Below are 141,615 nucleotides of genomic sequence, written 5' to 3' on the forward strand. Positions count from 1 at the left end.
AACTTTGTTTGATTTTAACAAAAATTGAATATATGGGGTTCTTTGATATGCTGAATCTAACCATGTATTTTGATTTTGGACATTGGAACATAATAGGTAAATTAAAAAAATTCAAGTTCTTAGACCACATTCTTTCTGTGTCAGAAACCTATGCTGTGTCAAATATTTAATAACAATCCAAATTCAGAGCTGTATCAAGCTTGAATGTTGTGTCCATACTTGCCCCAACTGTTCAGGGTTCGACCTCTGCGGTCGTATCAAGCTGCGCCCCAGCGAAGCATTTTATTCATCCTTGAAACATGAGAAAAAAAGTTTCTTCTTATGCTTTACAGGCAGGGACTTTCTGGAAAAATCCCAACTTGAAACTCAGTAAAATGTGTCTCTAGAAAATGATTCTTTTTGGAGACAAATTGAACAATATCCTGGTTGATAACAGGATAATGAAACTATTGTTGCAGAATAAATAATTTAGCAAACGATGTTTGACTCTTTATTGTTTCCACGGATGTGTTTGATTTAGAACAACAGGAAGTGTTAAATCCAGAAGTTGTTTAAATGCAAATCGTTATCGGTGAATCTTGTACAGAATACGGAATCATTACAAATATTCTTAAATACACAATAAATAAATAAATTGTAATATTTATGTTGATAAATTAGTGCTGAAATAAATATTAATCTCTGCTAATTTTATTTATTGTTTGTTGGTACTCATTGAATCGTATAATCCGGATTATCACACTCTTATTGAATGTCAATTAGGAAGTCTAATCGCTGTCAGAACAAAATCAATTGACAGATTAATTTGGTTCCTTAATGTAATCCATACAGTTTACAAGATGGCATTGACATGTCTGCAATTATGAATTGTATGAAGGTTTTAATAAAAAATGACACTTGATCACCTGATACTACGAAAGTAAAAAAAGCAATGGTGGTCGCTATCATCAAACGGGCGTGTTTCGTTCAATTTTCATACATTTACCCTCTGTATTCCTTGTTAGAACACATATACAAAGTAAGTGATAAACTGCCATTGACAGAGTCCTTCATCTCTAATTTGGACATGATCAAATGCAACTTCCGGACGGCAACTGAGAACACGAGAAAACGCAAAAAACAACTACTAAAGCATTTAAATGATTTTTCTTTGCATACAACATTACAAATCCGATACAAGAAGGTACAAATATACATGTAAAACATAACAACAATCAAGTTTATGCTACGAAAATATTTTCCTCCAGACCACCTGGTTTCTTGATCGGAATTCGGCCTGAAAAAAAGTATTAAGAAAAATATACCCATGCATAATACGCACATCCCTTTTCAGAAATCATTCCTAGGGTAAAAACCTGCTTACTTTACACACCTAAAAATGGTAATTATTTTGCTCGTTTTGGGCACCATGATTGGCAAATAAAGTATTTTTTTGTTTTGTTTGTTTGTTTGTTTGTTTATTAATATTTTTTGATAACCATATATTTGTATTATGTTTTAGCTTGCTACAATGCCACAGATTTACCAAAACTTTGTAAAGAATACACAGATTCATGTAAGTTTGATTTTAACTTCATTTTTAAGTTTAAAGGTAACAGACCTCAAATGAAAGCACTTCAAACAGTTGACTTTATTAGTCATAAAGATTTAGAAATGCTAAAGGGTGGTAACTCCAAGAAGAGATATCAAGGTTCTTTTGATGGAAGTTCTGTATGTGTTGTTTTCGATTGGTGTGATAAAGACCATGGGCACAATTACTTGCAAGAAAGCCCCCAAAACATAAAGAAGACTTGGAATACTTCAAGGCAGATACCTTTGTTTTAAGAAAAACTTTGCCCTAAATATTAGTAGTTGTATGTGCATTTTCAAAACAAATTTCACAATGAGCAAAGATATATATATATATACTGACATTTACTCTTGAATTTCAACTTAAGACTTATGCTACTCTTTTTGCAAAAACGTAAGAGTAAAAATACTCATAACCCATGATTATTTCAGTATGACTTAAGATGATCTAAATAATTTTTTTTTTTAAATAGCTGCTCATAAAAATTAGGAGAATAATGGGAAAAGCTGTACATGTATAGCAGCAGTCTTGGGAATTTTATTTTCTAAAGGTATCATCTCTAATATGTTTTTTAACTCTTCATGATAGTCCTCAAGGCTGTATATATCCTTTACTTTTGCAAGATGTAAAGTGTTAGTCTTTGCAGAAATTATTAAATTGTATTTGCACTTTTATTTTATATTCAGGTCAAACTGAAGGTAAGTGCATTTGTATTAAGTCATTCAAGTTAATACATGAGCAACACAATGGGTGTCACTTGTGGAGCAGTAGTTGCTTACCCTGAGCACCTGAGATCACCCTTGGTTTTTGGTTTGGTTTCTGTTGCTTAGTCTTTAAGTTTTCTTTTATAGTGTTGCATTGTTTTTTATTTTTTGTCTTGATGTTTTTTGGTTGTCTTACAAGTTTTTAATGTCCCCTTGTTATCTTTCACCTGGCGTTTCTCATCACTTAGCGTTCGTCGTCCCTTGTCGCCAATAAATTTGACAAAAATCATCTCTGAAACCACTTGGCCAAATTTAACCAAACCTGGCCACAGTCATCAGGGTATCTAGTTTAAAAAATTGTCTGATGACCCCACTTGCCAACCAAGATGACTGCAATGGCTGAAAATAGAAAGCAGGGGTAAAATGCAAGTTGTATCTATTATCTTGAAAACTGCTATAGATAGAAAAAAATCTGACAGGGGCAAAAATGTTCAGAATGTTGAGATCTACCTATTGTCAATTTATATCAAAATTGTCAGAAGACTTCTTTATAGGAGTTCTTGCCCTAGGCCTTAAATGAAGATTTTTATCTGATTTTTGCTTTTTTGCCTAATATCTTAAAAACTATAATAGATAGACAGAAAGTTAAATAAGCAAAAACGATCAGCAAGGTTGTAAAGGAGGAAATCGTTTGATGACTCTTTAATAGAGTGTTTGCCCTTTAATAATGATTTTTACCAATTTTTCATGTTTTGCATTATATCTTAAAAATTATAATATATGTAGACGGATAGAAACCTGAATAAGCAAAAATGATCAGCAAGACAAGATGTGCTCTCAAGTCATATGTAGAAAATTAGCCCACTACTCCTTATTGAAGTTATTGTCCTTAAATCACAATTTTTGTCTCTCTTGCAACGAAGTCACCGAAAGCAAAACATAGGGATTGCTTTTTAGGCAACAGCTGGGATGACGGCGTCAAATTTGTTAGGTTTTCTGCTTAAGTTAGTTTGACAAGAACTACTTGTGATAGATCATTGATATTTTGTATGAAGATGCATTACTATCAGTACATATCAGTTAGACAAAAATTTTGTCGCCCTTCCCCCTAGGCCATTATCTAGTGACTTTGATTTAATTAGCCATTTTCATTGTTAAGTTTTCTGCTTGAGTTATTTTGATAGGAAGTACTTGTGATAGATCAATGATATTTTGTACGAAGTTGCATTGCTTTCAGTACATATCAGTTTGAAGACTATTTTGAGGCACTGTACCCTAGGTCATGGTCCAGTGATCATAAATTCAATTAATTAGCAATTTTCAATGATAAGTTTTCTGCTGAAGTTATTTCGATATGAACTACTTGTGATAGATCAATGATATTTTCTATAAAGTTGCATTACTATCAGTACATATTAGTTTTACTTCTATTTTAAGGCCCTGTTTCCTAGGTCATGGTCCAGTGACTTTCCATCAATTAACAATTTTCAATGTTAAGTTTTATGACTAAGTTAGTTTGATAGGAACTACTTACAATAGACAATATTTTCTATAAAGTTACACTGCTGTTTGTACATCTCAGTTTATCAACCATTTCGAGGCCCTGCCTACTAGTTTGTTCAGCGACTTTGAATGAATAAGCAATGTTGCTGTCCATTCGATTGTCTTTTTCTGAATTTTATACCAACAGGCAAGACATATCTCTGTGTCAACAGTATTTTGTCTTTTATCTTTAAAATTTTTATAGATATATAGAAACAAAACTAAGCAAAATTGATCAGCATGACAAGATATGCATATATGTTAAATGGCATAAATTGTAATTTTACACCTTATTGGGGTTATTTCTCTTAAATGATGATTTTTATCCATTTTTAGTGTTTTTGTCTATTATCTTGAAAATTATAATAGATAGATAAACACTTTAGAAAGAAAAGATATCAACAAGACAAGATCTTCAAGTAAATCATTTTGCTGAAAACATCAGTAGACATTTTATTAGAGTGTTTGCTCTTAAATGATGATGTTTTTTTACCCTATTTTTAATTTTTTTTGTTTTGGGCAAAATAAAGAAGATATAGAGAAAAAGAAAAAAATCAATGCAAGATTAACAAAAAAAGATTTTTGTCATTAATTCTAATCTAGTCCACAATGTTAAGGAATGTCTTGTTCATTGTTGAAGATGCACATAGAGTTTTAAAAACAGTCCAGTTTCTATTTTTATACGACCGCAAAAATTGAAAATTTTTTGGTCGTATATTGGTATGACGTTGGCGTCGTCGTCGTCGTCGTCGTCCGGCGTCGTCTGGCGTCGTCCGAAGACACATTGGTTTTCACACTCTAACTTTAGTTTAAGTGAATGGATCTCCATGAAATTTTACCATAAGGTTTAATACCATGAAAGGAAGGTTGGGATTGATTTTGGGGGTTATGGTACCAACAGTTAAGGAATTAGGGGCCAAAAAGGGGCCAACAATAAGCATTTTTGTAACTTCCAGACAATAACTTGTGTGTAAGTGTATGGATCTCTCTGACATTGTACCACAAGGTTCCATATCACAAAGGGAAGGCTGTAATTGATTTTGGGGGTAATTGCCTCAAAATGTTAGGAATTAGGGGCCAAAAAAGGGGCAAAAAACAAGCATTTTTCTAGTTTCATGACAATAACTTGTGTGTAAGTGTTTGGATATTTCTGAAATTGTACTACAAGGTTCCATATCACAAAGGGAAAGCTGGAATTGAGTTTGGGGGTAATTGCCCGAAACGTTTAGGAATTGGTGGCCAAAAAGGGGCCAAAAATAAGCATTTTTCTAGTTTCCAGACAATAACTTGTGTTCAAGTGTATGGATCTCTCTGAAATTGTACTGCAAGGTACCATACCACAAAGGGAAGGCTGAGATTGAGTTTGGGGGTGATGAATCATAAGGGGGTTCAAAAAATTTGGGGGGGGGGGGGGGGTTCTTTTTTTTTTCTTTTTTTCCTTTTTTATTTTTTCTTTTAAAATTTTCCATTTTAAGTTGGTTATTTCTGATTTATATTTAAAAGCAAATAATAATGATATGGTAGGAGATACACACCAAACAGGATGTGTAAATTATTATATAATAAGTATTGTGCAATAGCAAGAAATTTTCAATTGCACAGTATTGCACAATAGCAAGAAATCTTCAATTGCACAGTATTGCGCAATAGCAAGAAATCTTCAATTGCACAGTATTGCGCAATAGCAAGAAATATCCAATAGCACAATATTGCGCAATAGCAAGAAATTGTCAATTGTACAGTATTGCGCAATAGCAAGAAATAATCAATTGCACAGTATTGTGCAAAAGAAGATACTTCGTATAAATTGCTTATTTCTTGATCAATTTCAATGGGGTTTTATTCTTGAATTCTTGGGGTTCTTTAATATGCTGAATCTAACCATGTATTAAGTTTTTGGATTTTGGGCCCCGTTTTTAAATTGGTCCACATTGAGGTCCAAAGGGTCCAAAATTTTACTTTGTTTGATTTCATCAAAAATTGAATTATTGGGGTTCTTTGATATGCCGAATCTAACCGTGTATTTAGATTCTTAATTTTTGGTTCTGTTTTCAAATTGGTCTACATAAAGGTCCAAAGGGTCCAAAATTAAACTTAGTTTGATTTCAACAAAAATTGAATATATGGGGTTCTTTGATATGCTGAATCTAACCATGTATTTAGATTTTTGATTATGGGCCCAGTTTTCGAGTTGGTCCAAATCGGGGTCCAAAATTAAACTTTGTTTGATTTCAACAAAAATTGAATATATGGGGTTCTTTGATATGCTGAATCTAACCATGTATTTAGATTTTTGATTATGGGCCCAGTTTTCAAGTTGGTCCAAATCGGGGTCCAAAATTAAACTTTGTTTGATTTCAACAAAAAATGAATATATGGGGTTCTTTGATATGCTGAATCTAACCATGTATTTAGATTTTTGATTGTTGGGCCCCGTTATCAACTTTGTCCACATTGAGATCAAAAGGGTCCAAAATTAAACTTTGTTTGATTTCATCAAAAATTGAATATATGGGGTTCTTTGATATGCTAAATCTAACCATGTATTTAGATTTTTGATGATGGGCCCAGTTTTCAAGTTGGTCCAAATCGGGGTCCAAAATTAAACTTTGTTTGATTTCAACAAAAATTGAATATATGGGGTTCTTTGATATGCTGAATCTAACCATGTATTTAGATTTTTGATTATGGGCCCAGTTTTCAAGTTGGTCCAAATCGGGGTCCAAAATTAAACTTTGTTTGATTTCAACAAAAAATGAATATATGGGGTTCTTTAATATGCTGAATCTAACCGTGTATTAAGTTTTTGGATTTTGGGCCCCGTTTTTAAATTGGTCCACATTGAAGTCCAAAGGGTCCAAAATTTAACTTTGTTTGATTTCATCAAAAATTGAATTATTGGGGTTCTTTGATATGCCGAATCTAACCGTGTATTTAGATTCTTAATTTTTGGTTCCGTTTTCAAATTGGTCTACATAAAGGTCCAAAGGGTCCAAAATTAAACTTAGTTTGATTTTAACAAAAATTGAATTTTTAGGGTTCTTTGATATGCTGAATCTAAACATGTATTTAGATTTTTGATTATGGGCCCAGTTTTCAAGTTGGTCCAAATCGGGGTCCAAAATTAAACTTTGTTTGATTTCAACAAAAATTGAATATATGGGGTTCTTTGATATGCTGAATCTAACCATGTATTTAGATTTTTGATTTTTGGGCCCTGTTATCATTTTAGTCCACATTGAGATCAAAAGGGTCCAAAATTAAACTTTGTTTGATTTCATCAAAAATTGAATTCTTGGGGTTCTTTGATATGCTGAATCTAACCATGTATTTAGATTTTGGATATTGGACCATAATAGGTGAATGTCCAATTTAAAATTTTTAAGTTCTTAGACCACATTCATTCTGTGTCAGAAACCTATGCTGTGTCAAATATTTAATCACAATCCAAATTCAGAGCTGTATCAAGCTTGAATGTTGTGTCCATACTTGCCCCAACTGTTCAGGGTTCGACCTCTGCGGTCGTATCAAGCTGCGCCCTGCGGAGCATTTTATTAGCATATAAAGTATTGCTATGTGTAAATCAGGTGATAAGAAAAATGAGTCATCAATACCAGAGAGGCATCTACATTTTAATCTTTTGTAAACCCAATAACTTTATACCTCAGTCTACAAATTGATATGAAATTTTTTAGACAACATTACTGTCTGAAAGGTTTTTTTTTCTCTTACTGTAACTAGAGCTTTTACAAGAAACACTGATATATTAATATTTAATAAAAGAGCAGGTTGTCTTAAACAATAAAACTAACTTTAGGATTGTTAGATATAGTTACATAGTTTGATACATACATAAATAAATGCAAATCATCTTTTATGGTACATACATATTTTTGTGCCTGAATTTTTTTATTTAAAAAAAAAAAAAGTTATGTGTGTATTTTTTTTGGATTTTTTTTTTTTCTTTTCCATCTTTATACAGTCTACATAATATATACTTGTTTAGAAAATCCTGCATGTGTCTAGTGGGATCAAATAATCGTTATCGGGTATGATTGAAGGATATATTGTTATATTGATCTTATTTATTTTGTATTAGAATTAAAAGGTAAGGTATTGTATATGAGCTGAGTCAGATAGAAACCAACCTTATGCAAGTGCCATGTAAATATACATGTATAAAACTTTGATTGATTTTGGAACATTCAAATACGAAATGAAAGATGAGGTTTTGGTCTGTTTTGTAGGGTTCTTATAACAACTGAATTTTTAAACAGTTGCAGACTGTCCGTACAAATTTTTTCAACCAAAAAAAAGTTAACAGATGTATTGATATTCATTTGCATAAGGTTGATTTCAACCCAGCGCAGCTCATATGATATTTTTTATGACAAAGAATTGACATTTTCTTTCATCCTTTTTCACAAGTTTTGTGTTGTGATTTAAAGTTGTATAATAACTTGATTTAAGGTCTTTTTAACAAATCAATGGAGAGGTGTCAATTCTAAATTGACATGTGTTGTTTCTCTTTTTAGATTCTTGTTTCAAATTCCATTAGGGAACAGATATTACATAATTGTAGTAATTGAACCATCTTTTATGACGTTACTGCACTGGCCTTCTTCAGTTTCTTTTTTATTCTCTTAGACATTTTACTTCGAGAATCATTTAGTGTTAAGATGTCTCTTTTAAGAGATATATCAATTATCATACAATTGTGTTATATGAGTGTTACACAATTATATCTATTCTATTTACTAAATGATATCCAAAATAAATTTAGTATTACCAGTGGCAGATCCAGAAATTTTCATAAGGGGGGCACTGACTGCCTAAGAGGGGGCCCGCTCCAGTCATGCTTCAGTGATTCCCTATATAATCAACCAAATTTCCTAAAAAAAGGGGGCCCAGGCACCCTGGGCCCCCCTTCATCTGCCTCTCATTATTTAAGGAATGACTAATGTTTTTGTCTGTCTATGAAAAAAAAAACCGTTTACATTAAAAATGTGTTTATTTTAGCAATCAAGGACTTCATTAATTACCACAATAACAAAATGATATATTTACAATACTACATGTTAAAATGCCAGATTTTGATTGGTTTATAGGAGTGAGACATTCTTCTCTATCCATGATATATATTCTATTACTCTTCAAAGAGACACTTGATCATTTGTGTTCTTTTTGTCTCGCCTTGACGGAGTCAAAAAGCGAGGCATAGGTATGCTGTTTCCGGCGGCAGCGACGGCTTCAACAATGTATTAGTTTGTGATTAGGTCTAGTTCATGATGAACCACTAGTGGTAGGTCAATGATATTTAGTATGCAGTTGTATTAGCATTGGCACATCTCATTACCATGGAGATTATTTGGCCCCGCCCCCTCAGTCAAGGTCTATTAACTTTGAAACTTTTCATAGTTTACATGTATTTGTTTGTGATTAGGTCAATTTATGGGGAACCACTAGTGGTAGGTCAATGATATTTGGTATGCAGTTGTATAAGCATTGGCATATCTCATTTCCATGGAGATTATTTGGCTCCGCCCCCTTAGTCATGGTCTATAGACTTTGAAAATTTTGCTAAGTTAACATGTATTAGTTTGTGATTAGGTCAGTTCAAGGGGAACCATTAGTGGTAGGCCAATGTAAATTGGTGTTTAGCTGTATAAGCATTAGCACATCTCATTTCCATGGAAATTATTTGGCTCCGCCCCCTAAGTCATGGTCTATAGACTTTGAAAATTTTGCTAAGTTAACATGTATTAGTTTGTGATTAGGTCAGTTCAAGGGGAACCATTAGTGGTAGGCCAATGTTAATTGGTGTTCAGCTGTATAAGCATTAGCACATCTCATTTCCATGGAGAATATTTGGCCTTGCCCCTTCAGTCATGGTCTATTTACCTTGAAACTTTTGCTTAGTTTATATGTATTAGTTTGTGATTAGATCAGTTTAAGATGAACTGCTAATGTTAAGTCAATGATATTTGGTATGCAAATTTATTGGTATTTGCAAGTATCGTTTCCATGGAGATTATATAGCCCCAACCCTGATCATGGTTCATTGACTTTGAAACTTTTACATAGTTTACAAGTTAATGTTTGTGTTTAGGTTTGTTTAAAGGGAACGACTTATATAAGTCAATGGTATTTGGTATGCAGTTGTATTAGCATTGGCACATCTCATTCCATGGAGATTGTTTAGCCATGTACCTTCTGTCATGGTTCATCGACTTTGAATATGCACATCTCATTCCATGGAGATTGTTTAGCCATGTACCTTCAGTCATGGTTCATCGACTTTGAATATTTGCATAACTTACATGTTAAAGTATTGCTATTTTAATTTCAACATTTGCATTATCAAAATTACAAAAAGGCGAGACATATCTCTGTGATAATAGTTTATTAAATTAATGGATGTAATATACATGATGTCCTAGTTTATTACTTTCAATTTAAAATTTAAAAGACAAGAATAACAGAACAATCAGTATAATAATTTGAATATCACATAACTTGCTAAGAGGGGAAAAGAGCAGATTGTTACCCCTCAAAAAAGATTGTCAACCTTGACTTTTCCTTAGTTGACAATGTTTTCTCAGGGTAACATTCTGCTCTATCACCCTCTCAGCTATGTGTACATGTATTACTGCTGACGAAGGTTAATTGTTTTCTTATCAGGAGCCTGTAGAGCTTTTACCACGAAGGACAAATGTTGTAACACCACCATCACCAAGTTGTCAGATTGTATGTTCTATGAGTGTGTTGATAAGACAGATCCCGCAAAGGTTCACATGGGTAGGTAAATAATTGATTGTGGTAAAGTTGTCAAAACTGTTTATTTTAGATTTCAATCCATTATATTTTAGTAATCTTGAGATTTTACTATTGATTGGAGGGTTATTTTTTAACCCAGTGATTGGAAACAATTTTTTTGACAATATGTGTGTAGCTGCTATATTGAAAACTTTATATGGAAATCTTGGCAGTTGGAAGTTAGCATTTCAATTATTGGACACTATTTTTATCACCATAAAAAAACCTTGCTAACACTTGTTTGATAATGCAATTTGAAGAGGACCCTTGTTGATTTTGAGGTCACTAGATCAAATTTTAAAGTGACAGCAGCCATTGAAATATTGAAATTTGGGCAATATTAATGCATGTTTTGGTTGAAGATAAAGGTCAAAGTGCCTATAGATAAACATAAATTTTGGGGAGAGACAAAGTTCTTTTGATCATACAGCAGACTTTTACCAATGTCATGTGTGTTAATGCTCCTTGGAATGAAAAAGACCCCAATAGATTTTGAGTAAATTATTCTAAGGTCAAGTTCATGGCTGCAATTAATAACAGAAAATTTTGGCAAATGTTTTAATTTCTGGATAATATCTTTTAAACCATACATCCATTAATCACGGAACATAGTTTGATTATGTCCCTTGGGATGACTTCTATTGATCTGGAGGTCAATAGGTCGAAGGTCAAGGTCATAAAAACAATTGAAAGACTCAGGAACCTGCTTAAATTTTGAATTCTGAAATTTCAACATTTTGTCATACCATCACCAGAGTAAGCTTGAAAATGTCCCTTGAAAGAACAAAAAGATTTGGTTTACGGTCAATATCAGAAATTTTGCATGGTGTAGGACCTTTGCAGTAAGTGATATGGTAGCAAAATACAATGATTATGTTTAGACTCTTGCAAATAGGGTTTTAATTTATAACAATTTTGTCTTTAGAATTTATGATTTATATACCTGCCAGTTTTCAAAATCTCGACTGACAGTTTTAAGCCAAAGCAGACCAAATCCATCTCTTTTACTGGTTGTAAATTATTTTCATATAATACTCTATGGTATTGAATCAGTATATAGTTGCTAAAATGTAATTTTAACTTTTTTAAGTGCTTTTTTTATATTATAGTTTATATAATTGAGAATTCTAATTGTTTGAGGAAACCATTGGAACCCCCTACACATTGAGAAAGTTGACAGTTGTTATAATAAGTGAAAGGCTTATGATTATTGTTTTATTTTATAAATTCAGGTTGTCATAATGCATCAAACCAGGCTGAAATAAATAAAACATGTGATGTGTCGAAAAAAGTTAACCAAACTTGTAAGTATTTAAAATATGCAATTTTGTAAATTGTAAATTTAAAATATGAGCAATTATATTTGTTTCCTTTACCAAAGATAAAAACTCCAGCAGCAGTTACTTTTAAAAAGCAGATGAAATACTGCATTTGATTAAGTAATTTAAATTGATTTTTATGAAATTTGTATCGGAGATGTCTGGGAAAAGTTTGAAAATCTGTGTAAGTCATGGACACATTCTTTTTTGATTTTTAAAAGTAGCTATGCCACTTGGAAATATAAATTATATGAAAAATTGTATTGTAAGCACTCTCAATATAAAAATAAGGAGATGTAATATGATTGGTAATAAGACAACAATCCACCACAAATAAAGTGGATGTAAGCAATCATAGGCAACCGTACGGCCTTCAACAATGAGAAAATACCATATCTTATAGTCGGCTGTAAAAGGCCCTGACAGGAAAAATATGAAACAATTCAATTCAGAAAAAATGACGGCCAAATTTATAACAAAACAATTTATGGAAAAAAAAAAAACATGACAAGTACATATTTTGTAGGAATGTTATGAAATTTATTTCAAATGTTTATATCAGCAATGTCTGAGAGGACTTTGAAACTGCGCTGATCAATTATTACCACTTAAGTAATATCCATTGGAAATATAAATTTATATGGAAAATTGTATTTTTAGTACTCTTACGTCCACTTTCTTTGTAGGATTGGTATGAAATTTAATCAAATGTTAATATCAACAAGGTCATGGAATAGTCTTGTAAGAGTCTTATCGTCAGTGCTGATCAACTACTTTACAGCTCTTATGCCTCTTTGAAATAGAAATTGTATTGAAAATGTCATTTTTATCTATATAGCAATATCTTGCCTACATTTCTTGTAGAACATTAATGAAAATTTGTGGGAAGAAAAATGTTAGCATGACAATGTGTTTATTTCTAACTTGATGGGGTTGTGGAAGAGACTCCCCATTGTGATACTCATTTAATGATAACAAACATTTAAGAAGATTTTATATTTATTGCTAGGTCCTGCATCACCACCTACACCAGCAGGTAAGTAATGTGGCATAAAACATATACAAGGGGGGTAATCATAAACATATACAAGGGAGGTAATCATATACATTTACAAGGGAGGTAATCATAAACATTTACAAAAAAGTAAAATAACAAAAATACTGAACTCTGAGGAAATTTCAAAACGGAAAGTCCATAATCAAATGGCAAAATCAAAAGCTCAAACACATCAAACGAATGGATAACAACTGTCATATTTCTGACTTGGTACAGGCAGCTAATCACAAACATTTACAAGGGAGGTAATCATAAACATATACAAGGGAGGTAATCAGTAGATGAAATAAAACTTGGCGAAATATTTGGTATATTCTGCAGTTTTGTCACATGTAAGGTATTGTTTTGAAAATAAATAGAAAGTAATCATTAAAAAAATTGACCAATCATGACGGTGAATACATCATGGTACCATTTTATAATCAACATATTCAAAGCTGCTTATATGGCATGTAGTTTATCAAATGCTTGTAATTTGTGTAACCCAGGAGCAAACAAACTGAAAAAAAATGAAACAGCAATCAATAGGGTTATCCAAGTCACTAAATTGAAGCAGAAACAAATTTAAATTTCAACATGTTTATGATGTCATAATAACTCCACAATTGACCTTTCTGCACTAAAATGTCCAGATTTTATTAACCTGTTCCATTTATCAGTAAAATTTACATAATTTTGAAAGGCTTGAATAAGTTTACTAATTTTGCAATTTCAGTAGCTAATAATGCCTCTTATCATACCTCCCCCTTTAAATTGATGATGATATTAACTTGATTAAAAAAAATAAACGTTCTAATTACAGTGACCTGCCGTAACTTCACAGATAATCAGACCGAATGCTGCACACATGGAACAGACCTTGGATGTGGGTTTGTTAACTGTAATGGACCAGCCAAGAAAACATTTAAAGGTAGAATCATCTGTTAATTAGTGGGGGCGTCATGGGTAGTCAAGAGGCTGTCAATATTATTATATTCTCATATGGAATAATAGAAAAAAGTGTTATTCAAATGAATTCTAAATAGGCACATTATTATGAAGTTTTTATTATTTGGACCAAAGCTCAAGTTTAATTCCAGTGGAAATAATGTTACAGACTATTTCTTCTTCTTGGAACTTCTATTATGAAGGAACTTCTATTTTGTGACAGTGTAAATGTATATGGTCCAGTTGTTCTAAACATAAAAAACAGTGCAAATAAAGTTTGTTTCTTAGTTTTTCAATTTTTATACGCCCATTTACAGGACGTATTATGGTATACCGTTGTCTGTCGATCTGTCGTCAACATGTCAGACAATAACTCAAAAACGCTTGAACCAAATAGCATGAAACTTTGGTGAATTGTTTATATCTATTGACGTGAGCTCCTTTTCGTTTTTTATAAATTTAAGATTTTTAAGTTTCCGAGTTTTGGGGTTTTTTTTCATTAAAAAAGGGGGATTTTCCAGTTTTCGGACAATAACTCAAAAACACTTTCACCAATTTGCAAGAAACTTTGGTGAATTGTTTATATCTATTGCCATGAGCTCCCTTTCGATTTTTATAAATTTCAGATTTTACGTTTCGGAGCTATGGGGTTTTATTCATTAAAAAAGTTTTTTTTTCTCCAGTTTTCAACAATAACTCAAAAATGCTTTCAGCAGTTTTCATGAAACTTTGGTTAATTGTTTATATCTATTGACGTAAGCTCCCTTTTGATTTTTTATAAATTTTAGATTTTTCGGAGTTATGTGATTGAATTCATAAAAAAGGGGGTATTTTTCAGTTTTCGGTCAATGCTTTGAGCAGTTATCATGAAACTTTGGTGACTGGTTTATATCTATTAAGATAACCTCCCTTTAGTTTTTCTTGAATTTCTGATATGACATTGAGAAGTTATTGAACTTTATTCTTTAAAAGCGAAGGGCGTATCATGCGCTCATGGCACAGCTGTTTATTTTTTATGACACTTAAAAAATCACATTGCAAATCAGGATGTCAAGACAAGCCCTTTTTAGTTCACCAGGCCCATAAGGGCCAAGTGAGCTTTTCTCATCACTTGGCGTCGGTCGTCCTCTGTTGTCGTCGTCAGTTAACTTTTACAAAAATCTTCTCCTCTGAAACTACTGGGCCAAATAAAACCAAACTTGACCTATATCATCCTTAGGGTATCTAGTTTAAAAAATGTATCCGATTACCCCACCCATCAACCAAAATGGCCGCCATGGCTTAAAATAGAACATTGGGGTAAAATGCAGTTTTTTGGCTTATATTTCTGAAACTAAAGCATTTAGAGCAAATCTGACCTTGGGTAAAAATGTTCATCAGGTCAAGATCTATCTGCCCTGAAATTTTCAGACGCATCAGACAACCCATTGTTGGGTTCACTGGTGTTAAACTGATCGTGGTAATTGCAGTTACCATGATCCCAATATGGCGAAGGTAGAAATTGGTAACATCGTTTTCTGCTAATTTCTCCGTGTATACATGTTGTTTTCAATAATTACTCAGCCGCCAGGTTGATCTGTACGGTTTGTGTGTGAATGTGTGTTCTTAATATCATATTTGGTCTCGTTACAGAAATAATAGCCATCAAAAATTTTAGGAAGATAATCGTAACTTCAAAAAAAGATAATCGTAACTTGTGGACAAATAGCTTGAAAGATAATTGTAACTGCAGATTATATCAATGATAATAGTAATTAACTGATTTTGATAAAAAAAAAAGATTGCGTCATAGTAACCACGAATGCGATAGTGTTACATCATTTTTTTGTTGTTCACCACTAATCTCAATGGACGACTAAAATATGTTATGAAATTATTTTGCACACAACTTTTCCAATCTTTCCAACACAGATATTGTTTACAAATATATGCATAGAACTGAATCAGAAACTTATAGTTGTTTAACTTTCAAAATAAGAATAAAAAGATGTGGTATGATTGCCAATGAGACAACTATCCAACAGAGACCAAAAAACGTAGATGTAAGCAACTACAGATCATTGTATGGCCTTCAATAATGTACAAAACTCATATAGAGAAAGCTAACAACCACTAAATTACAGGCTCCTGACTTGGAACAAGTGCATACAGAATGTAGCATTGTTAAACATGCTTGTGAGCACTCTCCTCCGTTTTATGAAGAAGCATCTATTGTATTCCCAAATTGCTTATTCTTTTTATATTTATATGCTCTATTTTATCTTTTGGTAAACCTTCTAATAATGGGTCAACATCTCTGTTAGTGAACTGTAAATCCCAGAGAGTATTGCAGCCAGTTGCCAGTACTATGGTACTGGCACACAAAAAAGGTTATTGGTTGATTGAAATTTTCTGTTATAAAACTTAAAAAATCATAAAAATTAAGGAATACTAGAACACACCCGCGAAATCGCGGGCATTTAGAGCATGTTTGAAAGAATGTAAATTGTTGTAGGGTCGATGAATTTTTGTAAAAGATTTTATGACTGGAGAATTTCAGGAAAGGTATCAAAAGTCATAGGTACTTGGGGTCAGGACAATTTTTTTAGCCCTCCCCCTGTTTTTCAAACTCCGTTATTTTTTTGTTTTCTATTAATTTCAATTATTTTCGCGTTTTTCTCACGTTATACTATGAACAGACATATACTATAATCTCTATATAATCTGAGACTACTATAATAGTCTCAGATATAATATATGACCGCCGCTGATAGTAAACTTGGAATTGATAGTAAATAGCAAATACAATGTACACTTTATTTATAGTATATGTATGTTCAAAATATACAGAAAAAGTGAAAATAATTGTCCTGTCCCCCAAGTACCTATAAAATTATGTTTAATTTTAAACAGACCTTGAATTTTCAATGGCTTATATTTTTGTAACGAGGCCATATATGATACTAAAAACACACACACACATCAAAATTGTACAGATCAACCTGTCGGCTGAGTAATTTTTGAAAACAACACGTATACACGGAGATATTAGCAGAAAATGATTTTACTAATTTCTACCTCCGCCATATTGGGATCGTGGTAACTGCTCCTGATTTGGTAATTTTTAAGAAATTTTGCAGTTTTTGGTTATCTTGAATATTCTTATAGATAGAGATAAACTGTAAACAGCAAAAATGTTCAGAGTATCTAGTTTAAAAAATGTATCCGATGGCCGCCATGGCTAAAAATTTAACATAGAGGTAAAATGCAGTTTTTATACAACCGCAAAAAAATCGTTCGTATAATGCTATCATGTCGTCGACATCAGCATCGTCGTCCAAAGACACATTTGGTTTCCAGACAATCACTTTGATTTTAAGTGAATGGATCTCTATGAAATTTTACCAGAAGGTTCATTACCACAAAAGGAAGGCTGGGATTGAGTTTGGGGGTAATTACTCCAAGGGGGGGATTTTTTGTTCCAATTTTTTGGGGGGGTTTTATATTCTTTTTCTCCAAAATGTCCAGTGACCTTGGGAATAACTGTCATTATGGGAACTTTGTTTGGGAAACTTTGTAACAGCATCCTGTTACAATCATTTCTTGTTTATGTATCAATATCCACCCTTTTATGAGTTTTGAAGCAAATTTCATCCATAATTCTTTCCATGAAAATGTGAAAATCAACCTTGAAATATGAGGTTTGTTCTAGATCTGCAGAATGAATTGGTAAATGCAAAAGTAAAATCTCTATATCATCTCTGTTCTTGTTTTATACTCCAATGCCCAAAACTTTCCCCAAAATTTGCCTGCGAAATTGAGCTAATGAAATATCATGTCAACATATGTTAACATGTTACATTTAGGTGTATTTTTTAATGACATTTTCTGTTTTGCATATCTTGATCCTTCAAAAGATTTATCTAACATAGCTAGTTTATGATATTTAATATATTATGCAGCAAATTGAATAGTCCTCTTTCATTGGGTAGTTATAAATTTTTTACAGGATGTTACAATATGTCAGATGTCACATGTACACCACCACCATTGGACCAATGTAAGTGTTTAATTTACTGTATATACTTTAAAATGAGAATTAGATTAAAAAATAGTAATTCAATGTTGTCAGACTGTTTTTTCTTCTAAAAAAAAGAAGGTAGCAATCATAAGTACATTTACAAAAAATATGATATTGATGGAAATTTTTTCATGTCTGATAGATATGAAATTTAGTGGAAAAAAATGATATTATAAATGATATGTTTGTTGCCAAATCTTATCAAAACTTGGGGCATTTTAAAGGAAAATAACACTGTATAAGTTATATGAACATGATGAATTTTAGAATTCTTAAAACAAAAAATATATGAAGATGATGAGTTAGTTTGTCTACTGTAAAAGAGCTGTTACATCAGAAATATGTCTCAGTATTAGGAATTTAATATTATAAAAAGCATGAGTTGAAATATAAACTTGGCCAGGTGTAACTTCTTTAGATTTAAAGAAACATCATTTGAAGCAAGTTGTTCCACTTTTGTAATAATGTTGACAATACTTATCAATTTTTTGCAAAACTCTTGCCATTTAGTCCACTGCCATGATCTGGTGGTATGGTGCTTGCCTTTAGTGCCATGGTTGTGGGTTTGATCACTGTTTTGGTCAAAACAAAGACCAGAAAATTGGTATTTGCTGCATCTCTGTTAAGCAGGCAGCATTTAGGAGTAAGCCCAAAGACTGGTAAGATCAGTGTTAGAATCAAGGTTAGGTGACATGTTTCTGGGGACTGTTACATTGTGGATGAGCAAGTTAAAATTCTGGCTGAGCAAGGCCGTCTTAGTGCAGAGCAGTGTTTATATGCAAATCGCTTTAACTTATTCTTGTCCTGATATGCATGTAATATTTGCCACTAGACGTTAAGCAGTCATCCATCATCATCATCTTGCTATTCAGTTTTCAGAATTTTGTTGTCTCAGTGATAAGATAGTTTAATTTTTTGCAGGTAAAGATAAACCAACTACTTTGGCACCATCAACAACCATGAAACCAACACCTGAGCCAGTATTTGAAGGTAACTATGTTATTTATGCCATGTTATCTATCTTGTTAGTTTGATGTAGGAAACGTGTCACTGTTAAATTAATTCTTATACTAGTTTTAAGGGGAGTTGAAACAATTTCAAGTAAGCTAACTATTCATGTGAAGATATATGTTTAATATTCTAAAATTGACCAGTGAGCCATGAAAATAAGATCAAGGTTATATGAACCCTGCTAGGCAGATATGTATACCTAACAATCATTCTGTACATCGACTATAGTTGAACAATTACTAACATAGAAATTAGATGTCGTATCACTTATTTTAACTGGAAATTATCAGGGTCAATATATAGGGATAACTAATGTCATCTCTCATGTAGACATCTCTTATCCTGATTTTTCTTTAAACATTTCATTACTTGACTTGAAAATTGGTATTTATTGCTTCTCTGCTAATCACACAATATTTAGGATTAAGAGCAAAGACTCGGAGTCAGCTCGGAGTCAGAATTATTTGTGTTGGTACGGTTAGATGTTTCCTTATGGACTGTTACCTTGTCACCTTGTACATTAAAAAATCATGCTCAAGGTGACGGTCTAGTACAAAGCAGGCTTAATATTCATATCACATTATCATGTTCTCGTCCAGAATATGCATTTAATTTGCCACTGGACATTAAACAGCCTACCATTCATCAATCTTAAACATTTCTCTAATGATAACAATAGAACATTAACATATAAAGCTTCAGGGAGAAGTGTAGTACTCAATCATCTATTTTATTTTGTGATATTTTAAGATTGTCAAGGTTTCACATTGGCAAACAGCAGCTTATGAACTGAATCAAACTTGAAAGTTATATATATAGAATATGGTTTGATAGAAAAACAAATATAGAAATATATTTATTTGAGCTTGTTTTCCGATTATGAATGAAATTAATGGTTCCATTTGTTATGCTTTGCTACCAGAAAATTTTGAGAATAGTTCAGGTTGGTTAGTAAATGGTGAATGTCTCAGGGTAAACTGATAATGGAAAAAAGATTTTGTTTAGTACTCCCAACTTTCCTTTTACTGGGAATTCATTTTTATTTGTTGGATACCAATTTTTGTGGATTTTGTTGGTAACAGGTGAACCACTTATGTAAATATTGAATGAGTTACAAATTTTCTATCAGATTATATGCAGACTTTAGCAAAACAACAAAATCAAATATTCACAAAAATGGAAGTTTTCCTCAATCCACAAAAATCGGTACCCACGAAAATAAATAAATCCACAGTACATAGAATCAAGTATATTTTGGTGTTTTCAACTATTCCTTTTTTGTCACCTTTCAAGAAAGCGACACATAGCGATCCTAGATTCCGTGGTCAACATTTAGGTTCAGACTGTGGTTAAAGTTTTTTAAGACATCAATAACTTTGTCTAACCTACATGGAATTTTATGAAATTTGGACAGAAGCTTGTTTATGACCAAAATACACAGTATCCATAGCAAAATTTTGAAAATATTTATTTTCATTTTTTCGTATTTTACTAATAAATGAACTAAGATTTTTTTTACAGTTAACATTCAGATTTAGTCTGAGGTTAAAGTTTTTTAGTCATCAATAACTTTGTCAAACCTTCATGGAATTTTATGAAATTTGGACAGAAGCTTGTTTATGACCAAAAATACAGTATCCATAGCAAAATTTTGAAATATTTATTTTCATTTTCTTTTCGTATTTTACTAATAAATGAACTAAGTTTTTTTTACAGTTAACATTCAGATTTAGTCTGAGGTTAAAGTTTTTTAGTCATCAATAACTTTGTCAAACCTTCATGGAATTTTATGAAATTTGGACAAAAGATTGTTTATGACCAAAATACAATATTCAGAACAAATATTTGAAAATATTTATTTTCATTTTTCCGCTATTTACTGATAAATGGACTTAGTTTTTTTTACAGTGAACAAGTAGATACAGTCTGGGATTTAAGTTTGTTACACATCAAATACTTTGTCAAACCTTCATAACAATTACTTTGTCAAACCTTTATAGAGTTTTGTGAAACTTTGGCAGAAGCTTTTTTCTGATTAAGAGATAATGTCTGAAGTAAACTTTTGAAAATTTATTTTCATTTTTAGTATTTTTCTGATAGATGGACTTAGTTTTTATACGACCGCAAAAAATTTTGTGGTCGTATATTGTTATCACATCATCTGCGTCGTCCAAAGACATTTGGTTTCCGGACAATAACTTTAGTAAATGTAAATAGAAATCTATGAAATTTAAACACAAGTTTTATAACCACAAAAGGAAGGTTGGGATTGATTTTGGGGGTTATAGTCCTAACAGTTTAGGAATTAGGGGCCAAAAAGGGGCCCAAATAAGCATTTTTCTAGTTTCCAGACAATAACTTGTGGAACAGTGTATGGATCTCTCTGAAATTATACCACAAGTTTCCATACCACAAAGGGATGGTTAGGATTGGCTTTGGGGGGTTATGGCTCAAACCATTTAGGAATTAGGGGCAAAAAAGGGGGAAAAACAAGGGTTTCCTTGTTAATGGACAATTACTTTTAAGTACAATGTTTTGTGTTTGGATTACCTCCCTTACACTGCTTTTAAATTATGTATAAAGAAATGTTGTATTGTCTTGAGGTGATTAGCTGTCAATTTATATTTAGAAGTTACTATTAAAAATGCTGATTAAGTAATATTAATTTTAGACATGATGATGTTTGTCATTTTCTATTTTAAGACTTTTATGATGTATTTTTAAAAATGGGAAATTATTGTTGCAAACTCCTTTGGAAATCTGAATTGAGATAATGATCATATCTTGAGGGAAAGAATTTTTTTTTTTGGAAAAAGGGGGGGGGGACATTTTTTTTTCTCATTTCAGATTTCAGAAATTAAAAAGAAAATTTCTTCAAATATTATTATTTTTATGCATAAAAATAGGGGGGGGGGGGGGGGTCAATTGGCAACAGCATAGTGTATTGCACAAAAGCAAAAAAAAGGGGGGGTAAACAATTTTTAAATTTTTTTTTTGGAGGGGGGGGGGAGGGGTATAATTCGCAATAGCATAGTGTATTGCACAAAAGCAAAAAATTGAATATAAATTCAAATCATATAACCAATTCTAAGTTCTTTGACTACAGTTATTCTGTGTCAGAAACCTATTATGTGTCAAATATTTAATTACAATCCAAATTCAGACCTGTATCAAGCGCGAATATTGTGTCCATTTTTGCCCCAACTGTTCAGGGTTGGACCTCTGTGGTCATATCCAGCTGCGCTCAGCGAAGCAATTTATTTACAGTTAACATTTACAGATAGTCTGGGATTACATTTTTTTGAAATGATAAATTTGTAAACCTTCATGTGTTGTTATGAAACTTGGACAGAAGCTACTCTTCAAGACCAAGAAATAGCATCTAAAGAAAAAGTTTGAATTTTTTTAAAAATGCTGTATTTTACTGATAAATGGACTCATTTTTTAAGTCAACATTACACTTTTACACTGACAGCAGCAATCACAAGGCGGACACAAGGTTCTTTGGAACCCCTTACCAATTATTAGCTCACCTGGCCCAAAGAATGAATGTTTAGACTATGAAACATTAGGTTAAAGTTCAGTTTAAATATTGTTTGTCGACCATAACCATAAATGTAGTAACCATAAATATATTTGACTGTTTCATCCACATAACTCTTATGAAAATATGTATTATAAATCTGTTGTGTATTAGATAATGAGTTAGGGCTGTTCCAGAATTAAATCATGGGAGTATGGGAGGCATTTTTTTTTAGACCCCAAACACCCATAAAATAAAAAGTTTTGCGTTGCTTATAATTCTTACAATTTCTAAGGAAAATTCAACCTCTCATGTTTAATTAATTTTAAGTGTCTCCCATCCCCCACCTGATAAATTTTAGAACAGCCCTTATGGAAGGAAGAAGGGAAGTACAAACAAAATCTATAAATTATATCTTTAACTTGAGACAGGTATAGATGTTAAATGTGCTATTTGACAGGTTTATCCCAAAACTTTAGAAGTAGGTAGAAATTTTTAGTTTTTGTGTTTGTTCTTAATGATAGTGTTCCTAGTTTTTCTTAGTTTATTAGTTTGATTGGTGCAAACAACCTCAAACAAAATAACAAAGTTTCGAATAGCTTTTCTAACTTTCAAACATGGCTGCAACTGTTTTTTGAGTACCAAATTTGGATTATGAAATTCTTTAAATAATGTAAGGGAGTAATTTTTAACTTCAGAAACTTTGCAATCAAGGATATATCTATAATCCTCTTTTAAGAAATATAGGCGATACTTGGGTTTACAGTCATAAAATTTTTGAGTATGAATATCTTATTCAAACTTGGAAATCAATCAATTAAAATATTGGATTTGGTATTTCAAACACAAGTTAATACCCTAAGTATTGAGTTAAAAGTTAATGACTGAAAGGTGTGATGACTAAAGATTTAATCCTGGCAGCCAGCTATTGCCTTTCAGAATTGAATAACTGAAGAAGAGTCAAGTTTATAAATATGCTACCTGTGAAAATGAACTATAAAGTACTACAAATAATGAGATTTTTGAAAAAAAATCACACTTTTGTCCTAATTTAAGTTTGTAAAGGATAAAAGTTTGCAGCATACTAACAATAAACTTTGCAAAGACATTTCAGATTCTTGCTTTTATTTCTAGCTTCCTTCAGAGTTATGCCTTCATTGATACAAGTATAATACAGAATAGAATATTCTCCCTAAGACATTTTGTCAACAGAATACCCAGCCTGATGCTATAATTATACCCTGTATAAACTTTTTTTTTTGTGAGGGATGGTGGGTGGTGGGGCTGGTGAATAAAGGAATTATCCTGTCAATCTGTCTGTCTGCTCATGTACCTTATAAGCTCAACTCCTTACAGACTGGTCAACATATTTAATAAACTTTACACATTTGTAGAACTATCTATACCTTAGAATATAATTGCAGTTGAACATGTTAAAGGGGTAATGATCAAATTGATCCAAGGTAGTCTGACTCATGAAACAACCATTATATCATTCTCATAGTTGACTCCAAAATATTTGTATTGCTTTCAGGATTAGGCAAATTTGGATTCAGTTGGCTAAAGGTTAAGGTCACAATGCCTATTTTCTATCTTTAAACATAAATTATCAGCAGACTTTACAGTCTTAATCACTGAAAAAAAAAATTAATATCCCACTCAAAAATATGTTTGTTTTACTACAAACCAATGAAGATCACTACTTTGCTTCGGCACCAATGGTATTTTTTTTATTTTTCTCAAGAACTCAAAAAACAGAGCTTTTTGAATTTGATCGCAAGCTTTATCTGTTTTTATAGATTCTATGGATGATGGGTTCTTCTTCTAGTTTTTCAATGCAAATTATGTAAGCTTTTATAACTTCATATATAATTTTTCGAATTGTGTTATGTATGTGTTTGTTCATGGTATTCAAATTCTCTAGAAACCTCTTCTTAAAGTTGGTATATTGGCAGAGCTGATGGGGTGAAAAATATATTACCTTCAGTGCCCCATATATTTTTTATCTAGAACAGCCCTCTAGAATATGCATATGCATGACTTTGAATGTTGTCCAGATCTTAATTTTTTGTCTAGCCTGCGACTTTTGTCGCAGAAAGCTCGACATAGGGATAGTGATCCAGCAGCGGTGGCGGCGTTAACTAACTTCTTAAAAGCTTTATATTTTAGAAGGTGAAAGACCTGGATGCTTCATACTTTGTATATAGATGCCTTATGTTACGAAGTTTCCGTCGGTCACATGTCCAATGTCATTCACCTCATTTTCATGGTTCAGTGACTACTTGAAAAAATAGTTAAGATTTTTTGTAATGTTAATTTCTCTCTTATTATGAGTAATAGGATAACTATATTTGGTATGTGCATACCTTACAAGGTCCTTATGCCCGTCAGACAGTTTTCACTTGACCTCTACCTCATTTCATGGATCTGTGAACAAGGTTAAGTTTTGGTGGTCAAGTCCATATCTCAGATACTATAAGCAATAGGTTTATTATATATGGTGTATGGAAGGATTGTAAGGTGTACATGTCCAACTGGCAGGTGTCATCTGACCTTGACCTCATTTTCATGGTTCAGTAGTTATAGTTAATTTTTTGTGTTTTGGTCTGTTTTTCTTATACTGTATGCAATAGGTCTACTATATTTGGTGTATGGAATGATTGTAAGCTGTACATGTCCACCTGGCAGGTGTCATCTGACCTTGACCTCATTTTCATGGTTTAGTGGTCAAAGTAAAGTTTTTGAGTTTTGGTCTTTTTTTCTAAAACTATATGCAAAAGGTCAACTATATTTGGTGTATGGAAATATTTTATGATGTACATGTCAGTCTCACAGGTTTTATTTGACCTTGACCTCATTTTCACGGTTCATTGCTCAGTGTTAAGTTTTTGTGTTTTGGTCTGTTTTTATACGACCGCAAAAAATTTTTGTGGTCGTATATTGGTATGACGTTGGCGTCGTCGTCGTCGTCGTCGTCGTCGTCGTCGTCGTCGTCCGAAGACACATTGGTTTTCGCACTCTAACTTTAGTTTAAGTGAATGGATCTTTATGAAATTTTACCACAAGGTTCAATACCACAAAAGGAAGGTTGGGATTGATGTTGGGGGTTATGGTAATAACAGTAAAGGAATTAGGGGCCAAAAATAAGCATTTTTGTAACTTCCAGACATAACTTGTGTGTTAGTGTATGGATCTCTCTGACATTGTACCACAAGGTTCCATATCACTAAAGGAATGCTGGGATTGATTTTGGGGGTAATTGCCTCCAAATTTTAGGAATTAGGGGCCAAAAAAGGGGCAAAAAACAAGCATTTTTCTAGTTTCATGACAATAACTTGTGTGTAAGTGTATGGATCTTTCTGAAATTGTACTACAAGGTTCCATATCACAAAGGGAAAGCTGGGTTTGAGTTTGGGGGTAATTGCCCTAAACGTTTAGGAATTTGGGGCCAAAAAGGGGCCAAAAAACACATTTTTTTCTAGTTTCCAGACAATAACTTGTGTTCAAGTGTATGGATCTCTCTGAAATTGTACTGCAAGGTACCATACCACAAAGGGAAGGCTGGGATTGAGTTTGGGGGTAATGAATCATAATGGGGGTTCAAAAAATTTTGGGGGGGATTTTTTTTTTTTCCTTTTTTTTCTTTTTTTCCTTTTTTGGTTCTTTTAAAATTTTCCATTTTAAGTTGGTTATTTCTGATTTATATTTAAAATCAAATAATAATGATATGGTAGGAGATACACACCAAACAGTATGTGTAAATTATTATATAATAAGTATTGTGCAATAGCAAGAAATTTTCAATTGCACAGTATTGCACAATAGCAAGAAATCTTCAATAGCACAATATTGCGCAATAGCAAGAAATTGTCAATTGTACAGTATTGCGCAATAGCAAGAAATATTTAATAGCACAGGATTGTGCAAAAGAAGATACTTCCTATAAATTGCTTATTTCTTGACCAATTTCAATGGGGTTTTATTCTTGATTTCATGGGGTTCTTTAATATGCTGAATCTAACCGTGTATCTAGTTTTTGGATTTTGGGCCCTGTTTTTAAATTGGTCCACATTGAGGTCCAAAGGGTCCAAAATTAAACTTTGTTTGATTTCATCAAAAATTGAATTATTGGGGTTCTTTGATATGCCGAATCTAACTGTGTATTTAGATTCTTAAATTTTGGTTCCGTTTTCAAATTGGTCTACATTAAGGTCCAAAGGGTCCAAAATTAAACTTAGTTTGATTTTAACAAAAATTGAATTCTTAGGGTTCTTTGATATGCTGAATCTAAACATGTATTTAGATTTTTGATTATGGGCCCAGGTTTCAAGTTGGTCCAAATCGGGGTCCAAAATTAAACTTTGTTTGATTTCAACAAAAATTGAATATATGGGGTTCTTTGATATGCTGAATCTAACCATGTATTTAGATTTTTGATTTTTGGGCCCCGTTATCAACTTTGTCCACATTGAGGTCAAAAGGGTCCAAAATTAAACTTTGTTTGATTTCATCAAAAATTGAATTATTGGGGTTCTTTGATATGCCGAATCTAACCGTGTATTTAGATTCTTAATTTTTGGTTCCGTTTTCAAATTGGTCTACATTAAGGTCCAAAGGGTCCAAAATTAAACTTAGTTTGATTTTAACAAAAATTGAATTCTTAGGGTTCTTTGATATGCTGAATCTAAACATGTATTTAGATTTTTGATTATGGGCCCAGTTTTCAAGTTGGTCCAAATCGAGGTCCAAAATTAAACTTTGTTTGATTTCAACAAAAATTGAATATATGGGGTTCTTTGATATGCTGAATCTAACCATGTATTTAGATTTTTGATTTTTGGGCCCCGTTATCAACTTTGTCCACATTGAGGTCAAAAGGGTCCAAAATTAAACTTTGTTTGATTTCATCAAAAATTGAATTCTTGGGGTTCTTTGATATGCTGAATCTAACCATGTATTTAGATTTTGGATATTGGACCATAATAGGTGAATGTCCAATTTAAAATTTTTAAGTTCTTAGACCACATTCAATCTGTGTTAGAAACCTATGCTGTGTCAAATATTTAATCACAATCCAAATCCAAAGCTGTATCAAGCTTGAATGTTGTGTCCATAAGCAATAGGTCAACTATATTAAGTGTATTCAATGAATGTAAGGTGTACATGTATTTCTCATTTGGTTTTTCTAACCTTGACCTCATTTTCTTGGATCATGTTAAATTTATGTGATAGTTGTAGTAAAGTTTTATATTTAGGACTATCAACATAATATCAATGGTTAGTAAAGAAGGCAAGACATTTCATCGTGTGCACTCTTGTTTGTTGTTGTTATTCTATAGATAATGGTTCTTAGATTAGTATATTTGTGAAGCTGGTGGTCTCAAAAACAAATAGCCTTCAGTATTTTGAATGTGTATTTTTACTTTAAAAAAACATTCAGAAAATGCACATTCATGAATTTGCATTATTATAGTACAATGTTATAAAATTCATCAGTTTCTTGTTTTCATAATATTCCTATTCTATTGACAATTGAAAATGTTACCTATATTTATGTAGCTACTAAGTGGGAGACAGTTCCTTCAATAGTTTACACTTGATTTGTCTTGAACAGCTTCTGAAGAATTTTTACATATAGGATAGCGCATTACAAAACATATATTTCGAATATTTGTCACAAAATATCATATAGTACAGTACTTGCAACCTTAGGCGTTACTGTTTGACGTGAACTTGACTGATCGGTGAATGATCGGTGACGGATGTTTGACTGATCGATGACTGATCGGTGATTGATGACCCATAGAATCCGTCAGATACGTCAAATAGGCTATGTGAGAGTTACCGTGAAAACGGTCAGCAATTGATCAGTAAATTAATTATATGCACGGATCGGACGGATAGGTATATAATTAAAATTCTTATGTAAAACGAACTCCACAGTATTTACAGTCCATAAACGCGGACCTCTACGAAGACACTTTACATTGTTAATTATGTACCATTAAAAAGCGATAAAATGTTATCATTTAAAATAAGTACTCTATTTGTTGTCGTTTGATGATGAAAATAAAAATAGTAGAACAGTAAAGATACATACAGCTTTGTTTGGATTAATTAATTTAGAGTGTTGTTTTAATTTTTGTTCTAGATTACCAATATTTCTTCTTCTTATAACATATAATGCAATGTTATTTCTGATTAGTCATTTAAAAGGCCTCAAGAAAAGTTTCTTTGATAGAATTTAAAAAAAAAAGTATTAAAATACTTAAACTTTTATTTGTGTTGATTAAAGATGCAATCATTTCATTATTTTGTACTTTTTGTACATCAGGATTGGTCGTTTTTCATAAAATATGCTGAATTTCAGGAAAAAGATACTAAATATTTGTTCGAGTTGCTTAAAAATGCAAATATTTCTTCTTTTATATCGGAAATAATGCACGTCAAAAGCAATGAGTCATAATTAATGCATTCAGATAATTAATTGTGTATAAGATATGAATAATTTAAGGATAAATATACATACACTTTTGTTTTTATTAAATAAGAATTCAATAATTTCTCTTTTTTAATGGAAATTATTGGAACGCCTATGGTTTTTTTGTACTTTTTATGGTTCAGGATTGGTTGTTTTTTATAAAATCAAAATAATATCTGAGAAAATATACTTAAATGTTGTTTGCATTGATTAAAGTTACCAATTTTTCTTTTCTTCTTTTGATAAAAAAATATGCAATCTTATTTTTAACTAGTTATTTTCAAAGTCCTCCAATAAGATTTTGTTTTTTGTGAGAATTTTGATAATGTAAGGAGAGTAATACTTAAACTTTTGTTTTGTGTTGAATACGAATGCAATAATTTCTTTATTTTGACAGAAATTATGAACCGTCATTTGATTTATAAGGTACTTTTTCTACATCATGATTGGTTGTTTTTCATAAAATATGCTGAATTTCAAGGAAAAGATACTAAATTTTTGTTCGCTTTGCTTAAAAATGCAAATATTTCTTCTTTTATATCAGAAAAAATGCAATGTCAATTGCAATCAGTCCTTATAAATGCCTTTAGATAAGTAATTTTGTATAAAATGTGAATCATTGAAGGATAAATATGCATAAACTTTTGTTTTTGTTAGATAAGAATGCAATAATTTCTTTATTTTGATAGAAATTATGAACCATCATTTGATTTTGTTTCATTTTGTACATCAGGATTGGTTGTTTTATCATAAAATATTCTGAATTTCAGGGAAAAGATACTAAAATTTTTTCGTGTTGCTTGAAAATGTAAATATGTCTTCTTTTGTATCAGAAATAATTCAACGTCAATTGCAATCAGTCATAATTAATGCATTCAGATAAGTTCTTTTGTATAAGATATGAATAATTTACTGATAAATATACATAAACTTTTGTTTTTGTCTGATAAAATATCAAAATTCCTCTATTTCAATTGAAATTATTAACTACCTATGGCTTTTTGTACTTTTTATGGTTTAGGATTGGTTGTTTTTTTTAAAATCAAAATAATATCTGAGAAAATATACTAAAATGTTGTTCGCATTGATTAAAATGACCAATTTTTCTTCTTTTGATAAAAAATAATGCAATTTTATTTGTAACTTGTTATTTCAAAGTCCTCCAATAAGATTTTTTTTGTAAAAATTTTGATAATGTAAGGAGAATAATACTTAAGCTTTTGTTTAGTGTTGAATACGAATGCAATAATGTCTTTATATTGATAGAAATTATGAACCGTCATTTGATTACGGTAGATTTAGTACGTCATGATTGGTTGTTTTTCATAAAATATGCTGTATTTCAGGGAAAAGATACTAAATTTTTGTTCGTGTTGCTTGAAAATGTAAATATGTCTTCTTTTGTATCAGAAATAATTCAACGTCAATTGCAATCAGTCATAATTAATGCATTCAGATAAGTTCTTTTGTATAAGATATGAATAATTTACTGATAAATATACATAAGCTTTTGTTTTTGTTAGATAAGAATGCAATAATTTCTTTATTTTGATAGAAATTATAAATCATCATTTGATTTTGGTTCTTTTTGTACATCAGGATTATTTTTTTTTCATAAAATATGCTGAATTTTAGGGGAAAGATACTAAATTTGTGTTCGCGTTGCTTAAAAATGCAAATATTTCTTCTTTTATATCAGAAATAATTCAACGTCAATTGCAATCAGTCATAAGTAATGCATTCAGATAAGTACTTTTATATAAGATATGAATAATTTAAGGATAAATATACATAAACTTTTGTTTTTTTAAATAAGAATTCAATAATTTCTCTTTTTTAATGGAAATTATTGAACGCCTATGGCTTTTTGTACTTTTTATGGTTCAGGATTTCATAAAATATGTTGAATTTAAGGGAAAAGATTCTTAATGTAATGTTCGCATTGCTTAAAAATACAAATATTTCTTCTTTTATATCAGAAATAATGCAACGTCAATTGCTATCAGTCATTATAAATGCCTTTATATAAGTATTTTTTAATAAAATGTGAATAAATGAAGGATAAATATGCATAAACTTTTGTTTTTGCTGAACAAGAATGCAATAATTTCTTTATTTGAATGGAAATTATTGACTGTCATTAGATGTTTGTACTTTTCATAGTTTAGTATTGGTTGTTTTTCATAAAAGTAAAAGAAGATCATAGAAAATATCCTTAAATGTTGTTTGCATTGTTTAAAATTACCAATTCCTCTTGTTTTGTTAAAAAATAATGCAATGTTATTTGTAACTAGTTATTTCAAAGGCTTCAAGATTATTTTTTTTATATGAATTTTAATATTGTAAGTAGAATAAGGCTTAAACTTTTGTTGGTGTTGAAAATGAATGCAATTATATCTTCATTTTGATAGAAATAATGAATCACCATTTGATATCAGTACTTTTTGTACATCAGGATTGGTTGCATTTCATAAAATATGTTGAATTGAAGGGATCAGATACTAAATTTAATATTCGCATTGCATAAAAATACAAATATTTCTTTTTTTTATATCAGAAATAGTGCAATGCAATTGCTATCAGTCATTACAAATGCCTTTAGATAAGTAATTTTTAATAAAATGTGAATAAAGAAGGATAGATATGCATGAACTTTTGTTTTTGTTGAAATAGAATGCAATAATTCCTCTATTTGAATGGAAATTATTGACCGTCATTGGATTTTTGTATTTTTTATAGCTTAGGATTGATTATTTTTTATTAAGAAGTTAAAAGACTATCAGAAAAAATATACTGTAATGTTGTTCTCGTTGTTTAAAATTACCAATATTTTTTTATTTTTAAGAGAATTTGCAGCATTTTTATTTTTATTTGTGATTTGTTATTTTAATGGCCTCGAGATAAGTTTGTTTAAAGAATTTTAAGATTATAAGGATAAAATACTTAGAAATATTTAAAAATAATACATCGAAATTTGCAATAAATGATCATTTCATTTTATTTTCAAGAGCATTTTCGGAAAATAATAAAATCACTGAAAATCGCGATCAACACCGTTTTAGAAATGTCCGGGTTTGGAAAAATATAGCCTAAATTAAAACGAAAATGGCCATTCTTTAATAATAATATTTAAATTTAGTTTTATATGCATATTTCTTTTCTTTTAAATTCTTAAAACTGTGCTAAATAATTAATAAAAAAAGTTGTTGATCATTTGTACTTGAATGTTTCGTATTTTCCATGTCGTCATTTTAACTAAATGAAACGAAACTAAGATTTCGTAATTTGTATTAGTTTATCATGTGACGTAGTAGAGTTTAATCCGTCAGAAAGGTCGATCGGTCCTATCCGTCCGATTCGTCCGATCAGTCAAAAACTTTGACTATAAGTCTGACGGATTGGTGACGTGAGTTTGACGCGAACTTGACTGATCGGTGACTGATCGATAACCGCTGATTGATCACTAAAACAGTAACGCCTAAGGTTGCAAGTACTGTATCAATATTTTTCTCATATTGGTCTTGGAAATGAAAGTCATAGAAGGCATAACAGGATTACATGTTTAGATTATTACAATACTCCTGTGAAAAGATTAATTGTTAAGTTAAGAGCAACATAAAATTATTTCACAATATTCAAAACACATTTGTTCATTCACATTTATGAATTCTGTGGGAGTCAAAGATTGGTGATCAAGAGAAATCTAAATTCTTTGACTTTGTCCATACCGAAACAAAAAAAGGATCAAAATAGGAAAAACAAAATGGGTAATGTTAGTCAGGGTTTCCTGTGGCTTAGGTTTATTGAGAGAAATATTACAAAGTTTAATGATGTTTGCTGATCGTGTTTTTGACCTTTTTGTCAGATATTCGGAATCCTCTGGTTTTTGTTGAGCCTGCGACTTTTGTCGCAGAAAGCTCGACATAGGGATAGCGATCCGGCGGCGGCGGCGGCGTTCGCTAACTTCTTAAAAGCTTAATATTTTAGAAGGTGGAAGGTCTGGAGGCTTCATACTTTGTATATGGATGCCTCATGTTACGAAGTTTCCGTCAGTCACATGTCCAATGTCCTTGATCTCATTTTCATGGTTCAGTGACTACTTGAAAAAAAAGTTAAGATTTTTTGTAATGTTAGATTCTCTCTTATTATAAGTAATAAGATAACTATATTTGGTATGTGCGTACCTTGCAAGGTCCTCATGCCCGTCAGACAGTTTTCACTTGACCTCGACCTCATTTCATGGATCAGTGAACAAGGTTAAGTTTTGGTGGTCAAGTCCATATCTCAGATACTATAAGCAATAGGTCTAGTATATTCGGTGTATGGAAGGACTGTAAGGTGTACATGTCCAACTGGCAGGTGTCATCTGACCTTGACCTCATTTTCATGGTTCAGTGGTTATAGTTAAGTTTTTGTGTTTTGGTCTGTTTTTCTTATACTGTATGCCATAGGTCTACTATATTTGGTGTATGGAATGATTGTAAGGTGTACATGTCTAGCGGGCAGGTGTCATTTGACCTTGACCTCATTTTCATGGTTCAGTGGTCAAAGTTAAGTTTTTGAGTTTTGGTCTTTTTTTCTAATACTATGTGCAATAGTTCAACTATATTTGGTATGTGCGTACCTTGCAAGGTCCTCATGCCCGTCAGACAGTTTTCACTTGACCTCGACCTCATTTCATGGATCAATGAACAAGGTTAAGTTTTGGTGGTCAAGTCCATATCTCAGATACTATAAGCAATAGGTCTAGTATATTCGGTGTATGGAAGGACTGTAAGGTGTACATGTCCACCTGGCAGGTGTCATCTGACCTTGACCTCATTTTCATGGTTCAGTGGTTATAGTTAAGTTTTTGTGTTTTGGTCTGTTTTTCTTATACTGTATGCCATAGGTCTACTATATTTGGTGTATGGAATGATTGTAAGGTGTACATGTCTAGCGGGCAGGTGTCATCTGACCTTGACCTTATTTTCATGGTTCAGTGGTCAAAGTTAAGTTTTTGAGTTTTGGTCTTTTTTTCTAATACTATGTGCAATAGTTCAACTATATTTGGTATGTGCGTACCTTGCAAGGTCCTCATGCCCGTCAGACAGTTTTCACTTGACCTTGACCTCATTTCATGGATCAATGAACAAGGTTAAGTTTTGGTGGTCAAGTCCATATCTCAGATACTAGAAGCAATAGGTCTAGTATATTCGGTGTATGGAAGGACTGTAAGGTGTACATGTCCAACTGGCAGGTGTCATCTGACCTTGACCTCATTTTCATGGTTCAGTGGTTATAGTTAAGTTTTTGTGTTTTGGTCTGTTTTTCTTATACTATATGCAATAGTTCAACTATATTTGGTGTATGGAAATATTTTATGATCTATTTGGCAGTCACGCAGGTTTTATTTGACCTTGACCTCATTTTCAAGGTTCATTGCTCAGTGTTAAGTTTTTGTGTTTTGGTCTTTTTCTTAAACTATAAGCAATAGGTCAACTCTATTTGTTGTATGGAAGAATTGTTAGCTGTACATGCCTGCCTAGCATGGTTCATCTGACCTTGACCTCATTTTCATGGTTCATTGGTCAATGTTTAGTTTACTTGGTTAATGTTAAGTTTATGTGACAGTTGTAATAAAGCTTTATATTTAGGACTATCAACATAATATCAATGATTAGTAAAGAAGGCGAGACATTTCAGCGTGTGCACTCTTGTATCCATTTGGTGCCATTTAAAATTTAAGCCTACTTTTCTTTTTATAATTTTATCAAATATAGTTTAAAAAGCCATTTTTGAAAATCTCATAAAATCCTTGTAATTTTTTTTTATAGTTTTTGAAAGAAAATAGATGCCAATTATTAAATGTATGAAAAATCCAGAGATAAGCATTTCTGGCCAAATTTTCAAAGGCTGATATCTCAAAAACAAGGACACAGATTTTTAAAATCTATAACTGTCTTTTGAAAAGCTTGTCTTTTTTAAAACAGAGCAGTGAACGTCCTTAACAACAGTGAATTGTAATTAGAAATTTATCTGATGAATAATATCATTGCTGAAGCTTTCATACTATTAATAAGTTGATTGCATACATTGTAAGTAAAGAAATCAATTTAGTCTTTAAGTATTAAGCTGGAACTGCCTTGTTATTATCAGATAATCGACCTTTATTGTCTGGGAGAAATAAGATAAAGGGAACACATTTACAGTTAAATAAACTAAATTTTCTGTCAGTTAAGAACATAACTGTTTGTATTGGACTGACAAAATTTATACCAGATTGTTGTAAAAGTGTGATTCAAACCAGGGGCGGATCCAGCCATTTATAAAAGGGGGGTTCCAACTATATGTCCCCATTCAAATGCATTGATCGTCAAAAAAAAAGGGGGGCGGGGTTCCAACCCCCGGATCCGCCACTGTCAAACAGAAGGGTTTAATTTGGGTTTTTGCTTTCACCTTTCCTTGGTTAGTAACAGATGTTAAGTCATATTCATTTGAAAATTTAAATTAATTTTTGAAGAGCGAGGCATAACTTATGAATCCAGTTATTTCAGTGATTAATGTGGCCCATTTGATTACTGTAAATTTAGAAATTATTTGGAAGTTTTTATTAATGTGAATAATGAAACTAGGTGATTATCCCAATAATAAGAACTCGTATTCTTATATCTTATACATATATCTGTATGCATATTTTCCTGAAATCACAATAATTAACTCACATTTTTGTCCTTTTTCAAAAATCACAATATCAAATGCACACACTAATTTCTGAAAGTACAGTATGTGTCAACTGCTCTATTATATAACATCATATTATTCAGAGTGTCAGACCCTCAAGAACAGGACAGATTGTTGTAGAAATCTACTGTATAGGTGTATCTTTGTCAACTGTAGTGGTACCACCACAAAACAGACTTATAAAGGTAAGTACTATATATTTATATCCCTGCTCTGAAAGGAAGGGGGATACTGGTTTATCTCCATCTGTGTCTGTCTGTTCCATAAAATTGTGGTCGCGTTTTTTGCAGGAAGTACAATTCAGAGCTTCTTGAAATTTGGTATCAACCTTTATGTGGACATGCTACGTCATGTGATGCAGTTAGCATGCAACGCCATGTGATGCAGTGAGCATGCTACGCCATGTGATGCATTTTCAGATTCATCATTAATCCAAATAATTATGAATTCTTTCACATAAAGGATAAGACATTTTTCTCAGGAACAACAAATCAAGGATTTCTGAAATTTGATACCAAGCTTCATGTGAGCATGCTTTACCTTGTAATACATTTCTAGATTCATGGCTTATCCCATTCCCTTTTACTGAGAAACTTCTATATTTTTACACATAATGTCTTCTTTGTATGAAATTTATCGCAAGGTAGTAATAGATCACAGTTCAACTTGTTTATTTCAGTTTTCCTGTCACATTTTGTTTTCTTTATATAGATTTGATACAAAAAAAGAGATGTGGTATGATTGCAGACGAGACAACTAACTATCCATCATAGTTCAAATGATGTTGATATAAGAAATTATAGGTCACCATACAGCCTTTAACAAGCCTAGTTCATCTTTCAATCCCTCTGAAATACCACAGTTGTCAAACTTCTTTAATGTCTTATAACATTGACCTGATTTTGTTTATGAACATTTAATTTTTAACTGTTTTGTCCAATGGAAATCCAGAAATTGATTTAGGACTGTGTTACTTACATCAGTTGGTGAGCAATTGGGAGAATGGGTGGCTTCAGCTGTTCCCATCTGTTAATTAATGAATTGTTTAACCAATGTTTATATGATGTTTCTGATGACAAAGTTATGGTCAATATTGAAATAGAGGATTTTCACTTTTGCCATTCTTGAGTTATGGTCCTTGATTGATTGGAAAATGGCATTTTAAGTCATTTCCATGCATTAAACTGAAAACCTTTCTAACAATGCTTTCTTAATTTTAATATGTTGTTACTGATGAAAAAAGTGAGGTCAGAATTGGCACTTTCAAATTTGGCTTTTGCCATTCAAAAGTTATTGCCCTTTAGTATGAGTCGGGTTTCAAACTGTAGTATCTGTCTGTACATATCACATGACCCAGTTAGTTCAAGTAGAATATTCAAGTTTATTTACAATTAATTGCAATCTATTATATTTTATAAATAAAATGCATGACTGTACCTTCAAATTGGATATCTATATCCATAATTAATGAATAACAGAAGTAATCTTGCAAATTTTATCCATAAGCACATGTTAAATCTATTTATATCTACTTCCTGTCATTTAGGCGGGAAAATAGGGAGACTTAGTTGTTGACATTGAATATGGTTACTTATAGATCTATAGACCAAAGATAAATTTATAGATTTAGGAATTCTTTTTAAATGGTTCATGACAAATAAAGATTTAGATTTTAGGGCAGTATTAAGTGTATCTATGTTTGATTATCACCAAAGACAAGAAAGGTTAATATTTACATGAAATCTATGGCAAAATGTTCTAAAATTTATGAAAAATTTCTTTTTATTAAAATCTAAGATAGAAACTGGTTCAGATAATAAAACAATATTTGCAATTGTTCTTGTTAATTTTATATCTTCTTATGACAGGAATCCTTTCACATACAACAACTTTTTTTCTAGAAACTAGAAAGTTTTTTAAATTGAACATTTTTGTTCACTTTTGAATGATATTTTATTTTTATTGATTTTGGATTTTATAAAAGATTTAATTACTTTAAATTCAGATGAATATTTTATTATGAATCATAATTTATTTATTTAAAAAAAATATTAAAGTATACAAACTGTTTTTTTATTTACTTCTTTTTTACCAATAATTTTCTGAATCAATGTCTACTTTACACAGTACCACAGTGTTAAAACAAAACAAGAGACATAAAAACTACAGTATCTAGAGCTAAGCGACGCGACACAACTGATTGCATGAAATATTTCACCAAGAAGTCCACACGTGTTACCCTGGTGCTATCCAAAAATCCTGGGGAGAACACTGTCACATATATATATATATCAGTACTACCCATCAAATTGTTCTATATACATGTATCTATTTTTATGGCTGTTGAGTATTGTTTATTAAGTGTTTAGATTGTTTTATTACCAAGGTACATTTTAACACGTTATTTTGTAGGATGTTACTCAGCTTCAAATCAAACAACTATCCAGACTGATTGTGGAACCACCTCTTATGTAGATTCATGTAAGTACATGCTGGAATATGAAGCTATTTTTAGAATTCTGGATAACAAAATTTATATATACATTTATCAACTGTATTTTAGTTACCGTTTAAATCAAAACAGTATTTATAAAAATAGAAATAAAAATAAATAATTTATATATACAAAACAATAAAAGAAAAACAAATATGATATACAGCAACAAACAACAACTATTGAATTACAGGCTCCTGACTTGGGACAGGCACATACAAAATGTTTAGCCAAACTCTCCCCCTAACCTGGGACAGTGGCGTAACAGTACAACATTAGAACAAACTATTTAAATCAGTTGATAAGGACTTAACTCGTCCAATCAATACAAAGCACATGAAAATCCTAATAAAAACACAAAAGACAACAAAGTACAGATCTGAGAGTACTCACAGCTATTGGAAGCTAGATCAAAGCCAATAACAACTTACAAAAAAATCATATATAGATATAAGAAGATGTGGTATGAGTGCCAATGAGACAACTCTCCATCCAAGTCACAATTTATAAAAGTAAACCCTTATAGGTGAAAGTACCGTCTTCAACACGGAGCCTTGGCTCACACCGCACAGTAAGCTATAAAGGGCCCCAAAATATGTCTATACTAGAAATAACATGTTTAAGTTATAATTGTTTGATACAAAGTATCTCTCTGATTTGTCTTACTGCTGAAGTTTGGCTGATGATCTCATCTTTTAAAAGTTATTTAGCAATACATGTATATACCTTACTTTTTTTACTGGTATAACCTAATGATATGATTTTGTTAACAGGTGCTGCTACAACTCCTTCTTCAATCACAAGTAAGTAATTTAAGTGAAAAAATGAAATAAATCATCTGAGATTCTTCTGTATCCAAGGAGTGTAGCATGTTATGTTTGACAGTAATACATAAAGCATGTCAAATTAAGATTGAAGACAGCACTCATTTTATATTTGATTGCAGGCATATGACTGAATTTCCTGGATATTTATCAGTGATGAGATACATCTAGGTGAATGATAAGTTCTTGAAAAATGTTTTCTTACAATATGTTTACAGATTTCATGGTCTAGTACATTTTAAAAAATTTTTAAATAAGAGTTATACGAGCAAGCTTTAGTAGTTTCAGTGATAGTGAAATGATGATAGTAACATACTGTGGATTCGTTTATTTTTGTTGGTACCAATTTTCATGGAAAAGGAAATATTGTGTTTACGTGGATATTTGATTTCGTGGTTTTACATTTCTGCATACAAGCCTAAAGAAAATTTGTACTTCATTAAATATTTAAATTTGTGGTTCACCCACTAAATCCAATACTTAATAATTGGTATCTAACAAATAATAATGAATCTACAGTATATAGATAGGTTGCTTATTTATAATTATAACAACTTATACCCATACATGTATTAGAACAATGTATTTTTAAATACAGAATGCATGTATTTATATAAACATCAAGCACATAGTGGTGAAAAAAAAATTTGCTTTTTATTCAAAAAGATGTTGAACTAAAAATAGACATTTTTCAGTGGCATTGTTATCTTTATCAAGACTATATTGGTCTAAATCAACAATTTCAATTTTTTTTCATATTGACTTTATATATAGTTGATGTAGTTATTAATTGGAAAGGTTCTATAGATGAGGCATGGCTTTTTTCCCAAGTTTGTTTGAAATTGTATAAAAGGTGGTAGTATCAATCCTTATTTACTTGATCTATTGTCTTCTAACTAGCATTATATGAAAGGTATAAAAAAGAAGTAAATTTGTTTAAAGAATAGAAGAAAATATGTCAAAATGACAAAATTATGATTGGTATTTTAATAACATATATCAGTTTGTGTTTCCCTGTAAAACAAAACAATGGAAACCTTCCACTAATACAAAATTACCTTGGATAGACTATTTTTGTATGACTGACTTTACTCGGGAGTATATATTTTTTTCGACAGGTTACCTATATAGCTAATCTGTGGTAGGACATTCTGGTACTCAGTCAAGTAAGAGCAACTAAAAGAAGTAAAATCAAGCTTACAATGATTGAAATGCTTGATTTTACTTCTTTAACCTGCTTTTACTTGACTGAGTACCAGAATGTCCTACTGCAGAGTAAGCAACCTGTCAAAAAGGTATATACTCTGGAGTCAAAAGTCAGTAATATGATAATAGTCATTTGGAAAAAGATAATTTTAAGCATCTTTCTGAACTTTACAGCTGCTGCACCATCTAAAGGTGGCATTAATCATCATTTTGATGGAGCTTCGTTCATTGGTGGAGTTATTTTATGTGGAGCAATAGTTGCCATCATATTTTTTGGATGCAGGTGGTACCAGTCCAGACAGGGAAGCAACTACCATACGCTTTAGGCAAATGTACTTGTTAATGTAGTTACTCCAATTTATTTTTAAAGCATGACTTTTTTTTTAATTTTTGTAAACTGTTTAAAAACTATTTTTTGTTATGCTGGTTGATAGAATTGACTTCCCAATAAGCTGTGATTTGAGTTTTTCATTTTTATAAATTTCTTAACAGGAAATATTTTTTTATTCAAATAGAAAATTAAATTTATTTGCCAGTGATATCAACACAGTATGGAGTTCAAGATTTTTCTTTTAATTGCGTGGGCTGACATTAGATTTTTAATAATCACAAAGCATGCACTTTTTCATTGTACATATTGATTAATTGTACATGTATGGCAGTATATTCTAATTAAGTAATGGATGAATAAAATTAGTGCGTCTTGAATGATTTTGAAATGTTCACTTAAAATATGATGGCAACTACCCTATCAACAGAAATAACCAAATTTTGAGGTTTTTTTTAGGCAGATTTTTTCTACAGTCATCATAAAGGAACTGATGTGTTGACTAGTTCATCATTGTCATAAATCAAATGCATGAACCTGTAGAAAATCCAAATAGAACCAACACGTCCATCTAGTTTGAACATATCTGTACCCATAATTGGTTTATTAATTGGTGTTGAAGATACATGACATTCGCCACCGACTATCATTTACAGTAACTGTCATTTCTTGGTTTCATTTTCATTAATTTTAGTATTTAACTGTAAGCTTTAACTTAAGGAATACAAAGAATCATAAATGTCTGTCTGTTGTTTTGTGGTAAATGTTAGCAATGTTGTTAGTCAATGTAATGTAATGAGTTAAAAATATAATGGTCAATTGAAGTGATTTTACTGGTAATACTGTGGATTCATTATAACTTGTGGGATACCAATTTTCATGGATTTCATCGGTATAGGCAAACAACGAGTTCTAATGTTCAATGAAATACAAATTCTAATGCAACTATTTTGTATCAATGGTTCTGATTGGATGACAATAAGCGTAAAATTCTCTATCTCCCTGTCTGTAACTAAGGAAGCCGACATTTTGAATTCCAGAATGTATTGACATGTAATTTCTCCAATAATAAGCAAAAAAACTCACATTTTTCTCCTAGAAATCTTCTTTTTATCAAATTTTATTACATTCTGAAGCGGACAAGAAGCCAGAAAACGCCAGGTGTTTACGTTTGATGCTTGATTTCGTGGTTTTGCCAAAGTCTGCATATAAGCATATAGATAATTTAGAGATTACTGTATTGTATTTGAAGCGTTGCGGACATCCATCGGTAGTTTTACTGTCGCAAATATCCGTTTACCTGTCTCCACTACGCCTTGCCAGGTAAACTAAATTTGCGACAGTAAAACTACCGATGGATGTCCGCAATGCTTCAAATACAATACAGTAATCTCTAAATTATCTATAGGTTTATATGCAGACTTTGGCAAAACCACGAAATCATGTATCTACCAATATAATTTTTTTTCTTTTTCCAAGGATATTGGTACCCACAAAAACAAGTGAATCCACAGTATTCAGTGTAATATTTTCTCATTGATCATAGCTGTTGGGTACAGGCTTTGAACTTTTAGAACCACTCTTAAATACATACTCAGATTGCTTGGATAATTAATGAGGTGGTAGAAAACTTAAAAAGTATAACTTTTTTTATGTATCTCTTGATTGTGTTTACATCATATCAGTTTGTATAGTATATTTGAACTCTTTACATTTATAAATAATCATATATGAGTACTTGTATACAAAGTAAATGTGTTTTGATGTAGAAGTATTGTCTAAATTTGAATAATTTAGAGATCTATTGCTGAAATAAAAGTAATGGTTCTGTTACTCTGTTTACCTATGGTCAGGTTAAATGAAAAAGCTTAGAACTATAGGGTCCTACAGAAGAATAAAGTTGTCTACTGCTGTTGTTTTTTTTTCTTATGTCCTGTGCTAGGGTGTTAAAAGGTTGTAGGTTCAGAAAGGGTTAAAATTGACTTTTTAAAACTTTCCTAAATTTTACGTTTATAAGAAGTATTTTATGCATTAGATGTAAAAAAGGTAATAATAACTGGTCATAGTTATAGAAAAACTAAGGATTTTCTACCCCAGGAAAAGATTACTTTAGCTGTATTTGGCAAAACATTTTGGAATTTTGTGTCCTCAATGCTCTTTAACTTTGTACTTTACTTGGCCGTTTTAACTGTTTTGATTCGAGCGTCACTGATGAGTCTTTTGAAGACAAAACATGCGTCTCAGGCGTACAAAATTTTGATCCTGGTATCTTTGATGAGTTTATTTACAAAATCAACAAATCATTGCATACTCTATCAATGATGATGTATATATTATGTCATGGTGATGTCATAATTGTAAACTTTGGTGATGAATAAATTCATAATTTTGACTCAATTTAGCTTAAATCTACAGTTAGCTATTGCTTTACACAAATTTGGCCACTTGCACAAGGCAGCATAGTTTTTTTCTGTAGGATATTTACCTCGCAGATCTTCGTTAAAGAACTACAAGTTCATAATAAATCAATGAAATGTACATACTTAACATAGGTGACAAAATTTGTTTGACAGGAAGAGTAATACACAGTTTCAGAATTGGAATTTTCCAGTTGATTGCACAGGGCTGTAGCTTTCTTGTCTTCCTCTTCTGCTTCTGCCAGATAATGGCCACAATCATCAAACTGATTATACTGCCATTGATTAGGTGCTCATACAGAACCAACCCACTCCCCCCAAACTATTTGAATTTAATTCAGCTTTTTCATTGAGGCTTTAAAAGCCTCGACTGATAGTTCTAATACAACTGCAGGAGGAAGAGCGTTCTAATCCCGGATGGTTTCTGGGAAGAATGAATTTTTGCAGTAAACTGATCACAGGATGCCGATGCTAATTAGAAGCATTTGTCCTGCATATTTCTCAACAGTAGTTTTGGTGGTATTATACGACCTTCCTTTGATATTGCTGCTTTGTTGTTCTCTAAATGTAGAGCATGGCGAGTCTCGCTTAATTTCTTCTTTGCTCTAGAAATGTCATTTATGCTTTCATAAGACAGTCAATTATGATAATTACTATCAATTATATAGAAGTTAGAAATAGAAAAGTTAGAAGTCACTGTATTTGTTCAATATGTTTTGAAACCTTCATCTATGTTCAGTTTCTATGTCATTTAATGTTTTGTTTAGTCTTATTAAAATCCAACCCTAATGTCTACTTTTTATCACATGCAGATTTTCGTCTTTTATTTCAGCTGCATCGCCATCTACAGACAAGAGACATTTTGATGGAGCCTCCTTCATTGGTGGAATAGTGTTGTGTGCTGGGATCATTTTGATCATCTTCTTCGTTCTGAAATGGTACAAATCTAGACAGGCATCCAGCAACTATCATCAGATGTAAAATACTGAGGATTACTGAGAAACTGTAGAGGACGAATTTCTATTTCCTGGATTTTATAGTTATGTTACACTTTATGTATGTAATTTCTTGTCTTTCAAACATGTTTTAAAATCAAAGAAATCTCATTTATTTTGAATTCTTACTTATTTTTACATGTGATTTGAAGTTGGTTAAGTTATAAAGGTCTAAAATTAGTGCTTTTCTAAAAAAATTATTTTACTGTAATTCCCTTAAATTTCCTTTCGGTTGTAATACTGAATTGATATAGCTGAAAACACTTTTTTTGTTTGTGTTAAGTTTAACAAAATTTACCGCTAATTGTAATTATATCAAAGTTTGATGTCAGCATTATTTCTGAAAGGTGTCTGGATAAACAAGCCAAAAATAGATAGACAGAGTTTATTTTTAATACTAAATCTTATTTTTTTTTTGCTATTGTATTTTGAAAATATGTGAAATGTCAGTGTGTCTGTGATGAAGGTATTGTTTTAAGACAACATAAAGTATGTTGATGAATGTTTTTTTTTTTTGTTTCTTTGAGTAAAAAACTATGGTTTTATCAGTTGTGGATCCAGGATTTTGAAAAAAGGGGGGCTCACCAAGGCAAATTTAGGAATTGGACAAAAAAGTCTATGCATTTACCATATATGTAGCTCTTTAAGGGGACAGGGCAACCCCCTTAATCCACCTCTGTTTATTGTTTATTGTTTAAACTGTATTGTTAACATATAATTCGAATAATTTTATTCTGAGTTAAAGAAATTGTAGGGAGATTTCATTATTTTGTGAAGGATTATATTTTTTGTATTTGAGGGAAGTATGATACATTACCATAGTAACAGATTGATGTGATATGCTGTTTTAAGTTAACAAGGGTTTGTTGTTTTATTGTTTTGGACCAATTTTTCATCCTTACAAATATGGCTTTAATTTTGAGTAAAGTTTCCAAAACACTTCATTCAGTGAAATTTTGATACGTAATGGGGTAAATAATTGTTTAAAAAACGCTAGTAAAACAAGAAATAAAATCAACTATAGCTTTAGTTATAACATTGCAAATCCAGAAAAATATTAGAAAAAAAAACTTTCTGTAATAAAAAAAAAGTTGGGTCAGATATAAGAGTGTTTATGTTGTGTGAAAAATATTACCATAATATGTTTTAATAACTGCAAAAAAAAACTATTTTAAGGAAAGTGAATGCTGAATGGATTTTGTGCTTCAAGCATTTTATTTTTCATTTTCATTGCATACAGAGAAACATCATTAAGTAATTTGTGATATGTGGCTATTTTTGAGGCATGATTTGCTAGAATGATCATCTTGCCAACCCATATTTGAGGAAAGAATTTCATACACTGCAAACTATATAAAGGTGCATTTAATTATTTTGTTTACAGATAAATGCATTCCATTCCTTATATATTACAAAGGTAAATTCACCATTACAGATTCAGAGGTTTGTGGGTATATTTCATTGCTTTGACACCATAATGAATATAGCTTCACACCATTGGTTGGATATCAATTGTTCCAGAGATTATCAACCAATCACAACAAAATGGCAACAATTTAAAATATTACCCAGAATGCATTAGATTCTGGATCTGAATTTATTTTGTTTTTTATGCATTTTCATTGGAAGAATCTGATTATATGTAGTATGATCTGTTTGTTTACATTTTGTTTACATTTTGTTTACATTTTGTTTACATTTTGTTTACATTTTGTTTACATTTTGTTATCATTGTTGTTCTTATTATCTGCTGTAAGTTAGCTTAGGAAATTAATGTTTCTTTTTTTATTTAATTGAGGAATTTGCTTGTCAATGTAGATATTTATAAAGGAAATTGAGACAATTAACAATACTATTGTTAATAGCTTTAGGTCAAGAAAGAAAAATGTTGTGGTTTCAGATATAAAAGATGAAGTGGGAAGGGTCAGTGGCTCAAAATTTTGTATAAATTTACTAACTTTTCCTTTATATCAGAAACTGAAAGTATCATTTCCGATTAAATATTGAATATAATGAAATTTAAAAATCTCTTTGGATGCAGTCTTTGTTTAATGGAAGTCTGTTGTTATCTTGGTCCTGTTTATATTCTGTATAGCATTTATGATGCAACAAAAAAAGATAAAAGATTATAAAAGCTAATATTCTTATCAAATTCTAAACCAGAATATTCTGAACTTAATACTGAAAATTGTAAATGACATAAGCTGATCCCACTCTGGCAGGTACATGTATGAAAAAAGATGAGATTTTTTTATCTGTCCGTTAACAGTTTAAAAAAATGAATTTTGGTGTGCAAATAGGGTTTGTTCAGTAACTGCAAACATAACATTTTTCTATCATAACCATTAACATATAGTTGAATTGCTTTGTGTAAGTTTCTGTTTTGTTGTTGTTGCTTACATCATGCAAAGGTTCATAAAATATTTGATTTAAAATTACATCAGCTGGAATTTTATTGAAATTATTACATTTTCCTGTGTTGGAGGACAAAAAATACATTCTTATATAAATATTGTGATAGGTTTTGTGATTTAGGTGTTGTGTTAAGAGATGAATGTGATTTTGTTTGTTTATTTTATTCGTCTTTGCCAAGTAAGTGCTATTTAAATGTTTATATATATTTATGTAAATGTAGTATCATATTTTGTTTCATTATATATGACTGGGAAGAGTTTGTCATATCATAGAACTTTATGTTATAATGTGCTTTCATTTTGTAAATAGTAAGGTAAAAGAAATTAAAGAAAGGTGTGATCTAATAACCAATCAGCAGTTAAGATTTATTCAGTTCTATTATGAATTATTTACTGAGTTTCAGACAGATTAAGTATGAAGCATATTATGCATGGGCCTCAGTGGCAAATTGGTCTAAGTAGATCATCTACAGTGATCATAAGTCTATCAACTCTGAGGTTATGAGTTCAAACCCAGCTCATGGTGCTTTCAACTCTGATCTTAATTGATAAGGACTGCCATCTTTTCTGTAGAAGGTTGGTGCTTCTCAAGGAGTACTCCAGCTTCCTCCACCAACAAAGAAGTGGTATTGCCAAGGTCTGAAAAAGTTTTGGAGAGATCATTACATAGAATATTATATATAAACTTCTTAAGAAGTAAAAAGTAAAACAAAGCTAGTTTCATACTGTGAACAAGGTGAAATCACTTGGTAGGCTTTGATTAGATTGCTAACAATGTCTTCTTTAGAACTGTTGATCATTGTCTAAAATTGTCTATTCAGTACAAAATTTGAAAGCTTTTCTTCGGTCTTTATAATGTCATTTTCAAACAGTTTTCATGTCTATGCATCAAGTTAATTATAAATTGTTTGCAGTAAACTATAGAAGTAAACTATAGATATGTTTAAATAGTTCAGGTGAATGGTCGTGTATAATTTATTTGCTGAAATGTACTGGAGATATTCAGATGATAATGATCATTTCTTCAAGAATCAAGTGTCCTCCCTGTTTAGATGAAAAACAAACAAATGGATATTTTTTTTTTAAAGAGAAATTTTTATTTGGATGATAATATAACAAAATTAACATCAAGAACATGTATATTTATTGTTCTAGAATATTCAGGTTTAAATCTCTTTTTGTCATAATTCTTCAGCAGCAAATTGAAAAACACCTCTCTGTAATGGAGAAAGAGAAGATTTGAATATCTCTTGTACTGTTTAACATGTGGTAGATTTTCCTTTGGTTAATAGCACTTGCATATGGTTTAGAAAACAATTTATTGTTGATAGATTTTGTCATTTTGTCATAATAACTCATAGTCTTCATCTTTTTGTTAATCCATCCAGTATATATTAAAGAAATCTCAATCTATTCTTGCTTTAAGTTATTATTCAGATAAAATAAGCATATCCTGCCAGCATATATTTCCTTCTCTCTAAAAACCAAGATATTTTTGTTTGTAGAATAGTTTTTTTTTGTATTATTAGAAATATATGTTTTCTAAGTGGGTAATTTTTTGTTCCTTGATAAAACTGAATTATCTTACAAGTAAAAATTTATTATTAATCAGAAACCATTTTAGGTATATGAATTGTAATTTGGTGCTTTGTTATCGTATTTAGCAATCTCAGGAACTTTGAATTATTTCTGGAGCTACACATCTGAAGTACTAAAAACATTTGACTGGCTTATAAGAGTGTATACCAGAATGTTTTTTAATGAGCCTTTAAACTTGGATGCCACTGGTCTATTGAATTTCTCCTTTTGTCTGATTTTTTATGATGATTCTAGTCTACTTTGCCCAATGCCCTTCTTTGGCATTGGTAAACACTACTCAGTACTGACTACAATTTATCAGATTTTGTTTTCTTTATGATATTTGATTTTAATCATGAATTTGGCCTTTCAAGAATAAAAAAAAGTGGGCAAAGTTGATAGGTTCCTGGGGAAAAAAATCAATGACCACGAATGCAGGTTTGATTGTTATTTCTATTAGATTATTGGAAATAAGAAAAATTTGGGATTGAAGATAGTAATTTCAGACTGCTTCTCAGGATTTTCTGTTTCTTCATCAAGTAATTGCATGGCACCTGTAGAGAAAATAGTATTAAAACACTAAGAAAAAAACATTTCAACCCAAAACATACCATCTGCTAGTTAACATTATTTTGAAATAAAAGGTAATGTTAGGAATAAGGAAAGGTATAAATTGTATAGTTACTTAAGGGGGGTTCGTTGCTTTTTTTATCAGAGGGAAAGACTAGGTATTTTTTAGTTGGGGAAACTGTGTGCTTACCTGGTGCTTGTATAGCAATATAATTGTAAAATACTGATACATTAGATTTGACTTGACTTTCTCTGTGACTTTTAAACAGAAAAATTATGTTGAGAGTAAACATTAAAATTTTCTAATGGGTTTACTGTTATTTTCAATTGTTTTAATTACAACAAAAATGATTTTTTCTTCACAATTCATTTATGGTTTCATCATTATGTTAATTGTGTTCTTAGTCAATGGTTTGATGCACTTCCAAATATGATTAAGAAGTAGGAAAAATATGTGCCACTTTATATGTTATTTTATTGGCTCAAGTCTCAACACAAAATAAGAAAAAAACAGCCGGAGAAGCTAATATTTTTTCTTACGGCTTAATAGTATATCAATGTAACATTTTTACCAATTTCTGTATTAAGGAGAGAAAAATCAACTGCACGGGTAAGCCTTTATAATATTGTCACTGGTAAAAGGGTATTGTTTAATCGTGTGCTATAGAATATTCTTAATCTCTATATTTAGACACTTTGCTGAGAAAATCGGTAGATTAATAAAACATGTCTGATTTAATTATGTACAGTAAATACTAACATAGAAATACTCAGGTTGCAAAGTTAAAAACAAGTTGTGAGTTTAAATTAATATGTTAAAAAAGATAGTAGTATTGATAACAAGACTTTGGCAAATTTGGTATATGTTGTGTACAAGTTATAATTTTGTACAAATTTCAATTTGAACAGACTTTTTGTGTAAGTCATTATTATTTTGGGGTGCACCTTCTTCCACCAGGTGGGGACCCTGTAGCCAAGTGGTCTTAGTAGTCCAACTACTATATCACTAGCCTATCAACACTGAGGTTGTGAGTTTGAATCTCGTAAATGGCAGGTGTGCTCGACTACAATCTTAATTGATTAGGATTGTGTAATTTCCTGCCGATGGTATGTGGTTCTCTCTGGGCACTCTGGTTTCCTCCACCAATAAAAACAGATCGCCATGAATTAGCACAATGGCGTTAAACACCAAATCAATCTCCACCAGGTGATGTAGAATTGTATTGAGTAATTTTCCAGCTTATTGTTTTACACAAATTGACATGCTTCAACCTAACATTAATCACTATCACCTTTGTATTGAAGCTGAAAATGAGGTCACCAGATGGGGTTAGATTCTATTCACATTTTGTTAATTAAACCAGATTTAAAGTCCCCAAAATATCTTATAATGTCCTTATCAACACTTTTTATCAGTGATATGTTTGATCTCATGTACATGTATAACATTGTAGCATGTAGTCATGCAAATTTGACGTAGATAAGTTAAATCAAAGACCGTGTGCTTGTTTTATCCAATTATGTTAAGAGGTTTATAAAATACTTTCATCTGGTTCAAAAAATATGTACAAAATTGGAATTTATGAACAACATATATAAGGTATTCTCTTTGTGCACATTGTGTACTGTAATGTTAACGTTTACTTCTTTAAAAAATTACATATTGTTGTAGGAAATCAAATGGAAGGATTTATGTTTTTTTATTAATTATGTTTTTGCATTTACATTTCATAGATAGTTTTCAATATGACTTCACTTGAGTTGGAGTAACTTCCCTTGGCTGCCATATTGGAGGGCAGATTAGTTGGAATTTTTATGGACCATATTAAAACATGTGGCACAAGCAAGTTGAATAAGAGATCCTTAATAGATCTTAGTGATGAACTATACAAGGCTTACCCAAATTAATATTGTTCTGGAAACAACTTTTTCTAAAGCTCAGCACAATGTATAACAAATTTATGAAGAAATTTGTGAACGTTGTCCTCCAACATGGCAGCTATTATTCATATTTTGTTGATCGAAAATTATCTAGAAATGTAAAATTCAAGGAAAGAATTAACTGAAGTTGCAAGTATTTCGTTGGAATGGGTCTTAGAAACAAATTAGTTTTATGATTCATTCAGTTAGCTTACTAATCAAAATATGTCATTATGCTCCTTATATTTTAGTGTAAATAAAAGTTAAAAGCTGTTGAACTGTATTTTGTTGTTATTCTAAATATGTTGCTAACATTTAGTAAATCTGAATGATTTATCTCTGCAGGACAATCTTACAATAATATATTTTATGGATGTTCTTATACAAAATAGAACCTTAAGGACAAAAGAAAACTATTTGGACTCAACATAAGTTTTTAAGGATAATATTGGTTGCATTGTCTAATAACTATCAAAAATATAAGTTGCATTTTTGAATGAAAGGAGATATTTGGTTTATGTCCTAGATGCATCAGCTGAACATCATATATTTCATTGAAATGTGTTATGTAATACCGTTTAAATTCTGACACATACTTAAGTCACAATCAATTATAACATTTGTCAAATCTAAAATGAGTTATTGCATTGAGGTAAAAACTTAAGAATCACTAGATTAACAAAACACAGATTCATTCTAAATGCCACATACTTTTGTATATTGACAGGTTTAAAAGTGACACCTATCTGGGAGATATCTTATATTTATATGAAAAAGTTAACTCTGAATATCAGTCTCATAGGAATGTCAAATCACTTCCTAGAATAAGCAACCCGACACATTGCTACTACTTACTAATTTATAAATAATTGGGTTAATTTCAATGTTAATTGTACATTTAATTACATTTTAACGAAAAAGTACCAGAGACATATGTCTGTGAAAGTACTAAGAAAACCAAATTAGAAAAGATTTTTTTTAGAAAATCTCAGTCTAAAAAATTCCCCATAGTAGATCTCCAACAGTCCAATTTCCATCATTTGAAAATTTAAACATAGAAAAAAAAATTAACAAATAAGCAAACCCTACTGGATTATACAGTCCACACATATACACACAGATGGCTTGTAATATTATTGTATGAACTGTCTTTGAATTGAAATAATAAACAAACAAATAAGATGTGTAGAAATTTAGTGATTGTCAGTTGAGAACTAGACTTATCGATAAAAGGAAAGCAGTGCCGCGTTAAATTTTTCATTGTCCCGAATATGCATGAAATATTTGCCATGGGACGTAAAGCAAATGCACAATCTATTCAATTTACCTTTGTGAAGCTTCCATGATAATATTGCAACATTTAACCAGCACCTGCTACCTGTATATTGTGGTATTTCACTATTATTCACCATTCAAATGTTCCTGCAATTCAGTGGTTGTCGTTTGTTGCTGTTTGGCTTATAATAAGCTATGAAAAGAGCCCGGCAAGACAAAATATAAAACTATTAAAATGTGAAAACCAACGACCTAAAAAGGATAAACGATAAACCAATATGGCAGCTATCAACCAACGATAACCACTGAATAACAAGCTCGTGACTTGAGACAGACCATGATAAATAATTTAGCGGGGTTAAACCTGTTTGTGAGAGCTCAAACCTCAACATGACTTCATCTTTTGCCTTATTGAAATTAAGAAGATGGAGGTCAAGCAAACATCATTAGTCAAACATGAGAAGGACGTACAATGCTAGAAAAAGAATAAATACTAAAGGCTCAAACATAATCACTCATCTTGTAAAAACTTGCCATATTGATATTTAAATTAAGTAAAATTCAAGATAAAATTATTTCAAATCGTTCAAAGACCCCCCCCCCCCCCCCCCCCCCAACACACACACACATTGTTTCAACTGGGTTGAATATACGATTTTTTTTGGTTCCAGATCTTAGTCATTTTGGTATTATTGTAGATCTTAACTGTTGAACATTGTAAGTGTTTTAGTTTCTGTCTATTTAATATACGGAACCTAAAACAGCTGTGATTATAGTTAATCAAGATAATAGACAACTGCTACAACTTGTCAGTCATTTTTATTTAAAAAAATAACTACTTTTATGGAATAAATTTATGTTTTCGCCCATACTGGCTTTTTTGTAGATTTTATATTCTAATAACTGTTGCGAGTTACAGTTCTCTTATTCTACAATGTTTTTCTTCAAGTGAATAGACAAGGACGCCAAAATGCCAGATGAGCTAAAACGCAATGAAAGGAATATGACAGTTGTTTTCCAGTCTTTCCGTTGGTTTATATATTCGAGATTTGGTTTTGACAGTTTTAGTGGAATTGTCCTTTTTAAATTTACCTTGGAGTTTTTGTTCTCACGATTCAATTAATTTGTTTTACTTTTATATAAAATAAAGAGATGTGGTATTATTGCCAATGAAACAACTATACAACCAAGTCCAAATGACTTGAATTCAAATAATAAGGTCACCGTACGACCTTCAACAATGAACAAAACCCATATCGTATAGTCAGCTATAAAAGTCCACGACATTACAAAATCTGAATAATTCATACGAAAAAACCAACAGCCCGATTTATGACAAAATCATAAACTAATTCAAACAAATATAACAAAATCAATCAACGACAACCACTGAATTACAGGCTCCTGAATTGGGACAGACAAATACAAAATGTGGCGGTGCTAAACATGATCATTGTGAGCGCCCACCTCCAATAACCTGTGACAATGGTATCTTTTGGGAATGGTTTGACACGAAGCACAAAATACAACTAAAACAAAGACAAACAAAAAGCACAAAAGTACCGATCTAAGAGTACTCACAGTTACTGAAAGCTAGTTCAAAGCTTATAACAACTCATAAATAAATTAACGACCTTGACTGGCATTACATCCCTCGCACGGTCGGAGATATAATAAATAAATTTATTCTCCTAGACTTAAGTATCAATCAATGAATACACATCAAACGGATTTAGCGTAAAGAAATATAAACAGACTGAGAAAACATGACTTTGTACAATGCAAAAATATAAGTACTAGTATATAATAACGACAGGATGTATGATAATTAAGTTTTCATTTGTGTAAAGAAATATGTTTTGTTTTATTTTTTCAATAACTTAATCAATGTTCTAGTACCGATAAAAAACTAAATCAATGTTCTAGTACCGATAAAAACCATATTCAAAGATTTTACTGCAGTGTTAAAATGATAACCCCTTAGAATAAGTTTATTTAAATCATCAATAAGTGTACATGGATCGTATTTTAAATTACCTTTTTCATTACAAAAGAAGGCTTTGAATGAGTTGCAGCAAATACATATGCAATCAGATTTTTCAAAGAACTATTTAATCAAATAAGAACACTTCAGTTTGATACAATTATGTGACAGTCTAGTGTAGAGCGTTGAAAAGTGAAAAAATGTCAACGTTAACCGAAAAGCACATAACTTATCTACACTGCCTTGAATGAATAAGAATTTAAAAACTTCCTTGTAGTTTTAAGGTAGCTGGGGTGTCTTCCTCCATCTTGGATTTTGAAATAGCAGATAACAATCGGTCTATATCTTTAATGAAATGTGCAAATTTAGAGAGTAGTATGTAATTCATGTGTAAGACTTTTCATGTTACTATAGAACATATGTGGTTTATCATATTTACGGCTGTATTTTACAAAAAACAGAATATTTTTGTTTGATATCTTTTTTTTCAACTTTGCCACATAAGGGGAGATAGCTCAGATAGAAAGGGAGATAACTCATATAAAGTAACTTTTATAATAGAATGTGTTGTGAATTTACTTATTTTAATATGTAGCAAGAAATCGAGTCCGATGGCCCCATTTTCTCTTTTTCTTATCTGAAAGAAAATATTATTAGAGCTATCTTCTCATATTTTATCTTACAATTCTAAGGTGTAGTTTTCTTTTTATCACGCAAAATTGTGTTTTCCATGCATAATCTATATAAAATCTGACAATTTTGCACAACCTGTAGCGTGAAAAATAGCCTGGTGACCCATACTTTTTATTATATTTTTGAAAAAAGCATGATATAAACAACATTTTGATAAATTATTAAAAAATTCTATGGATATTAATGAAGACCCCCTATCCACCTTAACGTCATGCCACCACTTTTACACCACTGTCTAAGGTTAGGATAAGGATTGGGCGCTCACAATTAGCCCAACAATCAAAACTGACAAATCCAGAAACAACAAAAAACGTTTAGAAAACAACGCATATTTTTATTTTTATTTTAATTTCTTTATCCAATTTCCCGTTTGTCCTAACCGAAGTAATGTTAAAATTATTTTTTATTTATTTCAACCCTTTCTTTTGATATTTTAGCTATATGTAATTTGCAATTTATACACAAAGTGTCTTTTTTTTCCTTTTCATTATTTTTGATTTTTTTTTCAGATTTTTTTTAAAAAGTTCTTAGTTAACCCATCCATATCCATGTTTTAGTAATATTTCCATACTGCCATCCGTCTCCACAATAAGAGGGGTCCCTTACACACAATAACCTACCAAATCCTGCAATTTGAAAATAAAACAATTATTTCTGAAGTTAACGCTATGGCAAGCCGTTTTACTGTTTATTCTAACTTCAAGATATCTCATATAATATATAACATATAATATATCTTATATAATCTATATAATCTAGTTTTTATAAGATATCTCATTTATTCTATAAGATATCTTATATAGTTTAAAAGATATCTCATATAATTTATCAGATATCTTATTAAGAAAATTGTATGAGATATCTCATGAATTTTATGGGATATCTTATAAACTTTATACGATATCTATATAAGATATCTTATAAACTATACGAGATATCTTATATAATATATAAGATATTATATATAACTATATGAGATATGTTATATAATATGTCAGATATCTCATATAATATATAAGATATTTCATATAACATATAATATATCTTATATAACCTAGTTTTTATAAGATATCTTATAAACTTTATAAGATATTCTATATACCATTATATAAAGTTTATAAGATATCTTATAAATATTTTTATATAAGATATCTTATATACTTTATATGACATCTTATATATTTTGTAAGATATCTTATATAGTTTATAATTTATCTCATATAGTTTATTAGATATCTCATATGATTTATATCATATCTTATAAAGAAAATTTTATGAGATATCTTATAAATTATATGAGATATCTTATAAACTATATGAGATATCCTATAAAGTTTATTAGATATCTTGAAGTTAGAATAAAAAGTAAAACGGCTTGCCATATTACTCTGTAAGTATATTTCATAACATTAAATGCATTGAATAACCTTGTTATATGATTGAAGGTACAAATTATCGCAGAAATAAAATCGGATGAATGAGGGATAACACCATAGGATAATAAAAAATATAAACAAAACACTTCTAAAAAAAAGTAAAAAAATATCTAAAAAAAAAAAGGAAATATAAAAGGGTATCGGGGTACTCATGTTTCCGGAAAGTTAGACAGTTCCGACTCAACTTGAGGATCTATTTGATGGATCCATTCCACTGATGAATGTTTAAGCATTACAAATTCCACAAACGCAAAATACTGAGCAGCTGAGAACTGAACTTGGATATAAACTTTATATAGGCAAACAAGGCATCTGTTTGAGGTACATACTTTCAATCGGCGGATATCATATTAATTTAAACCCATAACAATTACTTATAACACGTTTATATAAGATGTTAAGTAACTTAGACATTGAAACCCATATATATTCTTATATAAAACTTATCTAAGTTAATGGAGAATTGGATGAAGGTCAAAGTGACCTACTTGTATCAGTATTTGTACTTGCTTATCATAAACCCCAAGACGCAGCCTTACGACAAGCTGTACAATTGTAAGAACTTTTAAATATGCGAGAACTAAACCAGGATTACTTAACCATAGTGAAATAAGTTAAGTCATTGATTTATGTAATAATGGTCTTATGTTGTTGATCGTGTGACAAGTTTTCATACGGCGGTAACTGTTGCATGCATGCGAGGGATTTCCAATAAATCAAACTTCATTGAGAGTAACATGTCCGGATAAACAATAGGATCTTGCAAATATTCAAAAACAATGTAAAGTGTTATATTTACAGTACAATTTAGGAGTTGTAAATGATTTATAATACAAATAAGAATATGTGGTATGAGTGCCAATGAGACAACTCTCCATCCAAGTCACAATGTGTAAAAAGTAATGCATTGATAGTATATTAAGTTTCGCCTATAAAAATCCCTGATTTTTTACTATCCAAACTTTTAACTCGGGGGGGTGAATGATGATATTCAATCAAGGAGAGATGAACATTGAGCGCAAAGATGTGATGTACTATGACCAATCCTTATCACAGCTTAATAATTGTTAGTCCCAGAGTAGGTTTCCTGTACTGAACCTTTGTCTAGCATTCAGTAGTTTGGCTTTGTTGTTAAGGTGCAGATAGTGCATAAACCAAGGTTCCTATCCTTTGTGATGTCCCTTGGTGCCCTTTTGCACGGGAATATTTTTAAACCCCTATTAAATCCTCTTTTTCAAATTTCCCGCCATTCAACCCGGTCTACCCACTATGGTAAACATACGATGTTAGTACACAATACTTACTGCTAGCTAATTTACGAATAGCACGTTTACATGTTAACCTCGTTAATGACCTTTGTGTTGAGGAATGTTTCGTTCCATTTTTCATTGATGAAGTACTGCAATCAGAAGAAAAATGTAACACAGTCTACCTTCTACCATATTTTAGTTATGATGATGGTTAATTGTTCCTTTTTTTCTATACGACTGAAGCATATTAACCTGTACGTTTTTAAAATGTTCAAATTCACCTGGATTCATTCAAGACAAAAATAGTTTCATTTTCTAAATAATACTTCACGGTCTAGAAAATATAGATTATACATTTTATTAAAACATATTTTATTTGCTATTGCATATAACACTGAAACAGGATCAGACACAAGTTATCACAACTTAGATAGTCCTATCCTAAAAACCCTAAGTTATAATGTATTTATATAATGACATGTAGCAACAACATTAAACAATGATAAATGAGTACAATATAGTTACAGAAGAAATACACAATTTTGTTTCTTGGGGATGCGATAACTTTTAATTTCTAATCTCAGTTATTTATTATTTCTAACACGGTATAAACATTTGTATTTTCCTTAACACATGTGCTATTAAGGCTAAACAAGTTTAATTCATAGTGTTCATATAATAAAATGATTGCACTTACTTTTTTTAATTTTATTCCGGTAAAAATTCAATCCGTTACCATATGGACAGGTTTCTAATTTCATTCAGAATGTGTATTTTGTAAATAACACATTTATATCCACGTGGCAACATATGTTTACTTATTTACATGATATTTATTGATTTTGGAATAATTTGAAAGTCAAGATTTGCATATATTTATGGTACAGTGAAATTCATTACGATTGTGACAGTTGAATAGACTTTCAAACGACCTTTCGTAAAATACGGTTAATGTTTGTGTTAATTGTTAATCCATTATAATTGTGTGATTTTTAACTTGGGGGACGTATAAGAGATTGGCATAGACAGACTGCTGCATCAATATAAGTAAACTGCAGTTACTGAGTGAAAATAAAATCAAATCTGGGTTTTTATTATTTTACGTTTTACTTTGGGGTTCGTTAAGCATGTTTAAAAGTACGTGTAGAGATTTCGTGTTATGAATTGGCACAATGTATTTCTTTTTTATGCTGTTAAAAATAAAGACCGCTACATATCAGTGTGTATATCACACAATTATCCCAGATTTGAGAATATCCTGATTTTTCTAATGGAGGATTTTTTCCAAAATCGGCTAAGGTTTTATGTACCATTTCATCATTTGATGCGTTATCATTTAAGTTTATCTTAAGCAATATGCGATATGATTGCAACCGTTTTGTTTTCGTCATACATGCTATATTTAGTGAACGCTTGCTTTTCTGGCGTAGATTAAATTCGTTTCATTCTAATTTTTATGCCCCATTTATGGGCATTATTTTTTTTCGGTCTGTGCGTCCGTTCGTTCGTTCGTTCGTTCGTTTATGCATTCCAATAACATAAAATGTTCCAAAAAAAAGTTTCGATTAAAGGGCAACTGCATACAATGATTTAATAAAGAGTGGCCGTACTTTGACCTATGATGGTTTACTTTTACAAATTGTGACTTGGACGGAGAGTTGTCTCATTGGCACTCATATCACATCTTCTTGTATTTATTGTAAGAGTTATTTTCGTTTGTCTTATTTTGATTTTTACTCCACTGTGATAGCAAAAACAGGCTAAGTCATTTAACAGATTCAAAACGAGACGCAAAAAACACTTGACTCATCACTATTCATTAAATATTTTAAAAGTCCCTTATAATCTCAAGGTATACCTTACAATACCTTAAAATACACAAACAAACACTCATAGGTCCATGGAGTGCATGGAACTCCACCCTTTTCGGTTACTTGTCTAAATGTTTTGACGTGAACATTCTTATAATCCAGTTTTTGCCCCGTTCCTACTCAAATTTTGTATCGCCGCCTATATAGATGCGTTTAAATATGTAGTTAAACCTCCTGTTAAAAACACGACATTCAACATCCACGAATTCCCATCAATAGCATTAATATAATGATTATTTATTTATGTAAGAGTAATAATACTGTATGGGCTATTCGCCCTTATTTATATAATAAAATTTGGAACTGCTTACATCAATTCATACATTTTGTTCCTTGCATACATTTTGTTATTATAAAACACCCATGCAACCACGCATCCCATATTGCCTGATAGGACCCGACATTACTTTAGTGTTTCGGCAGTTAAAGCTTGGGATGGTCATCTGAAGATGCAGTATTTTAATATAATCAAATATGAAAATTATTCATGTATATATTGATATATTCATATTTTAATTCTTCGTCAATAGATCTAGATATTATGGCAGGTCTGCCATCATCAGGGGTCCAACTGTCAATTTTATGTCAAAGTCTTTAACTTTGATCTGCAAAGCATATTTCCTACACTTTTATGTTTGCTATACGCAACTATTGGTGCAACATTGAATATTTGTACACAATCTTCGTCAAACTGCAATAAATGCCAGTGTTTCATGATACGTTTTTTTTATTTTACGTATATATGGGTTATATTTAGTTATCAAAACTTACGGAATATTTTCTGTTTCTTTCGATTTATTATGTTGTAATAATTCAGTACGGTCAATTGATAAAGCATAGTAATACTATCATCTATTTCGACGTTATCATAACCCCTATCTAATAATTTCACTTTGAAATTAGTTAGATTGTTTATTAATTTGTTATGGTCACTCGTGTTTCTAATCTGCCGTGTTGCTTCACCTTTAATAAATCCTCGGAATACATGCTGTGAGTGACAGCTTTTTCTGTGCAGATACAGATAAGAATTTGTTTCTTTAAAATGTATTTCAAGGTCAAGAATGCCATGTGTTGTAAATCCTATCAGGTCCTATCAGGCAATATGGGACGCGTGGTTGAATGGGTGTTTTATAATATCAAAGAGTATGTTAAATCGTTATACAACCAAGGCATTATCGACAACATATCATTTAAATATTTAACAAATGGTCAAAAGTTAAGAGATGCACGTCTAGGGAGAATTTATATTCTTCCAAAAATTCACCGCCTTGAAACGGAGACGTTCAAACAAATACAACATGATGGATTAAATGAATTAAATATAATTCCACCTGGCAGACCAATTATATCACAGTGTGGTTCCGTAACTGAACTTATCGGTCATTATGTAGATTATTTTCTTATACCTATAGTTCAAAATCAGTCTACATATAAAAAAGATACCACATCTTTCATTAATATCATTGAGAAATTAAAACCTATGGCAAATAGCCTTTTTGTTTCGTATGATATAACACAGATGTTTACTAATTTTCCTCAAGCTGCTTTATTAAGTGCTGTTGAACGAGCCTATGACAGTTTTGACAAATCAAACTTCAAAGTCAAAGCTCCGCCGGTCAATGTATTAATACATCTGTTGAGACTCATTTTAGAAAACAATGTATTTGAATTTGATGGGAAAATATATAAACAAATAATAGGTACGGCAATTGGTGCAGTCCCTTCACCGGAAATCTGTGACATACTTATGTTCGAAATAATGAATCAAATAATTTCTGCATTTCAACATACAGACAAAATATTCTATCATGGCAGATATAGGGACGACTATGATGGATTCATAATATATGATGGAACATCAGATGAAATTACAGATTTTTTTCGTCTTGCAAATAATTATAACCCTTTATTAAAGTTCACCTATGAAATCTCAAACGATAAAATGCCGTTCTTAGATATTTATGTAATTAAAGGTCAAATATTTACAACACATGGCATTCTTGACCTTAAAATACATTTTAAAGAAAAAAATTCTTATCTGTATCTGCACAGAAATAGCTGTCACTCACAGCATGTATTCCGAGGATTTATTAAAGGTGAAGCAATACGGCAGATTAGAAACACAAGTGACCATAACAAATTAATAAACAATCTAACTAATTTCAAAGTGAAATTATTAGATAGGGGTTATGATAACGTCGAAATAGATGATAGTATTACTGATGCTTTATCAAATGACCGTACTGAATTATTACAACAAAATAAATCGAAAGAAACAGAAAATATTCCGATAGTTTTGATAACTAAATATAACCCATATATACGTAAAATAAAAAAAACGTATCATGAAACACTGGCATTTATTGCAGTTTGACGAAGATTGTGTACAAATATTCAATGTTGCACCAATAGTTGCGTATAGCAAACATAAAAGTGTAGGAAATATGCTTTGCAGATCAAAGTTAAAGACTTTGACATAAAATTGACAGTTGGACCCCTGATGGTGGCAGACCTGTCAGAATATCTAGATCTATTGACGACGATTTAAAATATGAATATATCAATATATACATGACTAATTTTCATATGTGATTACATTAAAATACTGCATCTTCAGATGACCATCCCAAGCTTTAACTGCCGAAACACTAAAGTAGTGTCGGGTCCTATCAGGCAATATGGGATGCGTGGTTGCATGGGTGTTTTATAATAACAAAATGTATGGATTGATGTAAGCAGTTGCAAATTTTATTATATAAATAAGGGCGAATAGCCCATAGAGTATTATTACTCTTACATAAATTAATAATCATTATATTAATGACATTTAATTGATGGGAATTCGTGAATGTTGAATGTCATGTTTTTAACAGAGAGTTAAACTTTTTAAAATATGAATCCAATACTACAAGCTGCATTACAAGATTGTGTCATTTAATACACAATCGTGTACATACACACACTGTGTGTGTAACACATCTGTTATTTGATCTTATATCTATAAGAGTATTTTTTATTACTATATACTGCATGTTCTGATACATGCGATATTTCTATAGATCTCTCAGTACCACATGAATACAAGCACCGAATCTGCATCATTCATATAATTAACATTAACCGGAATTCAGATTTGTAATAATCACCTGAAAGGTAAGTCAATACATTTCACGTGATGGATTCAAAACATTTCAGTCGACCAAACGGAAGACACTTCCGGGTAAAGATTTATCATGGTTAACGAACTATAAATCAAAATACTCATGCACTGGTTTACTCAGATGTACACAAGAAATGATTGCTGACGTATAAATACAAAATTCCATCTGTCTATAGACTGCTAGAAGTAAGTTGCAGTGGTTTTCTTACGTCCAGTGTCAAATATTTCAGACATACTTGGGTACGTTTACATCTTCATATTTGAGAGCTATTCATTTGGTATGTATATGGATCTGAAAGGATATGATTGAACAGGAAAAATGAAAAAGAGAACGGTGCTAAGCACTGTCTAAATGTTTGAAAATTGAATTCAACGAACTTTTGCATTTAGCTTTTACAACAATTCAAACAGACATCCTCCCCCGGATATGTCTTTCTATGAGACTGGAGAAGTCAAAGTGACTGACATGCTTGTATATACAATATGTAGTGGTTGTTCCTGTTCATTATAGATCCACAGCGCAGACCATTCCTAAATTCAACACTGTCTTTTGTGGTTCGATCAGTGTTAAAAGCAAGAACTCGTCTCTTTTCTTAATCTTGCCGTGATTCCATTATCAAATGTTAAGTTCATGTATCTTATACAAAGATTCTAGTAACCATTGTTTAATGATCGTTATGTTTAACGGAAGAGTGAACTCACATAAGCCCATCTTGGTTTGCTAAGCCCAATTAGTATTGGATCCAGAAACTATTAAAACTAGAGACTCTAAAGAACCTGGTCGCTCACCTTGGTCTATGTGCATATTTAACAAAGGACACTCTCCAACATTGTAGACAAGAATATAATTCATGACAAAATCTGTTTTGTTGATCTTGTATAACTGATCATTAGATCTTGCCTTGTTGATCATTTTTGTAATTTAAAGTTTCTATTTATCTTTTATTATTTTTATCAGACAAAACGCATATAAATGGTCATTAAAGGGCAATAACTCCTACAAGGATTCGTCCGATGATTTCCCCCAAATTGTGTCAATTGTAGATTTAAACTTGCTAATCATTTTTGCTAATTTAAGTTTCTATCTATCTATTATAATATTTAAGATATAAGACAAAAACGCAAAAAAATAAATAAAAGGACAATAACTCTAATAAGGAGTCGACTGACAATTTCGACCATGAAACTTATTTGAAGAACTTGTCTTGCTGATCATTTTTGCAATTTAAATTTTCTCTCTATGTATCATAGTTTTCAAGATAATAGGCAAAAATGGAAAACAAATGGTAATATTTGTCATTTAAGGACAATAACTCCTATATAAGAAGTTGTCTGACAGTTTTGACGCATATGGACAATTGGTAGATCTCAACATTCTAAACACTTTTGCTCCTGTCAGATTTTCTCTATTTATATTGGTTTTCAAAATAATAGACAAAACTTGCATTTTACCCCTATGTTCTATTTATAGCCGTGTCGGCCATCTTGGTTGGCAAGCGGCGTCATCGGACACATTTTAAAAACTAGATACCCCAATGATGATTGTGGCCAAGATTGGTTAAATTTGGCCCAGTAGTTTCAGAGAAGATTTTTGTAAAAGTTAACGACGATGACGACGACAACGGACGACGGACGACGGAAGCCAAGTGATGAGGAAAGCTCACTTGGCCCTTGGAGCCAGGTGAGCTAAAAGGGGGAGGTGGTAACATTTGACTTATGGGTTTAACTTACTAGATTTCACAACAATTCAAAGACATTGGGACTGGTGAACCCGAAACCTTTTTTTAGGTACATTTTCCATACTAGTGACAGTCTAGGTTATGTGACACTATTTATACTTCTTTAAAACATCTGTTTATAATAATTCAAAGCATGTGAAACCACGTATTTATAAAATTTCGCAATGTTCATAATTTGTTTTCTGGTTTCAGACAATGCAGAAAACAACAGTTTATTCGCTTAAGGAATGGGATAACATTTCTAAAATACCTCTCATACATATGACTTATGTTATGCAATTACTTCTGCCCCGCCGCCATATTGGACGAGAACGCCTACAGGCGGATAAAGAAAAAGTTCTGGCAGGATGTTCGCCTGAAAAGCTAGGTATACAGCATAGTTTAAAGATAGTTCCAGTTGGAAGTAAATCGGAAGGTTATGGAATACCGGACGCAGTTAGAATGACCGGGGATCATCACGTCGAGTTTTTGTCGGACATTGATGTTATGCTTGTAAAAGAAGAATTTCAAGCAGGAGCGAGTGAATTTAAGGAAGACGGCACAACACATTCTGTATTTATTGAGACTAATCAAACGCACCCTGGTTATGGAAGGGTTCGATTAATTGCACCTAAAGTTAAGGATAGTCCACTAATTTTTCATGACGACGAAGCAAAAAAATATTATATAAGTTCATATATGCTAATGAAAGAACAATACAATCAGGTAAAAGATGACCCTGATGATGTTTTCAATTATTTACGACAAGGTCCAGCTATTTCAACCGAAGATTCTCACCAGCTTACTCTTCATCGAGCAAAAAGTGGTAAAATATATCATCCTTATGATTATGTGATTGCTATACCATGCGAGGCATGGCCGGATGTTGCTGTGGAATGGACACAACGAAAGCGCCGTAATGGCTGGTTAACTCCTGATATTATTAAAGAAATTGTTTCTTGTGGTTGTCACATGGTACCAGTTGCACATCGTCACAGTACTCGCCCCGAAATTGAATGGAGATTATCATTTGCTAAAACTGAGGAGCTCCTTGCTCGAAAAGCTGTTACTTCAGGCCAGAGACAGTGCCTTATTTACGTGAAGATGCTACGGCTACAGCTGAACATGAAAAAACTATCATCTTATTGTCTTAAGAACGTGTTTTTACACTGTTGTGATGAACTACCTACGACTGCTTGGGATAATGACCCAGCTGGTTGCGTGATTTATATGATAGACATTTTAATTGAATGTATAGATCGGAGATATTTACCTGGCTACTTCTTACCTAAAAATAATCTAATAGACCAATTGGAAAACCAGGATTTTGACGAGATTAAGTCTTCTTTGAAAACGATGCGAAACGATCCTTTATCGCCGATTTTAGATTTTAGTGATTTCCGAGTCTTTATACTCTCAACAGAAGACTGTATAAGTTATAAAACGTCGTTCCGCGATATTGTTCGACCTATCATGAACGACATTTTATCTAGATCTCATCTTGAGACGAAACAGTCGATCTTGGGTTGCTTTTTAGATGTTCAATGTATAGTAGCATCAGTCATGCTGAGTGAAAAACGCTCACCATTTTATTTTCATTTAGATTTCTATCAACTCTTTATTCAGAAATATTTTCAAACGCCATTTCTTGATTTAATTATATACATAGGCATTAAACTGAATTCTGCATTTCTAACGCTGATGTTTTATGAGAAATGTTTGAAAGAGGTCACTGATTTTCCAGAACTTGAAAACCTGCGAGGTGATATGGCTTGCATGTGCTTTTCCCTTGCAAGAACTTGTGATGAACAATGGGCAGCGACAATGCGTTTAGGTCAGGCAGAAAGGATTTTCAAAGAAGTTGTACGTAAAAGTGGTGTGTACCATCCAAGCACTATTGACTATTCAAATTTTCTGTGTTATACTGAAAAATGGAATGAAGTCATAAATTTGCTTGAAGAATTCATAGAATCCGATGAAAAAAAGCGAATGGTGATGGCAAACATATATCATAAGGTCGAATCTCCAACGTTAAATGAACAAATTAAAAAGGAAGTTTTATATTCTGGTTATTTCGAGGCAAATTCCCTGGCTTTTGCATATTACTTTTTGGTCAAAGCATATTTGAAGCTTGACTCAACCAAAGTTAAACAAGTTCTCGGCAAATTCTTGACATATTGTCAATCTACAGTAAGCTACGGAAATTTCGAACTTCTAGGCTATAGTGGAGTAAATACCAGAAATTACTTTCTGGCAGAACTAGCATTCTCAAAGGCTATAGTATTAACACAACATAAATCACTAGCGGAAGAAAACGTTGCTTCATGTAAGAGTAAAATCTGGCATCATAGAAAAAAGAACTTGTTCAAATACATTTTGATCATAGGAAATATTTTAGACAATAATTTACATAATGTGTGCGATATTTTATTCCAGACAATTCAATAGATTGAAAGAAAAAAAAAACCCAGCAGCACGCATATTTAAAAAAAGATAATCTAATATGCTTAGTTCTTTGGTGTATATTTAATTGTCTCATTGGCTATCATCCACACATTTTTATATTTAATGCAAGAATACATGCGAAGTAACAAAGGTAAAAAAGTAAAGGTATTAAAGGGGCATTAGCTACGAGATATAAACAAAATATATATGATTTCTTTTTGTTCAATCATTAATGAAAGTGAAATAGTGAAATAATAATTCGCTTTTAACAGTCAGTTTGGTTCAATTTTGTCAAAATAAGCTAAGAAACATCGCTGATGAATTATTCACTTGCAAGTGAATAATTCGACCTCATTGAATGCGTATTCATGTGACCTTCAATTTAATCCCTTAGCTAGAGATTGGTTACGCATGTATTAAGCGTGTTCAGCAATTAACAGGAAAATAATGTCAACATTGAAAGTGAAGCAAAGGTGAACCATTTCGTTGACAGATTCAATCCACAAAAAAACATTCTTATACAGGTAAAAAGGATGATTAACTTATTTTTAAAACCTAAAACACGAACTCAGTCAAACAGACTTAGAAAAAATCCTATTTTTATTTATGTTTATGTTTATATCGAATTATGTGACCGTCGGCAGTCTTCCGATGTCATCTCGATAGTTAAGTAGATGGCGTCTAGACTAAAATACACATGAAATGCTGATATATATTATCGATTCCATGCATTGTTAATTGTTTATTTGACTTATTGTAACTCTGATATACGTTTTAGTATGTTGTAATAAAATATTAGAATTTGAGTCAAATCGGTGAACATGAATTTGACAACTAATGCCCCTTTAACTTAAAAAATAATTAAAAAAGTCAGAATCGACCGCTCGGAACAACATGACGACGACAACAAATGTTTCAACGATTGCTTTTTGGAAAAAAAAGTGTATGCATAGGTATATAACGTCACCAAACCTTCAGTAGTACCAACAAAATGTTACAACAAAAATACCTAACTCCAAGGTGAATTCAAAAAGGGGGCAGTCCATACTGACAAAACTAAACACTCGACTAAATCAAACAACGTAACGACTGGAAATCAACTGTCATATTCCTGACTTGGTACAGACCTTTTCCGAAAAAAAAGGTGAATTAAAATTATAATAATGACTGAATTCAACAGTTCTATGTAGTCAAAATGCCGAGACAAAAACGTATCATTATGATAAATTATATATATTTTCTCATAAAACAGACCATTATGAGGTAAAAACTACTAATTTGCTAGGTATGTCCAATATTTTGACTAAAGCAATTTAATTTCAGTCTTTTTTTTATGAGTTTTGATATAATTTAAGCGAACTGTATTGTTAATATCTTGGAGGTAGGAAAACAGACCATTATATTGGTATGGTGTAAATATTGGTGATTTTTTTTTTGGTACTGTTTATGAACTTCAATGTACGACTTTCTAATATTGTACAACATTAAGGATATTTAAGAGATTACAACCAGTACTTTATTCATAACCATAATATGATTAAAATTAAATGATAACGTGCGCCTTGTGTTTGTTGTACTTATGCAAATCTACCGCTAGTTCCCCGTGTTGGACACGTTGTCATTTTAAATGAAGAAAAAACAACTCATCAGATATACAATGCATCTTCTTCACGCAAACCTCAGAGTCCGTGTTTATCTATTCTGTTTGCTAATTTTCGGTTATATCAGCACTTCAAAGTCCGAAGTAAGTTTTGGATTTTCAAGATATTTTGTTCTCGAGCATCACTGAAGAGACATTGATTGTTGAAAAGCGTATCAGGTGCAGTAAAGTTGATATACTAGTACCTTTTATGATATTACTAGTGTATTAAACTACTTACAAGTCAAGTTTTTTTAAAAATATAATGAAATTTAAGCTGTGTTAGTTGACTGTGATACGATTTTAGAAACTTGTATAAATAAATATATATGTACGTTCCTATAAATGGAGCACTTTTATTTGCCAAGTAGGTAAAGTATTTTATGAGATAATTTGTTAGTGAAATAATCAATGTTCAGGCCTTCTATTAGGTTGTGCTATAATTTTAGCTTGTTGTATGTTGAAACCTTTTTTGTTTTTTTCTCAAATAGCCCATTGTTGGCTACCAAAACTACTCATTTATTATTTTGAATCGAACACGTTTCAGTTCATAATTTCAGCCATTTGCATGGAGTATGGTATACTTTACATTATCGGCGGTCCGTCTAAACATCACCAGGGACTCCTTAGAGCACAACAAAACCCTCAAATGTTATTGGACACTTTGGATAAAAAGATAAGCTTTTATATGTAAAATTTTTCATATAATGGAAAGGAAATGTTATAAATAACATTATTATCCAATTTGTCCGAAAAGGAATCAAAATAACGATGAAATTAAGTTATTTAGGCACATGCCGGTATCTCGTTGATAGTGCCGATCCTTAGTTGACCGAATGCCAAGTGCAAGCCAAAACTCATTACAGTTAATTTAACTAATCGTGATCGATAGAACACGTGATAAACTGTTATAACACCAAGACAAGTAGATCAAATGTATTGTTGTATTAAGTATTAAAATATTGGCATCTATTGAGCTTTTGTCTTATTTTTTCCGACATTCGTATTCATCATAGAAAACCGTAGCAGATTGATGATGATGATGAACGTCATGATTGATCGATGTGTAACATCATGAAGGATTGGTGTTTAACGTCCAGTGGAAAATATTGCTTGCATATCAAGACGAGAACACATGGGATGTACTAGGCCGACAATCAAAGCTGTATTTTTAACGCGCTACTTTTCAAGTTAACGGTCCATAGAAAGACCCTAACCGTCCAGCACTCGAGGCGAACATGCTACCATGAGACTACCGAAGCGGTGTGCCGGCTTTGATAAGCGTCAAATATTGTAAGAGTGTGGGTAGCTGGTAAACATAAGGGAAACATGTTTGATACTCTTGCAAATTTGTAGTACCAAACAGAATATGTACCTTCTCGTATGAATGAGACAGCACTAGAACACAAAAACATTCAAAGGACATCTCTAAGGTCAACACACGATCTTCAACACTCTAGACCATTGTCTATATCATATATCTATCTGTCGAGTCTGTAAAAGTTGTAAATAAGTTTAACAGACTGAAACTATCAAAGGTTTGCCATTAACATGCAATTTCACCAAGGACGAAAAAATAAAGATATAATTCTCTTTTAGCCATAGCGTTGTCAGTTTATCTTCAACTTATGAGTTCGAATGTCGCTTTGGTATCTTTAGCCTCTCTTTAGACAAATAGCTGACGAAGGTACCGGCTCGGGATTTGGATCAAATAAGTTTTGGTTTAGCACCAACTCTCTTTAATTTCTTGAAGCAACAATATATTAAGATAAATATTGCAATTAAAAAAAAGTTTCTTTACAGGTAAAAGAGCTAAGTATGCTGTATGCGCGTTTTGATTGCGTAAGACTCTTCATTTGAGCTTGAATCAGTTGGAAGGCCGTAATGATATTGAGTCGAAGACGCTTAAAACCAAATATTCCAAATGAAAATGAAATATCAATACTTTCATGTGCCCTGTCGTAATTGTTATTCTGAAAGTAGTTAAACTACTTCCTCGTTCATAGAGCTAGGTGATCCTATTTGTTTGGAAGTCCTTGTGGATGATCGATCAAATTACACAATGCAAGAGATGTTTTATGACCTTCTCATGCTTTTTATTTCATATATTCTAAATGTAATATATTTTTGGCAGACATACAACAGTGAACAAACAAAATACTGGTGATCGAAAGGATAAGTACACGAATGTTGCATATTGTTAATTTAAACATTTAATCACATGTCAATATCAAAATTTGCTTATGGTATTATGTCATATTATCTATATTAAGTAAAGGGTATTTTCAATCTTTTTATCAATATCATATCGCCATGTTGGAAAAAAAACCTTCGATATAGCACAGTAGAGTTGTAATAACAGCTGGCAGGTATGTACAGTATAATGTACATTATTTGGATATTACGATCAGTTAGTCAAAATACAAATATTTACGATAACGTTAATTTGCAGTTTTGTACATATATATTTTACAGGTTGAACACAGTCGGGGAGGGGTGAAACATTTTGTAATCTCTGTCCTGCCTTTTTATTTTTCACTCTGTTCGGTCCTGCCTTTTTTTATTAGTTTATCCTGACTTTTTTTACACAAATTATCATCCTGCTTTTTTTTTGCCAAGTTGCTCATCCTGCCTTTTTTTTTAATCAAAACTCCTGTCCTGCTTTTTTTAAAATTTCATCCTAGCCCCTCCATAAAAATCAAATGGTAGCTCCCTAAACAGGTTGGGAACAATCCTCCAAATGGGGAGCTATTGCCTAAATGTGTAACAACAACCTCAATTGAGTAATGATTTGATAGTGTTAAATTAAACCAAAAAAAATCTTAGCGGAGTCTTTTTACTTCAAAGGGCACAAATTTATAGAAAATGGAACAACTTCTTCTAAAGAAACGTTCTTTTATTTTGAGTTTTAAAAACGTTAGTAGCCTTGAAAATTGTCAATTTGTCGAAGTTTTCATAGCCTTATAACTTCTCAGTAAATCAGGTTATTGGTCTTTGAAGTGTAAAATCTGTATAAGAAATAATAGTTTTTTTTAACAGTAGAAAAGAATCCCTCATTTGAGGGATGGTTACTCATTCTGGGAACTATTCCCCAGTTGGCTTCTTGTCCCCAATCTGCTAAGTTGGGAATAATAACATGTTTGGATAATTATCACAAATTGGATGTATATTTGATTAGAATGCAAATTGAAATATTTTGTATTTCAGTAGTGACAACTTTTTTGGTTAATGACTCTTCAAAAAGCTAAATCAGTTGCTAGATGTATCCCTCTGTTTTCCTAAATTTTCCAAGGGTCTAAATTCATGAACAATAAGTATCAAGAATAGTGCTTTCAAAAAGTTGTTGCTTTTATCTAAATATTTGCAATTTTCGCTTTATGATATATTTTTCCCGGAAACTAAACTATATATAGCTAATCAGATAAAATATCTTGAAATCTCTATCTGTTTGTATAATCTTTTATATGACAGATAGAAAAAAAAATTAATCCCGTTTCACTTTCGATTTTTAAATTTCTGTAAGTTTTATCATATTCTATTTTCAAATGTTGTACTAACAAAACACAAAATAAAGATTATAGGTTTCACGATTAAAATAAAATAAAAGTTACAATAGTCAACGCTATTGGCTGTCTTGATCTTGTTATATATAAAGAGTTTTGCATCTATTCTATTAGAAATGCTATTAAAAACCATAAGCTTACACATTTCCTGTTTCAATACAGCTTAATGGCAAAATTGTTGCAGTCAAACCAGTTTCAGTTAGGATTCCGGTTTTTGAATGGTTTATTGTAAGGTTTAAAAATTGTTTTGGTTTTACAGTTTCCAAACAAATTAAAAGTTCTGATAATGGTTTGTTCAACTATTCAAACCAAACGAGAGGGTTGATATGTTTCAGTTTTTCTAGAAACATATGTAAACCCTGTTTCGATTTCAAGCTATTTTGGAACCAGTTTAGCGGAAAAAATATATCAATGTTTATCATATAGCGAAAAAATACAACAAACTATACTTAAAAGGGAAATTTGGCAAGTCAAGTTTCTATTAAGGGGGTGACACGGGGTGCCCTTTTCCCAAATCCCGCTTTTTTGTAATTTTTTCCCACTTCCCACTTTTCGTCAGTCTTTTTTCCCAAATCCCACTTTTTTAAGCCCTAAATTCCATATCCCTTTTTTTTACCCCTATATCCCAAAAACGTGTCATCCCCATTTCTATTTAGTGTGACGGTTATGTTGTGTAATTATATAAGTGTAAAAAGCATGCAAAAGGATTTTTTTTTATTACATAACTTATCGCATTAACACCTTTATCTATCTTAATATTGAAACTTATATAAGTTTTATCAATAGTTCAATAAGATAATTGACTTCAATATTTTATTTCATTGCAAAACTCCTTACTTTCACCTGTCATACAATAGTTACTAGAGTGAGACGTTATGTGGCATGTGTACGAGTTACACTGTATAGAGGAATTAATTTGATTTAGACTCTATATCATACTTACTTCGTGAAAATATTCCTGTTGTAACCAAACCGTTGTATATTATAGTATTTATGTAATTGCATCAATGCTTTTGATGTATATATGATCATGATTTTATGAAATCATTTCTTATGAATTGCTTAGAGCAAAAATAAAATAAAAATTTGATCGACACGTCAATCATGGAAAAAATCCTATCAAGAAGATTAAAAAAAGTGAAGTTATTTTTTTTCCTGGCTTACATGCTCACTTACAAAGAAAACATAAGTAGTTGTTGTCGTTGATGTATTTATTGAGGGTTCAACTAATCTGCAAGTTTCATTTGGTATGCCATAGACATATAGCATGCACTCTGAATCATTACAGTTCTGAAATTTGAAACTCTTTCAATGCAGGTAAACGAGGGACTCGTGCACGATATAATGTACTTTGAAGAATTAAAAGATCTTCGAGAAAGATATCGAGCTTTATCTTTAAGATCCGGAGATAGTAGTCAAATCACTAATCCAATTGTTGTTCCTGGATACCAACAACTTCAGAAGCAGCGATCTGAAATTTTGCCTAGTGGGCAATACCAGACATTTACAGGTCAGGATTCAGACAACGACGGTCAGCAAGAGTTCGTTGATCGATCCGGAGACAATCTTTCAAACACAGAAGCGGATTTATATGAAATTGCAAAAAGAGTACACGAACAACAAAAGAGAAGGTACTTATTTACGGATTTGTCAGATACAAATAATAATGAGTGTTTGGTAATAGAACATAAAAGACAAAATCCTCCAAAATACGGAACTTATAGTAACGAAGATGTGAGATGCAAATCGTATCAAGGATGGGAATCTGAGTGTGAAAGGCCTACTATGCTTTTTGCAAAGTCTGGGTTCTTTTACAGAGGTAAGATGTACATAAACCTTTAGTCAGAGTCATTTTCTAGCCCGAAAGAAACAAAGTCTTCAGTCATTACCCTGTGGTGATATATTTATCTTTAAAGACCCAAATAGTGCTAGAAACTTGTCGTATCTCATTGAATACATGTTAGTTTTTGCATTTCAATAACATTATATAAGCTGGTAGATAAGACACGAATATACCTTCGCTCTACTTGATACCCAAAATACATATGTGTAATAAAGTTTACTGCTCTATATGTACTGAAATGTACATCGTAAAATATTTCCATACACCAAATATAGTTGACCTACTGCATACAGTATTAGAAAAACAGACCAAAACACACAAAAAAACTTAATATTGAGCAATGAACTGTGAAAATGAGGTCAAGGTAAAATAAAACCTGCCATACTGACATGTACATCGTAAAATATTTCCATACACCAAATATAGTTGACCTACTGCATACAGTATTAGAAAAACAGACCAAAACACACAAAAAAACTTAATATTGAGCAATGAACTGTGAAAATGAGGTCAAGTCAAATAAAACCTGCCATACTGACATGTACATCGTAAAATATTTCAATACACCAAATATAGTTGGCCTATTGCATACAGTATTAGAAAAACAGACCAAAACACAAAAACTTAAAATTGAGCAATAAACCGTGAAAATGAGGTCAAGGTAAAATAAAACCTGCCAGACTGACATACACATCGTAAAATATATCCATACACCAAATATAGTTAACCTATTGCATACAGTATTAGAAAAACAGACCAAAACGCAAAAACTAAACTATTGCCACTGAACCATGAAATGAAGTCAAAGTCAGATGACACCTGCCAGTTGGACATGTACACCTTGCAATCATTACATACACCAAATATAGAAGACCTATTGCTTATAGTATCTGAGATATGGACTTGACCACGAAAACTTAACCTTGTTCACTGATCCATGAAATGAGGTCGAGTTCAAGTGAAAACTGTCTGACAGGCATGAGGACCTTGCAAGGTATGCACATACCAAATATAGTTATCCTCTTACTCATAATAAGAGAGAAATTAACATTACAAAAATCTTAACTTTTTTTCAAGTAGTCACTGAACCATGAAAATGAGGTCAAGGAACATGGACATATGACAGACGGAAAATCTTCACATCATAAGGCATCTATATACAAAGTATGAAGCATCCAGGTCATCTACCTTCTGAAATATTAAGCTTTTAAGAAGTTATTTAACGCCGCCGCCGAATCACTATCCCTATGTCGAGCTTTCTGCGACAAAAGTCGCAGGCTCGACAATAAAAACGATGATACGTTCTCGAAGGCTAAGTGAACATTGAAATTCACTTCATATAATACAGCTCCATTGAAGCTGGGAGAATTCTTTGTGTGTTCTTATTATAAGTATTCATTTTGCTAATGGTTAGTTATCATAACAACTAAGCATACCAGTATTACAATCGGTCTTTGTTAAGTTTTCTAACACAAAAAAGGAGATCAGACAAAACATGGGGCAATTAAAAAAACAAAAGTTAAAGAAACACTTCTACCATGTACGACAAAACGACGAAAAGACAAACAACGGATCACAAAATACTTCAAAGAAAACTAAAGATTGAGCAGCACGAATCCCAGCAAACATGGGACTGAACACTGGTGCTCCGGAACGAGAAGCAGTTCCTGCTCCACTCATGGCATACATCGGTGACAAGTCGCATTCAGTAATCAATAAAAGTGGAATATATCCATGGTCATCAGTGACACAAGTATTCTATTTAGGTCATCCAAATAATGATAGCGTTCTTAAAACTTTCGAAGGAATGACTTTTTTTTTACCATTTGGACCCATTAGTTCAAAGCCTTACTTGTACGCAGTAATAATACTATTAACATTACCAATTTTACTGCACCAGATGCGCATTTAGACAATAAATGTCTCTTTCGTAATGCTAGAGGCCAAACTATTTGAAAAACCAAAACTTATACAAAAATAACCCTCTGTCATATAAATCATGATATGACACGCAAGCAATTGATATAGTTTTAACCGGGAGATATTAACTCCACATGCAGGCACTGCTAAAATGTTGCTTCACAGAAAAGGAAAGTTCACAATGTTTAGGATATGACGCAGACTTGACTGTATCTGTGGTATCCTTTTTTCATAATCAGTGGAATAGATGCGATCAACATAGTCACAAAACTTTCAATAATCAAGTTAGACTACATCAGCTATATATAGGAGCATGAAACTACAAGGAAAGTCAACTTTATTTCGTTTTTTCTTTGAAAGCTTCCGGTTCCTACGAATAGCGGAACAAGTCGAAAAAGAAGTTTCACATAGGAATGCCGACGGTATGTTTGAAAACATGTCCACCAAATGTGACAATAATGTTGTCAATGAAAAAATCTTGAGGATGTCAATTTAAGACATCCTTTTGCTTGAATCAGAGCTATTTTTTTTTTATATATAAAGTATGAATTGTAACTTCCGAAAACAATTGCATCTATGTTGGTCATGTTTATAAAAAAAACCTAGTTATTCTAATTTTTCTATAAGCTTAGAATGAAAAACACGTACAGGAATATACCAGTAAATTGGATATCGATGGAAAACCTACTATACATAGACTGAACTGAATAAAAATAATACTTTATAAATTTCGTGCGTCCGGATTGCTTATCTGGATTTACCTTCATCTATAACGCTCAAACCTAATCATTTGAAAGTCAGGCATGTATAAAAACGTAGAAACATTTGGAGCAATATGTGATCAAAGGGGATCTAACAAGAATAGCCCAATTCATCTCAGGTCAACTTAATTGAGGTAGTTGGAACCTTACTTTCTTAATAATTTTTAAATTATCCACGGGGATTTTTATTTTAGAAAAGTATGATATAAATCATGTCAGTACATAAGCACTGGCTACTTCGCTGGTGATAACTGGTGGTAACTAGTGATCCTCAGTAATCACTTGACTTTCTTGTTTCATGGTTTCAATAATTAGGTTTTGGTGACATGACGACTTGCTTCCAGTGTGGATTTGTTTACAAAAACTGGAGCAGGGATGCCGATCCCATCATTACCCATTCCACTCATCGATCTGACTGTGACTTCATATCAGAACTAAAAGAGAAAGGAGTACTATCTAGTGAAAATATCATCACAAAAACGGACACTGTAAGTTAATTTAACTTAAAAAGATGACACATATATACAAACGATGTGCGGTAACACTTACTAAAGACTGGGTCTTTGATAGATTTTACACGTGGAAGAAATTTACTTTCAATTAAAAAAAAACGTTTAAAAGCGTGCACAAAATACACAAAAATAACAATCACTTAAAAATCGCGTTCTTTTGTTTGTAAATCAAGACAAGTAGTATAATTTAAACATTAAACAAACTTCAGGAATCATCACATCATTTCAAAATCTGAAAACAGTTTCCAAATCCATTGATATATCAAACTAAGAAGCATGTTCTCTTATTTGTTTCATTTGTTTTAATTTCTAAGTATGAAGAAACAACCTTAAAAACTATAGCGGAAGGTTGTCCTTCATCAATTATTATATATACTTGGAACAGGGTCTAATTGTTTGAAAAAAAGTGAGGAATACCGGAAATACAATAATGCTTCTGACAAAAAGACTAACAGTATGATTTCTATTACAGAAATAGCAGAACGTCTGACGCCAAAATAAAATCGTTAATCTAAATTAGGATTGGAGATTCTGCAAAGTTTTATGAATTTCAAGCAATTAATCATAAAATTCCTCACATTGTCTATCAGACGAAGTTGACTGGATATTGAAAAGAATCTACTGTGTATTCTAAATTTACTTTTCTTTAAGATTTCTACTAGTATCATTCTGGGACCAATATAACTTGTATCAGTATTAGTATTAGTCCCAGTATCTTTGTATGAATATACTGCTGAATGTTTTCGGTACACGATATTTGACATTGGATATTCAACAGATATCACAAACAGAATATATTGATGATATGTTTAAATTTGAAGTTCATCCCTGCTTTGTGCTAGACTGAGTCCGATTTTCAGTCATCTATAAGACAATGGAACAGTTCGTATGAAGATATGTCACTCTCATGGGCATCTTTTTTTCAACATCAAAGCTGAACAGCATTTGTTGTTACTCCCAAAACATGACGAGTCCTTAGACTAGGGATAGCTAAACCAAATGCAATGCAATTTGTTTGTATAACGCTTTGAAATATAAGCCTTTTAATCAAGGAATCCACGGTTGACATATCCGTAGTGTGGGCATCATTTTGAATAAACTGTCATATTAATTTTTCTCTCTGCCTACGATCCTTCGAATATATAGCATAGAAAATGACGGTATAACAATCACCTGCAATTGTGGTGTAATGAATTTGATAACAATGTGTATCATTAACACCCCGATTTGTTTGAATGCAGATAACGTTTAATGGTTTTATCTTGATAAATGTATATACAAATGTATATAAAACATTCTTATTATTACATTAAAATAAAAACAAGACAGTGTTAACGCCTACTTTATAAGGGAAAACATCCATGTTGTTTAATAACACATTATGATTGCTACAACAATAATGAATCATCACCAAAATTTAAATTTTATAAATCCCTCATATTTACAGTAGGTGTTCAATTCATAAAAATGTTGATCTTCTATTGACTGAAGGATGAATAATTTGATTTCGTCAGATGCTTTCACTTTGTATGAAAACACCCCATACCATATGAAAGCAACCCATGATTATAGAATTATTACCTCCGCGTACCTAATTATTGAATACTATTTTTTTTCGCAAAGTCGTGTACTTCGTGCAAACTATTATGCTTTCAAAATTATCATGATTTCCTCGATAGAGGGTTTCTGCTTACAAGGAAGCTATTAAACTAGGAGCCCAAAGTGGTGAAGTTGAAGTCATCCCTTCAAAATTTTAAGAACGCCATGACGAGTTGGTTGACCTTGACGGAATAACTGTTTCCCAGATGATGACAGATGTGTTCCAATTGTCGGAAACACAATCCCGTCATTTTTTCCTCGAATGTTACCTACCAATAAGACTTACCACCGGGTCTGTAATAACATGAGCAGCGAGACGGGTGCCACATGTGGAGCAGGATCTGCTTACCCTTCTGGAATACATGAGATCACCCAGTTTTTATGCGGGGTTCGTGTTTCTCAGTGTTTAGCTTTCTATGCTGTGTTTTTTAGACTGTTGCTTATCTTTTTGTCGTTTTCCGTTTCTTTTTTGCCATGGCATTATCAGTTCGTTTTTGACTTATGAGTTTGACTATCCCTTTGGAATAATATATATATATATATATCATGTAATGTGTTACAACTCTAGATTCTACTGACGCGGAAAGGTAACACTAGGCCACCGAAAGCTGAATTTTTAGTTCAGTCTAGGTGGCCGAGTGGTTTAGAGCGCTGGACACAGTGCAGGCGTTGTTGTCTCGATATCTCAATAGCATGAGTTCGAATCCCGGCGAGGGAAGAACAAAAATTTGCTTCCGCAAATTTGCAGATTTAACATTGTTGTGCTGATATTTAGAGTAATTTTGAATATAATATGTGTTTTCAGCCGTGTATCACCTTAACTGGTGATCCAATGCATGGATCTGTCGTAGAGTTGTCACTTTTTAGACGTACTTATATATATGTTACAGGCATTTTCTAAATTTAGGCATTTTGTAAAATGCCTTAAAACTTTAGGCATTTTCTAAAATGACTGTAAGATTCAGGCATTTTACATAATGACTGTAAGATTCAGGCATTTTACAAAATGACTATTTTTTCTAGGCATTTTATAAAATGCCTGGAAAAATTGAAAGGCATTTTATGAAAGCTTTGAACAACAGAGCAGTTTTTGAACTTTTGATTTTGCAATTTGATTGGGGACTTTCCTTTTTGAATTTTCCTCGGAGTTCAGTATTTTGTGATTTTACTTTTTATTTATGATAATTACTGAATGTTAAAGCTTGCAATTTAAGAGTTTTAATAATCAAAAATAAAGTTTTACTGAATTATTCCAAATTCACACAAGTACAGAACTCGACAATTATTTGTTATTTCTTAAAAATGTTTTGATGACAGAACTGTTACACAAAATTTGTCCTATTTTGTTTTGCAAATACATTTCGGAGTAAAATCTGGTTTTAGCATTTCGACCACATTTGGAGAAACTTGGATCATGACACATTTAGTTTTTTCGTTACCTTTGCTGATAAAACACTTAACGTTCGACAACATTGGGTTTCGAAATAAGCACACACGTCACATATGAATATCTTCTTTTTCATATGTTCCCAAAAGATTCAAAGTACATTATCATGATGAGTTTGACTTGTATCTTTTGGTTTTTAGCTTTTAAAGGACTGAAGCAGATATGCCCATGACGGGTGATGCAGCAACAACAGGGGATGCTTACCCTGTCAATGCAACGTTATTTGTCTCTTTTGGGTCGATTTTTGAGATTTAACTTCTGTCTCAATAATTCATCAGATGGCAAAGACCCATGAATTTCCTTGAGGCGGTGAAGATGAAGATACTCATATCTTTACATCACACCCAAACAATGCCTTGTATGGCGAAAACCATGCTATACAGGGGAATTTGTTTGGATGTGGATGTATAAATTCTCATTCTGTCTGAATGGGGACATTACATATATTGCAACATGTTAGTAAAGTGCTACACTCTCTGCACGTTAAGAACTCTTTGACCGTTCTGCAGGTGGAATTTTCTGTCCCTATCCAAAATACCTTCATTTCAAGCGGCAGTCGAAATTTCTGTCCTTTATCCAAGTTAATCCACTGCTGAAATAACTCATATGAATTATAACCAAATTGTTTTCGTCTTAAAAATGCATGAAATATTTGCTACTGAAAGCAAGCAAATCAATCAGTCAATTAAAAACAAACTACTTTTTCTCAGCTTCATATGTTTCACTTCACTGTTTTGATTCGATTTTCTAAAAATTCGTTTGTAAATTTTGTTCTATTAAAAGAACAATTTGTCCTTCTGCCATTTTGACAAAATAATCATAAATTTACTATCTAAAAATACAGAGTGAGTACATACCTAACGTAGTTTCACTAAAAAGAACATATCATATGACATACAAACTTTCCCAGCTGGTTTTTGAAAAATAAATTAATTCTACCGAACCATTAGTTATTTTCTTTGCAAGATGTTGTGTTTTTGTCCACTTTTTGTCATATGCATCTCAATGATATCCTTTTTCTACAAATTGCATGAAATTGAACAGGCAATTTGTTGAATTTTGTTTCAAAATTTCAGTCATTTTACATAATGACTAGGTATTTTTAGTCATTTTATATAATGCCTGTCAAGGTTAGGCATTTTATAAATTGCCTGAAAATTCAGTCATTTTACAAAATGCCTAAATTTAGAAAATGCCTGTAACATATATATACCTTTTAAAGATTCGATGCACTGTTTATTGTTCCTGATGTATTTTTTTGTAATTCTGTTATATGTTTTAAGTATATTACAAGTTTTAGAGTTTGAGTTAATTCGGTGGGCATGAATTTAAAAACTAATGCTACTTTTAACTACAAATAAATGATCTGAGTAGATAATTGTAACATAATTATATGATACCGAATCATTATTTTATTAAAAATAAATGTTGTTGTATATGCAAAAGGAATGATTCAAATTGTATTTAAATTTCATTTTTAATTTTGAGACTAATCGAGTAATGACCCCCTTTCACGTACATTTAAATAAAAGTTGTACATTGAATAAAATCTATCAACCATTGGAGTTGTTAACAATCTGATCAAAGTAGTTTTCCTTCAATATGATTCAAAAATACGATTTCAAATATCGATGCTCAGTGTAACAGTGGTTTGATTCCGCCAGTGTACTTTATCCGGAGGAAGAAAATCTCCAGTGATTTTTATCCTCCAACAAAAATTCACTAGGTTTTTCTATCCGGGTCCAGTGTAAAACATCCACCAGTCATTATAAGGTTCTAAAAAGGGTTCTTTGAAGGGGAAATATATATAAAATGTGGCTTAATAGTTTTTAGTGTATTTGAAACTTGCATAGCTGATCTATATAAAAAGTAGAGAGTTTTCATCCAAGGAATGTTCACACTAGTGTTTTTGAACCAGGAATGATTACACTAGTGATTTTGTACCGGAATGATTGCACTAGTTATTTTATACCGGGATTAATTACACTTTAGATCCATACATTGAAGAAGTGATTAGTACTCATTTTGAAAACACGATAACACAATAATGCTTATTAACGAATAAGATTTAAATAATTTTTCTATGCAAATCTATAAAATCATATGCTTTTAAATTGTCACTAATTGTAATATTTATATTTATTGGACTACCGTTTTTCTGTGTATTTGCTCTTCGGTCGACTTGGATATAAAATCATATCTTCTTTGTCAATATCAAAGGATGCTTCTATAATTGAAACTTTATGTAAGAACAAATCTTTAAATTTGGTTCATATCAAGTTCAATGTCCTGATCATTGATAAAGTATTTTGAGTTATAAAAATATCCTCCTCGTCATCATCAATATTATTTACTAGATTGACTCCGATTAATTAAACTGGTTCCTTGAATATTATTTTAATTTTAACCCATTTATTTATGTAAACAATAAACCGGTCTAATATAAACAAAACAACAATATCAAGATCGACGCTTTCACACTATTTACATCCAATATTCTCTAGTGAAAAACAGTTACCCGGAATAAATACACGGCGGAATAAAAGTACGCTTACACTCAGCAGCAACATCAAAGTTTTGACCACTTTTTATATAAACTTTGCTTAACACTTACATGACTAAGCTCTAATGTTTGTTTTGTTTTGTTTCTTTCATTGCTATTTACATTTCCGTTTGTTGCAGCTTTCCTTTTTGATAAACAAGTCTGAATACGCCTTAATTGGTATTGTCCCTTACGTTTAAATGGATTTATAATTTATCTATATGATGATTTATGTAATAGTTATACACCGAGGGATAGGTGTGTCTGGATAAGAAACCCCGTCGGCCGGAGGCCGGAGGGTTTTTTTTATCCAGACACGCCGTATCCCGAGGTGTATAACTAACTTACACCCCATTCTAAACCCTATATTTGTTAACATTGATTATTAAATGAAAAAATAAAAAAAAACCGATAGCATATTTATTGACAATATCAAACTATGATGTTTTCTAAGATTTTTTTTTATTACATGAAACCCCACTAGTAACCTTTCTTAGGGTATCTTTGTTCAAACTTTGACAAGTGAGTATATTTTACAAATGTCAAGTTGTTTTGCATATTCCCGTTAAATCCATGGGCTAAAATGGATCAGCGGGTCAAGGTTGACCGTTTCGTGTATTCTTATTACAAACAAAAAATACATCATGCTCCTTGTATGCAGTTCTCAATATGGACGTGTATAAGACGGACGACATTATGTGGCAAGCGTTGGATTTGGTAGAAGAGACTTAAGATAAAGGCAATATTATAACCCAAAGTACTTACCTGTATCAGTGTAATAAAGGTAATCATAACTGTATTTTATATCTTACGGTTTTATAACCCCCGCCCCCCCCCCCCCCTCTTCTCGAGAAAAAACAAACATTCATATTCGGACAAACTAAGGGATAGGTGTGACCCGACTACCAGACACGCTCAACATACAAAGATACAGATTTAGTATTAAGGCACTCCCTTTTTGGGGGCAAACAGGGGCTGATCCAGCTGGGGTTTCCCAACTCAAGAGAAAAAAAGGGGGGGGGGGGGGTCCAACCATTCAAATGCATTGATCTTTTAAATAAAAGTCGGGTCCAAACCGCGGAACCCCCACCCCCAGATCGGCCAATGGGTAACAAGGGAGGGGGGTCCTGGGAGTTAGAATCCCCATTTTTTAAAAGACCAATGCTTAAGAATAGAGACATATGACTGGGATAACAAAAAAATACCTTCAAGCAAAGGAGTATTTAAAGGATTATTTTTGTATTCAAAATAGATGCTTAATTTTTTTTTTCGCTATTCGAATTTCCTAAAATGTGTTTATTTAATATCTTGAAACAATTTTCTTATGTTCATGCTATTTAAAAAATCATCAATTTCTATTGTTACGAATAACAATGGACTTTGTTTGCGGGATGTAGAAGCAGGGGTTTCCAGAAACCCCGCTCGTCACACCCTGTGGTCAAAATCCTTTGTTATTCGTAACAATAGATATATTCAATTTACACTTGTTTTAGAAATAGAAACTATGAAGTATAACAATAGAACTGGGGTGTAACTCTATTTCCACTGTTCAATTACAGCTTGGCTGGAATAGTTTACATTGCATTAAGTTACTGGAAGTTTTGTCAAAATAAATGATTCATTTAATTAAAGACTAAAAACCTAAGATAATATTTGAGGGTGGTAAAGGGTTATTTTCGTGCAATGTTTTCGGACCTTTTTATTTCACGTGTTTTCGTGTTTTGACGTTTTATTTCTCGTTTTCTCGTGTTTGGTTCGATGTGCGAGCTTCGTGTTTCCCCTTATTTATTTTTCGTGTTTCGTGTCGGTACTATATATTTCTAGTGCTTGTCCCGCATTTGATTGAAAAGTAAACTTGGACTAATTCAAAGTCAGCCCGGATATTGTTTTAAATTATGTATTAATGAACCGGTTCCCAGGATATTAATTGCTCTCTTCTTTGATAGCCTATAAGTACTTGAATAACCGTATCAATTAGTTGAAATGGAGGAAAATTCAAAACACATTGTTGAATGCATTATTATACTTTTATGTCCATTAATAATGACTGCATGATCTCCAAGAACGGCTGAGAAATAACTTCTAGTACTTTTTTCCTTAATATTTACGATTTTATTTCTCGTGCTTCGTTTTTCCCGATTTTTATTTTCCGTGCAACGTTTTTGCGATTTTTATTTCACGTGTTTCCGTGTTAAGATCCCCCCTTTACCACCCTCATATATGAACAGAACGCATAACCCTCTTTTAAATTTTCAATTACTGTGGCATTCATTTGAACGTGGATATTTTTTTGCAATCTGGATTGACCTTCATCATGCCCGCTTATAATTATTTGTCATGAATCAACATAAAACAGTAATGAATAAAAAATGCAACCAAAAGGACAATTTTTTTTCAGAATTACATAATACATTTCAAATTATTCAAATTTCATTAGATTACATTTCACCCGGTTGTTTCGATTTCTAAGCCAGATGATATATGCTCGTATACATAAACACTTTAAAAAATTTAATTTGTCTATAAGTTTAGAATGAAAAATACATACAGGAATTTACCAGTAAATTGGATATCGATGGAAAACCTACTTTACATAGACTGAATGAAAATAATACTTTATAAATTTCGTGCGTCCGGATTGCTTATCTGGATTTACCTTCATCTGTAACGCTCAAACCTAATCATTTGAAAGTCGGGCATGCATAAAAACGTAGAAACATTTGGAGCAATATGTGATCAAAAGGGGACGTAACAAGAATAGCCCAATTCATTTCAGGTCAACTTAATTGAGGAAGTTGGAACCTTACTTTCTTAATAATTTCTAAATTATCCACGGGGATTTTTTTTTATAGAAAAGTATGATATAAATCATGTCAGTATATAAACACTGGCTACTTCGCTGGTGATAACTGGTGATCCTCAGTAATCACTTGACTTTCTTGTTTCATGATTTTAATAATTAGGTTTTGGTGACATGACGACTTGCTTCCAGTGTGGATTTGTTTACAAAAACTGGAGCAGGGATGCCGATCCCATCATTACCCATTCAACTCATCGATCTGACTGTGACTTCATATCAGAACTAAAAGAGAAAGGAGTACTATCTAGTGAAAATATCATCACAAAAACGGACACTGTAAGTTAATTTAACTTAAAAAGATGACACATATTACAAACGATGTGCGGTAACACTTACTAAAGACTCGGTCTTTGATAGATTTTACACGTGGAATAAATTTACTTTCAATGAAAAAAAAACGTTTAAAAGCGTGCACAAAAAGTACACAAAAATAACAATCACTTAAAAATCGCGTTCTTTTGTTTGTAAATCAAGACAAGTAGTATAATTTAAACATTAAACAAACTTCAGGAATCATCACATCATTTCAAAATCTGAAAACAGTTTCCAAATCATCCATTGATATATCAAACTAAGAAGCATGTTCTCTTATTTGTTTCATTTGTTTTAATTTCTAAGTATGAAGAAACAACCTTAAAAACTATAGCGGAAGGTTGTCCTTCATCAATTATTTAATATACTTGGAACAGGGTCTAATTGTTTGAAAAAAAGTGAGAAATACCGGAAATACAATAATGCTTCTGACAAAAAAGACTAACAGTATGATTTCTATTACAGGAATAGCAGAACGTCTGACGCCAAAATAAAATCGTTAATCTGAAATAGAATTGGAGATTCTGCAAAGTTTTATGAATTTCAAGCAATTAATCATAAAATTCCTCACATTGTCTATCAGACGAAGTTGACTGGATATTGAAAAGAATCTACTGTGTATTTTAAATTTACTTTTGTATAAGATTTCTACTAGTATCATTCTGGGACCAATATAACTTGTATCAGTATTAGTATTAGTCCCAGTATCTTTGTATGAATATACTGCTGAATGTTTGCGGTACACGATATTTGACATTGGATATTCAACAGATATCACAAACAGAATATATTGATGATATGTTTAAATTTGAAGTTCATCCCTGCTTTGTGCTAGACTTAGTCCGATTTTCAGTCATCTATAAGACAATGGAACAGTTCGTATGAAGAAATGTCACTCTCATGGGCATCTTTTTTTCAACATCAAAGCTGAACAGCATTTGTTGTTACTCCCAAACATGACGAGTCCTTAGACTAGAGATAGCCAAACCCAATGCAATGCAATTTGTTTGTATAACGCTTTGAAATATAAGCCTTTTAATCAAGGAATCCACGGTTGACATATCCGTAGTGTGGGCATCATTTTGAATAAACTGTCATATTAATTTTTCTCTCTGCCTACGATCCTTCGAATACATAGCATAGAAAATGACGGTATTACAATCACCTGCAATTGTCATGATTGTGGTGTAATGAATTTGATAACAATGTGTATCATTAACACCCCGATTTGTTTGAATGCAGATAACGTTTAATGGTTTTATCTTGATAAATGTATATACAAATGTATATATAACATTCTTATTATTACATTAAAATAAAAACAAGACAGTGTTAACGCCTACTTTATAAGGGAAAACATCCATGTTGTTAAATAACACATTATGATTGCTACAACAATAATGAAACCGAATCATCACCAACATTTAAATTTTATAAATCCCTCATATTTACAGTAGGTGTTCAATTCATGAAAATGTTGATCTTTTATTGACTGAAAGATGAATAATTTGATTTCGTCAGATGCTTTCACTTTATATGAAAACAACCCATACCATATGAAAGTAACCCATGATTATAGAATTATTACCTCCGCGTACTTAATTATTGAATACTATTTTTTTTCGCAAAGTCGTGTACTTCGAGCAAACTATTATGCTTTCAAAATTATCATGATTTCCTCGATAGAGGGTTGCTGCTTACAAGGAAGCTATTAAACTAAGAGCCAAAAGTGGTGAAGTTGACGTCATCCCTTCAAAATTTTAAGAACGGCATGACGAGTTGGTTGACCTTGGCGGAATATAATTATGTTTCCCAGATGACAGATGTGTTCCAATTGTCGGAAACACAATCCACCTCATCTTTTCCTCGAATGTTACCTACCAATACGACTTACCACCGGGTCTGTAATAACATGAGCAACGAGACGGGTGCCACATGTGGAGCAGGATCTGCTTACCCTTCTGGAATACCTGAGATCACCCCGTTTTTATGCGGGGTTCGTGTTTCTCAGTGTTTAGCTTTCTATGCTGTGTTTAATAGACTGTTGTTTATCATTTGGTCGTTTTCCGTTTCTTTTTTGCCATGGCATTATCAGTTCGTTTTTGACTATCCCTTTGGAATAATATATATGTGGTCTAAAGCTCTGGACACAGTGCAGGCGGTGTTGTCTCGATATCTCAATAGCACGAGTTCGAATCCCGGCGAGGGAAGAACAAAAATTTGCTTCCGCAAATTTTCAGATTTAAAATTGAGAATGGAAATGGGGAATGTGTCAAAGAGACAACAACCCGACCATAGAGCAGACAACAGCCGAAGGCTACCAATGGGTCTTCAATGCAGCGAGATACTCCCGCACCCGGAGGCGTCCTTCAGCTGGCCCCTAAACAAATATGTATATTAGTTCAGTGATAATGGACGTCATACTAAACTCCAAATTATACACAGGAAACTAAAATTAAAAATGATACAAGACTAACAAAGGCCAGAGGCTCCTGACTTGGGACAGGCGCAAAAATGCGGCGGGGTTGAACATGTTTTTTAGATCTCAACCCTCCCCCTATACCTCTAGCCAATGTAGAAAAAACAAACGCACAACAGTACGCACAGTAAAACTCAGTATAAGAGAAGTCCGAGTCCGATGTCAGAATAGGAAACAAAAGAAAATAAACAAAATGACAATAATACATAAATAACAACAGACAACTAGCAGTTACTGACATGCCAGCTCCAGACCTCAATTAAACTGATTGAAAGGTTGTGTCTTCATCATATGAATATCAGGCACAATCCCTCCTGTTAGGGGTTTAGTATTATACCGTCATAAAATATATGAGAAGAACATAACCTGTGTCATGCCAACAACTGGTTTTAGAATAAATGTGTTGAATTCCGATGCAAAGAGTTGTGTTGATATTTAGAGTAATTTTGAATATAATATGTGTTTGCAGCCGTGTATCACCTTCACTGGTGATCCAATGCATGGATCTGTCGTAGAGTTCTCACTTGTTTAGACGTACTTATATATATCTATACCTTTTAAAGATTCGATCCACTGTTTAGTGTTCCATTCCATGCACTGTTTATTGTTCCTTATGTATTTTTTTGTAATTCTGATATACGTTTTAAGTATGTTACAAGTTTTAGAGTTTGAGTTAATTCGGTGGGCATGAATTTAAAAACTAATGCTACTTTTAACTACAAATAAATGATCTGAGTAGATAATTGTAACATATAACTATATGATACCGAATTATTATTTTATTAAACATAAATGTTGTTGTATATGCAAAGGGAATGATTCAAATTGTGTTTAAATTTCATTTTAATTTTGAGACTAATCGGGTAATGACGCCCTTTCACGTACATTTAAATAAAAGTTGTTCATTGAATAAAATCTATCAACCATTAGAGTTGTTAACAATCTGATCAAAGTAGTTTTCCTTCAATATGATTCAAAACGATTTCAAATATCGATGCTCAGCAACAACATCAAAGTGTTGACCACTTTTTATATAAACTTTGTTTAACACTAACATGACTAAGCTCTAATGTTTGTTTTGTTTTGTTTCTTTCATTGCTATTTATCTTTCCGTTTGTTGCAGCTTTCCTTTTTGATAAACAATAGATATAAGAAGATGTGGTATGAGTGCCAATGAGACAACTCTCTATCCAAGTCAAAATTTATAAAAGTAAAAGTAACAAGTCTGAATACGCCTTAATTGGTATTGTCCCTTACGTTTAAATGGATTTATAATTTATCTATATGATGATTTATCTCTATTTCCATTGTTCAATTACAGCTTGGCTGGAACAGTTTACATTGCATTAAGTTACTGGAAGTTTGGTAAAAATAAATGATTCATTTAATTAAAGACTAAAAACCTAAGATAATATATGAACAGAACTCATAATCCTCTTTTAAATTTTCAATTACTGTGGCATTCATTTGAACGTGGATATTTTTTGAAATCTGGATTTACCTTCATCATGCCCACTTATAACTATTTGTCATGAATCTACATAAAACAGTAATGAATAAAAATGCAACCAAAAGGACAAATTTCTTCAGAATTACATACTACATTTCAAATTATTCAAATTTCATTAGATTACATTTCACCCGGTTGTTTCGATTTCTAAGCCAGATGATATATGCTCGTACACATAAACACTTGTCCTTGAAAATAAAATTAAATATATACCTTAATATTAAGGTACATGTATATAGGTAATTTTTTCAGAGACAAGTGACTGTAATCCCCCTCCCCCTTTTCAGTCACAGGTTCAGATATGAGATCCAATTACACGGACTTGATCACATATATTTATGGTACAGTGAAATTTATTACGATTACTGTAAAAATAATGATTTCTAATTACATCACCACATAGTGTAGCTGCGTCATGCACAGAATAATGGCTCAAGCGCGAGACATTTTTTCAAGTTCTCGTTTTCAGCATACAAGAAACTATTCAAGTTTTATCGAACTATATTAGTGAAACATTAGCAAAAACTTATTATTATTAATAACATTAAAATTAATGAGACAATGTAAATTGAACTGCGTATCAATTACCAAAATACAACAAGAAAAACTCTATTGTATTCTACTTTCTTATAGTCAAAATTAAATCCAACGTAAGGGATATTTATACTTCCGCCTAAAGTTCCGTTATTGCGTTGTATGTGTGACATTCAAATAGTAGAGTTTATAAGATTGCAGCAGTATATTAAAAAAGGTGCATCAATAAGGAATGAACATACAGGTTAGAAACTTCAACTTAAAAGCGCTGTATAGCGCGATGCATGACATCATAATACAACACCATAGGCGGCATTTCTTTTAAATTCAAATAATTTTCAAAACGAAAGTTGATTTTCAAAACGAAAGTTGATTTTCAAAAAATGAAAAAATTAATTGCAAAAATGTCATGCAAAGAAAATTTCATGACTTTGAAAAAACAAATCTTTTCGAAAATGAGGTCCACGTAAGTCGAAAAATTTCAACTGTAATAGTGAGTAATCTGTTTTTGTTTTGTTTTTGTATTTGCTTGATCTATATGGGAGACAAATACAAATAAAATTGAGAGGATATAAACACTCTGAATCAATTGAAAGCTATGTCTGTCAGGCATATAATTCTGAACGCGGTTTTACTGTCACATGAGCTGCAATTTTTGCGACCATCTTGTTAAGCTGTCTATTTCAAAAAGAAACACATATCATTCTAATGACTAAAACATGTTCTAATTAACTGACTTTTGTATTAAGAAATTTATATAGGAACGATTTAATGTGTGCAACTTTCACAAAACATGGAAAATACTGTCAAATATGCTCACTGAAAATACTTAATTTCTATTAATTTAGAATTTATATAATATTGAAAGCGAAATTAGAATGCACACAGAAGTCAATCATAAGTTTTATTTTTACAAGAAACGAGAGGAAAAAAAGAATTGAAAATATTTATGATCTAAAACAAAAGCGATACATAATTCATTTTTTCGATTTTACGCAACTGCTAATTTTCTAGATCCTATAATAGCATTTCATAGTGGGTCACTGATATATCATATGTCTGCATTAATTTTATTTCTATCTTTAACGAACTCATTTTATTTTAAAGATTTGTCTATACATGAACTTTAGGTCGTTTTGATTTTATTAGCTCTTCAACAATTTATTAGGAATTTGATATTCAAATATTTAGGTATAGATCATCACCGAAGACACATTAATTGTCGAATTGCGCATCTGGTGCAGTAAAACTGGTACCGTTAATGCAAGTGATTACATGTTTATCAATATTTAAAAAAAAAAGATATACAGGCAATTTATGTATTAAGAGTAAGGTACAATTTCCAATGAATTCATTTCACATTAGGACAAATTCAAAACCAATATTCGCTCAAATTAACAGTATTACAACTTGATATATATGTACTTTCACACTGTAATAACATTATGTTAGGTTTCTTAAAATGACACCACACTATACATGATTATGTCTGAAAGCTGCAAATTTGAAGAACTTGGCAAATTTGTATCGTCTATTAATCTAATGCTCCGCTGGGCGCAGCTTGATACGACCGCAGACGTCGAACCCTGACCAGTATGGGCTAGTATAGGCACTTCATTCAAGCTTAATACAGCTCTGAACTTGGATTGTGATTAAATATTTGACATAGCATAGGTTTCTGACACAGAATGAATGTGGTTAAAGAACTAAAGAAAATGAAATTGAACTTTTACCTATTATGGTCCAATATCCAAAATCTAAATACACTGTTAGAGTCAGCAGTCCAAGTACATCAAGAATTTAATTAATTTATTCATTCATGGACAAAATTAGCTTAGTTTTTAAAGGGGTTCGCTTCATATTTTTTTTTATATAAATATATAGCATTCTGCAAATTAATTTATAAAGAATAACAAACAGACCTACCACGAAGTTCTTCAATAAAGGAGTAGGTCCGGTAAGGGCCGATTTTGGCCTCAAACTTCAAGTTTTATCCAAAAAAAAATCTAAGGTTTTAAGTTTTCTTAAAAAAAAAGTTGTTTGTGAAGCATGGAACGAATAATCATTTGTGACGAGGGGACAGTGACGATTGCTTTATAAATAATGTCCAAAATCGATTCAAAAATCTTAATATTATAGCAGATTTTAATCAAATAAGTTATATTCCAAATTTTAGTTCCAGACACTTGAAACAGTGCCCACCAAAATAATATTGTTTTAATATAATACTAAACGTTAGCAAATGCATCTGAGATGTAAAACGAACTCAATACATCATGGCGCATGACAAAGATAATGTATTTTCTCTATAATGTTTTGGATTATATTTTCAACATAAAGCTTGTTTCCAAAATTAAGTGTTCATGCAGTTATTATATGAAAGTTTAATAATAAATCATTACATTAGGATTTAAGTGTTTGGAAGTTAATCAAAAGGAACAAAAAGCACTAAACTGGTGGGGTTAAACCTGTTTAACGTGCACACAAACGTCCACCTTTGTGTATCTGGACGATATGCACCTAAAACATAATACACAGTAAAAACCTTCACAGTGTAGCTCAGTCTAGCTGTCGTTCTAGTACAAGGTAGGCTCCATTTTCATATCATATTTACATGTTCTCGTTCTCATCTGTATGTTATAAATAAAAAGAAGAAGATGTGGTATGATTACCAATGAGACGACTCTCCACGAGAGACCAAATGACACAGAATTTAACAACTATAGGTCACCGTACGGCCTTCAACAATGAGCAAAGCCCATACCGTATAGTCAGCTATAAAAGGCTCCTAAATGACAAATGTAAAACAATTCAAACGAGAAAACTAACGGCCTAATTTATGCACAAAATAATGAACGAAAATCAAATATGTTACACAGCAACAAACGACAACCACTGAATTACAGGCTCCTGACTTGGGACAGGCACATAAAGAATGTGGCGGGGTTGAACTAGTTAGATGGCGCCAACCCCCCCCCCCCCCCCCCCCCTAACCTGGGAAGTTCGCATCTGGACGTTAAACACTAACCCATTGTCATAATCATCATCAAAATATTTTCTTATTGTTGAAGGTCGTACGGTGACATATAATTGCTTACTTCCACATCATTTTGCGTTAGTGTAATGAAATTAAGTTGTCCGCGTCGTCGTCGTCCGAAGACATTTGGTTAAACGAAAATACCTTGAGTATAAGTGTATGGATCTCTATGAAATTGTAGCACAAGGTTCCATACCACAAAAAAGAAGGTTGGGAATGATTTTTTGGGTTATTGTGTTAGCTGTTTAGGAATTAGGGGCCAAAATGGGGACAAAAACAGCCATTTTCTTATTTCAGGACAATAACTAGTGTATAAGTGTATGGATTTCTTTGTAATTTATTGCTTTTGGGAGTCATGGTCCAAATCGTTTAGGAATTAGGGGCCATAAAGGGAAAAAATAGGATTTTCTGGTTTCTGGACAATAAATTTAGTATAAGTCTATGGATCTCTATGAAATTGTACCACAAGGTTCCATACAAAAAAGCAAGGTTGGGATTGATTTTGGGGGTTATGGCCCTTAATGACAAGGAAAAAGGGGCCAAAAACATTACTTTTCTAATACTTTGTATAAATTGCTTATTTCGTTATCAATTTCAATTGGGCTTTAGTTAACTCAAAGTCTGGAATTCTTGAGGTTCTGTAATATTCTGAATCTAACCGTGTATTTTGATATTTGATTTTGGGTCCATTATTAAATTGGTCCACATTCAGGTCCAAAGGGTCCAAAATTAATCTTTGTTTGATTTCATCAAAAATTGAATTCTTGGGGTTGTTTGATATGCTGAATCTAATCATGTATTTAGATTATGGATATAGGACCATAAAAGGTACATGACCAATTTCATTTTTTTTATGTTCATTCAGTGCAAGAAACCTATGCTATGTCAAATATTTAATCACAATCCAAATTCAGAGATGTATTGCACAATAAATAGAAATTGAAAGTAGATTCGTAGTTGAAAATAGATACAGCATCATATTTTAATTTTAGAAATTATGTATAAATATAGTTTGAAATTTACTGTTCATTATTAAGATATTTTGAAAAGTAAAGGTAAGTTTTATAGAATTTTTAAAGACATTGTAATAATGATAAATGATATTTTGGAAATTATTTTTTTTTTCATTTTTTTTGGTAAAGGAGTAGGTCCACTAAGACCCCTTTTTGGCCCCAAAATATAGCAGTTTTATAAAATTGTTAAAATGTTAACTTCTAGCTATTTATTGGAAAGAATAATACTTCTGTTACATAAATATGGGCTGTTTTTGACAATACAATGCACATGTATCGGGTACTAGCATCGTTAAGTCATTGTAAATTACTGAAATCTTCACAATTTGAGCATTTGAGTGAATTTTTAGACGGTTTTCGTCTTAAGGTAGATAGGGTGTCTTCCTCCATCTTGGATTTTGAAATACCAGAAAACAATCGGTCTAGATCTATAATAAAAGGTGCAAATTTTGAGAGTAGTAGGCAATTCATGTGTAAGAATTTTCATTTCAATATAGAAAATGACATATTTTATCATATTTATGGTTGTATTTTACAAAAAAACTGAATACTTTTGTTTGATTCTATATTTCCCAACGTTGCCGCATAAGGGGAGGCAACTCGATTGTAAGGGCAGATAATTCACATAAAGTTACTTTTACAATAGAATGTGTTAGGAATTTACCTATTTTATTATGTAGCAAGAAAACGGGTCCGGTGACCCCATTTTTTCTTTTTCTTATCTGAAAGCATACTATTAGAGCTATCTTTTCATATTTTATCTCAAAATTCTATGGTGTAGTTTTCATTTTATGGCAGAAAATTGGGTTTTCCATGCATAATCTATACAAAATCTGTCAATTTTGCACAACCTGTAGCGTGAAAATAAGGCCCGTCACCCATTCTTTTTGTTATATTTTTTAAAAAAGCATGATATAAACTACATTTTGGCAATTTTTTTAAAAATTCTATGGATTATAATTTAGACACCCCATCTACCTTAAATGGTAGTGGCCGCATTTGTGTTTATTCTTAATATTTAAATGTAAGTTGTATTTGATGATAATACATAACATATATAAAGATTGAGGATGAACACGGATGCGGCCACTTTCATTTTTGACAAAAACCATCTTAAAAGGGACATATTATTGCATATTTGATAGATTTTTAATATTTAAGCTTAAATTTGAGCGTCTTTAATGACTAAATCAGTCCAAATCTTTCACTTAAACTAATTGAATTTAATAAAGTAGACACTTAAGTGTTTAAAAAGTGTCCAAAATCTTTCATCAGATAATTTTTTTATTTTACAATGTACTGGTTGATAGTGAACATTTGTATAATCTTTACTTCAGCAATTTGACCTGATAAAAGCTCAACCAAAAGAAGTGAGTGGAAGTTTTAAATTTGAAGATAATGCCAATATAATTATGGCAAGAGCGTTCTACTATTTTCTGTAGAGATAATGTGATCAAACTTGATCCTTGGAATATCTTTTTCACCGCCGTGTTCCGTGAAACACGTTTCGTATACTAAAATGTACTAAAAAATCAGATATTTTGGTGCATGGGCCTCGTGATGCTCTAAGTATTTCTATGTAGTGTTTTTATGTACTCGTTTTTCTATTCGTTTTTTTATGCCCCCGCCGCGCAAGAGGGGGCATTAAGTTTAACCCTTGACCGTCTGCACATCCGTGCGTGCGTCCGTCCGTACGTCCAAAATTAGTTTCCGTTCTCTAACTTAAGTTTGCCTCAACCAAATGTTATGAAACTTATACACAATGCTTAAGGTAGCAATACACAGTTAGGAGTGTAGTTTTCAAATATGAAAGTTATTGTGCAATAAAATTCATTTTTAGACAGCTGATGACTAATTTAGCCTTCAAAGTGGGTTTATAAGAACATCAAGATTATTTTTTACATGTTTTATGGGCTATTATCTGTTTGACTGTCCGTATTTTCATAGCTAGACTGGCCATAGGTCCAGAAATTATTGTAATGTTTACAAACACTTTTTTTCCACACGAACCTTTGACGCAATTTTACAAAAAATGAGACGAAAGTCATGATTTTTATTTGATCTCTTGATAGATATATGTAAACAGTTTCAGAAAAGGTATCACTCCAAAGTATTGAAATCTACTTTTGGCCAAATTTTGGGGAAATATGTGACATCTTTACCCCCCTTTTTGCAATATTTTATAGCAATTAAATGCAGATTGTTGCCATAGATACACCAAAATGAAATTTTATTTAACCATTTTAACTTCTGGAAATTAAATCTTTAGAAGATACTGATTACATACATATGCACATATATGACACAAACAGTAGGCTTAATTTGTAAGAAAGCAAGGAAAAGGGGATGGCAAAATTTATTAGGGTAAATTTTTATTTTTATGCCCCCACCGTAGCGGAGGGGGCATTAAGTTTTACCCTTGTGCGTCTGTACGTCCGTACGTCCGTACGTCCGTACGTCCATCCCAAAATTGGTTTCCGTTCTCTAACTTTAGTTTGCCTCGACCAAATGTTATGAAACTTATACACAATGCTTATTACCACAAAACACAGATCAAGTTTGAATTTTGGTGGCGTCACTTTTGCCGTTCTTGAGTTATGCCCCTTTACAAATTGAAAAATTGCTGAATTTTATGTTTCCGTTCTCTAATTTTAGTTTGCCTCAACCAAATGTTATTAAACTTATACACAATGCTTATTACCACAAAACACAGATCAAGTTTAAATTTGGTGGCGTCACTTTAACTGTTTTAGAGTTATGCCCCTTTACAAATGGAATAAAATGCTCCGCAGGGCGCAGCTTCATACGACCGCATCGGTCGAACCCTGAACAGTTGGGGCAAGTATGGACACAACATTCAAGCTTGATACAGCTTTGCATTTGGATTGTGATTAAATATTTGACACATCATAGGTTTCTGACACAGAATGAATGTGGTCTAAGAACTTAAAAATTTTAAATTGGACATTCACCTATTATGGTCCAATATCCAAAATCTAAATACATGGTTAGATTCAGCATATCAAAGAACCCCAAGAATTCAATTTTTGATGAAATCAAACAAAGTTTAATTTTGGACCCTTTTGACCTCAATGTGGACAAAGTTGATAAGGGGGCCCAAAAATCAAAAATCTAAATACATGGTTAGATTCAGCATATCAAAGAACCCCAAGAATTCAATTTTTGATGAAATCAAACAAAGTTTAATTTTTGACCCTTTTGACCTCAATGTGGACAAAGTTGATAACGGGGCCCAAAAATCAAAAGTCTAAATACATGTTTAGATTCAGCATATCAAAGAACCCTAAGAATTCAATTTTTGTTAAAATCAAACTAAGTTTAATTTTGGACCCTTTGGACCTTAATGTAGACCAATTTGAAAACGGAACCAAAAATTAAGAATCTAAATACACGGTTAGATTCGGAATATCAAAGAACCCCAATAATTCAATTTTTGATGAAATCAAACAAAGTTTAATTTTGGACCCTATGGACCTCAATGTGGACCAATTTAAAAACGGGGCCCAAAATCCAAAAACTGAATACACGGTACGATTCAGCATATTAAAAAACCCCAAGAATTCAAGAATAAAACCCCATTGAAATTGGTCAAGAAATAATCAATTTATACGAAGTATCTTCTCTTGCACAATACTGTGCAATTAAATATTTCTTGCTATTGCGCAATACTGTACAATTGACAATTTCTTGCTATTGCGCAATATTGTGCTATTGGATATTTCTTGCTATTGCGCAATACTGTGCAATTGAAGATTTCTTGCTATTGCGCAATACTGTGCAATTGAAGATTTCTTGCTATTGTGCAATACTGTGCAATTGAAAATTTCTTGCTATTGCACAATACTTATTATATAATAATTTACACATCCTGTTTGGTGTGTATCTCCTACCATATCATTATTATTTGCTTTTAAATATAAATCAGAAATAACCAACTTAAAAATGAAAATTTTAAAAGAAAAAAAAAAGGAAAAAAAGGAAAAAAAAAAAATCCCCCCCCCCAAATTTTTTGAACCCCCTTATGATTCATCACCCCCAAACTCAATCCCAGCCTTCCCTTTGTGGTATGGTACCTTGCAGTACAATTTCAGAGCGATCCATACACTTGAACACAAGTTATTGTCTGGAAACTAGAAAAATGTGTTTTTTGGCCCCTTTTTGGCCCCAAATTCCTAAACGTTTAGGGCAATTACCCCCAAACTCAAACCCAGCTTTTCCTTTGTGATATGGAACCTTGTAGTACAATTTCAGAAAGATCCATACACTTACACACAAGTTATTGTCCTGAAACTAGAAAAATGCTTGTTTTTTGCCCCTTTTTGGCCCCTAATTCCTAAAATTTTGAGGCAATTACCCCCATCATCAATCCCAGCCTTCCTTTTGTGGTATGGTACCTTGCAGTACAATTTCAGAGAGATCCATACACTTGAACACAAGTTATTGTCTGGAAACTAGAAAAATGTGTTTTTTGGCCCCTTTTTGGCCCCCAATTCCTAAACGTTTCGGCAATTACCCCCAAACTCAATTCCAGCTTTCCCTTTGTGATATGGAACCTTGTAGTAAAATTTCAGAAAGATCCATACACTTACACACAAGTTATTGTCATGAAACTAGAAAAATGCTTGTTTTTTGCCCCTTTTTTGGCCCCTAATTCCTAAAATTTTGAGGCAATTACCCCAAAATCAATCCCAGCATTCCTTTTGTGATATGGAACCTTGTGGTACAATGTCAGAGAGATCCATACACTAACACACAAGTTATGTCTGGAAGTTACAAAAATGCTTATTTTTGGCCCCTTTTTGGCCCCTAATTCCTTTACTGTTGGTACCATAACCCCCAAAATCAATCCCAACCTTCCTTTTGTGGTATTGAACCTTGTGGTAAAATTTCATAGAGATCCATTCACTTAAACTAAAGTTAGAGTGCGAAAACCAATGTGTCTTCGGACGACGCCGGACGACGCCAGACTGCATATTGCTACCTAATACCACCAAACACAGATCAGGTTTGAATTTGTGTGGCGTCAATTTCACCGTTCTCGAGTTATGTCCATTTATAAATGGAAACATTGCTCAATTTGCGATTTCCACTACACTAAATTAAGTTGCCTCGACATGTTATGAAACTTATTCACAATGATCAATACAACCAAACATAGATCGAGTTTGAATTTGGGTGGCGTCACTTTCACCGTTCTCGAGCTATGTCCCTTTATAAATGGAAAAAATGATAAATTTGCCGTTTCCGCACCTTAATTTTAGTTTGTCTCAACCAAATGTTATGAAACCTATACATAATGCTTGTTACCACTAAACACAGATCAAGTCGAATTTGGGCGGCGTCACTTTCACCGTTCTTAAGTTATGTCCCTTTATAAATTGAAAAAATTGCCGAATCTGCCATATATTTACAAGCGGGGCATTTGTGTCCCATATACGCATTCTTCTTTTAACCAAATGTTATGAAGAATAATTTTGCCATGGTATTGTCCGATTTTCTTTTTTTTTTTATTATTAAAACCTTGGTGTCTCCTCTCTCGTTGGACTTGTTTGTCTGTTCGTCTTTTTTCATTCTTTCATGATGTTGTTCGTCTTTCTTGTCCATAATGTTTGATACAGCTACAATGAGGCAACACACAAGGGATTTCCACGAGATCATTAAGGAATCTATTAAGAGAATAGCACAATGGTCTTCACACATCGGGATCACTACTACTTCGTTCCAGAGATAGCTACATACCGTTTGCAAACGTCGATTCTTATAAAAAAACGAAACCTGCAAACATGACCGAATCAGACAAACAACTGATGATCAGATAGGCCGAAAAGAACGGTAAATGTGTTTGCCAAAGAACAGTTAGGGGAGACAACACAAAGGACAGGACTTGAACGTTGCCCGAAGTGGCATATGAAACAACAGAATGACAAAACCAGCTTGACTTCAATTTTCCTTAACTGGCTCCATCTGTTGATGAAATGGAAGCATATGATGACGGCAATACTGATGACAATGATACGGAAAGTGAACATGATAACAGTACAAACAATCAGAACACGCACATAAGGAGTGGCCGAAATATAATTCCGAGAATCCGTATGAATATAGGACATTTGTCAAAAATCGAAATTAAACAATTCCATTAAACTAGCGATATTTTATTACACAAAAGAGTTCATCACACTGAGATGAAGTGATGGAATACTATTGCCGTCACTATTAAACATCGGAGAGGCCATTTTTGTTTGTATATCACATCAAATCAACGCTGTTTTCTCCAAATCCGTATAATTTCATGACAGTCAGTTTTAAAGGTACAGGAATCCAGAATGCCCAGAGTAAGTCACCGACCTTCGGTGAGTCACTGATAACTCTATCAAATGCATATTTTTTGTATCATTCCTTTAAATCTTTGACATCAGCAAGCTATTTATCGACCAATTTCCTTATATCTCGCCAACTGTAAGACAAGTGTAGCATACCGATGAGAGGGATAACAATTTTGTAATTCTGTAATTGCATGAATTATTTGATCTAATTAATATGTTAAACAGCGTAACAGTTGGCTTACCAATTAATGTAAACTTCATATCTGCATGTGATCGACTTTTAGAATGCTAAAAGTAATAAGCGGAGAATGGGAAACACAAAAAATGATAAGCGGGGTACGGGAATCTGACAAAATTATAAGCCGGATCCGAGATCAGACCCCCCAATGAGTCCCCCTTTCTTCGAATTCCGGTTTTTGCATTGCCCTACTGATGAACTGTTTTCATCCTTTTTTCATTGTAACTGACTTCAATACTGATGTAGATGGTTAATGTTATGATCATCTTTTTTGTTTAAGTTCTTTATTAATATTCATGAAGTCACCATCGGCAACTTTCCTGGTTGATCAATATGTTATCATGTACAGTATTTATCACGCAATGAGCTGTAAAATAAATATGACTTTGATATTGATTTTATCGATTAGTTTGACAAATAAACATGAGAAACATAATTACACATGATGAACTAAGAAAATGTATATGTATATACATATACAATAGATATGGTTGAAAAACTACCTGTGACTAATTTAAGGTTTCTTTCCTTTTAAACGAACATATTAAGTATACTGTTATAGAATTATCTTCTAAAGTTTAGCACAAACTGTTTATTGATTGGGATAATGATATAACAGGGCACACAGAGGGTATTTCAATATGAATCATAAAAATACAACAATAACGGATATAACGATAATATTAAATGCAAATACAAACCTTAAACAATTGAAGCAATACAAGTTCCAAGTATAATTTATATCTGTATTTTCTTAATATTCTAATTTCTAACTCTGTTGAATAAATAACTCACGTTTGCCTGCCCACTGATCTGTAACGTTTAAAATTTTTATGCTAAATTTAGGTAAGGGAATTTCCATTGATATTCTTCAAATTGACAACCATTTTGGATTTTTAGGCATTTATTATAATCACTAAGTTAAAATCGAAAGTAAGTGTAAATTAAACGCTTCAGTTGATAACGAGGTTATTTTAATAAGATTCAATATTTATAACTACTTAGTATGAAGAACATAACGATCCAAATTAACATCTGCCCTTTGAGCATTTGTTGTCACAAATCACTAAGTAAACAAAGAGAAGAAAATTTAAAATTTTCACAAAATACTTCCTTGATAAACTGTTTATTTTCTCTTCTATTAGAGGTTTACTTCCTTTATGAATATTTTTATTTTCTGAAATTTATTTATCAGCTACACAGTACTGCATGCTTCACCTATTTGGGCTTGATTGTGACACCACCCACACTTTGAATTTACGGGACATCCAAAAAATCTTCGTCGTCTATAAATAGTAATGACAGTTGGTATATTTTTTTCATTCATGATAATATGGTTATATTTTAAATAGTATGCATTCTCTTCAAATATCTTTTACACTATAATTTGACTTATCTCCAATAACCCAATAAATTAATCTAGAGTAATAATGATTTTGAATCACTCAATTAACTATTACAGAACAGCAATTGTTAAGAACATTTTGCCACTTGATTTATTTATCTCCATTTTCACGGAATTTCTCTTTTTAATGACTTTAAACTTTCCATTTTTTTCCTGCAGAATATTTTCTAGGACTAGATAATTTTAAGCAAAGCCAGAAGGTGTCACAAAGGCACAGTTATTAACCAAAACACTTGAACTTCATGGATATATTGTATATGTATTGCAGTTGCCCATCTGCTTTTACAGAATTGATTGAGGACTATTTAATTTTTCTCTTTTGTCCAGACAGAGACTTGCATATGGGAACTTAGTCTTTTTGTAAAGATTTTCAAAGGACGTCACCAATTTTGTGTAATCAACTTCACCTGCAGTTTTCTACCAATTAAAATTTCACAAGGTTTGCAAAGTTATTGAAGATGTGCACCTCCCATAGTGGAGTTTACTTGACGTGTAGATTTATTTCGTACTTTTTATATTTTATATCTCCATGTATTTAAATGTTCTTTCCGAAATTTGAACAGAAGCTTCTTCGTGATCAAAAGACCGTATCCAAAGCAAAACTATTATTTTTTTTCATTTTTCTGTATTTTAGTGATCAATTGACAAATCTGTTGCAACCATTAATAAACATATGTTGATATCAAGGACTCGTTCAATTTGTCCTCAATATAACATTAAGAAGATGTGGTATGATTGCCAATGAGACAGTTCTTCACCAAAGAACAAATGACGTAGAAGTTATCAACTATAGGTCACTGTACGTACGGCCTTCAACATGTCAAGTACAGCTGACCATTGATCATTTGTCCTATTTAGGCGCATTTGAGTTTTATATTCACAAAGGTTTTCTATATTTTTGCCTCTCCGAACTTTTGATCAAAAGCGTACATGATGAAGTTGTTCCAAATTTAAGAAAAACGCGCTGTGCACATGTAAATTATTCAATTGGCTACGGTTTTTGAATTTTTTGTTTCTGTTTCTTCATTTTTATTTTGTCTATCGAAATTTTGGTTTTGGTGTTATTTTCTTTTGTTATCAGTCGATCGTGTCCCACTTTGCTATGCCATATCCTATAGTTTATTTATTATTGCATATTCATGGATGTACACAATTTATTAACTGGCCAGTTCACATTTTGATTAGTAACCTAAGTTCCTTTGCATACTTTGATATTAAATACATGTTAAAATGCAGCTTTTGTAGTGTAGTTTTGTAGGATTGATAAACTATTTGTACATATTTACCAGAAAGATCAAGGCTATAAAACATGATGCTTCAATCAATCATTTTAATTTTGTTGCTCATAAATTGTAATGTTTTAACTTATAATCGACCAGTATGCGTGATAAGAAATTTTAAATATGCAAAACCGTTCTACTTTCAAATGACGCTGAATTTCATAGCATTGACAATGTACATATCTCCCTTATGTCCAATGTAGTGTAATGAAACTACTATATGAAAAGAGTTTTAGAAATATCATGATGTTTCCCTTTTTATGCAGTTGATTTTGTTCAACACTCATATGAGACAGGCTGTTCAGATCGGGAGATGACCAAAGACAACATTATTTAACAGCAATTTTTAAAGCAAGGTTAAAATGACGTACTGTACTGATCGTAGCAGTGGTTATAGTTCATTACACCCAATAAATAGCTATCAAGCTCAAGTTTCCGATCATTTTTGTGAAGAAAACGATACACTCTTGCGAGTTGTACCCGTTCAAAGTTTAGATCATATAGAACAAAGGTCCGAAATGGTCTGTACTGGTAAACAAAGAGGCTTCACTGGTTATCCATCTGCTTCAAACGGTCAGCTAGATGTAAATGGAAGTGACAGTTTTGGTTCTCAAAATGGACATTGTGATTCAATAGATCGTGATCTTGAAGAACGATATAATGCAGAACAGGAATTTCAACGAAAAGCAGCAGAACAGCATGAGAGAAAAAGAAAATACTTATTCACACAAGAAAAGAACGTTTTGTACGAGCGAGACACAGACACAGAGTCGAATAAAAGAGTTATCCCTCCAAAGTTTAGAGCGTACAGTAAGGAAGACATCAGAGAGAGGTCTTTTGTAGGATTTAATTCGGCGTCTAAATGGACAACATTAGTTTTTGCGATTTGCGGTTTCTTTTATAAAGGTAAATTGTGTTCAACTTTATGTAAGTTTGTTAAGAAATATATTACTATCTTTCATTTTTGTACAGTAAATAAAAATGGAGATGTTGTATGATTGCCAATGAGCCAGCTATTCACCAGAGATTGATTAAAGGACAAGGATATTAACAGCTATAGGTCACCGTACGGCATTCAACAAAGAGCTAAACCATGTAGGGTATGAAAGGTTCCGGTATGACAAAATTTTAAGCAATTCAAAAGAGAAAACTATAACTGTCTTGATTCATGCGAAAACAGTAAACGAAAAACAAATATGACAGACTGCAACAATAAAAACCATTGAATTACACGCTCTTTTCAGGTTCATAACGTAGCTATATAGATGGCAGGGTTATGGTTATAAGCCCTCAACACTCCCCCTAGGCTAACCTGGGATATATCTAATTGGGATAATAACAAGATAAAATAATACAATATGAACTGAACATTAAATGTACTATAACTGAGTGAAAATGTAAACGTGTATGTATAATTGCAGGATTTTCTGACATCACGGCTTGCTACCAATGCGGATTTGTATACAAAAATTGGCAAAAAGACGAAGATCCTATTCTTACCCATATAAAAAATCAGCCGAACTGTCAGCATATCGAAGACCTCAAAAGAAAGAACATTGATTCGTGTAAAGAACTTGTCAATGATTCAGAAAATGTAAGTTGAGCGTTGCACAAAGTGGAATTCCAATTTTTTTGCTGGTATACATTGGATTCTTATTTATACATATTAAAGTGCATGTTAATCAGAACTCCAATATCTAATAGCAGATATTAGATTGTACTGGGAGGTCCTATGATCGTGTAATGAACTAGATGAATAGTCATAAACGCATAATTCATGATAAAAACGATATAATTTACTATAATGAAATAACCTTTTTCAGTTCTAATCCCGATCATCTGCATTCCTTCAAGCAAATGTCATAATAGTGCTTATTTCGCTCTCAACACATAACAGTGAAAAATCATTGGAATTTCTAAATCTAGCCACAATTCGATCATGGACTCAGCATCAGTCAAATATTTGAGAGAAGCCACAAAAAAATAATTAGAAAAAACGTAGAATTTGACATGAGTTGAATTTTAATTGTAAATTACAGCAGATGACACTGTTAGAATAAAAAAATCACAAGGTTGACAGAACAAATACAGATTAAAAGCCACTATGCAAAAGTCTTAAGATCAATAGGATTATTAATAGTTCTAAATCAATTTAGAAGATTTTTTTTAGAAGATGGCAGGAAACAGAAGATGGTCTTGTTGATTCTTGTAAAGTCTATTTCTTTGAGCTTTGAGATCAATTTTTCGTCGATTTATATTGTCTTGAAAATACAGTAAAACAACTCACCCTTTTGTCAAATATCTGAAGTATCTATGCCAGTTTACTTGCTTTTTGTGGGAAAATTTGATAAAACAGTTTACACTTGAAGATATGCTTTATATCTTTACGCTGTTAATAGCAGCACTGTTGATAAAGCAAATTAAATATTACATTTGACGTTATTTTCATGTAAATGTGAGTGATAAAACAGTTGAATAAATTTCATATATATATATGGAAAGTTTTTCATAAGTGAAACACATAGAGAACATACAGTGTTACATATGTATGTTTTTGTTATAATTTTTTTTATCAAAGGCTTATAATTGTATCAGTGGCGCTCGAATTTATACACTATAAAGGCCAAATCCAATACGAAGTTGTAGAAAATTCCGAAAAGTTGTGCCAAATACGGCTAAGGCAATCTATTTAAAGGGGTCAGAAAAATCTTAGTTTTTCGAAAACTTCAACATTTAACAGTGAATTTACAGAAAATGAACACATCAATGATATTTCATGTCAGCACAGAAGTGACTACTGGGCTGGTGATATTCTCTGGGACGAAACGTCACTATCAGTGACGTCTAGTCTGAGTCTACCCAGTGGTTGTGTGGTTACAAATTTTAATGGTTGAAAACACTTAAGTATACCATTTTGAAGTCATAATACGGAAAAGGGTAAACAATATCTTTATTTGATGGAGATTAAAACTGAGTATTCTCAGTTTTTTAAGATATTTACAAAACCCTAACAGCTTTGTTACTGTTTGTTTCAATTATGGATTGCCCCGTAGAGACCCAAGGCAATTCTATTGTTTACTAGTACCTGAAATAATACTAATGAATTGAAATATTGTTGAACTTTAGTTTGATGAAAAACTCCGTGCAAAGGAGATTCATTTTTACATTATAACAATTTCACGATTGTCTTTGCTCAAAACTTATATTTTCTCTGATTGGATATATTTTTTATGTATTTTAGGACGTTGAAATGGCAGGTAAGATTTTATTCTCGAAACAAAGTAATTTAGATATTTGATAGAGAAAATGATTGTTGATGCAGTGGCGAAGCAAAGCAGTTATGAGCAACATTTCCCGTTCCTTGTTAAAATGAAGGGGAAAAAACCCAAACAATTGAAGTATATATTTCAAAGATATTTAGACGATTCGATCGGGCGCTAGATAAAAGACTACAACTTGGATCTTATTTTTTAATACATACAAATCAGCAATGAAAGACACAATTTGAAAGAAAAAAAAAATATTGTTTTCACAGTTTCGTACTTTTGACTTATGCCGAGGGTTTCCGAAGTATTATAAAAGAAAGTGATAGGATTTGTGTTCTTCTGACAAGGGGGACATTGCAAAACTAGTTATTTTCAATGTAGTTGTTGTGGACAAATATTTATGCCATTTGTTTACAGTGTACATGCGACTGCAGTCCGAGACTGCTCTGACGTCTGACAGTCTTCTACGGATTTATTGGGCCGTCCCAGGCCCTAGTAAATCCTACTAGACGGTCCTAGCTAATTACAAAAAGGCCGTCAGACGTCAGAGCGATCTCGGTAAAATGCTAATGACGGTGTTTTTTGAAAATGTAAAAACTACTTAAAAAATATGAATTTTTGGAAAGCTTGGGTAGATTTCATGGCGTCAAGTTAATATCAAGATCATCAAATATTTGTTTTTTTTTTAAATAGTCAACGAGACATGCGTTTTAGGCATTTTATGCAGTAATTTTTATTTATCTTTAGGTTTTTTTTTTGAGTATTTATTTATTGATAGTTATATTTTTCTGTGAAAACCAGTTTAAGCACATACGAAAATTATGTTTAAAAAAAACATGACCAGACATTGAGTTTTGTTATAGCATACAGATTGCAGTATAAACAACGCCTATACTGTTGTAACAGTTACTTTTTCGTCTTAGAGGGGACTGGGCCTATATCAAACGCGGATAGCTACATGTAATATCAATATAAACAAAAGGAAATACAGACAAAAATAGCCAAAAGACTGATAGAGGTCAACATACGGTCTACAATAACGAACATATATAAATTTATCTAATAGTTTGATGGTGTACTGAAAAAAAAGCTCATCAATATACAATACGGCGATGTGGTATGATTGTTAATGAGGCAACGTTTTAACAGAGTCCAAGTGACGTGGATTTAAGCAGCTATCAACCTTTGTTGCATCTGAAACCGTATAAGTTGTTAATACAAACAAAACAATATGTTTGTCCCCCGTGCGACGCGTTGCGGGGGACATAGAAATATCCATCAGTCCATCCGGTCTTGTTAGCGCTCTCACATGTACAATTCTTACCAGATTTTTATAAAATTCATATCATAGATTTATATCAGCATTGTCTTGGAAATGTTCGAAAATCAGTGCTGATCAACAATTTTTAAAAAGAGTTATGCCCATTGGAAATATTAATTATATGGACAATTGCATTGTAAGCGCTCTCACGTGTACAATTTTTGCCAGATTTTTATCAAATACTGTTAATGCTATCTTAATTTGCCTCTACTGTTAACCTTTAAATGATTTATTGGCTTTACAGAAGTGACAACAGCGACAGAGAACCTATCAATCAACCAAAACGAAGCGATTGATCCTAGACTTATTTGTAAAGTATGTTTGGTCAATAAACTCGAGTTTACAATACAGCCATGTGGACACTTGGTGATCTGTCATTCTTGTTGTCAGCTACTGTTTAGTCAGAAAAAGCCGTGTCCAGTTTGTAGAGGACCAATTGAAAAAGCCATCAGAACATTGATTCCAGAGTGAATCAAGTTTTCTTCTTTTTTTTTCGTTTGAATATTTGATTCTTTAAAAAAGAAGAATTTCGCCTATGAAACATAGTGTTATATCCTTTTTAGATATTGTTTTTTAATGTCAACACTTTGTATTAATATATGTTTTATATATACGTTTTTAAAGCAAGTTAAATTGCATAATCAATATCAATCGATTATTTAATTGTTGGAAACTAATAGGCTTTCTTTAATAAAAGATAGATATGTATATACACATAAAAAATTTAAAAACTAAATAGAAAAGAAAAATTCCGAACAGAAGATTTTGCTTAATGCTTTTATTTCCATCGACACAGATCGCATTAATTGAAAGCGTTTTATGGTTGAATAGTATTTTTATTCGTCACATGCATAAGAAACCACTTTTCTCTGTTTCATTTTTTCGTATGCTTGTTTTTATTTATACGAAGAAGTATATATTAACAGTCAGAGAAAAACATGACTTTACAGCAATGTCAAAAATATAGGTATCGACAGATTGTAGTACCGTGAAGGTACATACGTGTTATATTTAGTATGGTTTTAATCTACTGATAACAAAATCAATATTTTTACCAATAAACACAATATTCAAAGATTTAGTTAGAGTGTTGAATGGGTTATCTTTTAGAATAAGTTTATCTAAAGGATTGATAAGTTTACCCGGATCGTACATAAATTTCCGGGCTCGGTTTACAACATCACCGTAAAATTTATGATGTGCTATTCCGTTTCAAATAAGTTTTCTACAGGTACAGTCAAACTTGCAAACCAAATCTTTGTTTGCATGGTTTGAACCCAATCTATGATTGATTCTTAGCAATCCAAAACTTGGGGGGATCTCAGGTGCTCCGGAAGGGTAAGCATATCCTGTCATGTTGCTCATGTAAATACAAACCGGGTGATACGCCTAATTCGGTAGGTCGCATTCGGGGGAAATTTCTTTTTAATGAATTGTCTTCATATACCAATACAATGCAGACCATTTTTTTGCCAGGATTTTGTGTGTGTATTTAATGTACTTTTATTTTATGTTGTAAACCTTATGTATATGAGATTAACCTCTGGAAATAAAGGTACTTTGGTTAATTTTTTTTTCAGTATGTGAATTCTGAATATCATACGATCGTCTTATAGTTTTTTTGACTACTATATATTTGCAGACTAAAATTCTTAAACATCCCAGTTTTTCAAATTTACATTTTTTTCAGGATGTACAAAATTTTTGTTAATATATGATATAAACGAACTCTGACTATTAATTTCATAATTTTTGCTCTGTAATTCAATAGTTCTCCAATAAGTTCTCTTTGTTAATTTTATATTTTGAAGTGTTAAATATTTGATCATCTTCGCTAGCGAAGTGTTACGATCCAGTCCCCTCCTCTCCACCATTGGCGGGTTAAGGTAGAATTTCGGATCCATGAGGTAATGATTTCCATTGGTCACAGTTGTAACTGCCTGCGTTCAATCCAAAAACATCTTTAAGATGATCACATGCAAATGTAGAAAAGTAAATAAACAATTGATTGTGCAACAAGTCTTTACCCCCAAAACATAGGTCGATATGTAGAGACATTTTAAAGTTAAAATTCACTAATTGAAGATCCTGGGTATGTTGTTCGAGCAAATGTTGGAATGTCAACGTATATTTTCGGTTCCTGCTTCTCGAAATTTGTATACACTAGACAGAAACATTTTACACCTCTACACTGAAGCTAGTTCAAGTGCTGCAATTGATGTAGTCGGAATGGACGTGACTTTTATCGACCGGCAGATGGCGGAGCATTATAATCACAAATGTTAGCTTAGTCTGCAAAGGATGGAGAGGAAGGGACTGGATTGTAACACTTGGCTAGCGAAGATGATATTTGATAGATAGAGTAAGTATAAGCAGAACAAAAACAACAAACATGTGCCTCGAATGTAAGTTTCATTGTACTCCATCAAGTGTTTAATACTTCAAAAAATAAAATTAAACATTTTTATCTCTCACAATATCTTTCAACAGATTGCAAATTCAACAGTTAGCTAACGTTGTGTCTTAGTTGGGTTTTTTATTACTATATGCTTAGGCATGGAATATAAATATTAAATATATGGGTACACATGTTATGTCTGAATTCATATATCTGAAATTTGCATCCATATTAACCATAAACACCATATGTTAAAGGAAATTAATTTAAAAATGAACGGGGAATCATTTTAGATTTGTATTGCATTTTGCAACTTTAACCAGGAACTGATGAACATTTAGTCAAGTACATTAACAACGTCACCATCACCACTCACATCATTGTGTAAACTTATTTCTTTTCACGGGTAGTAACCTCGTCATATCGAGAAGCGTTTAGTACAGTGATTTTGTCATAGTTTGGTTAAGACTAACATGGTTGTGTTAAGTGTTTTTGATGACAAACAGTGTCAAAATATAAACATTCGAATAGTTTATTAAAGGAACTAATGACAACAAATTCAAGCTGGTTAAGTATCTTTGTTTATAGTTAATATGTTAGTACATCAAAATTTGTATCATATAGTTATTAATTTGACACAGAATAATGCTTGCGTATGTCAAAATTTAAAAGTTGTGATTCGTTTCTATTGAATAAAAAAAAGTGGTTTGCTTACTGTCTGCTACATCACATATTTTGTTATGATATAAAATTGCCGTCAATTTTCCTGAAAAACAGCCCCTACTGCACACAATTTGAGATTACAGAATATTCGGTGTCATGGTTTGGTTCATTCGTGTCATGGTTTATTTCATGTTGAACATGGTTCAGTTATGTGATTCTATTCGTGAATGAAGGAAGAGTAACGATCAAAATAAACAGACATTATATATATTGAAATACTCTTTTTTAAATCGTTTTATTTGGAATACAAAAGGACATATATACGCACATTCAATGTAGTATTATATATATTAAGTACATGCGGTCTGATTGCCAATAACTATTCATCCAAGACCAAAATGACATAGATGTAAGCTACTATATGTCGTCGTACGGCCTTCAACAATGAACAAAATCCATACCTTTTAGCAAGCTATAAAAGGCTCCGACAAAATTATATGTAAAAAAAAATATAATTGAAAAAACCAATGTATACAATATTACAAAAACATAATCATTTCTATTCGTTCGTAATAATAATTGATAAAAGTGGACATTAAATCGGCTTCATTCTAATTCGGAATTGTGATTTTTCATATATTTAAATTCGGAACTTGTGTGTATTTTTTTAATTTTTATTTTAATTTTACTAATAGTTTATAAAACATATAAGTTTTAACTGTTGTCCATGTCACGCGTTACCATTTTGTTTCGTGGATGGTTGAAGACTTATGGTGTCCTCTTGATATCGTTTGGTTAGTTTTGTAGTTGGGATACTATAGCATGGGCGTATAACCCGAAATCTCCTTTTATTCATCTGGTTCAAAATAAAACAACAGATATATAGTTTAGTAGAAAAAAAATACTTTTTGACTAGCTGATACGTTTTGCAACTTTAAGTAGACGTCTTTACAAATTTTACAAGTGATGCCGCTCACGATATCGTCGACAGAGTCAATCATGGACAAATGGAGAAAATAATCTATGTGAAACAGAAGCAGCGCTTTCTGTTTTTGTAATTATTATCTCAAAAGATAGTTTAAAAGAGCAGTGAATATTTGAATCATAAAAGCAAAATAACAAAAATACGGGACTTCGAGGAAAATTCTAAACGGAAAGTCCCTAATCAAATGACAAAATCAAAAACTGAAACACATCAAACGAATGGATAACAACTGTCATATTCCTGACTTGGTACAGACATTTTTTTTTCTGTAGAAAATGGTGGATTAAACCTGGTTTATAGCCAGCTTAAACTCTCACATGTATGACAGTCGCATAAAATTCCATTATATTGACATCGATGTGTGAACAAAACAAACAGACATAATAGGTAAAAATGTCAAAAATAAGGGTACAGCAGGCAACATTGTGTTATAATCTTAATCACTATAAAAACAAAACAAATATTTCAACAAAGAAAAACAAAAAGGCATATAGACAAAGCACATAAGCAAAAACGAAAGACAAGAATACAAAAATTTACCATAGCACTATAACACAATGACGGGATGTATAAGTACCGAGCCACGTCAAATGCATTGGGGCAAAAATAGACTCAACAGTTAAAGTGATGATTTACAAAGACAATAAAAAAAGAGTGCCACAACACGTCATTAAGGTGACAAACAACGTCAGTACTTAGAATCTATACTTAAAGACCATCGTTTATTATTTGTGAAGTTGAAAAGGAATATTTACCCACAAGGTCTTCCGATGAACTTTTTTGGAAAAAGGACGAGACGTTCTTTGACATACCACTGGTTCATCAACTTTCTGTTCCGACACTGGTGACGGTTTACAAAGTCTGAGTAGCATCTGCAAGCTCTTGCATATCGAATGAGTTGGGAAATGTATATCCCATATGCAGGAGAAGTTGGTATATTGATACTGAGGTTGGAGAAACTGATAATTTTAAAATTAAAATCGTCTCGTTTGTCATAGATTCTAGTACTAAGATGACCGCTCGTGTCAAATTCGAGGTATAATTGTCTAAATATAAGACAGAGGAAGCCGTGTCTGTTGTTCCTTTAATTTCTAGTTCTGGGGGATATATTAATGGAATTCAATCAGAAAAGTCTGGATTGTTAATGGAAAGAACAATATTTATGAATGTGAAATTAAATGATCTGGCTTCTTTCATCTTCTTGTTTTTTTTTACAAATGTCTGAAGAAACTCCGACTCATATGAAGATAAGAAGAGGTCGCTGCCGCACAGTTCGCTCCCATAGAAATACCGACAATTTGGTGACAAAGTCGACCTCCAAATTCAACAAATATGTTGTCAATAAGAAACTCCAGCATACTGGTCACTTGTTCCTCTGTGTAGCATGTTTTATTTTTTGTTCACTATTAACAAAATATGCCGTATGGTATCCAAAAGTAATAAATAATTTTTATGTTGAAAAGCATTGTAGATTTAAATTATTTCTTTTAGACGATGTTTCAATTACACATAGGGAATGGTGGTATACAAGTTTGAAAAATTAAAAGTTTTTATAGAACTAATTTCAGAGAAAAATCGAGATTTACATTTATTCAGAAGGTCTTTAAGAGATTTTTAAAATCCACATATGGTTAATACCACTACACGAGTAAACAGTTTCACAGTATTTCTGAAAACCCTCTTTCATTGCGGAAAGAATCTTTGTCAATCTAATGGACAATTCTTTCGTCGAATATGCAGATGAGCTGGCAATGTACGGCTGTTTGTATGGAATTTTGTGAAGCTTAGGTATCCAATACAAACAAGGTAAGTCATCCGATTTGCTGCTCAAGGTAATGTTTATTGAAGCTATTAAGGACTTATGAATCATCAAAATCTCATTCTTGTCAAATGATGTTTTTGTATGTGGGATTACATGAGTGATCATTTATTCATAATTCTTTTACAAGACACTCGTAGAAGTACGATTTGCATTCAAAGACAAGTCACGAACAGTTAAATTGTTTAATGTACGCTTTGCCAATTACAGCATCTAATTTTGGTTTAAAAGGCTTTTTTTCTTCTTAGTCAGTTCGTAAATTATGTAACTTCGTTTAATTACAAGCATTTTTAAACAAACTATCAATATTGAGCTGAAACACATATATATTAATTTGGATCTAAACCATGACAAACTTGATCAAAACCATGACGAATTTTTAGACACTTAACCGAACCATGTCATAACTTAACCAAACCATAGCAATTTCGATAGTTTGCTTATTCTGCGTTAGTTTCTTGAAAACAACAATTCCAATGTAGATCGTTTGACTAACAATGCAAATTAAAACATCTTATTTGCTTTTTATTTTCTCGTTTGAAAAGAACTGAGGCAATCGTTCGGGGAAGTAACTTAACACAACCATGTTCATCTTAACAAAACTATGACAAAATCACTGTACTAAACGCTTCTCGATATGACGAGGTTACTACCCGTGCTTTTGGTGACTCAGAAAAACAGCTACAAGGGAAAATAATTAAAACTTATATATGTTGATTGGATTCGTGGCAAGTTTCAATATACTAAATATACCTTAAACATGTGTTTAAAATCTTTAATATTAGATCAAAGTTATAGCATGATAATGTATGATTTATTAAACTATCTTTCCAACTGTGTTATTTGAAATATATATGTCTTTACAAGTCTCGAAATTTTCCAATTAACAACAAGTTAGTTATCAAGCACTTCGTTCTTTTACTATTAACGATTTAAATTTACTTCTGTCAATGTTGAAAAATGAATAAAACAATATTTACCAATAGTTATTTTAATCATTAATTTAAGATTTAGGTTGTCGAGACAATTATCATTCCAGATGTATGCATGATATGATATTTTCGCATGCATAGGATATTCTTTCTGAAATAAATAAATATGTTTTAAGTATATAATGCAATTCCTTTGTCAGGGACTTACTTATTTCAGTAAGCACAATTGATCCCTACTAATCACTATGAACACTCATCAAAGATATCAGCTTTTCTATTTGGTACAACAGATGCGCGTTTCGTCTACATTAGTCTCATCGGTGGTGATCCAATTAAAATAGTCTGAAAGCGATATCACATACAAAGTTGAAAAGTATTTTTAACCGAAAATTCCGAAAATGTGTGCCAAATACGACTACGGCAATCTATAACTTGGGGTAGAAATATTTCAACATTTCACAATCATTCTCCATCTATTCTGTGCTGTCAACTATTCACCAACATCAACATTTAAAGTTATGTGTATCTAAATTTTAAAAAATGCGACAGCATTGACAGAAGCGATTGTCCGTTATACGATTTTACTTCTTTTTTTTAATAATTATTAGGAAAGGTTGCCTCAATAATGTAGTGATCGCATTAAGTTAATAAAATCTAATAAAACTCTTCTCAGTTTGCCATTATGGTCAAATTTGAAGAAAAAAAACCCAATATGCTGTTTCATTCTTTCCATCTTGTTGATATTTTTGTAAGAATACATTTGGTCTAGTTTGAGGTCGTATATAGACAGAGTATTAGCTAGTTCCTGGGACATATATAGCCAGCAGAAAACTAGATGAGCTAGGAATTTGTGAGCATACAACCATTGTTAATTAGTTTTATGCAAACATTCTTATACCTGCTGTTCTTATAGTCGATCGTCTTATTTAAAGACACATGCTAATATTACTTGACAATTTTGTTAATATAGTTTATATTTAATATTACTAATTACCGGAATATCTTGTGAATTTGTTTCATTATTATTGATTTCGTCCTTGTTTACAAAAAACCCCAAACATTGAAAAACTGTTTTCTTTTTGTAATTGTAAAATCAGTTTTTCCACCGGATAATAACGTATTAAACAGGCACCGTCTAAAGTTTTATATTTGGAAGTTGTATAACAAAATCTAATGCATCGATAAGATTCTGAACACGGACAGAGAGAGAAGGGGTTTTTGTTATTGTAAAGTTTTATCATTAAGTATAAATAAGAAGATGTGGTATGAGTGCCAATGAGACAACTCTCCATCCAAGTCACAATGTATAAAAAGTAAACAATTATAGGTAAAAGTACGGCCTTCAACACGGAGCCATGGCAAGCTATAAAGGGCCCTAAAATGACTAGTGTAAAACAATTCAAACAGGAAAACCAACGGTCTAATCTATATAAAAAAAAACGAGAAATGAAAAACACTTCTGAACCACACCAACAAACGACAACCACTGAACAACAAGCTCCTGACTCATATAACCAAAAGAAAACACTTTTTTAAATATTGAGTTATAATACATGTATCAAAATTTCATTAATTGTTTCCTGGACTGTACAAAGTGTAAATTCGGCTATGGGGAATGTTGGTTTGGTGCGTAAAAATTGTGAACCTGCCTTGATTAAGCGTCTACACCTACATATTTCATGCCTGAACCCTCAAACTTTGCATTACTCATTTTGTTAAAATTTACACCTATAATTAACAGTTTGTAACAGTTTTGATTAAAGCTATTACAGTTTGTTATGTTGCGAGCTAATTCTTGAAGTACCATACCATTATCAGAGCCTTCAAACTTTTTAGGATTTGTACATATGTTCCAGTCCATATGAGTGTTTCAACCATGCATGTATGATCATGTGATCATTATGGGTATACTCCTATTGTCATATCAAACGCGTTTATCACAAATAAGGTTGATTTTCATAAAGATTCTCGATAATGATGTCACATTGTTTAGAAATTCGGTCTGTTTGGCCTTTATTTCCCGATAGACTCAATTTTTCCTTAGGTATGCTTATTCGTAGAGATTGATTGATACAATTTATTCTAACTTTCATTTAAATAGATGCTCCGATAAGCATTTCAAATGTAACTATTATTGATTAAATATTTATTTGGCATTTCAGGTTACAAACCATAAGTTTTGCAATCCTCCATTTAGATTAGAGAACAAAATACAAGAAGAAGAAGAAGAAGTACCCCCCAAACAGCCATAATAATCTATTTATAATGATGAATACAATAACGATTGCATACGTATATATGAATCCACAAAAAAGTTTTGTTTTGTCTTCTAGGTAACTCATCGATAAATTTAAAATCAAGTCACCAGGAAGTTCCACTTTTAAATAGATTTGATCTTTTCCTTCTTTCGTCTTTTTCCCTAGAAATATAAATAGACTTGCCACATCCACGTTTAGTTTGTGGTGTCATAGAGTAAAGCTATAATTACAAAGTATTAAAGATGGGAAGTAATGAACAGATACTGAAATTGTATCTCTCCAAGGTCAGTTTATTTTTATACAGCCAAGTTTGGTAGATTAGTCAGTAATTTAAATTATTTAATCAATCTCTAATTTTCTTTTCATTTTTTTTTTATCGTTAACCAAATGCCTTTATCAACTATTGCCATCATTTCGTCCATCGCTTCATCTTTTTTCTCACCGGGCAAATCTAAATCAAACTTGGCCACAATCTTACTAAGGTTATCTTGTTCGGAAAATGTTTCCTGTATGCCCGTAGAGCAAAAAACAAATATCCGCTTTAGCCAATAACATTGACGGTACCAATTTTAAGGCTTCTGATCTAAGGCTGATGTATCCAAGACTAAACATGATAATTTTTCATTCCTTCTTTATATGATACTACCGTACAATCAATGTTGATATCGTATGACCTCTTTATAAAAATTAAATGATATTAAGAATTACATTTCATCAATTATTCTTAAAAAAGGATGAAAAAAATTAAGTAGACAGTGCAACAAAGAAAATGTAAAATGATCAGGCAAAGACATATAATTAGACTGAATTTAAACTGTATTTTGGAAGTGACAAAGATTTTCTTGTTGGGTGTGTTGTTTGGTGTAATCAAAACAAGTGATTTTCAACCATTTAGAACCCTATTCCCATTTCCACCAAAGTCAGAAACAAATCAGTTTTTAGCAAAATAACATACCCGAATCTGTAGAAAACTTGACGAAGAAAGTGAAAACCATCTCCTTCTTGAAATTGTCAATATTTATGTCAGTGATAATAAAGAGTTGTCAACTTGAACAAACTGCATTTCATCGTAAATAACAGTTTAAACATTTAAACAAGGATTGAAGATAAGAAGAAAACAGAGGTTTCAATAAGTTTAGAAATAAAACTATTGTGATGTGTGTTCAATATAAAAAAGGGAAGTACATGAACTTCAAACTAAACAATCGGGGCAGCAACAGGCGTCGACAGCGTAAGAGTCTCCTTCTATTCATGACCGCAATACGAATCCATACTCAATCAAAATTTCAAGCTAAGGAAAAGAACGCCATCGGTTAATTTAAAGATCAGACGACTTCTCAGGTATCTGTCATATATTCTTAGTTACAGGTGTACATCTGTACGTGTCGGTTTCAAGAAAAGGATACAGATACGAAGTTGACCTTCTTGTTTCAGTTTTATGTATAACGCTCCATTGATCGCATATATGAGATTGCAAGAACTCGTAAAGTTTGATATTGTGTTTCTGAATTTTAAAACGAAACAAAAAGGATAGGAAGATAACAAAGGAACATTCAAACCCCTATGAGTCGAAGAGAAACTCACAACGGCATGGTAAAAACCGAAAACATCAAAAGACTTACAAGTCAACTAAACACCACAGAGAAAACACCAGAAGCTGAGCATGATCTCATGTGAGATTACAGCAAGATAGATCAATCTTATTTATATACAAAATATATGGCACATGTCATTACATTGTTGTTTTCAATTTTGTTCGATGCAGTTTCATGGGGAAAACTTCAGTTACCAGTATTTCACTTAAATGAAATACTCTATTGCAATTTCAGTACAAATGTGCAGATCTAGCAAAACAGGACATTTTGGGAGTATTTTCCCAATATAAAGACTTGAGACCAAGCCACGGACCGTTCAGTAAGTAATATTTAAGAGCAAGTGAAGAGAGTTTCTTTAACTCAAAACAAAACTACGTAAAAAAATCACTATAACGTTTTAGAAACCGGTTGTATCTCTTTCTAGTTTTTGTTCTCATGAGTGGTAGTAAGTATTCATCAAACAGCTGTGGCTACATAAGCAAGTTTTCTGTAGAAGCGAGTAAATCATTTATCCTACTTTTTAAATTATGCGCTAAAATTTTCCCTTGTACAAGTAGGTGGTCATCTTGTTTGTCACTGCCCTATGGAGGTTTTTTGTATGTGTTTTACTTTTACGACATATGGTCTAGATAGCCAAAATATGCTAAACTCCATACTATTTAGCTTGTATCACATCACACCATCTGGAAAATATTTTGTTTATTGTTGGTTATTGTTGTTTTATTTATGTGTACGTCTATTTCTCTTTAGGAGTCGGATGTTGATGTAATTTATTCTACAGTCGAATATACTGCGTGATTCATATGATCTTTTTTTCGGTATCAGGATGGTGTAATAACTGAAATCTACCTAAAATCGGGTAAATTCGTATGTGCCGGACTTAATACAACGTTGATATACAATAAATTCTTTAGTTGGTGGTATAAATTCTACCAGAAATTTGATATAACAAAATATTAACTTACGTTTGGCAACCTGCAGGTTCTAATGTTTGTGAATATTCATGACCAAAACATCAACAAATCATAGTCGACATTTGAACAATAAACATACAAACTATTTTTAATTGTATTATCAAATATACCCCAAAAGCCTTAGTTGTTGGCTATTGAATGCAAATGTTGATAAATGCAAGCATTGTACTTAAATTTGGACTACAATTTTGTATTCCCTTTAAATGTTCTATATATTAAACTAGTGTTGTGATTAGTCATGTATTTTGAGTACTAGTATTTCTTTCTAAATATAATAGCTTAAACCTTTTATTTCAGTATTTAATGATGGTTCACGAAAAGATCTGGTTAACTTAGATGGAACTATACCAGTAAATTATAGAGGTATTTCTTTTTAGTTTGCTACACGACCTAATGTACACGTTTTCATTTGTATGTTTACACATTCATGACTTGTGGATTTGGTCTTTTTGGCTGTTGATGTCCTGTTTGCTCCTAAAATATTGAAGTATTTGTACATCCCTGGCTTTAAATTATTTGCGTTTGAGAGTTCCTTATGAAATTGAATCCAGAAATGCGCTTTCATTACCTATACACCAAAAAGATTTGAATTAATGACATTGAAATTTCGTGAATACAAAAGCGTGTTCACCTTTATTATTAGCAGATATCTGGTTCCTTGTCCAGGCTTGGCTGTATCATACTTTTAGTCATGTTTTGCTATATCAGCTTTTCAATGTTGGTACAAGGTTTTAGACGTTTAAATATGTTGGCCTCGAGCAGCACTGAAGAGACATTTAGTGTCGTAATGTGTATCAAATACAATGAAATTAGTACCGTTTATCGTTTTTACTACCACTGGGTCGAAATCTCTGCTGGAGAACTGTTAGTTCCTGAGGGTATCACCTGCTTAGTAGTTGGTATACTTCTGTCCTGGCATGAAAATGCAGATATTGTTTTATTAAATTTTTTAAAAACTAGTTATTTTGGAAAAAAGGAATGGGTCTCCTTATTTCCTTGTCTGTGTTTTGATATACGTATGACCTTTTTTTGTTTTAATCAGTTCCTTAACGTTAGTATAAAGTTTTTGCCTTGAGCATCACTGGAGAGTAAAATTGGTACCGTTAATATTATTAACCCCTTCAATATCAGACCCTAAAAATCGAATTATTATCTAATGATCTTACTCATACGCAATTACTATCACCTACTGAAATTCCTATATGTTTACACTATTTGCTACACAAGCATTACCGTAGCATCTGTCGAACAGGACTGAAAACTACACTCCACAAGTTTTATGTTCTCGATCACGACTGGGTTGAAAGTTACAATGTCTTAGCTAGACATATAGTATGTCATCGATATAACATATGAACTTTGTTCAAAGTAAATTACTACCGGCTTTGTTTGAATATTAAAAAGTTTAACTTTTGAGGCATGCGTAGAAAGAAATACCTACCTTGTCAGCGCATATGGTCTAACCCTATTTTGATTTTTTTTTGGTCGACTGTTTTCAATCCCATTTTAACTATAATGTATTCTGAACGTTGATTTATTCATAAGTTGAAATTTGGCTTTGCACTCGTCATCAGTAACTTGGAGGTTTCTTTTAAATGACCACTTTGTGTCTATGATCTTTGTATTATTAATTGTGGTGCTTAGTACTGATATATAATAAGTTAAGCTCTTTCCTGACGATTTTTAGTTTGTTCGAATGTTATGTCGTTACACCACCGTCCCAACACCTTTCAACAAACTAACAAAATGTTAAAAATTTTCCGATATCAATTTACATACCAAAATACAGATTTAAATGGATATCTAAACTGCTATAAAAATTTTGTACAAATAATGTATTTTCATTATGGCAAATATCTTAAAATAATTTATTCATGTCTTCTTTCATACGCAGTCTTGTATCAATTCATGTAATTAGAATTCTTTATAAAGATTTCAGCATTTTGTCTCCCATATTGTCTTTGGACTGTTTGTTTTGTTCAATATAAAAGTTTCATTTTTAAAACAGGTATAATCTGGAAATAGAGACGGTTTTTCCGTTCATTTGGACCCTTATGAAGACATTTGCCATAAATTCATTCAAAATCAGTGCACTTTAATAAAAAAATTCTACCAATTTTTGCATGATACGAAAAACGAAAGGTTTCTCTGTGTACTTTGATTAGTTTTTCTCTTTTTAAATTGTTTTCCATTTAGTCATCCTGGGGCCTTATACGGGATATTTTACGGTATGGGGTGTGTTAATTGTTGAAAGTCATACGATGACCTGTTTTTTTAACATCTTTGTCCTTCGTGTTTTGCTGGATAGTTATCTCATTTGCAATCTTAACACAACTCCTTATTTTTATTGTGAGGCTGCAACGCTATTATGTCGTATTTGTTTTAACTGTTTAAAAGCGTTTAATTGTTAGAAATTGTTGAAAAACGATTTTTATCAAAGTTAAAATATTTATCTAAAACACAAACAAGAACAAAATTCTGCCATTAGTACTCACTCTCTGTCTTTTTGATCTATTTTGATTATGGGTGTCATATTATTTTAAATACTCTGTTTCTACGCCGAATAGAAATAAATACCATTCTATCATTTTATTGTAACAAATATGTGTAATGAATGGTTTTATGTGTAGTAATCAGACTCTTTGATATCAAATTCCACCTCTTTCCAACAATGTATTTGAGTGTTTAATAATAGTTGATTAAAGACTGATCTGATCAGAAGATCTAGCAATTTTGACCAGGTCATAAATACAAAGCAATACAACAAATCTTTAAACTCACGGAAAGGGTAATGTGTGAATGAAAATAATACTTTATACTTTTATGGGTCCGAAGCATTAAAGGTGTGCACCGACATGCCAAATAGCTTATGGTTATGAGTAAAGAAGAAATTATAGATTCGACAATGTTATATCAAAAGGGAACAGCAACAGCTTCAAATAAAATATTCAGCGTAAAACTTCCTTCAGAAGAGATATTAGTGAAAATAAAAAAAAAAAATAATTAAAATACAAATATTTTATTTAAGTGAAAACAAATAAAAAAATGTTTATAATCGATAATTTGGAATAGGTTATGTACCTAAATAGATAATAAGCTATATTTTGATGAAAATATTGCATTCGTAAAAACTAGAACCGACTTCAACAGAAAAACTATAACATCCAAACTTTCACCCCGAGTTTTTGGTGGGGTTCGTGTTACTCATTCTTTAGTTTTCTATGCTGTGTTTTGTGTACTGTTGTTTGTCTTTTTCTTTTTTAGCCATGGCGTTGTCAGTTTATTTTCGACTTATGAGTTTGAATGTCCCTTTGGTATCTCTTTTAGCGTAAACTAAACTGATGCGTGTTTGATATCTAAAGGAATAAATCGGCATGCATTTATTTTGGAGATTATGCAGTTCATTTAAGTTACTCGATCTGTTAATGAATCTAAAAACAATGATAACTATTTTGTTTATTGTACTAAATAGATTTAGACGAGCAAAGTAAGACATTAAAGGGGCAATATCTACGATTTGACAAAACAAATATAATATTTCTTCTGTTTTAAACATTTATAAAAGCGAAATATTGAAATTATATTTCGCTAAAAGCCAACAGTTTGATTCAATTTTGTCAAAATAAGCTCAATAGCATCACTGAAGTATTATCTTGCATGTCAATAATTCAACACCATTTGAATCTTTGAATCCGTGTTCATGAGACCTTTAATTTGGTTCATTAGATCGACATTGGTTGATTCTGTGTGCAGCATATCCAGTTACTTAAAATAAAAGAATGTCAACATTGAAAAGGGATAAAGGGAACATGCAGGAAGAACAACAGCAATGACTGATTTGCCCCCCAAAACGTAATTCTTATATAGGTGAAACAATGATTTACAAACTTTTTTACATATAGTCAAACAGACCTAGACAAATCGTCATTATACGATTGCACCTACTTGTCTGTCTTTTTATTTTTATATTGATATTGGGTCAAATGATATTCTTCATTCTTCGGAGGTAATCTTGAATGAATTGTGATGGCGTCTGGTCTAAAATACGCACGAAATGCTGATACATTATAATACGTCAATGGATTGTTAATTGTTTCTTTTGGGCTTTTTATAAATTGGTATACGTTTTAGAAAGTTATAAATCCACTATGATAATATTATACAATCAGTGAACATGAACTGAAACAAAGTAGAATAACAAAAATACCGAACTCCAAGGAAAATTCAATTCGGAAAGTCCCTTATCAAATGGCAAAATCAAAAGCTCAAACATATCGAACGAATGGAAAACAACTGTCATATTCTTGACTTGGTACAGGCATTTCCTTATGTAGAAAATGGTAGATTAAACCTGGTTTTATAGCTAGCTAAACCTGTCCCTTGTATGACAGTCGCATAAAATTCCATTATATTGACAACAATGTGTGAACAAAACAAACAGACAGGTCATACCAATTTAAAAAAAATGAAGAGCTCATTATATACTTTAACGTTATTTCATCCGCACGATGATGATCAAATCATTTCAAACGACTTTGCACAAACAATGAAACAACAAAATAGTTCCTACGTAAAGTTCCTTGAAAGTATCTTATTATTACGTTTCTTAATTCAGGTAATATTTTCAACATACCAATCGGAATCTTTCTACTCGACACACATCCATACAAGCCGCCTATAGTCTATGTGAAACCAACAAATACCATGCGGATAAAACAAGGACCAAATGTTGATTGCAACGGTAAAGTAGATCTGCCATATCTCCAAGACTGGAAATATGTAAGTAAATAACAAATTGCCCTTAAAGGATTTACGCGGTAAACGGAAAGCGACATCAACCCAAAGCCACTAAAAAACAAAAGATATATTGAGGTCAATCTACCATCGTTAACAATAAACTTTGCAATAGTTCGAGCTCTTTGATCAGTCAGAGTCATGAAAAATTTCAAAAGTAGCAGAGATTATTTAATATGCGCCATCAACATTAAATTTCCTAAAAGACAAAAACATTTAGAATGGTTGGAGAGCTTGTTTACTTGGAACATGCACATAAAATGTGGGGATGTTGAAAAACGTGTAGAAATTTTTTAAATCTGGTATGTTTAGCACTAAACATTCACCTTCTTAAACTCGATTAGTGGACTAACAAAATGTACGTTAAAAGCGAACGAAAGCAAATGCACATTCTTTTCATCAATTTATTTATTGCTTTCAAGGTACTAATGAAAATGCATAAAATATGTTACATTACTAGTGTTTGCATGAACTAGTTTATTTTCATGATTTTCAAGGAACATTTTTAAGATTGTCTCTACTTTTCACCACAAACAGATATAAATCAAAGTCTGTGAATGGTTTTAACCAATTGTCATGCAGTGTTTTGTGTAAATGTGTGTATTTGTGTTTATCTGTGTGTGTGTGTGTGTGTGTGTGTGTGTGTGTGTGTGTGTGTGTGTGTGTGTGTGAACGTATCCATATCCTCCGGGTGTGGGATGTTCTCGCTGTGTTGAAGATCCCTTGGTGTCATTGAGCTGTTTTCTGCTCTTTGGTCGGGTTGTTGTCTCATTGACACATTCCCCGTTTCCATTCCCAATTTTATTTTTGTATATTTGTGCAGACTTTATGTATTCTTTTATGCCTGACCATATAAATAGCCTGAACATGACCAAACAAAATAGGCCATGTCCGTATTTGTTTTATAAAGGGTATTCATAATTTATAACAGCTCGAATCTAAATGTTTTTAATATTTGGAAGTTCAATTTTTTCCTTCTTTGCTAAAAACATTGTGTATTTGAATCTAATTGTTCTGGTATCGAAAGGACAAAAGAAGCAAACCCATTTTTGTGGTTATATTCATTGACAATAATATAGTTTATTATTTTCTTTGTAAGATGGTTTCATACATAAAAAATCTTTTTTTGTAAATCTTGAGAACTATATAATATAGTATGAATAATCCTTTACGGTATTTGTTTGATAGTTGTCTTCTAGACAATCATACCATATTCCCTTATTTTTATATCAGTATGCTTTGCTTTTCATGGCATGCTAGTCACCAAAACATCCTGATTGACAAAAAAAAAGGATGAAGGGTCGACCTACTGTCCTTAACGTTAGCATATCTTGTACAAGAATAGTACAACAGAAAGTCTCGGTAAAGTGTCTTTATTCATATCTTAACATCATGATTGAGTTTTGATAGTTTATCAGACGTGATATAAGTTCAATGCACTTTTGTTTGTTTATTTCATACGTTTTGGTTGTTTTTTTTCTCCCGAAAGTCTAATTCTATAGGTACTACTTTAAAATTTGGGAATAAGAAAAGTAATGGATAATGCAGACTACTAATTGAACTGTAAACTAAAATTTAAATAGCAATAAGTAAATCAAAAATTAAATTGGGTGTGACATTTGATATCTTTACCGAGTTCATGTTTGCAAATCAATTGGTTTTATGTGCATAAGTGGTACATACAAAAGAAATATGTTAATAAGTTAAATATTTTGACGAACAACTTTATAGAACTAAGATAAAATATATACTAGACAAAACTCATACATTTTAATTTCTTATTTCTTTAGAAATACTTAACAGATTTTAATATTCCCTCAAAAATTGTCCATCAATTGATGGTAAGATATAAGAATTGACTGTATATTTCCGAACAAAGACGGGTTCGGTTCGTTTGGAAGATTGAACACGTTCGAGTGCTTCAATCATACATTACAAAATAGTTCCTTGTCTAACAGTCTGCTTATGTATTGTTATTGGGTTAATAAACTTCAAACCACGCGATTCTTGAAAGTGAAATCTGCTTCAACAACTTTCCGAAATTGATACACATAAAGTACGCTTACAGTATGTCACAGAAAAGTAAGATTTAGTTAATATTGTTCTAAAAATATTAAAACCTTTACTTCTTCTATTTTCAGCCAGATTCAGATTTATTAGGTTTAATTCAATTATTATCAATAGTGTTTGAAGAGGAACCCCCAGTTTTTGCAAGGTCGACCAGTAAACCACAACTTAATCAGTTCTCCAAACCACAATACCCATATCAAAAAGGTGCGTTTTTAATATTTAAATAAGTTTATTTTGGCATTTATTTTTTAATTTACATGTTTACATTTTTTGGCACATCTTATAGAAATGCTCGGTTTCTAATGGTCACAAATTTGTATTTGATTTTGTCTTCCGTTTGTTTTGATTCAAACACAACTAATGAGTCTTGTGTAGACGAAACGTGCAACTGGCGTAAAAATATTAGCCTTGTATTTTTAATTCGTTTTTATATTGGCAACATACAAAAATCTTGATTGTTGCGAAAAAACGCTCTTTTAATTTTGCACATTTCACTTCGTGTTTATATATAATATTGCAGGTTGTCTTATCTGTTAAAAAACTTGCAATCATCCAAGATCGTCGCATATACACTTTTCATCTATAAAGTTTTTCAATAAAACCAATTTACGTGTATCGAATCAAAGTCGAAATAGAATAAGTTATATAGATACAATGCATGGAGAAGCGTTGATTCTTGAAAAAGAAACCATGAGCCCGGAGGGCGAATGGTTTGTTTTTCATGAATCAACGCTTATCCATTGTATCTATAACTTAAACTATTGTGTTAATGTCTTTTCAAAATTAAAGCCTTTTCTTAATTAGAAGGTATTGTAAGTAAGTTTAAATAACCATGCTATCGTGTCCAACGATGCATTAATAAATCTAAGATCACAATTAATTGGTTAAAAAAATACAAATATAACACAACACGTCTGCCTTTAAAGATCATTATATTTTCAGGCATCTGAATATTATCTGTTTTTACAAAATAAGACATATTCGAACTTATTTCTAATAAAATTGAGAATGCAAATGGGGAATGTGTCAGAGAGACAACAACCCGACCAAAGAGCATATACAAAGTATATATAAGTATATTACCGAAATTACTAGCACGAAGCCTAATTCTAGGCACATCACGATTTTCTCGCAGTGGAATTTGCGAATAAACATTCGTAAAATTATGTAGTAAAACAGATGAAATCATACTATATTTATAAAACAAAAATGGACAATTTCGTTTTAAATATGTGATTTAGCCAATAATACTCCAAAAAATAAACGGTAAAACTCGCTATTATTACAAAAATATCCACAATAACATACAAAAGTGGAAAAAAACAAAAAAACAACAGGAAAACTAAAGAATAGGGACAACAAAGAGAATACATGGATTCGAACCTAAACCGACAAGTCCCTACATTAAACCCATTGATCTTAACCATGCTAACCTCGCGACTACCATCTTATACTATACGATTGCCTATTATGTATATATAAAGGTACAAGCCCTTTGTGTTCGTTGTACCGATGTATATCATATGTTCATTTATATATATAAAATAGACATTTAAATTGTAACCCATTGGTAGCCGAGAGGTTTCTTCGATATGTTAATGTCAGTCACACATAACAGATTTCAGGGACGGGTTAGATTCCCAGTGAAGGCATATAGAAATTACTAAAATTAAAGGTAAGTTTTTAAATTAATTCCATTAGTGAACAGAAATCAGTAAATTAGCTAATTCAAACTTAATGAAATTAGGCACACAAAGGAAACAATTGAATATAATTTGGTGAGTTCATTTCAGCGACAGATTTAGGAAGCGTTGATTCTAGAAAAAGAATCCACGGTAAATGAATAGGCTGACGTCACGACAATGGTTTAATTTAGGATAATAACTATCAAATTGCCGAAAAAAAACACGAGCAAATGGTACTTTCCAATATATAAATATAAACCATGAACTAATTTTGTTTTATGAGAGCATATGAGTATTTTTACTTATGGCAGAGATAAATGTTAGAATACATAGTCTCTGTTTAATTTTACTAAAATCCAGAAGGCATATCATAAAAACTGAGGCAATTTTCTAATTAAGCATCAACATAATTTTATCAGTGTGTTACGCTTTAGTTAAAGTATGCCTGGAAAGGTATGTGATATGTTTTGTTTATCAAAGAGAGAGATGGAGACATTTGAGTAAATTTTTCAACTGTAGTCTTGTTTTAATATTTCGATACCTCTTTATCGATAGTGACAAAATCAAAACATGTTTAAACTAATGTATCGATTTAATTATAATGAATTCACGTAATATTTATCTTTGCAGAAGCTGGACAACGCTCATGTGCTTCCGCCACAGACCGAAGACTGCTTTGTACGGAGTGTAGATTAAATCCGCTAGAAGTAACAATCCAGCCATGTGGACATTTGGCTACTTGCGAATCTTGTTGTCGACGTCTTAAGAAGCAGCACAAAGAATGTCCCATTTGCAGTGGCCCAATAGACAATGTCGTGCGATTGTTTGTGCCAGAGTGACTTAATAATATGCATGACTAATTTTAACACTTATAACATTATGCAATATGGGAAAGAAATGTAATGGATATTTGTTTTGTAATATAAATAGATTGACTGACTTTTTTTTCGCAAAATAAAACATTTCATTCTTAGTGGTAAAAACATCAAAGCCAAACATAAGTATCTATTATCATTAGTTGTGTTGATATGTCAATTGTTTTGTACCTTTATCGTCATAAACATATAGAAATTTAAATATCGATTTGTTTGGAAATTTGAAATTAAGCAAGGATTTAGACAAAAAGATATTTTACACGCATCAACATCTTTGCTGAAGACAATTTGTAGCAACATATTTTGCAGTGTTATTGGGCATCGTATGATTCACCAGTAAAATTCGCAACATGTTTGCTTCTGATGATACCTTATCATGAATTTAGATGAAAAAAGAGATGGAAGGCCGAATAAAAAATAAACAAAATTATAAATACCCATGTAACAGAAAAAAAAATTAACATTATAATATCGTAAAAAAAATCTTAAGTTTTTACATTTGCATTATCATTTATAAATGTTTTAAGGAATAGTATCAGCATCTTATGGAGTTTGATTTGTGTATCTTTGTTCTAAAGATGATTTAAATGGAAAATATATTGTCATTCAAGTTAAAATGAAAGTATTTCGGGACACCGAAGGGATAATCAAACTCATTAGTCGTAAACGTCCTGACAATGATATGGCAAAAATAGAAAAACGACCTATAGACAAATAATAGTATACAAAACACAATACAGAAAATTAAAGACAGCCCACCAACCACACTAAAAAAAAGGTGAAACCTCAAATGCTCCGAAAGGGTAGGCATATCAGGCTCCACATGTGGCACCCGTCGTGTTTCCCATGCAAACTCGGTATATCACATTTAAGGAAAAAGATGATGGGATTGTGGTTTAGATAATTGGAACGTATCTGTCGTCACCTGTAAAACAGATATTCAATAACTATCAACAAACTTGTGATGGGTGGCGTTCGTAAAATATTTCAAAGGAATGATATAAATTCAACAACTTGGAACTTTTGGATTAAAAGCTTCCATGCAATACTATATTCGGTGACCGATTTTTAGGCAATGTCACCTTCAAACCAAACATGATCTGTTAGCTAACAAAAGTAATTCATACGTTAATAATGAGTCCTGTTTATTGTTTATTTCGGGACCGAAAAATTCGTAATAAAATCCATTACTGCCAAAATCAATAACATCCCCTTTAAATTTTAATTATGGAATTTTTCCAAAACTTTGCATCATTATGTTTTCTGAAAGAGAGGCGAAAGATACCAATGGGACATTCAAACTCATAAGTCGAAAATAAACTGACAACGCCATGGCCAAAAAAGAAAAAGGCCAACAAACAAACAATAGTACACAAAACCCAACATATAAAGCTAAGGACTTAGCAACACGAACCCTACCATAAACTGGAGGTGATCTCAGGTGCTCCGGAAGGGAAAGCAGATCCTGCTCCACATGTGGTAACCGTCGTGTTGCTCATGTTAGTACAAACCCGGTAATGAGTCTAATTCGGTAGGTCACATTCGGGAAAGGGGGGGGATTGTAGTTACGATGTTAGGGGCAAATCCGCTATCATCTGTGAAACGGATATTCCATAACGGTCAACCAACTCGTGATGGCGTCCATAAAATTTTTGGAATTTTGGAATTCTTGGTTTAATAGTTTTCTTGTGAGCAGCAATCCTCTATCAAGGAAATCATGATAGAAATGCAAGCCCTGGAATATCGTATCAACTGGGATGTAAATACTCCGTATGCAGGCGCTCCTGGAATGTTGCTACATAGAAATAGAAAGTTCACAATTGGGAAGCTGAAATCATCACTTTGATGTAAATTTTTGTTTTCAACCGACCCTCATTGTCTATTCCTAGATGTAAGTCAAGATATGAGACAGATTCAACTGGATCTGTTGTATCCCCTATCTCAAGTTCGATGGGACATATGCGTTCAATATAGTCACCAAATTTTTATTTTTATGTGAGAGAACATCTATATAGCGGAAAGTAAAGTTAAAGGAGACTGCTAACTTCTTTTCTTTCTTCCTAAGAAATTACGAAAACATCAGTTCAGGTACTGACCTATGAATATTTTTGGTTCATTTCAAAATCATTTGACATTCTGATTTTTGTTCATATAATGTCAGTAGACTATGAGCGTAAAAGCGCACAAGGTTAAGAATAAGACGATGCTCTCCCAAGCAGAAGAAAGGAAAGAAAAATTACCAGCAGCAATTCCATCACGATATTTACACATATTACGTTGAAACAACACTTGAAACTAAAATTTGCAGAGAAAAATGCAGTGGAAAAAAATCATCGCCCTGGTAAACACTGAAAAAATGAAGGACGCTATAGTAACTGGTTATTATTTTAATTCTGCATATTTCACCTAAAATTAATGTTTTGAAAAAAAATAAAATAACAAAAATACCGAACTCCAATGAAAATTCAAAACATAAAGTCCCTTAAAAAATGGCAAAATCAAAAGCTCAACAACACCAAACGAATGGAAAACGTTTTATAAAGTCTAAGTAGCAGCTGCAAGCTCTTGAATTCCGAATGAGTTGGGAAATGTATATTCCATATGCAGGTGAAGTTGGTATACTGCTGCTAAGGTGGGAGAAATTGATAACTGAGAGGCAAAGAAAAGGTTTATATTATGAATTCGGGTTTACAGTTTTGGTAACAAAATTTGAAAATTCTTGGACATGAAATATTAAAAAAAAGTGTAATGAAGTCAATTTTAGATCGCGCTAACTATCAAAAAATAAAATACCAAAAATACCGAACTCCGAGGAAAATTCAAAACGGAAAGTCCCTAATCAAATGGCAAAATCAAAAGCTGAAACACATCAAACGAATGGATAATAACTGTCATATTCCTGACTTCGTACAGGCACTTTCTATGTAGAAAATGGTGGATTAAACCTGGTTTTATAGCTAGCTAAACCTCTCACTTGTATGACAGTCGCATAAAAAATCCATTATATTGACATTAATATGTGAACAAAACAAACAGATATAATAGATATAAATGTCAAAATTAGGTGTACAGCAGTCAACATTGTGTTATAATTTTAATCACTAATTATTTATAGAAGTCAAGATAATTTGTTTTTATGTGTTTATATCTATCTGGCAGTTAATCACCTGACTAAAAATGGAAAGTAACGAACGAATGCTTACGTCGTATCTCTCAAACTTAAAGGTACAGGGTTTTTTTTTTAATTAATGTTTGATTAATTCAGAAAATTACAGTTAAATATTGTGTTAACCCGTCTTTGATTTTATGAATTGCTACGACATGGAAAACATATATATATATTACGGATTACAAATGTGTCGAACTTTGTTATTGGATTACAACACAGAGATGTCAGTATATATTCAGGAAAATGCCGGGGTATATACGACGTTTTTCACCCTAATTGGAACCTCAACAACGTCATCATAACGAACGTTACTATGTGACGTAGTCTTAAGCTATGCAGAACACTTAAAGAACGTCAGAGGCTCACAGAGGAAAAATAATGGCGTGTATCCGTCAATAATACGTTTTTCATTTAAAATCACGCAATATACACATCAAATACTTAATTATTGTCTTAAAGTGTTATTACAAATTGTTGCATACACGATAGAATTATTTTCACAGCAAGTTACAAAATCCTGCACGTATGCGGAAAATATATATACTGCATGGTGAATGTTTAACAAATATCTGGTACTGGAAAAACCATTAAGGCAGGAGTAATCCGTAATATATGTGTAATTCAGGTATCGGACAGGGAATATAAACTCTAAGCCGGTAATGTCACATTATATAGCCGGTCTGAGACCTGAATAACATATAATATATATATATATGTCACGATGTCTCGATATCCCAATAGCATGAGTTCGAATCCCAGCGAGGGAAGAACAAAAATTTGTTTCCGCAAATTTGCAGATTTAACATTGTTGTGCTGATATTTAGAGTAATTATGAGAATAAAATATATGTTTTTAGCGGTCTACCACCTTCACTGGTGATCCAATGGATGCATCTGTCGTAGAGTTGTCACTTGTTTAGACGTACATATCAAAATAATAATTTCTGTGACTGAATCTCACGATCCTTTACGATGGATATTTAGCTAATCTGCAATCTATTCCATTTTCATGCCTAATATATCATGTACTGTGTTACAACTCTAGATTCTACTGACGAGGAAAGGTAACACTAGGCCACCGAAAGCTGAATTATAAGTTCAGTAACATGTGGTCTAGAGCGCTGGACACAGTGCAGGCGGTGTTGTCTCGATATCCCAATAGCATGAGTTCGAATCCCGGCGAGGAAAGAACAACAATTTGCTTCCGCAAATTTGCAGATTTAACCTTGTTGTGCTGATATTTAGAGTAAATATGAATTATGAGTTTTCAGTCGTGTATCACCTTCACTGGTTATCCAAGGGATAGAGTAGTCACTTGTTTAGACGTACTCATCAAAATAATTATTTCTGTGACTGTATAAAACCAGGTTCAATCCACCATTTTCTACATAAGAAAATGCCTGTACCAAGTCAGGAATATGACAGTTGTTATCCATTCGTTTGAGCTTTTGATTTTGCCATTTGATTAGGGACTTTCCTTTTTGAATTTGTTTGAGCTTTTGATTTTGCCATTTGATCAGGGACTTTCCTTTGTGAATTTTCCTCGGAGTTCAGTATTTTTTGTGATTTTACTTTTTATGATCCCTTACGATAGATATTTAGCAAATCTGCAATCAACTCCATCTTCATGCCCGATATATCATGTACTGTGTTACAACTCTATATTCTACTGACGAGGAAAGGTAACACTAGGCCACCGAAAGCTGAATTATTAGTTCAGTCTAGGTAGCCGTGTGGTCTAGAGCGCTGGACACATTGCAGGCGGTGTTGTTTCGATATCCCAATAGCATGAGTTCGAATCCCGGCGAGGGAAGAACAAACATTTGCAGATTTAACATTGTTGTGCTGATATTTAGAGTAATCATGAATATAATGTGTTTTCAGCCGTGTATCACCTTCACTGATGATCCAATGCGTAGAGTTGTCACTTGTTTAGACGTACTTTTATATATATATATATTTATATGGCAGTCAGCAGGGTTTAAGAACATTTGTTGTTCGACCTGTTAGTCAAATGCGTTTTGTAAAAATATACTTTTTTCACTTTTTTGGTCTTTTGGAAAATGTTGTTTGTGCTGTATTTAGACCCCTCTAACAAGAAATTTGTTTTTGCATGCACACGTATAAAAATTGCGGTTTTTATCCAACGCAATCATAGGTTTGAACGTTGTTTTCAATTTAGACTTGTTTATATTTTTTCGTTTGGGCTTGTATTATATTTGCCTTCGGGTTTATATGATCCGTTCATCCTAATTTGACTCCTCAAAATTCGAGAGTCTATCCTAAATTGAGGTAAATTACATGGCCTTCCAAATACTGTTTCGATTCCTAACATCACTGAAGAGACATTAATTGTCGAAATCCGGATATGGTGTACAACAATCTTTGCACCTTTGTTTGCGGTATACCATCTTTGCCGCAAGTTTATTGTTTTCTGTTTGGTATTAAATTTTTGATTAAGATCAATTTATTACACCTTGTGATCCGTTTATTTGGCAATCGCCAATGGCAGACAGCAGTGTTTAAGAACATTTGTTGTCCGACCTGTTAGTCAAATGCGTTTTGTTAAAATAAACTTTTTCACTTTTTTGGTCTTTTGGAAAATGTTGTTTGTGCTGTATTTAGACCCCTCTAACAAGAAATTTGTTTTTGCATGCACACGTATAAAAATTGCGGTTTTTATCCAACGCAATCACAGGTTTGAACGTTGTTTTCAATTTATACTTGTATATATATATATATATATATATATATATATATATATATATATATCAGCTTTCATTTTAGGATTGGTATATCATGTACGCATATGATTGAAATCACGGTAACTGTCAGTGTTAGATGACAATATTTTATTTTCCATATATTCTAAGGCAATCAGATGTGCCTGCCTTCAGTTCCCATGCAGTATTAGTACAACAACCCTGTAATTCTTACTTGTTGAAGTATATCTAAATAGATTTAAGCAAGCAATAGTTTTTGAGTTACCAGAAAAGACTGTATTCATTATTACGTCTTAATAAAAAATTATAATTTTGAACATTTTATAATTCGCAAGACTTGTTTTTCTGAAATAATTCTCTTCAAATACACTCAACACTAAAAGTTTTAGAAGTTTAAAATATTTGGAACATAAATTCATTAAAAAAGGGGATAATATAGAGAAGTATTTCCAAAAATTCCAGTCGATCAATCACATTGAATGATACAAGCAATCAAAGCAAACCAAAATGTTGGAAGAAAGCTAATATTAAAAAAAAATCAGTATAAATCGACCTATATTAAAACTGCAAAAACAAATTTAGATATGTAACTTACACAACTTTGTACTTTGAACTATAAGTTTAGACCGATATTATCATAGATTAAATAAATTTATTTATATTTAATGGAAATGAATTAACTTTCGATTCGACTTTTGTAATAAGTTAAAAATTAAGGTATTATTCGTTTTCTAAAATTGATGAAAAAGTGATTTTTGAAGAAAGTTTACAATAAATTTCAAATTCTGATTCTTATAATACATTTGATTTGTTTTAAGTAACATACCCTTATTTGCTAGAAAACCCGACAAAGTTGCAGAAAACGTCTCGACAAATAATTGCCAATATCTAAATTCCTAATTAAGTTAAAAAAAACTAAATTTGTAACATCTCAAATAAAAGTTTCATCAATCAAATTTTGAATGCATGTAAAGTGTTTATTTCCTAAAGATATTTTCGGGTTTAATCAACCATTTTCTACATAAGGAAATGCTTGTACCAAGTCAGGAATATAACAGTTGTTGTCCATTGGTTTGATGTGTTTGAGCTTTTGTTTTTGCATTTGATATGAAACTTTCCATTTAAATTTTTCATTAGCTTTGGTATTTTTGATATTTTAATTTTTTCTATATATTTCTTAAAAGATATAGTAGTACTGTGAAATATAAAGATATGGCGATGTGGTACGATTGTCAATGAGACAACTATTCTAATGATAGTGCAATGCAAGCGCATCGTGGACACTCTTCTGTAATAATAGGTTTGATTTGAGTAGGCATTCATATGTCTACCGCTTTCGTTGCAAAACGTCCTTGAGATATTCTTCAGCATGCGTAACACAAATTTTCCGTATTCATGATTTGTTACTGATATATATATATGTCTCACGATAAAACATTTTCATATCATTTATCTATGTTCTTAAAAAAATATTTTCATGAATATTTATTGATGAAATTAATATATAACAATCGATAAGAGATATTCATCCGCAAACACAATTTTTCGGTACGTGTGCATATAGATATTAAAGATTTTTTTACTTATCTATATATATATATATATATATATATATTTATCACGACAAAACATTTTCATATTATTTATTTATGTTCTTAAAAAATATTTTCATGAGTATTCATTGAAGAAATGAATTTATAACAAGCGATAAGAAATGTTATTTTGCACTCGATAATATCCGCGTATTTATACGAAATACGTTCCGTTATCAGTCAAAAGCGCAAGGGACGTGTGCAGAAATTTCTGCGACAACATAACACAAGGTCACATCCGATGTGAAAAGTAAACAGTTATAGGTCAAAGTACTGCCTTCAACACGGAGCCTTGGCTCACACCGAACAGCAAGCTATAAAGGGCCCCAAAAAGACTAGTGTTAAACAATTCAAACAGGAAAACCAACGGTCTAATCAATATAAAAAACGAGAAACGAGACACAGTTATGAACCACACCAACAAACGACAACCACTGAACAACAGGCTGCTGACTTAGGACAGGTGCATAAAAATGCAGCGGGTTTGAACGTTTTATCTGGCGCCAACCTTCACTCTAACCTGAGACAGTGGTGTAACAATACGACATAAAAGGACACACTATAAAATATTAATTGAAAAAGGCTCAACTCATCAAAGTATGAATACTAACAGATTTAAGACAAAAGTTAGACCATATGTATATTCCTTTTTTAAATTGTCAAAAACTTATTTCAGAGCCAATTTGGAAAAAAAATATACCTGTTAACTCATACAGGTGTACCGTTTTATGGATATTATGATATGTTTTATGAAATATTGTCACTGAAAAATCATAATCAGTCATATATCAAAATTGAAAATAAGTGTCATTTTTTTCTTTATAGCCATATATTTTATTTTTGTGTACATACAATCATATTCGTCTTGAAACCATGATTTCTTTTAGAGTATAAATTATACAAATAATTCATTCAAAGACATTTCTGTTTTTTAATGGTCCAAATGTAACTTCTGTATGATGATGGAACAGAACTTCAGTAGACCCCAACTGAGTAACCAGATGGGTGTTTCAAAATCTGTAAGAATGAAATATCGTTTCTTACTGGACGCAATGGTAGAATGTTCAAGCATTTGCATCTGATGGAACAAAAGGTGTTTCGAGTTTTTGAAAGCATAAAAAGGGAAGTAATGATATGTGCCAGTGGTATGGTCCCTTGAATTCGAAAATAGAAAAAAAACCAATTATTAACAGATGTTCACAAGACTTTAGTCTGTCAGATTTTCAATATTTATATTTTCAATTCTTTTCTTACAAAGTTGCATCAGGGTTTCAATCTTCTTGCATTTAGTGAAAAAGTGCCAATTAAGCACTAACTTGGTAGCTTCTTATCTATGTTCAGATATGAGCCAAGGCTTAACCCAAAACAGTATTTTCCTAGCATATGCATTGAACACAAATGTTAATATGACATCATAGTGACATCACATGTGACCTTTTCTGCATTAAAGTGTCCAGGTTATATTAGCTAAATGTTTAAAGTTTAGAATGGTTTGACTTTTTTTTTTTGGTATTTAAGGGTCAAAGTAATGGCTTTGAATAAACCTCCTCCTTTGTTTCAAAAAGGACACTTATTCTTTCAATTAACCCTTATTTTGGTTTCCTAAATTTTGAAATTGTGCAGTAATGATCTATAACATGTTTTTTCGTATATGACACTCATTTTGTTTTTTATCGGAGAAAACACTTCTGCTTTGGGATGATATATTTCATATCCCAAAGGGGATACATTCAAACTGAGTAAGTAAATGAATCATTATAGGTAGGTCCAGATGTTTTTAAAACCATTGATTTAAAATGTATTGCCGTTTTATGCATTTTTATTTCACCTGGCCTAAAAGGCCAAGTGAGCTTTTCTCATCATTTGGCGTCCGTCGTCCGTCGTCGTCGTCGTCTGTTAACTTTTACAAAAATCTTCTCCACTGAAACTACTGGCCCAAATTTAACCAAACTTTGCCACAAGTACCATTTGGAAATATAGTTTAAAAAATGTGTCCGATGACCCTCCCGGCCAACCAAACTGGCCGACATGGCTTAAAATATAACATAAGGGTAACATGCAGTTGTTGGCTTATATCTCTGTAACTAAAGCATTTAGAGCAAATATGACTGGGTAAAAATGTTCATCAGGTTAAGATCTATCTGCCCTGAAATTTTCAGACGAATCAGACAACCCGTTGTTGGGTTGCTGCCCCTGAATTGGTAATTTTAAAGAAATTTTGCAGTTTTTGGTTATTATCTTGAATATTATTATAGATAGAGATAAACTGTAACAGCAATAATATTCAGCAAAGTACGATCTACTAATAAGTCAACATGACCAAAATTGTCATTTGACCCCTTAAGGAGTTAATTATTGTCCTTTATAGTCAATTTTTAACAATTTTTCTTAAACTTTTGTTATATTTTACAAAAATCTTCTCCACTTAATCTACTGGATCAAATAGAATTAAACTTGGCCACAATTTTCAATAGGGTATCTTGATTGAAAAATGTATCCGATGACCCTGCCATCAAACCAACATGGCCACCATTGCTTAAAAAAGAACATAAGGGTTTACTTTAGAACTCTATCTGAAAATTGTAAAAATTAAAAAACCAATTTCAAATGGTCACAACTTGAAAACTAATTTAAATAATGATAAAGGGTCTTCAGTAACTATTGTAAGACTACAATGGGATGACCTGCTTTTAGTTTAACAACTGGTCCAAATTAAACCAAACTTGGCTTCAATCATTATTAGGGTATCTAATACTATTTATTATGATTTTAACCTTATTTTACATGATTTCCAAAACCACAGTAGATACAGGTGAGCGACACAGGCTCTTGAGAGCCTCTAGTTTGTTGTTGTTGCTTTTCAGCCAACATAACCTTATAGGTGGTAATGCCCTGAAATGATGATGTTTACCTTTTTTGTTCTTGCCATTACCTTAAAAAGTGAAGTAGACACTAGACCAGCAAGATGAGATCTACAACAGAGAGGCGAACGATACCAAAGGGATATGATATGAGTTATTACCTTTCCGTTACTTTTTTTACCATTTGTGTCTGATTTGTTATATTAACTTAATCGATAAGAACTGTGAATATATCCAATGATCAGCAATGTATCATTTAAGAAAAGGTACAATTATCTTAATTTAAAACCATATAGATTAACAGCAAGTGTGTGTGAATGTCACTTTTGTTCATAATTTTTTTCCAAGTAAGCGATTCAGGTATACCTGAGATGATCTAGGTTATTGTATTATCATAAGTAACTATTAAGCAAGCCAGTAACTATTGTTGTTGTAATATTTGGTAGTGGAACAAATTAATAAAGCAAAAAATTGTTTTAGTTTAATGTAAGAACTAACGATTGTTCAGTATTTCATATTTGAATTTTTAGCTTAAAAAGTTAGAAGGAAAATTATTATACCAAGTGGCATTAAAAAATCATAAGTCGCCGAAAAACAGATATTTTACCAGAGACAAATAGAAAAACAGACATTTTACCATGGACAAATAGAAAAACAGACATTTTACCATAGAAAAATAGAAAAACAGACATTTTACCATAGAAAAATAGACATTTTAACATGGACAAATAGAAAAACAGACATTTTACCATGGACAAATAGAAAAACAGACATTTTACCATAGAAAAATAGAAAAACAGACATTTTACCATGGACAAATAGAAAAATAGACATTTTACCATGGACAAATAGAAAAACAGACATTTTACCATAGAAAAATAGAAAAACAGATATTTTACCATGGACAAATAGAAAAACAGACATTTTACCATGGACAAATAGAAAAACAGACATTTACCATAGAAAAATAGAAAAAACAGACATTTTACCATGGACAAATAGAAAAATTATCATTTTACCATGGACAAATAGAAAAACAACGAAAAGAGTAGACAAACAAGTCAACAAAACATGGAACAGAAAAAAAAGCGATTCAGGTATACCTGAGATGATCTAGGTTATTGTATTATCATAGGTAACTAATAAGAAGCCAGTTACTATTGTTGTTGTAATATTTGGTAGTGGAACAAATTAATAAAGCAAAAAAATGTTTTAGTTTAAGGTAAGAACTTACGATTGTTCAGTATTTCATATTTGAATTTTTAGCTTAAAAAGTTAGAAGGAAAATTATTATACCAAGGGGCATTAAAAAATCATAAGTCGCCGAAAAACAGATATATTTTACCAGAGACAAATAGAAAAACAGACATTTTACCATGGACAAATAGAAAACAGACATTTTACCATAGAAAAATAGAAAAACAGACATTTTACCATAGAACATAGAAAAATAGACATTTTACCATGGACAAATAGAAAAACAGACATTTTACCATAGACAAATAGAAAAACAGACATTTTACCATGGACAAATAGAAAAATAGACATATATTTTACCATGGACAAATAGAAAAACAGACATTTTACCATAGAAAAATAGAAAAACAGATATTTTACCATGGACAAATAGAAAAACAGACATTTTACCATGAACAAATAGAAAAACAGACATTTTACCATAGAAAAATAGAAAAAAACAGACATTTTACCATGGACAAATAGAAAAACAGACATTTTACCATGGACAAATAGAAAAACAACGAAAAGAGTAGACAAACAAGTCAACAAAACATGGAATAGAAAAAAAAATTCGAGCAACACTAATCCAACCAAATACCGAGTGAACTCTGGAAGGCAATAGAGACGTCCGTCGAAATACTTTCACAATTGAGAAGAAAAAGAGGATGAGATCGCGTCTACAAGTGGAGCGTACCAATGGTCACCAGCGACAAATATATTCCTTAGCGGTCAATAAGAGATAATTTTAACTACTACGTTTGGATCCCTTCACTCAATAGACTTTAAAAGTTGCAATCGTCTATCAAGGCCACATTTTGCATTGTTGTTTCAAAGAAGCATGAAGATAAACATAAGTGGTATGAAGTAGAAATATTATTGTTACATAATGTACGTAAAAAAAGAGATTTGTTTTCACATTGAATTGCGACTTTTCCGATTTTTTTATGAAACGCAAAGTGAAATTGCAAAAGCAATTATCGCAAAATCTGAACATCAGCATGCACTTTAATGTCTACTGGTTTCCATGGTTATAAATGTTTAGATACAATTACTTCATTAATCTAATTTTTAAAAACATGCATATTTCAAATATTAACTGTTTTAAAAAATCATATTTCCCGAGACTTTCATATCTAGATGATATGGAATTATTTTAAAGTTTTGCTATTAACAGTTAAGGATTATGTCTATATAATGGTAAAAAGTAAAATAACAAAATACCGAACTCCAAGGAAATTTCAAAAC

At 31.9% G+C, this 141,615-nt stretch overlaps 4 protein-coding genes and 2 long non-coding RNA genes across 11 annotated transcripts; 5 read left to right on the plus strand and 1 right to left on the minus strand.

Moving 5' to 3' along the window:
• Positions 1-2,262: 2,262 nt before the first annotated feature.
• Positions 2,263-50,757, plus strand: LOC127724087 (sialomucin core protein 24-like). Its single transcript, XM_052230943.1, has 11 exons — positions 2,263-2,268; positions 10,498-10,614; positions 11,865-11,936; positions 12,961-12,987; positions 13,811-13,918; positions 17,924-17,974; positions 18,917-18,985; positions 35,817-35,918; positions 38,146-38,214; positions 39,001-39,030; positions 43,835-50,757. The coding sequence occupies exons 2-11, from the start codon at positions 10,566-10,568 to the stop codon at positions 43,981-43,983; spliced, it is 726 nt and encodes a 241-aa protein (XP_052086903.1). The 5' UTR covers positions 2,263-2,268; positions 10,498-10,565; the 3' UTR covers positions 43,984-50,757.
• Positions 50,758-54,744: 3,987 nt separating this feature from the next.
• Positions 54,745-57,951, minus strand: LOC127724095 (uncharacterized). The gene is made up of 3 exons (XR_007992319.1): positions 57,815-57,951; positions 57,172-57,266; positions 54,745-55,057 (listed from the first exon to the last, which is right to left on the minus strand). It is a non-coding gene; the product is annotated as an uncharacterized LOC127724095 (long non-coding RNA).
• A 4,022-nt stretch (positions 57,952-61,973) lies between these two features.
• LOC127724080 (uncharacterized) lies at positions 61,974-67,871 on the plus strand. 2 transcript variants are annotated; one of them, XM_052230929.1, is made up of 2 exons: positions 61,974-62,141; positions 64,080-67,871. In XM_052230929.1, exon 2 carries the CDS (start codon positions 64,083-64,085, stop codon positions 66,312-66,314), a length of 2,232 nt encoding a protein of 743 aa, XP_052086889.1. In that variant the 5' UTR covers positions 61,974-62,141; positions 64,080-64,082; the 3' UTR covers positions 66,315-67,871. The 2 variants fall into 2 exon arrangements, with proteins under 2 accessions (XP_052086889.1, XP_052086888.1); XM_052230928.1 differs by lacking the exon at positions 61,974-62,141 and adding an exon at positions 62,195-62,334.
• A 2,363-nt stretch (positions 67,872-70,234) lies between these two features.
• Positions 70,235-86,635, plus strand: LOC127724096 (uncharacterized). 3 transcript variants are annotated; one of them, XR_007992322.1, is made up of 4 exons: positions 70,235-70,319; positions 72,831-73,332; positions 76,353-76,525; positions 85,775-86,635. It is a non-coding gene; the product is annotated as an uncharacterized LOC127724096 (long non-coding RNA). The 3 variants fall into 3 exon arrangements; XR_007992321.1 differs by lacking the exon at positions 76,353-76,525 and adding an exon at positions 85,101-85,273; XR_007992320.1 differs by lacking the exon at positions 85,775-86,635 and adding an exon at positions 77,022-77,867.
• A 3,323-nt stretch (positions 86,636-89,958) lies between these two features.
• Positions 89,959-109,507, plus strand: LOC127724084 (baculoviral IAP repeat-containing protein 7-B-like). Of its 2 annotated transcripts, none has more exons than XM_052230936.1 (5): positions 89,959-90,076; positions 103,419-104,058; positions 104,574-104,746; positions 106,394-106,409; positions 107,984-109,507. In XM_052230936.1, exons 2-5 carry the CDS (start codon positions 103,515-103,517, stop codon positions 108,208-108,210), a joined length of 960 nt encoding a protein of 319 aa, XP_052086896.1. In that variant the 5' UTR covers positions 89,959-90,076; positions 103,419-103,514; the 3' UTR covers positions 108,211-109,507. The 2 variants fall into 2 exon arrangements, with proteins under 2 accessions (XP_052086896.1, XP_052086895.1); XM_052230935.1 differs by lacking the exon at positions 89,959-90,076 and adding an exon at positions 101,327-101,400.
• A 7,190-nt stretch (positions 109,508-116,697) lies between these two features.
• Positions 116,698-128,989, plus strand: LOC127724088 (tumor susceptibility gene 101 protein-like). 2 transcript variants are annotated; one of them, XM_052230945.1, is made up of 6 exons: positions 116,698-116,828; positions 118,624-118,708; positions 119,661-119,726; positions 123,979-124,142; positions 126,299-126,431; positions 128,543-128,989. In XM_052230945.1, exons 1-6 carry the CDS (start codon positions 116,802-116,804, stop codon positions 128,749-128,751), a joined length of 684 nt encoding a protein of 227 aa, XP_052086905.1. In that variant the 5' UTR covers positions 116,698-116,801; the 3' UTR covers positions 128,752-128,989. The 2 variants fall into 2 exon arrangements, with proteins under 2 accessions (XP_052086905.1, XP_052086904.1); XM_052230944.1 differs by lacking the exon at positions 116,698-116,828 and adding an exon at positions 116,942-117,078.
• Positions 128,990-141,615: the final 12,626 nt, after the last annotated feature.

Source organism: Mytilus californianus, unplaced genomic scaffold, assembly GCF_021869535.1.
Source record: "Mytilus californianus isolate M0D057914Y unplaced genomic scaffold, xbMytCali1.0.p SCAF_14, whole genome shotgun sequence".
Lineage (NCBI taxonomy): Eukaryota > Metazoa > Mollusca > Bivalvia > Mytilida > Mytilidae > Mytilus > Mytilus californianus.

What these genes read in the sequence shown, in the direction of transcription:
- LOC127724084 (XM_052230936.1), top strand. Translation starts at nt 103,515, where the DNA reads ATGACGTACTGTACTGATCGTAGCAGTGGTTATAGTTCATTACACCCA. An exon ending in TTGCGGTTTCTTTTATAAAG is followed by an intron (nt 104,059 to 104,573) that starts GTAAATTGTGTT and finishes GTATAATTGCAG; the next exon opens with GATTTTCTGACATCACGGCT.
- LOC127724088 (XM_052230944.1), top strand. Translation starts at nt 117,037, where the DNA reads ATGGGAAGTAATGAACAGATACTGAAATTGTATCTCTCCAAG. An exon ending in ACCAAGCCACGGACCGTTCA is followed by an intron (nt 118,709 to 119,660) that starts GTAAGTAATATT and finishes CTTTTATTTCAG; the next exon opens with TATTTAATGATGGTTCACGA. An exon ending in ACAATACCCATATCAAAAAG is followed by an intron (nt 126,432 to 128,542) that starts GTGCGTTTTTAA and finishes TTATCTTTGCAG; the next exon opens with AAGCTGGACAACGCTCATGT.
- LOC127724080 (XM_052230929.1), top strand. Translation starts at nt 64,083, where the DNA reads ATGCAGAAAACAACAGTTTATTCGCTTAAGGAATGGGATAACATTTCT.
- LOC127724087 (XM_052230943.1), top strand. Translation starts at nt 10,566, where the DNA reads ATGTTCTATGAGTGTGTTGATAAGACAGATCCCGCAAAGGTTCACATG. An exon ending in ACCACCACCATTGGACCAAT is followed by an intron (nt 17,975 to 18,916) that starts GTAAGTGTTTAA and finishes AATTTTTTGCAG; the next exon opens with GTAAAGATAAACCAACTACT. An exon ending in ACCTGAGCCAGTATTTGAAG is followed by an intron (nt 18,986 to 35,816) that starts GTAACTATGTTA and finishes CATATTATTCAG; the next exon opens with AGTGTCAGACCCTCAAGAAC.